General features: G+C 45.2%; 1 protein-coding gene across 1 annotated transcript; it reads left to right on the forward strand.

The window, feature by feature from the left end:
* Positions 1 to 1,286: 1,286 nt before the first annotated feature.
* Positions 1,287 to 112,788, forward strand: FAM161A (FAM161 centrosomal protein A). The gene is made up of 6 exons (XM_029593696.1): positions 1,287 to 1,554; positions 30,686 to 30,938; positions 58,891 to 60,072; positions 91,521 to 91,620; positions 107,305 to 107,456; positions 109,497 to 112,788. The coding sequence occupies exons 2-6, from the start codon at positions 30,805 to 30,807 to the stop codon at positions 109,615 to 109,617; spliced, it is 1,689 nt and encodes a 562-aa protein (XP_029449556.1). The 5' UTR covers positions 1,287 to 1,554; positions 30,686 to 30,804; the 3' UTR covers positions 109,618 to 112,788.
* Positions 112,789 to 127,923: the final 15,135 nt, after the last annotated feature.

A 127,923-nucleotide genomic window follows, 5' to 3' on the forward strand; every position in this document is an offset into this window, starting at 1 on the left:
AACAGAATGTCATGCCTCTGTATCACTCAATGCGTAGACTGTACCTTGAATACTGTGTGCAGTTCTGGTTGCTACATCTCATAAAAGATAGAGTTGCACTGGAGAAAATACAGAGAAAGGCAATCAAAATGATAAAGGGCATGGAATGGCTCCCTTATGAGGAAAAGCTAAAGAGGTTAGGGCTGTTCAGCGTGGAGAAGACATGACTGAGGTTATGACAGAGGTCTACAAAATCATGAAAGAACTTGAATGGGTAAACGTGAAACGGTTATTTACTCTTTCAGATAATACAAGGACTAGAGAGCACTCCATGAAGTTAGCAAGCAGCACATTTAAAACAAATCGGAGAAAATTATTTTTCACTGAGCACACACTTAAGCTCTCGAATTTGTTGCCAGAAGATGTGGTTAAGACAATTAGCTTAGCTGGGTTTAAAAAAAAGATTTGGACAAGTTCCTGGAGAAGTCCACAAATTGTTTGTCAAGTTGACTTAGGAAATAGCCACTGCTTATTACCAGCATTAGTAACATGGGATCTATTTAATATTTGGGTACTTGTATTCTGGATTGGCCACTGTTGGAAACAGGATGCTGGGCTTGATGGGTCCTCGGTCTGACCCAGTATGGCGACTTCTTACATTCTTAAAACCCCTAAAAGCGCATCTAGTTGGCACAGCAATACAAAGAGCATAGTACAATAAATACTTATCCAATAAGCTCAAGTCAGTTTTTAAAGTTTGATCACTGGAAAGAGCTGAGCTTTTTTTTTTGTTTTAATTTTTTAGAGGCCCAAGGCAATGACTGAATGGGGGGGGGGGGGGGTGAGGAATAAGGAAACCACAGTAATTGTTAGCACAGAGCAGCAAAAAAAGCTAGCAACGGCACTGCTCCCCCATTTGCCCACCAACTCGCCTTTGTTCATCTCCCTTCTTTTTGCACCCCACTCTCTTCTTTGCCCCTCATCCTCCACGCTTCCCCCTCACCTTTCTTTCCTTTCTGCCTCCACCATCCTTTGTTTATTCTACCTTTGACACTGCACCAATATTCCCACATTTAACCTTCTCTGTCTTTGCCCTCTTTTCATCGTGTTCAACATTCTCTCTTTTTCCCCCCAATCCCCTTTCTATCATCCACCTATCCTACAAAGCTACGGTTTATTTTCCCCTTCCCCGAGGAAGCTAAGCCTCGGGCACAAAAAAACAAAGGGCTTCTTCACTTAATCGCACTCCCTACACTGGGAACAGAATGACACAGGCCTTCCGCACGCGCCGCACAGCGGTGAGGGCGGGGTCCGGAGCCCTGCGCGCGCAGGCCAGGAACGGTTACCCTGGCTGCGGGTCTTCGCTGCCATCACCTGTCTTCGACACCCGGCCAACGTCCGCGGCGGTTGGTGCTGAAGCGCGTCGCTATGGAGGATTCGCATCGCTCCTCCATCCTCGCCACTTCTCTCTTGAAGGCTCCCGGCATTACCCAGACGAGAGCGTCGGTCGCATTGTACGAGAGGGAAGAGGAGGGTCGGCAAAAGGAGGCGCTTTGTGGCTTTCGCCATTTCAAGGTACCGCTGTGAAAGGCTTGCTGTGTGGTATAATCTAAATATAATATATTGGCCCTGCTGGCTGATTTGGCTGGGCCCGCATGTAACCTACAACCAGTATGATCTTTGGGCCTGGGTTTTTTTTTTGCACTTAGAGCATTCTGATCGTTTTAGCCATGAAAAGGTAACTATATTGTTTATATAGTATCATTAGTGTAGTGCTGCACAAGAGAATTCCATTGGTTATAAGTGGCTTTTGCAGGGAGGTTGTGGCTACTTTAAGGTCATCCAGTGGAAGCTGAAGCAGATCCCCAGGTTTTCAGCTCACTGCATGGATTTAAATCTTAGATCTGATTACTTTCCTTTCCAAGCCCCTGCTTGAGGTGAGTTATATTCACGTACAGTAGGTACTTCCCTGCTTCAGGAGGTTTACAATCTAAGGGGCCTGTTTACTAAATGTTTTCTCCCATTCTGTGGTTATAGAAAAAATGCTTTGTAAATAGGACCCTAACTTTATCTAAAACCCAGATTTTAAAAACCTGGTGCGCATGAAAACCGGGAAAGATGCACAGAACGGGTTTGACAAAAGGGGGTGGGATGGGGTTCTGGGCATGGGCATGGGTTCCATTTGGAACGCCATGCCTCCGGACCTCAGACTGGAGACCTGTCTAATAACTTTTAAAAAGAAACTAAAGACATGGCTGTTCAGCCAAGCCTTCCCCACTACAAACCCCATTGCCTGATCAAGAATTGTTCCATCACCCACTTATGTATACAAATTTTTCCATATTTTTCATGCATAGTATCTATTAAAGAGGTTGGCTCCTTGCCCCCCTCTTTTGTATATAGTATTTATTTATTTATCTCGTTCACCCCCTCTTTATTTCTTACTCCAAGTTAAGGCATCCTTGTTATAATGTAACTTTTATGCTCCTTTATCTCTTGTTGATTGGTTAATTATATTTTCTGCTTAGTTCAATGTAAACAGAGTTGATTTGATTTGTGTCAAGAAAGTCGGTATATAAAAGCCTTTAATAATAATAATAATAATAATAATAATGGGTGGGCAGGGATAGCCCATGCCAGCAGCTGACCCGCCTGCGCAATCCGTTACTGCTCTGGAGAGCTGGTAAGTTCTAAAACAAAAAAAAAATGTTAGGGTTTAAGGGGTCGGGTGGGATAGGGTAAAAGAGAGGCAGGTTACGTAAGGGTTTTAGGAAGTTCCTTCCCAGTCCGCTCTGTTATTGCATTGGAGTGGGAGGGAACTGGGAATAGAGCCTATCACATCACCGTGCGCATGTAGTAAAATCCCCCCCCCGTGTGCGCGTGAATCAGCATGCGTATGTGCACCACATGGGTATGGATTTTATAACATGCGCGCACATGGACGCCCGCATTCGGGTCTTAAAATTTACCGTTAAGGTAGTAGAAGGTGAAGTAGCTTATCTAAGGTCACAAGGAGTGTCACTGGGAGAAAAGCAGGATTTGAATACTGGCTTTCACAATGCTTAAAGAAGGGGTTTAGAAAGTCAGGCTGCAGTCTCAGGATGATATGAAATTGTGTTGGGAACACTTTATGATAATATCACAGAAAAAGAGGATCCTTAAAAATAATTTCTGCACAATTTCTGGAGTTATTTCTGTGTGCATTCAAAAGATCTATCATAACAACTATGCTACCTTTTAGCACAATTTCTAAAACTTAATTGCTGGCATTCTTACTTCATTTTCTTTAATTGTAAATTGATTTTAATTTTGATGTGATGAAAGAGTATAGCTCCTGAAAGTTAGTCAAGGAATGTAGTTAGTCCAATAAAAAAAAAAGTGGAATCTTGTGTATTTTTATGTTGACCTTTATTTCCATGCTTTTAACACTACAGTCACATTGCTTTTGGTTAATTTTGACAGCTTTTATATGCTGGGGTGAGGGTGTTTTGGCTGGCTGTGAATAGCAACTCAGTATTCAGGTGATTAATTTTTAATAGCCTGTAAAACATTCATCTTTTTTAATAACTATAAGTTAAACAACCTACCCAATAGAGCGTAGGTACTAAATATTTTTCCCATAGATGCAAAATAGGTAAACCTTTTAGTTCATCTGACTCAGGTTTGCTAAGATTGTCAGTTGGAAACTATTAGTTTCGGGGGGGTTGGACGCGCGTTTTCGACGTGCTATTACCCCTTACTGAATAAGGGGTAAAGCTAGTTGCAGAAATCCACTTCTTACCCTGGGATATGCAACATGGAATCTATCTACCCCATGGGATCCTGCCAAGTACTTGTTATTTGAATTGGAAACAGGATACCGGGCTTGATGGATCTTTAGTATGACCCAGTATGGCAAATCTGATATTCTTATATCTCCAATCACATCTCTACAAGCCCTCTTTGTGTTCACTATGTGGATTTGTTTATGACTTTAATTCTAATTCTGAGTGTAATTTTCCTTGACACTATTAGGCCGATACAACCAGCGGAGCGCACTATTTTCCCACGGTTGGACGCGTGTTTTCGACGCGCTAGCTTTACCCCTTATTAAAAAGCAGTGGCCCCAGAACAGATCCCTGGGGCATTCCAATAATCATCTTTCTTCACTGGGAAAATTTACCATTAAGTCCTATTCTCTGTGATCTATCTTTTAACCAGTTCACAATCCACAAAAAGACACTGCTCCCTATCCTATGACTTTTTAATTTTATTTCATTCATTTATTAAAACTTTATAAACTGATCGTAGAGCATGTTACCCAAGCGGTAGTACAAATGGTAAAACAGTCATAAACTTCAAACTACATAAAATAAAATCCAATGATACATAATCAGAAGTACTTCCCCCTCGCAACACACCTCCTAACTGGACCTCAACATGCACATATCCCTCAATCAACATAACACCTTGAACACTTAATATTGTCAAATTCTAACATAACTGCTCCCCTTAAATGTTAACTGTTATTTTACTTTTACTCTCCCTGAACTTTTACTCCCCCCGAATTTTAACTATTATCTGACTTTGATTATGATCTTTATACTACCTCTTTAACATGTCTTACACTGATTGAAACTTGTAAACCGTTGTGATAGCGAAACCGAATGACAGTATATAAAATTCGATAAATAAATAAATATTATGAGTTTTAGCTTCCACGGCAAGCCTCTTTCAAATTCTCTCTTTGAATTCCTGTTCAAAGCTTTGCATCTAACTTGCCAGTGCTTATTCTGTTTCTTGTTTTCTTCATTCAGATCCTTTTCCCATTTCTGGAGAGATGTATTTTTTAGTTTGTATAGCTTCTTTCACCTGGCATGGTTAAAAAGGTGTTTACCCTTCTTTCCACCTTTTCTAATGTGTGATCTAGGCTTTGAAGATGGTATTTTTAAACAATGTCCAAGCCTGATGTAAAATCTTAACCTTTACACTTGTTCCTTTCAGTTTCTTGTCGATAGCAGGGCTGAATTAGCCATGCTGTTTGGGAAGCGCCGCGATCCTGGGTAGGCGGAGTTTCTCTTAGCTGAACACAGAGTTTTGAACTCTGTGCATCTGCGCGGTTGTCTTCCCGCGCGGTTCCCTCACCTCTTCAGTTTCTTTTTTTCCGCGAGCCGCATGCGGGGTATTTTTCTCTTAGCGATTTTTCTCTGACTAGATTTTTCAAGTGAATATTTTTGGCGTTTTTCCTCAGAATTCTCATCCCAGATGGCTCCGAAGCCATCTGGTTTCAAGTATTGCCAATGTGGCAAAATTTATGTCCATCACGGATGGACATAATTATTGCTACATTTGCTTAGGCCCGGACCACGATCAAAAGTCGTGCCGGGACTGCAGCAGGATGTCACAGAGGGCCCAACGACACTGGGCCGCGAAGATGGAGGGGGCTCCGCTTGGGCACTTCAGCCCCACCATCCTCCGTCCATTCTTCGCCGGGACCGGTGAAGTCTGGTAAGGCCCATCTGAAGCGGGCATCCTCGCTGGGACCAGCGGGACTCGAGAGGCCTGAAAAACAATATAGGCCAGTGCTTCACACACCCTCAAGGCCTCGTTCAAAAGCCGGGGATCCGGCAGAGAATCGGCGCAAACCACCAGGGGATATTCCATCGGAGCTTGCGCCGTCTGTGTTATCAAAGACACACGACGCCTTAAAATGAACGAAGCACGACGCACCCTACGGCGCACCGCCGCGACAACGCACTCTCAACGCATCACACGACGCACAGAGCAACCAAGGAGCACGGAGCAGGCAGGGCGCATGGATCAACTGTGGAGCACGGAGCATCTACGGTGCACAGAGCACATACGCATGACGCACCCATGGAGCATAGGATAATCCAGGGAAGCCCCTATGGCGCATGGTGCTAAAACAATGCACCTCCAATCACCAGAAAGAAGTGCATTGGGCAAGCATAGCCATAAATTACATCATATTGCTTCCATAAAACAAATAATACGATCAAGAAGTTCTTCAAGAAAGTCCTTAACTTCAGATGTGGACATTCAACGCTTATCGACATCAGATTCCCTGTCATCGGGCCGTTCTCCTAGCGGTAGTTCTTTGGCCAGTCTCTCATCGCTTTCTAGACAGAAGAGACATTCTCCTTCTTTACAAATTCCATCAACAAAACGAATTCGCCCTTCGCCAGTTATACCTCCTCAAGGTCAACATAAGGGACAGGTACCGAAAGATATTTTGCTTGCGGCTATTCCAACAAGAACCCCAAAGCAAAACATTCACATTCCTCCACAAGGTACTTTGGCTGCATCAACTATGACGAAAATCTCAGATATTCTCTCCTCTTTTTTCAAAGAATTGGAAAAATCAAAGGAATTACCATCACAACGTTCTCCAGAAGATTCTCCTGAACTGCCTACAGGGATAGAACCTCTACAACCAGAAAAAGAAGATATTCCAACTTAACCCATCAGCCCTGGTTCTCCAGAATCAGTTTATTCTGTGACTTCCTCAACAGGTTTGCCCTCTGACCCTCAGGAAGGTTTACCTGAACCATATTCTCCTCCCGAGGACTTGCCCTATTCGAAATTTGTTGAGAAAGTAGGAAGTCGTCTTCAGGTGGAAACAGGAAGAATACCTGACCCCAGAGCTGAAATGCTCGGTATCTTAAAGATATTCGAATCTCCTCCCGAGCCTACTGCTCTCCCACCTCATTCGGTATTAGAAAATCTACTCTTTAAAATTTGGAAGACTCCTTTCTCATCACTGGCTACTTCTAGAAAAATTGACATCAAATATAAGATGCGTAATTCAACAATTTACGAATCAGCCCAACTACCACACCAATCAATAGTGGTAGAATCAGCCTTGTCCAAGGCAAAACGGAATAAGTTGCATTCAAATACTCCACCGGGCAGAGAAAATAAATGCCTAGATGATTTTGGGAAAAAGATTTATTATTCCTCTATGCTTACCAATAGGATACAACATCACCAGTTTTACACTACACAATACCTCTTTGAAACACTCCAAAAACTGCATCCACTGTGTATGTCCGAAAACACACCGCACCAGTCTTTCTTGGAGCTGGAAGAAGGACTTAGACATTTATTACGCTCTATTTATGAATCTTTCGAATCTTCAGCAAGAACATCTGCTTCAGCTATTGCGGCCCGGCGTATGGCTTGGCTTAGAGCCAGCGCAATTAGGACGGATGTCCATGAGAAGTTGGCTGACATTCCATGTATGGGCGACAATCTCTTTGGAGATAAATTTGGAGATATCGTATCACATTTGAAAGAACAAAGTGCAGCAGTACAATCTATCACCACTCCTGCAGATTCTCAGAAGTCGCAACATCGTTTCTATCCTTACCGTCGTCGGTATTACTCGAGACCATACAACAGGCCTTATACGAATTACAGGCCTCAACAGTATGTCCCTCCAAGAAATGCAGCTCAACAGGGCGCAAGGGGTCGTGCCAGGCAGCAAAGAACAACAAAACAAGTGCTAACCCCTCAGCAGAAGCCTGCTTCCTCTTTTTGAAATTGATGAAGCCACCACCACTACCTGCTTTCATAGGAGGACACCTTCAATTTTTTCTCCAAAATTGGGATTCTATCACTTCAGATCAGTGGGTACTAAACATTATCAGAAACTGTTATTCTCTAATTTTTCAATCCACCCCATCTCTTCCTCATATTCCTCCGAAGAGGATGATACCATACCACTCCACATCCCTCACAACGGAATTGAACAACCTGCAGATTCAACAATCTATCCAAATTATTCCCCTTCAGCAACACCAAGGATTTTATTCCCAATATTTCCGCATTCCGAAGAAAGCGGGTGGCCTACGACCCATTCTAGATCTCCGACTACTCAACAAACATATACAGAGAGAGAAATTCAAAATGACTTCTCTCAAAAATATCCTACCACTGATTCAACACAACGATTGGCTATGTTCCATTGATCTGAAGGATGCATATTCCCATATACCAATTCATCCTTCTTCTTGGCGTTACCTATGTTTCCAAGTTCGGAATACACATTACCAGTACAAAGTTCTCCCATTTGGCCTAACTTCAGCCCCAAGAGTATTCACCAAATGTCTAGCAGTGGTGGTGGCTCACCTAAGAAAACTTTCGATCAAAATATTCCCTTATCTGGACGACTGGTTAATAGTAGCATCGGACCAATCTACACTGAAAGAACACACGATACGCACGATCGAATGTCTTCAGACATTGGGATTTATAATCAATTTCGAGAAGTCTCACCTACAACCTACTCAAATACTTCAGTTCATAGGCGCTCTCATAAACACAGTCTAACAGAGAGCGTACCTTCCTCAAGACAGGATGCAAAACATACAATCACTGGCACACAGCCTACTTCACAGAAGCCGGGCATCAGCACGCCAGGTTCTTCAACTTCTGGGTCATATCGCAGCAGCAATCTATGTGGTTCCCCACACCAGACTACACATGCGCCTTTTACAATGGGGTTTAAAAACTCAGTGGTCTCAATACATACAACCACTCACCACCAAGATTCAAATTACAAATGCAATGAAAGAGGACATTCAATGGTTTCTCCTATCTAAGAACCTTTCCATTCCGTTTACCACCTCACCGAAAAACTCTGACCACAGATGCCTTCAACAAGGGTTGGGGAGCAAATCTGAACGACAAGAAAACTCAAGGTCTGTGGACCCCTCAGGAATCCACATATCAGATCAATCTCCTGGAGCTAAGAGCCATCTGGATGGCACTTCAAACGTTCTCGGATCAGATACAGGGATTAAGCCTCATGGTATATACAGACAAGCAGGTAGCCATGTTTTACATAAACAAAGAAGGAGGGTCCGGTTCTTGGACTCTCTTCCAGGAAGCAACATGAATTCTACATTGGGCAATCAAAGCCCAGGTATCAATTCAAGCAACGTATCTTCCAGGTCTGGACAATGTAACAGCAGACTGTCTCAGTCTGATTTTTCATCCACATGAATGGACCTTGAATCCAGAGGTGGCACAAACCATCTTCAAACAGTGGGGGTTTCCCACAATAGACCTCTTTGCCATGGAAGCAAACAGACAAGTCCAAACCTTTTGCTCAATTTACCCCAGCAATCAAAGGATGGCTCCAGATGCCTTTCTCATTCCATGGACACCAAGCTTGATGTATGCCTATCCACCCATTCCACTCATTTCTCGAACGATTCAGAAATGCATCCAGGACGTATCGGACATGATTTTAATAGCCCCGGCATGACCGAGACAGCCCTGGTACATCTCTTGAAACTCTCCATTCATCCACCGATACCGTTACAAAACCTTCCACATCTTCTCACACAGGAAGGGGGCTCACTACTTCACTCCATGAATCAATCACTTCATCTCACAGAGTGGAGGTTGAGAGGCAGATATTAACTCCCTTAGGCTTATCCTCTCAATTAGAGGATATTCTTATAGCGTCACGGAAACCTTCAACTAGACGTAACTACAAAGGGAAGTGGCAACATTACTTAGACTGGTGTGCCCAAAAAACATAAACCCTTTTTCATCCACAGCCACTCAATTATTGCAATATCTGCACACACTCTATGAAGCAGGATTAGCAACCACTTCGGTACAAGTTCACATCAGTGAACTTGTACCGAAGTGGTACAGTGGTACAAGTGGTACAGTATAGCAGCCTTTCATGAACCTTTTAATAACCTTCCAATGTCTAACCACCCATTGATATCTAGATTCATGAAGGGAATGATCCGACTTCGTCCACCGGTGACTAAGCCTCCAATTCCATGGGACTTAAATGGAAAACAGTCTTTCTCATTGCCATTACTTCTGCAAGGAGGGTCAGCGAACTGCAAGCCTTGTTCACTGCTCCCCTTATCTTGAATTCTACCATGACAAGGTGACCCTTCGTCCTCACCCTTCTTTTCTACCTAAGATGGTAACATTTTTTCATCTTAACCAAACCATAACTCTACCTATCTTTATGCCAAAACCACATAATAACGAACATGAAAAACTTTTACACACATTAGACTGTAAGAGAGCGCTGGCTTACTATAAAAACAGAACTCACTCAACTTCGAGACCTTCTCAACTGTTACTTTCCTTTAACCCAAATGATCCTGGTCAACCAGTCTCAAAAAGGACTATAGCCAGTTGGTTATCACAATGCATACTTTTTTGCTACAACAAACGCTCCATCAAATTACCCACTAAGCCTCAGGTGCACCAAATTCGCGCCACTGCAGCATCAGTTGCACACTTGAATAAGGTTCCATTAATTGAGATCTGCAAAGCGGCAACATGGTCGTCCATTCATACCTTCACATCGCATTATTGCCTCCAACAACAGACGACCTCTGATGCAGCACTAGGCACAGCAGTCTTATCATCACTAAAAAGAACATGAGACTGTCTACCACTTCAAAGGTTGATGTCCTATCCTAAGAACAATAATATACAAGGACACAACCAGGGAGCTTGGGACTCCCAAACAGCATAGCTAATTCAGCCCTGCTATTGACGGGAAAAAGCAAGTTTGCTTACCGTAAACGGTGTTTCCGTAGATAGCAGGATGAATTAGCCATGCTGACCTACCCACCTCCCTAGACAGTCCCAAAGAATCAAACATCCCTTCTGAGCTTACCTCTCGCTTGGCTACAAAGAAACTGAAGAGGTGAGGGAACCGCGCGGGAAGACAACCGCGCAGACGCACAGAGTTCAAAACTCTCTGTTCAGCTAAGAGAAACTCTGCCTACCCGGGATCGCTGCGCTTCCCAAACAGCATGGCTAGTTCATCCTGCTATCTACGGAAACACTATTTACGGTAAGCAAACTTGCTTTTATATTCTAACCCCGAGGCTTGGGTAAAAGTCAATGGGTCGTACTCCCTACCTTCCAGATCCAACGGGAGTCAAGACAGGGCTGCCCCATGTCGCCCTTGCTGTTTGCGCTGTTCTTGGAACCTCTGGCAACACATATCAGGCAAGTGGAGCAAATTTCAGGTGTACAGGTGGGTGATCGTGAGTTTAAGCTCTCGCTTTTTGCAGACGATATGTTATTTAACCTCACAGACCCCAGAAAATCTTTAGAGAAGGTAATTGTGGAGCTGGGTGCTTTTAGCAAGGTCTCAGGATTTAAATTCAATTTAGAAAATTCAGAAATCCTAAACATCTCTGTCCCCAAAGACCAGCTCCTTACACTGAAGCAAAGTTCTCCTTTAAATGGGCGTCTAATTCTATTAAATACTTGGGTATTCGAATAAGCAATTCATTAGAAGAGCTGTTTGATTTAAACTTTTCACCTCTTATAAAATCTCTCTCCCAGGACTTACACACTTGGTCAGGTTATACCCTTTCTTAGTTTGGCAGAATAGCCTCTGTTAAAATTAACTTAATCCCACGGTTTAACTACCTCTTTCAATCTCTTCCGACATTTTTTGGTGACTGAGAAAGTGGAACATGATCTATTATTGGGGAAAACTCAAGTTGAACACTGGTGTGATCAGGCAGACATGCTGAAAAAGACCCTCTCCCTGCTATACTGGTTTCTCAACTGGGATCTGATGGGGTAAACCTCATATGTAAAGGTGTGGGAAGATGACCTGGGGAAAGAGCTTCCAGAAGAGACATGGGATTTAATTTATTTAAATGTTAAAAGGTGTTCTATCTCAGCCCTCGCACAAGAAAATAGCTATAAGATCATGATGAGGTGGTATGCTACCCCAGAAAGGATTGCCAGGTTTGTTCCATCGTATCCAAACAGCTGTTGGAAAAGGTGTGGGAGTATTGGAATGAACTTTCACATGTGGTGGCAGTGCCCAAGGATTGGCGACCTGTGGAAAAATATATTTACGCTGGCTTCAGACTTGGGCCTGGATTTATCAAAATGCACTAAATATCACATGTGATAGGAAAAGGGGCGGGTTTTATGTTACTAGGCAGTTTATTGCAAAGTGCGCTATCTTAGCGCTTCACATAGGTATTAGTTCAAACTGCGATAACTTTTTCACACTTTGCGATAAGTGCCAGAATTATTGTATTTCCTACATACAACCACTGGGGGGACCATTTAAAGCTGCTGGAGATCCAGCCTAGCTATCCAGGGCCCTTCTACAACCACTTGGGGGGGGGGGGGAGCCTGAGCCTAGCCTAGCCATAATGCCCTCATACTAGGTAGGTATTTATACCTCTATATGAGGCCTACCTAGTCACTCGAGGTGAGGTTTAGGTATTAGTGTAGGGGTTAGGGGCCACTTTGACTTTCAAAGTGACATGTACAAACAGAACAATGCTCTCTTGTGAAGATTTGATGACCTTCGGAGTGAGGAAATTCACACAAAGATGAGATTTGTGCAATGTTCTCGCAACCTAGCCAGGTAGAGAGTCCATCAAGCTAGGTTGAGAGAACATTGCACAAATCTCATTGTTGTGTGAATTTCCTCACTCCGAAGGTCATCAAATCTTCACAAGAGAGCACTGTTCTGTTCGTACGTGTCACTTTGAATCTCAAAGTGGCCGTAACCCCTACACAAATACCTAAACCTCAACTCGAATGACTAGGGAGGCCTCATATAGAGGTATAAATACCTACCTAGTATGAGGGCATTATGGCTAGTCTCTCTCTCTTCCCCCTCCCCCCCCTCCCCAGTTGTAGAAGAGACCTGATAGCTAGGCTGGATCTCCAGGAGCTTAAAACTACTAAAATCGGCATTTGCGAAAACATCGCATAGTGCGATAAAGCCCTATTGCACGGCTTTACGCAAATGAAAAAGGTGTAGTTAAAATACACGTTAAAGCTGTGCGATATGGCTTCGCAAATTATGAAGCCAGCCCACTTGGTCACTAATCCCGCCCCAAACTCCTCCCCTTTTTCTAATTTGCATCACACTATGCGTTATGAAGTTTTCGCATGCGTTAAAGGCGTTATTTTCATGCGAAAATGCCTTACGCATGCGAAAACACCATATAGCAATTTGATAAATGACCCCCTTAGCAGGGTCAATGGTAGACCCCAACCCGGAACAAGCTTTACTAAATGTCTCACTTGATAGGTCGGATTTAGAGAATTCTCTATTCCAACAACTAATGCTGGCAACACGATGTGCACTGGCAGTCTCCAGTTTCAAAAGTTTTATATATATAATCAGTTGAACCAGTTCAAGGTTAATCAAGTATTAAGCAACATATTTTAACACTGGCTTTTCAAAGACAATACTGAAGAGCTAAGCACGCTGCATGGGTATATGTAGGCTGATGTCAACTTTGAAATCTGACTCCATCTCCCATCTGCTATGAGGAGAGCACAATACCCATTGGTCCTGAGTCCATCTGTCTACACTAAGGAAAACGAAATTATCAGGTAAGTAATTTCTCCTTTTTAGCCAAAAGATCTTCATTCAAAAATTGGAGGAAGGATCCATCAGAAGAAAATAGGATAAAGCATAAGCATTGGCAAGTTAAATGTAAGACATTGATAAGACAGGCTTAGAGAGAATTTGAAAAGAAGTTGGCCATAGAGACAGAAACTCACAATAAAAACTTTTAAAAATATTTTATTTATTATTTTATTTGACGGCTTTTATATACCGACGAACGTTGGGAACATCTCATCGGTTTACATAGAACAAAATTAGCAACAGGCTTTACAGGTAACGCATAACAAACAGCCCGATACTGTAAAACCGCGGGAGAGCAGACGAACGCCCGCTCTCCCGGCGCACGCACCGGCCCTTTGCCGGTGCGAGCTATCCAGTATGCTCCAGCATGCAAATTAGGCGCCGCGGTGCAAACGAGGGAAAGGAGGCGCTAGGGACACTAGCGCGTCCCTAGCGCCTCCTTTTGGCCTGGAGCAGCAGCTGTCAGCGGGTTTGACAGCCGACGCTCAATTTTGCCGGCGTCGGTTCTCGAGCCCGCTGACAGCCACGGGCTCGGAAACCGGACGCCGGCAAAATTGAGCGTCCGGTTTTCGGCCCGACAGCCGCGGGCCGAATTCAAATTTTATTTTATTTTATTTTTTTACTTTTTTTTACTTTTGGGGACCTCCGACTTAATATCGCTATGATATTAAGTCGGAGGGTGCACAGAAAAGCAGTTTTTACTGCTTTTCTGTGCACTTTCCTGGCACCGGAAGAAATTAGCGCCGACCTTTGGGTCGGCGCTAATTTCTTAGAGTAAAATGTGCGGCTTGGCTGCACATTTTACTTACTGGATCCCGCGCACATACCTAATAGGGCTATCAACATGCATTTGCATGTTGAGGGCACTATTAGGTGCTGCGGGTGGGCCGCGTGTTTTCCTCCCCTTACTGAATAAGGGGTAAGGGAAAACACGCGTCCAGAGCAGGCTGACAGTGCGCTCCGACGGAGCACACTTTACTGTATCGACCTGTAAGGAGGAACAGGCTTTAAAGGTAATACATAACTCAGGAGGAACAAAAATTATCAATAGGCTTTACAGGGAAAACTTAAATAAACTTAGGGGAGCAATAAATTCGTAAACGTTGCGAAACATATATTCACAGGATTGCATGTAGGATACAAAGATAATGCTATATATGTGATGTACAGGGATAAGCTCGCATGGAAGTTGAGAGACTGGGGTAGCCGTGGAGTGAGATATACTAAGGAGGTGCTAGAGTGTGCAGACGGTTAGGTGTAGGAGTGCTTGAAGAACCAAGTCTTGAGGTTTTGCCTGAATATTTTTGGGCAAGTTTCCTGGCGGAGAGAGGCTGGTAGTTTGTTCCAGAGGTAAGGCCCTGCTAGGGAGAGGGCCCTTTCATTTGTGATGCGAAGCTTAGTCAGCTTGGGTGAGGGGGTATGTAGTGTGGCCAGGTATTGTTTTCTAGTGGGTCTATTATTGTGAAAGGTGAAATGCTCTTTAAACCAGTGCATGTTTTGGTTGTGAAGGGATTTGTGAATTAGAGTGAGAGCTTTGAAGTTAATTCTAGATGCTACGGGTAACCAATGCAGATGTTTGAGTACAGGGGTTATGTGATCATTTTTGTGGGTGTTGGTGAGTATATGGGCAGCTGCATTTTGGAGGAGTTGCAGCAGTTGTATGGTGCTTTTAGGTAAGCCCAGCAGCATGGAGTTGCAGTAATCTATTTTCGATAGGACAAGGGCTTGTAATATGGTACGAAAATCATTGAGATGTAACAGAGGTTTGTGTTTTTTTTTAGAGTGTGCAGTTTAAAGAAGCAGTCTTTCAGAGTGGTATTGATACATTTTTTGCAGTTAAGGTGATTGTCAAGGGAGACGCCAAGGCTGCGTACGTGAGGAGGGAAGGTGGTATTAGCGGAGGGATCATTGAGCATTGGTAGAGAAGGAGAAATGTTGGGGGGTGAAATGAGGATGAGTTCTGTTTTAGCGGCGTTGAGGGCGAGAAAGTTGTTGGATAGCAAACTGCTGATAACAGAGAGGGCGGATTTCCAGGTTTCTATAGCTTTATGTATTGAGTCTGTAACCGGAATCAGTATCTGCACATCATCCGCATATATAAAGTGCGGAAGGCCTAGTTTGGTAAGGAGATGGCAGAGGGGGAGGAGATAGATATTGAAAAGTGTAGAGGATAGAGATGAACCTTGGGGTACTCCTTGATCTAGGGCATGAGGTTTGGAAGTGGAATTTCCAATTTGAACACTAAATTGTCTTTCAGTCAGGTAGGAATGGAACCATTGAAGGGCCGAGCCTGAGATACCAATGTCGCTGAGACGTTCTAATAGAATGTGATGGTTGATAGTATCAAATGCAGCGGATATGTCAAGAAGAATTAGGATGTGTGAGAGACCTTTATCAAGACCTTTTAGGATGTGGTCGGAGAGTGAAATGAGCAAGGTCTCAGTACTATGGTGCTTGCGAAAACCATATTGTGAAGGGGATAGGATGTTGTTTTCATCCATATAGTCTGATAGCTGTCTGTTAATAGCTTTTTCAAGGACTTTTGTGATCAGTGGCAGGTTGGAGATAGGTCGGAAGTTGGAAAGATCCGAGGGGTCCATGGAGGGCTTCTTTAAGATGGGTTTTACAATGGCATGTTTAAGGTTTTTGGGGATACTGCCAAGTACAATGGACTTGTTTATGATGTTCGAGATGGGTTTAGCAATAATCCCGGGGATGGAGAGGAGATTTTTTGTGGGGATGGTGTCTGATGGGTGTGTAGAGAGTCTGATTTCTTTTAGGATAGATTCGATTTCCAAAGATGAGGTGGTGTCAAAGGAAGAGAGTCTAGCAGTAGTTTGGCATTGTAGGGTTTCAGTGGATGTTTGTATGGAGGGGAAGCGTGACATGATGTTGCTTATTTTATTGTGGAAGAAGGAGGCTAGGTTTCACATTTAGTCTGGTTGTCTATGTCAGGTATGGAAGGAGTGCAGGATTTCGTTAGGTTGCTTACTAGTTCGAATAGGGCTCTTGGATTGAATTGCAAGTGGTGTATGCATTGTGAGTAGAAATCTCTTTTAGTTGTATTGATAGCTACTCTGTAAGAGTGAAGGTAGGATTTTAATTTATTTAATTGAGTGATGGTGGGGTCTTTGCGCCATAATCTTTCGGGCTTTCTAAGATTATATTTCATCTTCTTTAACTCTGGTGTATACCAGGGTTGTTTGTGTCTTTGAGATGTGTCGATTTCGCGCTCTTGTATGGGGCAGATCTTATTGGCAATCATGCTGGTGATATGGTTCCAGGAAGTGAGTGCCGTATCAACATCTGTTAGGTCGAGGGAGTTGATGTCCGTGGAAATGGCTGTAATTAATTCTTCTTGCTTGCAACTACGTCTAAAATGTATGACTTTTTTGCCTTGAGTGGGATTGGGGGTTTTAATCACAGAGCATGTTGCATCAATGCGATAGTGGTCGGACCAGGGGATAGGTGTGCATGAAGGGGGGTTAGTGCGGATTTGGGAATTGGTGAATAGGAGATCGAGTGTGTGGCCTGCTTTGTGAGTAGGTTGTGAGATAGTTTGTGTGAAGCCGAGTGCATCTAAGGCAGTTAGCAGTGAATCACAGGAGGACGAGGTGGGGATGGCATCAACATGGAGATTGAAATCCCCAAGGATGAATGCTGGAACATGTATGTTTACATTTTTGGATATGTATTCAATCAGGAGGGAGGGGTTAGCCTCAAGGAGTCCTGGTGGGGCATACACTAAGCAGATTTGAAGGTTGTGAGCATGAAATAGGCTGATTTCTAGCCTGGGTGGAGTGGGGATAAGTTTCCTTGTTAATTTAAAAATCTTTTTGGACGCTAGGAGGAGGCCACCTCCTCTTTTCTTAGGTCTGGGGATGGAAAAAATGTCATATCTTTCTAGTGGGAGTTGGTACAGTAGTATTGTGTCCGTATCCTTTAGCCATGTTTCTGTGATGGCTAGGATATCAGGGCTGTCATCCAGTAGGACGTCATTGATGAGGGCAGATTTTTTGATGATTGATTGAGCATTGAGTAAGAGTATGGTGAAGGTTGTGAGGCCGAGTATTTGGGTGAGTGGGGTGGCCATGATAGGGAGGAAGTTTCTGTATTGGTCTGAAATATATTCTGTATTGGTCTGAAATATATCTGAAATATATTCTGTATTGGTCTGAAATATATCTGAATCAAAAAGCCTGCAAGGGAGTCGGTTGGACCGTTGAATGATCAAGGGGTAAAGTGGCATTTAGAGAAGATAAGGCCATCGTGGAAAAATTAAATTATTTCTTTGCTTCGGTGCTTACTGAAGATGTTGGAGAGATACCCGTTCCGGAGAAGGTTTTCATGGGTGGTGATTCAGATCAACTGAACCTGGAAGATATGGTAGGACTGATTGACAAACTGAAGAGTAGTAAATCACCTGAACCGGATGGTATACACCCCAGGGTTCTGAAAGAACTAAAAAATGAAATTTCAGACCTATTTCAATTCATTTGTAACTTATCATTAAAATCATCCGCTGTTCCTGAAGATTGGAAGATGGCCAATGTAACCCCTATATTTAAAAAGGGATCCAGGGGTGATCCAGGAATCTATAGACTGGTGAGCCTGACTTCAGTGCTGGGAAAAATCATGGAAACTGTTATAAAGAATAAAATCACAAAATGTTTAGATAGACACAGTTTGATGGGACACAGTCAACATGGATTTACCCAAGGGAAGTTTTGCCTCACAAATCTACATTTTTTTGAAGGGGTGAATAAACGTGGACAAAGGTGATCCAGTAGATGTGGTGCATTTGGATTTTCAGAAGGCATTCAACAAAGTCCCGCATGAGAGGCTTCTAAGAAAACTAAAAAGTCATGGGAAAGGAGGCAATGTCCTTTTATGGATTACAGGATGGTTAAAAGACAGGAAACAGAGAGTAGGATTAAATGGTCAGTTTTCACAGTGGAAAAGTAAATAGTAGAGTGCCTCCAGAATCTGTACTTGGACCGGTGCTTTTTAATATAATTATAAATGATCTGGAAAGGGGAATGACGAGTGAGGTGATCAAATTTGCGGATGACACAAAATTATACAGAGTAGTAAAATCTCAAGTGGATTGTGATAAATTGCAGGAGGATCTTTCTAGACTGGAAGATTGGACTTCTAAATGGCAGATGAAATTTAACCTGGACAAGTGCAAAGTGATGCATATAGGGAAAAAGAAACCTTGCTGTAGTTACACAGTGTTAGGTTCTATCTTAGGAGTTATCACCAAGGAAAGAGATCTAGGCGTCATAGTGGATAGTACATTGAAATCGTCGGCCCAGTATGCTGTGGTAGTCAAAAAAGCAAACAGGAATTATTAAGAAGGGAATGGCAAATGAAACATAGGATGTCATAATGCCTCTGTATTGCTCAATGGTGAGACCGCACCTTGAATACACTGCACCTCAAAAAGGATATAGCTGCACTGGAGAAAGTGCAGAGAAGGGTGACCAGGGGCATGGAACAACTGCCCTATGAGGAAAGGCTAAAGAAGTTAGGGCTGTTCAGTTTGGAGAAGAGACTGAGGGGGGATATGATAGAAATTAAAAAATCATGAAAGGATTTGAAGAAATTAATGTAAATCGGTTATTTACTCTCTCAGATAATAAAGGACCAGGCGGCATTCCATGAAGTTAGCAAGTAGCTCATTTAAAACAAATCGAAGAAAATTCTTTTTCGCTCAGACATTGTTAAGCTCTGGAATTCATTGCCAAATGATGTGGCTATGGCAATTAGTGTAACTGGGTTTAAAAAAGGTTTGGATAAGTTCCTAGAGGAAAAATCCATAAACTGCTATTACAGTAATTAATAAGAAATAGTAGCTTGTGATTTATCTAATATTTGGGTAATTGCCAGGAACTTGTGACTTGGATTGGCCACTGTTGGAAACAGGATACTGGGCTTAATGGACCCTTAGTCTGACCCAGTATGGCATATCTTTTATGTTCTTATGTTATGTAGCTGTCCAGCAAAGTTGTCCTGATTCCAACCGACAACCAGGTGGCAATGTGTTATGTCAACAAGCAGGAAGATTTGGGGTCATACCTCTTAAGTCAAGAAGCGGTCCATATCTGGTCATGGGCCCTGTCCCATGGGATGGTGCTTAGGGCTATGTATCTGGCTGGAGCGGAGAACATGATAGCGGACAGACTAAGTCATACCTTCAGACCCTACAAGTGTTCTCTGGATAAATGGGTTGCGAATTGGATGTTTCACCTCTGAGGGAGCCTGGACATGGATCTCTTCACGACCCCTTGCATCAGGAAGGTGCCTTGTTTCTGCTTCCTGTACAGGACAGTTGGCAAACCATCCTCAAATACCTTTGCCCAACATTGGGGCGAGGGTCTTCTGTACAGATATCCTCAAATTCCCTTAGTAACGAAGACTCTTGAAGCTTCGCGAGGACAAGGGAACTATGATTTTCATAGCCTCTTATTGGCCGAGACAGGTCTAGTTTCCATTTCTGCGGGAGTTGGCCATTCGGAGGCTGATCAGTGTTTGGGTTTAAGGTGTTTGAGTGGATTCTTGGGTACTGCGGAGATGGCCACTCCCACGGGGAGGAGCCCCATGAGGAACCACAGTACTAGGCTAGACTCTATACCCGCAGACACGAGAAGTTGTATTTATTGTACAGCTCGATGGTACTGCCCGGGGAGCGGGCAGCAGTGAAGGTAACCCAGTGAAGTAGTCCAGGGGTCCTCAGCAGAGGAGACCAGTCTCACGCTCGAGTAGGTGATAGGCAGCGCGGCGTAGCAGGAACAGGTCCCAGATGTGGACACCGAGCACTGAAGCTGAAGATGAGACAGACTGAAGGGTTAGTACACACTGAAGTAGAGCTGTATTGTTGAAGGTCCTGGCAAGCAGTAGTAGTTTAGTGGCAGGCACCAGATAGGGAGAGCAGGCCCTCGAGGAACAGTTTATCCCAAGATAGGTACCTGAAATAGAGCAGATGGGCCCCTGAGAAGCAGGTACCCAGGTTAGTGGAGAAAATACCCCGAAGGGCAGAGAGAGCTTCCTGCGGCAGCAGGGAAGCGGCAGAGCAGCTTAGACCGGAGGCAATCCAATCCAATCCTTGCTAACTCAGTTTGTTAACAAACGAAGGGCAGGCTAAATACCAGGATGTGATGACGTCACTCAGAGGAGATGCCCCCGAGGTTCCTGCCATGAAGTGGATAAAGACGTGGATGGCTTGCGCGCACGCACCCTAGGAGGCCCTCCGGAAAATCATGGCGAACACCGTCGTTGTTGCCGATCCGGGGACACCGGAGAGAGCGGCATGAAGACGCGGCAGCAGCCATCGTCCCAAAGCTTGAGGAAAGAGAAGGAAGAAAGGTGAGGCACAGAGGTCGAAGCCGTCTGAGACAGACGGACACAACAGTACCCCCCTTCAAAGGGCCCCTTCCAGACCCCCTACCTGATCTTGGTTTTTGAGGATGTGCTCGATGAAATTGACGAAGCATCTCTTTGTCCATGATATTAGCCAAAGGTTCCCAAGAGTTTTCTTCTGGTCCGTATCCCTCCCATGACAGGAGGTATTTCCAAACTCTGCCTCTCTTTCTTACATCAAGGATGGCATCCACCTTATATTCAATGTCTTCTTCTGCATCAACAGGGTTAGGTTCAGGTGTCTTGGTGGAAAACTCGCTAAGAACAAGCGGTTTCAGCAGCGAAACATGGAATGCATTGTGAACCCTCATAGCTGGAGGAAGTTTCAGACTATAGGTGAATGAGTACAACTGTCGGAGAACAGGAAAGGGTCCGACAAAGCGTGGAGCAAATCGAGCAGATGGAAGCTTAAGTCTCAGATGTTTGATAGAAAGCCAAACTTTATCTCCAGGCTGGAATTCAGGAGCCTTGCTTCGGTGAGCGTCATAGCCTTTCTTTGCTCGTTGTCCTGCTTTTTGGAACATCTCTTTAGTCTTTCTCCAGAGCTGCTGTATATCTTTGGCAGTAGATTGAGCTGCTGGGGATGACACAGAAAGTGGAAGGTGGTAAAGGTGGTAAAGGTTGTCGTCCGTAGACCATTTCAAAAGGAGTAGATCCAGTAGATGACACTGGTTGCGAATTGATGGCAAATTCAGCCCAGGGCGACAGTTCAGACCAGTCATTCTGTCTTGAACTGACATAGGCGCGGAGGAACTGTTTGAGAGTTCTATTCATTCTCTGTTTGGCCATTTGACTGAAGATGATATGCAGAGGTGAAGTCAAGTGTGATGTCGAATTTCTTACCAAGGCTTTCCAGAAATTTGCTGTAAATTGAGCTCCTCTGTCAGAAACAATGTGTTTAGGCATGCCATGTAGGCGAAAGATGTGACTGATGAATAACTTAGCAAGTTTCATGGCTGATGACAAGCCAGGGTGAGCCATCTTCGAAAATTGATCCACTGTAACCCAAATGGTATTGTTACCTCCGGAAAGTGGCAGGTCCACCACAAAATCTGTTGTGATATGGGTCCAGGGCTCATCCGGTGCTGGCAAGGTTTGAAGCAGGCCCCAAGGACGTCCGGGCGGAGGTTTCTGTCTGGCACAATTGGAACAGGAGGCTACGTAAGCTAGAGTGTCTTCTTTCATGGTGGGCCACCAGTAATATTTTTGTAGCTTGGCTAGTGTTCGCCACTGACCAGGGTGTCTGGCCAGTTTCGAATCATAAACCCATCTTAGCAATTTCTTTCTTAGATTGCAGGGTACAATGGTCTTGCCTGGGGGTACCAGATGTGTAGCTGTGAGAATCACTCTCTTCGGGTCAATAATATGCTGGGGTTCATCAGGTACGTCCTCTGAGAGGAAAGAGCGAGATAATGCGTCTGCTCTGACATTCTTGTCACCAGGGCGATATTTCAGCAAAAAGTCAAATCTGTTGAAGAACAGGGACCACCTTGCCTGTTTATGGTTGAGGCGTTGAGCATTTCGGAGGTACTCCAGATTTTTGTGATCAGTGTAAACAGTAATCTGATGTTGTGCACCCTCAAGCCAGGGGCGCCATTCTTCAAATGCCATTTTTATTGTCAGCAGTTTTTTATCCCCAATGCCGTAGTTCTTCTCCGCTGGTGAGAAGCGTTGGGAAAAGAATGAACAGGGGTGCACGATTTTTGAATCACCGGTCTGGCTTAATGCGGCCCCTACACCTACATCAGAGACATCGACTTCCACAATGAAGGGTCGAGTAGGGTCCGGATGGGAGGGGACATGGTTTGCTTTGAAATGCGTCTTTTTAACTTCTGGAATGCAGTCACAGCTTCCATAGACCAAGTAGCAGTGTTGGCTCCCTTCTTAGTCATTGCTGTTAATGGAACAGTCAATGAAGAGTAATTTTTAATAAAGGTCCGGTAGTAATTGGTAAATCCCAAAAATCGTCTTAGAGCTTTTAGGCCCGTGGGTTGTGGCCATTTTCGAATACTCACAAGCTTCTGAGGGTCCATTTGGAAACCATTGTTTGAGACAATGTAACCTAAGAAGAGCACGGATTCTTTATGAAATTCACATTTAGACAATTTGGCGTACAAGCGGTTCTTGCGAAGCCTCTGCAGAACGCTTTTGACATCTTCCTGATGGGATTGCAGGTCCTGAGAAAATATCAAGATGTCGTAGACAGCGACATATTGGTAGAGTAAATCATGCAGAATATCGTTCATCATGTTTTGGAAGATAGCCGGGGCGTTGCACAAGCCGAAGGGCATCACCAGGTATTCAAAGTGTCCATCCCGGGTGTTAAAAGCCGTCTTCCATTCATCGCCAGAGCGGATGCGAACTAGATTATATGCTCCTTTGAGGTCAAGCTTGGAGAATATCTTGGCTCCCTGTAACCTATCAAATAGCTCTGAGATGAGTGGTAAGGGGTAGCAGTCCTTTATTGTGATCTCATTCAGACCTCTGTAGTCAATGCACAGGTTGGGGACCACTGAGATTAGAGCATTGATTAACCATTGTATCTATGCAGCATGGCACACTATTGCACTGGTTTGGAAGGAGGCACATAATGTATATCAATGGCAGGCAAAATTGACTGAAATTGCTGTGATAGAAAACATTACATAATCGAAACGAGGAAAATTGGATAAGTATAATAAAATTTGGAAAAAATAGTGGGAATATTTGAAACAATGAGAGTTAGGATCTAGGGGCAATGAAGGAATAAGGATAGAACAGTTAATGTGAAAAGGATGTTTTATAGTATGCTTGTCTTATATTGCTCATAATTTTCCTGGCAGATGAGTTATTGGCTGTTCAGTTTACATTATGTATACTGATTTCCATGATCACTGTTAAATAAAGAGTATTAAAAAAAGAAGATGTCTTGGTGTCCTAGTGGCTTCTAGAAAGCCTTCCACTAGAAAGTCTTATGGACTGAAGTGGAGGAGGTTTTATATGTGGTGTGATCTTTTCTCCTGCCCCACACAAAAACTAATTACTTTCTACACCTATCGGAAGCTGGCTTGAAGACCAACTCCGTTAGAGTTCATCTGTGTGCTGTTGGCACACACCATATAGAGTAGATGGGACACCCATTTCTGTATAGCCTATAGTCGTACGTTTCATGCGGGGCCTGCTACAGTTGAAACCTCCCCTATGGTCTCCCTCTGTGCCTTGGGACCACAACGTAGTATTGGCTCAGCTGATGAAAGCTCTTTTTAAGCCGCTGCGCTCCTGTATCCGGAAATATCGGACCTGGAAGGTCATATTTTTTGTGGCGGTCACCTTAGTGTGCAGGATCAGCGAACTCTAGGTCTTAGTGACTTAGCCACCTTACATTAAGTTCCTTCCTAAGGTGGTGATGGACTTCCATCTTAACCAGTCCATCGTCCTGCCAACATTCTTTCCTAGGCACCATTCGCACCAAGACAAACAAGCCCTGCACAATTTGGGTGCCAAGAGAGCCTTAACCTTTCATCTGGAGTGGACAGAAGCCCATAGACAGTCCACCTAACTTTTTGTTTCTTTTAATAGATATAGGTTAGGCATTGCCATTGCCAATCAGACACTGTCGAATTGGCTAACAGATTGCATCTGCATCTTGGGGACCATGTCAAGACTCATTTTGTTTGAACCATAGCAGCGTTAGTTGCCCACTTGCGAGCAGTTTCCCATGGAGGAGATCTGTAAGGCTCTGACATGGAATTCTCTTCACACATTCACATCTCTCTATTGTTTGGATAGGAATTGGTAACACGATAGTTTGGCAAGAAGCAGCGGCGTCCATGTCCCAGCTTGAATCAACAAAGACTCTGTGGCCCCTGAAGCAGGCAATTATTGCTGAAACACTGGCAGTGTCGGGCAGCTTCACAGGACCTAAGAGAAATTGGTTGCAATGCGGTTAAGGTATTCATTACCAATGCGGTGAAAAGCAGTTCAGCTCACGATTGTAGCTGCTCAAGTATGGGTGGCTTCATTTTTTTTTTTTTTGTGTAATAATTACCTTTCAAAGTTTCTCTTAAGGACTGTGGTTAATAAGGAGAGTTTGCAAATAAGATAAAATGTATTATCACAAAAAAATATAGAACACAGAATGCTGCACAAACATGAATACTAAAGCTCACTTAACAATTTAAAGCAAAAACGGTATTTTCTAACATTGAGGTACTCCCTTTTGGGAGATACTCTTAAAGATACCGGACATTAAAAGTCTACCCATAAGGATTTGCATTTTCCCTGTATTTTGTTTGTTTGTTCAAGAAGAGGGGAATTATATTTTTGAGGTGTGTATTTTTTTTTTGTTGACACGATAGTTTGGCCAATCTGTCCTTTGGAATATGTTTGAGGTGTAGATCCCAACTCTTTCCCACCTAGGGCCGTTGTTTGGGTTCAGGCTGTCTCCCCTTCTGTTACCAACAGCACCATTATTGTTGTGCCCATTGGTACCTGGTTTGGGTGTCTTTTGTCCCCTTTTTTCATTGGGAGCGCCTGTAGCTAGGGATTCACCCATGTGTGAGGGATACCATCCTTCTTGTCCTCAGAGAAAGCAGAGTTGCTTAACTGTAACAGGTGTTCTCCAAGGACAGCAGGATGTTAGTCCTCATGAAACACGCCCACCACCCGATGGAGTTGGGTTTCTTTATTTGATTTTATTCTTAATTCTTTGTTATGAAACTGGAGAGAGACTCTGCATGCATGTGTGGTATAGGGCATGCTGGGGATGCTCAGTGTGGCAAGTCAAAGTTCTAGAAACTTTGACATAAGTTTCCCGTGTCAGGGCTCCAACTGATGATGTCACCCTTGTGTTAGGACTAACATCCTGCTGTTCTCGGAGAACACTTGTAACTGGTAAGCAACTGTACTATATCCCTATATATATGTATATATAAATTATTAAAAACTTTTGCCTCCTCAAGATGTCTGGGGAAGAAGAAACTGCATTTGTGGGCATGAGTTGTGCTATCATTACCTGGGTCCTGACCATGACGAGGCAAACTGCTATGCTTGCAGATGGACGTTCCCCTGCTCTCAGCACTCCAGGACGTGTAAAGTCGAGGAGCCGTGTAAATCTCTTCAGAATAGTAGTCTGTCCTCTTCCTACAATGCAGCATCATCTGCTTCATTGGGAAAAGAGTTGAGAAGGAGTTTCTCAAACACTCCCCTGTTGATCCAGGCTGAAGCCTTGGGGTTCAGTATAGCTGACCACCCTGTGTCGAAGAAGAAACAGCATCACTCTGTGGGGTCATTGGAGCAACCAGCATCAAAAAAGCACAAGCGAGGTGCATAATCACTGTTGACAAGTTGCATCGATACCAGCAACACAGCATGTTGGTATATTCAACGCATGATACATTGAAGCTATCGATGCATGGCACATCAATGTTCTCAATGCATGACGCATCGGCGGCCAGGAAGCATGTGCCCTGGATCCCTTCGACATATGACTCACCGCATAGTGCAAGGACACATGGCATCGGTGCCACCTCAATGCAATTAGTACTGACGCAGTCAATGCACAAACCTTTGCAGTCCTGTGTTGCAATGACTTTGTCAACAATGCACTTGAAGCATTTGACACCATGGAAGCACAAGGCCTTTACAATGCCACAACTGGCACAGTAAGCCCCGGACACAGGGCATCATGCTGAACTTTCAGCTCAGTTTATATGCCAGCTAAGCTGCACAGGGAGATTAATTTACCCTGACTTCTCCAATCTCCAGAGCCCTCACTCCTTCATGGTTATTGGCAGAGGGCCTTAGGTTTGGATGTGCCAGACCCAGTATGCTCTCTAGTACCTCTTACCTCCAATAGGTCTCCTGTTCAATAGCAGGAATTCATTCTTAACACCAAAGAGGATGCTCCACCATCCACACCAGGTCAAAGGATTTGTTAGTTCTTTGACCACTTAGCAGATATGGTGATACATTTATTTATCTTTTTGACTAAGGAGGCAGAAGGAAATATCCATCCACTACTCTCCAGCATTATATCAGCAATCCACAGAGTGGAGTCCCTTTTTCACCCATGAGAGGTAAACTCATTATCAGAACCATTGCTGCCAGGTTCTTTTTCATCCCTCTCAATTGCTGCATAGTCCAGTTGATCAGAGGTGATTGACCAGGGCATTTCCCCTCTGAGACAATTGGGAGAACCCACCAGTTCATCGCCTTTATCATTAGGGTCCTAGATTAGTGTTCCTACACCAGAAGGCTCCGCAGAAGGTTCCACAATGTGTGGTTCCAGACCACACATTGTCTCCGGAAGATCTTAACTATTCCAAGTTTATGGGAAAAATGGGAATGACACATGATGTATATGTGTGCAAGTGTAAAGAACCCCAAACTGGAGTCTTTAGTCTCGTTCAGATGGAGAGTCCAGTATCTGAAGCAGCAGCTCTCCCAATCCACAACACATGAACTTGCTGCAGATAAGAATCTCTTGCATTCTACTGCTAGAAAATTAAATCTTAAGTATAGAGTTAAAAAATTACCTGGGTTTGGAGTCCAATTACCACACCAATCAGTTCTCATTGAATTTGCCTTGAAAAAGGCAAAAAAGACTAGTATTTATTCAAATTTGCCTCCAGGAAATTACCATAGTCTACTAGACAGTTTTGGAAAGAAAGTGTTTGGAGCTCGATACTAACCACTTGCATCCTGACTGACCAGTTTTACATGGTGCAATACTTACACAACTACATTCAAAAACTGCGCAAGGCGAAAGTTATTACTCCAAACTGCTACTGGATGCAGCGGAATACATACTACATCTCTGTTTGGTCTATGAATCATTTGATGCAGTATTATGTACCTCTTGTGCTTCAATTGGAGCATGGTAGATGGCGTGGCTTACAGCCAGCAACATTCAAGATGAATTCCATGAAAAATTGGTGGATGTCCCTTGTCTGGGAACAGACTTTTTGGTAAAAAAGTAAGAGAAGCCATCATTCAAATCCCTCTCAATGGTACTAGAACAGCCCTCCTCTTTGAGATGCTCCTTCTGTACCTACAAAAGGCTGCACTTTCAGAGACACCCATTCTGACTTTTTTAACGGTACTGATTCTCTCCTCTTCTGGCTAAACGATAGCAAGCACTTATGGCCAGGTTTCAACAGCGAGAGCGCCGTCAGCCTAAAATGATATAGCAGGCCCAGTCAAAGTTTTTGATCCTTCCAAACGATCAACAGTTCTCCCTTCCAATGGAGGGCAGGTCTTCCTGGAGACTTGACGCCAAATAAGCAAGGATCTCTGGGTCCTCAAAATCCGTTTGCATTTCTTCTGGCTACCTTCTTTTTCTCATTGCTTGACTCTCAATCCAGGTCTGTCTCACTTGACACAGCTCCATCTGGAAGTGCAGTCAATTCTTCAGCAGCAAGCTATAGAGCCAGTCCCTGCATCCTAGCATGGACAGGGGTTCTACTCCCAATATTTCCTTATTCTCAAGAAATCAGGAGGATTGAGGCCCATCCTGGATTTGAGAAAACTGAACAAACATCTGCTGTGGGAGAAATTCAAAATTAATTCCCTCAGAAAAATTCTTTCCTATATCCTGAAGGAGGAATGGATGTGCCTTCGCAATCTGAAGGATGCATATGCTCATATTCCCATCCACCCCTCCCAGTGGTGCTACTTTTGCTTCAAAGTAAATTCTTTCCATTATCATACAAAGTATTCTCTTTTGGTCTGCTAGCAGCTCCGAGAGTCTTTGCCAAGTGCCTTGCAATAATAGTAGCGCACCTGTGTTGCCAGGAAATTCACGACACAGCAAACTCCTGGGAATAGGTGGTGCTCTCCTTGCACAGAACAATTCACATTCTGCCACGGCAGCCACCCCAGCATTACATAAACTGACTTATTTGTGAATAGAATATTGTTTTAATAATTTCATTTTTTCCATCAATAAGCAGACTAAATTAGCCATGCTCAGTGGGTGACATCATCAGGTAGCATGAGGCAAAGCTATCTCTTCAAGCTAGTAGAGCTTTTAGAGCTACTGGGCATGCGTGGGAGTTCCCACATGATTGCATGTTCTAAAATCTCCTTAGTCTCATTTTGTCTGTGCTTCACACAGATGGCTGAAACCTGTCTCTCAAAGGATTCAATCTACTCTACAAATTGTTTTTGTATTAGCGAACCCACAATAGCACTTTTAAGTGCTACCATGTTCTCTCGGAACACCTCAGGATTTAAGTACTGCTCCTGCGGGCATATCATGTCCATCACGGATGAACATAATTATGGCTATCTGTGCCTGTGGCCTGACCATGAACAAGCCAACTGCTAGGACTGTGGTAGGATGTCACCCTGGGCCCAGCAACAGATGGAAGAAATATAGCACAACTCAGGAACAAGGGAGAGTGCTGTCAGTTGTGAAGGAGGGCTCTTCTTCAGCATCGGGCAGTTCCACCAGGAAGTCCCCAGATGGGGAGAAAAGAAGTCATTCCATTCCTCTATGAGAAAGACCAAATGCCCCCACAGCCAGCAGCACCAATTGTCTTCCACAGGTGCAGCAGATGCACTGGTACTTCGCATGTGCTCCTTGGGATGCGCTGTCAAAATAATTTTCAGCACACCCCAAGTGCACAATGCCGTAGCCTATAAGGGGATACTACATCTGTACTATTCTGTTTGATTCCCTGTAAAACTGTAAGTCAAGAAGCACATGATGTTGAACTTTCATTTATTTTCTGCATTAAAGAACATTTACTAGCAGCACAGCTGACTTTATTTATTTATTTATTTATTTAGACATTTTATATAAAGATCACAATGGTTTACAAAATTAGCATTCATATTATAAAGAAGTTTAGTCTTACCTTTTTAATTTTTTTTGCTTGAATCCTGCTAGAGCAATCCAGAACCTTCCAGGAAGTCAGCAGCTGCTGGGCTTCTCAAACAATGCTCACTCTCTCTCCCTAGGGAGAAAACCTGAGGATTCGCTATCTTCTATTGCTGTATACTGTTTGAGAGTTCTTCTAGTTTTGAAGTTTCTCCACTCCATTGCTTTGATATAGGGATACTGCCAGGTTCCTTTGCTGCACCACTCCTTGTAGCAGAGGTGATGTCACTGAAAAGATGTGGTTCTATGTGTTCATCTGCTGTCAAGGTGGCATAAACTCATGAAAGGAGAGAAAAATAAAAGAGCAATTCAGCCTTCCATTGTATTTTCTGTGGTAAAATTGGGGTATCAATGAACAGTGGCACGAATCTGATATCACTTGGAGGAGGATTCTTACTAGTTACCATTGGTATAATGATTACTAAAATAACAAAGTACATTTTCTCCATCTCCATCAATCACACAGACAAGACTTCAGTATGCTCCCAAATTCATCCTGCATCCTGACTTTTAATTTGCAATGGGTGAAAATAATTAAGCAGCTTGGAGAGCATGGGATATAATGCAGCTTGTATACTTCTTGTCACCTGGCTTTTAAATGATGTTTTGAAGGGAGCTGTGATGAGAGCTGGCTGGTTCCTTAACACCATTATAATATTGCAAAATGAATGTGGATACTTTCTGGAGGCATGTTGTGGTGATATCTGAATGGGGAAGATGCAGCAGGATGAATACTCACATCCAGAACAGATTAAGCTGTTTATGGTTACCTATATTTTATAGTATTTGATTTTAACTGTTCTACTATTTATTAATTATATCTTTGTATTGATTGTTACTTTGTTCCTATTAGTATGTTCATATTCCTTTATACTTAAACTGTTTGTTTATTCATGTAATATTGATTTTTATGTAGTTTTGTGAACACCACATTGCAGTTAATCAAGAAATAAAGTAAAGATGAGCTCTCACCTGCACGTCATAAAATAACTCTTTCTTGTTTACAGGATGATACTAACTCTGAATCAGATATTGCGAGTGAACACAGCTTCCATGAAAAAAATAATTGGTACTCTGAAGACTGCATAGACTTTTCCAAATATGCTACTCAAACAGGGAGTATTACATGCGTCTGGAGAAACTGAAGAGTGCTCACATAAAGGCTATGGCACAACTGGAAAAAATGTACCAAAATAAACTGCACCTCAAGGGAGTGCTTCCCCTAGGAAATAAAGAAAATATTGCTAGAGGGGACTGCAGGTAAGTCCGTATGTACTCCTACGTTCACCATTATCTAGAAAAGAGTATTGTGGCACTTGGCTGGGCTATGGAATTGATTTGCAGCAAAGTAAAAACGTTTAGGATTACCCTTCCTCCTAAGCAAAGATGGCACTGATTTTCAGATTTTTCACAACAGTTTGTAACTAGTCTTATTTCTTACAAAGATCTTAGCGTGGCAGCTGTTTCAATGCATGGAGGAGCTATATTAGATTTAGATTTATTAAAATGTATAAAACTAGGTAATGTGTATGTTAAACTAGACTTAAAATAGATAAGGCGATGGGGCCGGATGGGATACATCCGAGGGTACTAAGGGAACTTAGAGATGTACTGGCAGCTCTGTTGGCTGACATTTTCAATGCTTCTTTAGATTCTGGAGTAGTCCTAGAGGACTATAAAGGGAAAAAATAGTTACTATTCATAAAAGTAGAAGTAAGGAGGAGGCTGGGAACTACAGATCACTCTGTGGTGAGCAAACTAATGGAATTCCTGCTAAAACAGAGGGTAGTGCAATTTTTTTTTTTTGTAATTAAACATTTTATTTGGACAACAGTAAATATACAAGCCAACAATGTGACATACAGCTTCAGCCCACAAAGGACTATCTTGTCACCCAAACATTTTCATGTACCAACCCCTCCCCATCCCATCCCTCCCCTCCCCCCCCCCCCAGCCCATATCCTGCATTGAACAATATCCCCAACAATAATAAACCACAACGGTAAACCACAATAATAATCAGACAGGCTATTAGGAGAGATTTCAAAGATCCCAGGGGCTGACACAGTACAATACAATAATTGGGAGATTGAACCCATAGGATAAAATCAGCAATGATATGTAAGATAATTATTTTGGGAGGTTCGCCCCGTTAGTAACTAAACCCCGATGAGGAGTCCCCTCCCTCGGCTCATATTTCAAAAGCCATTTATCAAATGGGTCCCAAATCTGTGCATATTTGACCACCCGATCCCTCCGATAGGCAGTTATTCTTTCCATCGTTTTAATTCCTTTGAGTCTGGTGATAACCAGCTGCAAAGGCGGTGATTCCTGCTTTTTCCACCATTGGGCTATCACCGACCGGGAAGCTATAGCCAAATAGCACAATAGTCTAGTATTGCGCATGTCCTGCTCCTCTTGCCAGAGTCCCAGGAGCCATAACTCCGGGCATAATCATGGTTCCCTACCCACCATCTCTTTAGCTAGTCCCTGTATCTTTGTCCAAAAGGTACATATGACAGGGCAAAACCACCACATATGAGCAAAAGTCTCTTCCGCTTGTTCACATCGCCAACACCTGTCAGAGAATGTCGGATACCACTTTGCTAGAGTCCCGGGACAGAGGTGCCACCGGTACAGCATTTTATATTCGTTTTCAATCATATTTGTGGACATAGCATATCTCCCCAGACTCATAAAACAGGTGTTCCAACGTTCCTTGTCCCAGTTTCCCCCTACGTCACGCGTCCAGGCCTGAAGATGTGAGGCTTGGTAAACCTCAGTATCTTCCAATAGTTTGTATATTTTGGACATCAATTTAGGCGGTCTTTGCAATGCTACACAGAAGTTTTCCATCAATGAAACTCCCTTCTAGGGTAGTGCAATTTTTATAATCCAATGGCTTGCAAGATCCAATGGTTTTACCAGAGGTAAATCTTGTCAGATGAATCTGATAAGAACATAATGTAATAAGTTGCCATACTGGGTCTGACATAGGGTCCATCACGCCCAGCATCCTCTTTCCAACCGAGGTCAATCCAGAATACAAGTACTTGGCAATTACCCAAACATTAAAAGGATCCCATGCTACAAATCCCAGTAATAACCAGTAGCTATTCCCTTAATCAGCCTGACTAATAGCAGTTTATGGACTTCTCCTCTAGGAACGTATCCAAACCTTTTTTAAACCCATAAGAACATAAGAGATTGCCATGCTGGGTCAGACCAAGGGTCCATCAAGCCCAGCATCCTGCTTCCAACAGAGGCCAAACCAGGCCACAACAACCTGGCAATTACCCAAACATCAAGAAGATCCCATGCTACTGGTGCAATTAATAGCAGTGGCTATTCCCTAAGTAAACTTGATTAATAGAGGTTAATGGACTTCTCCAAGAACTTATCCAAACCTATTTTGAACCCAGCTACACTAACTGCACTAACCACATCCTCTGACAACAAATTCCAGAGCTTAATTGTGCGTTGAGTGAAACATAATTTTCTCCAATTAGTCTTAAATGTGCTACTTGCTAACTTCATGGAATACCCCCTAGTCCTTCTATTATCCGAAAGTGTAAATAACCGATTCACATTTATTCGTTCAAGACCTCTCATGATCTTAAAGACCTCTTTCATATCCCCCCTCAGCCGTCTCTTCTCCAAGCTGAACAGCCCCAACTTCTTCAGCCTTTCCTCATAGGGGAGCCGTTCCATCCCCTTTATCATTTTGGTTGCCCTTCTCTGTACCTTCTCTATTGCAACTATATCTTTTTTGAGATGCGGCGACCTGAACTGTACACAGTATTCAAGGTGCGGTCTCACCATGGAGTGATACAGAGGCATTATGACATTCTCCGTTTTATTCACCATTCCCTTCCTAATAATTGCTAACATTCTGTTCCCTGTACGTACCAGGATCAGTCCAGACGATGGGTTATGTCCCCCGTCCAGCAGATGGAGTCAGAACAGACTTCGAGGCGCGTGACCATATAGGCTAGTACACCCTCTGCAGGAGCTCAGTATCTTCTGACTCCAGCAGATGAGAGTAGGGGAACCGGGTGCTTCCCCAGAATTGCAGGGAATTAGTTTCTTTCTGCCTCTTTTTCTTCTATTTCTCTATACTTAGTTGGATCAAGTTTGTTAAAAAAAAAAAAAAAAAGATTTTAGTCAATTTTCTCTCATTATCTCTCCTCCTCCTGGCCGGGGGTAAGTTGCAGTGTGTTTCCTTTATTTTTCTTGTTTCAGCTCCGTTTAGCGTATCAACGCTGGTGCCTCGTGGACGCCGGTGGTGCCGGTCTCTCCACGCCTTTATCCCCCGCGGCACCCGCGACGAGGTGCCGCAGCTGTAGGGAGGGGATATCGGGTAGCGCAGGTCTCTTTGGCCCCCCTGCGGCACCTCTTCGATCGCCGGAAGAGCGAGTAGCGCAGGCCGGTCGGGCCCCCCCCCCCCCGCGGCACCTCTTCGATCGCCGGGAGAGCGGGTAGTGCAGGCCGGTCGGGCCCCCCCGCGACGGCTCTACTTTATCTTGGCCCGCCCCCGAGGCTTCCTCATCCTCCCCCGGCGGTCCCGATGCCGCGGCCTCGCATTGCTCGGCCCGCGGCGAGCCAGGGTTGAGGACCTATTCTGAGGGAATCAGCGCCCGATGCCTTCCCGGGAGGGGAAGGCACCTCGCAGTCCCTCAGCATTTTATTTTCTTCAGCTCTGCACTGCCCGGGCGGCGCGGCTGGCCACTTCGCCGCCTTTGGCAGGAACGGCGGCCATCTTGAATTTTTCGGCACGCTGAAACTTTTCCCTCAGCGCAGGAACAATGGGGTATTCGGGAGGATTTACCACCGAATTGGAGTCCAGAGGAGACCTTGCCAAGCCCGGGGCCCTCGGATGGCTCCTCGGGGCCCCCTCCCCGAGTAGGCCCATTTTCTCCCCTGAATTCATCTTTTCGTTACACAATGCTTCCCCACAGGAATTGGAGGTTCCCGGTGCGCTGCCCACGGGTTCTCTTCCCACCAAAACTCCTCGTCTGCCAGATGTTCCACAGGCTCCACCGGGCCTGGGGGGAACCGGCCCCGGGAGCCCCCCGAGACCCCACCCGAGTTCGGATTGCTCCTGGTGGAGCGGGGGGCGACTTCATGCATAGGAAGGGATTCCCCGGGGCCCCCGGACACGCCGCTGCCGGATGCCCCGCCGGAAGGAGGCGATCCGCAAGCGCTTCGCATTTTTCTGTGGGAGGAACTGGATGACCACCCAGTCTTAGCCGCTCTTCGGCCAAGGTTTCGCGCTTTTCCCACCCACGAGTCGTTTCTGCAGCCCCTGACCAGGGAGTAGGGCACCCCTGAAGTATGCCATGGAGAAGTTGTATCATCTTTAGGACTTCCTGGAGCTCATCAAGGCCCCCGAAGTGGACTCTGCGGTACCAGCGGTTATCAAGCGGACAGCGATTCCGGTGACGGGTGGAGCGGCATTGTGCGACACTGGGGCCCGCAAGTTGTAAATTTTCCTTAAAAGAGTTTCTGCCCTCGGGACGCGAGCGGTGATGTGCAGCTCACTCGCTCAAGGGGCCAGTCTTCGCCGGGTGTAACAACTTCTCACTTCTCAGGATTTGCCGCCCGAGGAAGCTGTCCAGGCGGAGCGCCTGGAGCCCGCCATTACGTACGGGGCAGATGCCTTATACGATCTGTTTCGCGTCCTGGCGAGATCAAGGGTTCTCGGTGGTGGCGGCGCGGCGCCTCTTGTGGCTCCGTAACTGGGCGGCGGACGCCTCTCCCAAGTCAAGCCTGGGCTCTCTTCCCTTCAGGGGCAACTTCCTCGTCGAAGTAGATCTGGATCAGATTATTAAGTCCCTGGGGGAGAATGCAGTCCATCGGCTACCTGAGAATAGACTTCGTCCTTCACGGGTCTTTTGCCTCTTCACGAACCTGAGCCAGAGCGCGAAGGTTCTACAGGACTTACAGGCAGACAGCGACTCGTGCACCTGCCTCCAGATCACAGACCTGGTCGCGGTCCTTTGGTGGGCGCAGGCCCTCGCGCTACGGAGCGGGACCGGGTCCTCCCAGCCCAAATCCACCCGATGATGTCAGGCTCGCCCACTCCTCTACCCCCAGGATTAGGGGTCGTCTCGCGGAGTTCCACGGGGAGTGGGTGTGTAGCACCTCGATCCAGTGGGTCCTGGACCCTATAAAGCACGGCTACGTTTTGGACTTTGTCCGCCCTCTGGGAGACAGATTCATCTTCTTCCACGGTGACTCGGACCTCAGAAGATCCGCGGTGCAGCAACCTCTGGACAGACCACGGGAGATAGGAGCCATCTCTTCCGTCCTCTTCGGCGAGGTGGGCTTGGGTCATTATTCCATCTGTTTCATCGTGCCCAAAGAGGACGGATCCTTCCGGCCCATCCTGGACCTCAGGGAGGTCATCAGGTCATTGCGGGTCACCAGGTTCCGCATGGAGACATTACGCTCACTGATCGCAGCTGTACATCAGGGGGAGTTTTCTTGCTTCCCTGGATCTCACGGAGGCTTACCTACATATCACAACCCTCCTAGCGCACCGGCGGTTCCTCCGTTTCAGGATTCTGGGCCAACACTTTCAGTTCACGGCGCTCCCCTTCGGGTTGGCGACCGCTCCTCGCACTGTCCCCAAGTTCATGGGAGTAGTGGCGGCGACCTTGATTAAGGAGGGCGTTCTGGTTCTCCCCTAGCTGGACGATTGGCTGATACGTTCGAAGTCCTTCGCCCTCGGACAGCCTCGGTAGCCAGAGTCGCCCTGGTACTTCACTCCCTGGGTTGGGTAGTGATCTTCGCCAAGAACTCCCTCGTACCTTTGCATCACTTGCACTTCTTGGGAGCGAGCTTCGACGCTCTTCAGGGCAAGGTTTTTCTTACGCCCGGACACGGCACCATCCTTGCGGAAGCACATACGACAGTCGTTTCTGCATTGGCAGAACCCACTTCCTGGATCTATCTTCAGTTATTGGGCGTGATGGCTTCCACCATTGATCTCGGGCCCTGGGCGTTCGCTCACCTTCGCCCCCTACAGTCGGCCCTGTTTTCCTGTTGGAAACCAATCTCTCAGGATTATCAGATGATTCTCCCTCTTCCGCAGGCGGCCAAGGACAGTCTGCGTTGGTGGCTGGTTCCGTCGCACTTGGCTCTAGGCGTCTCCCTCGAGGTTCCCAATTGGGTGGTGGTGGCCACCGATGCCAGTCTCGTCGGATGGGGGAGCCTGTTGCGATGGGGATCCGTCTGCGACCGAAGTGCCACAAAAGGGACGTGGTCCGACGTAGAAGCGACATGACCAATTAACCGGTTGAAAACAGAGCGGTTCGCCTGGCACTCCAACATCTTCTCCCGTGGCTGCGGTACCGGGAGGTCAGGATTCTCTCGGACAACGCCACCACAGTGGCCTACATCAATCGGCAGGGGGTAACGAGGAGCCGGCACGTCGCGATCGAATCAACGCTCCTGATGCAGTGGGCAGAACGGCACCTGGCCCGTCTAGCGGCCTCCCACGTCGCCGGAGTGGATAACGTTCAAGCGTCGCCGGAGTAGACAACGTTCAGGCGGACTACTTGAGTTGCCGACAGTTGGATCCCGGGGAGTGGTCCCTCTCTGAAGCGGCGATACAACTGCTCGGGAGACGCTGGGGTGCTCCGCACTTGGACCTGATGGCGCCTGCCCTACACGCCAAGGCCTCACGCTTCTTCAGTCGCAGAAGAGAGCGCGGCGCGGAAGGGGTGGATGCCCTGGCCCTCCCGTGGCCTCCACGTCTTCTACTCTACGTCTTCCCACCCTGGCCCCTAATGGGCAGGGTCCTCCGCAGAATCAACACCCATCGGGGAGCCGTGATCTTCGTTGCTCCGGAGTGGCCCCGCCAACCGTGGTCTGCGGAACTACGGCAGCGGGCAATCGACGGACCGATACGGCTAGGACATCTTCCGCGTCTTCTGCACCAGGGACCTGTATTTTCTTCGGGCAGGCAGAATTCCTCTGTCTTGTGGCATGGTTTTGGAGTGGAGTCGGCTCAGGCGCAGAGGTTGCCCGGAGGCGGTAGTTTCGACTCTACTACGGGCACGTCAGACGTCTACTTCGATAGCCTACGTTCGAGTCTGGAAGATCTTCGAAATATGGTGTCCCAGCCGGGGCACCAGACCCACGAGGGCGTCGGTCCGCCTTCAGATCCTACAATTCCTCCAGGATGGATTGGACATGTGACTCGCCTACAATTCACTTCGGGTTCCGGTGTCTGCCCTGGGCTCGTTAGTGCAGTATGACGGTTCTCTCCTTCTTCATCTGGACATTGTACGCTTCCTCAAGGGTGTCATGCATTTACGACCCCCGGTACGGGTTCCTAGTGCTTCGAGCCTTGTCCGGACCACCCTTTGAGCCACTACATAAACCGATGATTATGGATATTACTCTCAAGACTGTCTTTCTTGTGGCCATCTGCTATGCTAGGCACATCTAGGACTTTCAGGTTTTGTCATGTAGAGGCCCTTATCTTCGGTTCACGGACTCGGGGGGTCTCCCCCCGCACGGTTCCCTCCTTTCTACCTAAGGTGGTTCCATCCTTCCACTTGAATCAAACGGTAGAGCTCCTTTCCTTGCACCTTCCGAATCGAAGTCCCTTCGTCTCCTGGATGTTAAGCGCACGTTGCTTTACTAGCTAGAGGCTACCAATGATTCCAGAGTTTCCGACCATCTGTTCGTACTTTGGTCCGGCCCAAAGTAGGGCTCCCACGCCTGCCCGTGGGTTAAAGGACTGTATTGTCGCATCTCTCGTTGGTGCGGGACGGATTCCTCCTCACAGCATCATAGCACATTCTACGTGCTCCCAGCCAACTTCCTGGGCAGAGAGCCGCTCTGTCTCTTCCCAGGAGATTTGTCGCGCAGCAACATGTTAATCGCTATACACGTTCTCGAGGCACTATCGGCTGCATCTCGCCTATTCTGAGTCGGGACACTGTGGCGAGCAGGTTCCACACGCAGGTCTCGCAGGACCCCACCCGTTTTAGGGAAGCTTGGGTACATCCCACCGTCTGGACTGATCCTGGTACGTACAGGGAAAAGAAAATTATTCCTTACCTGCTAATTTTCGTTCCTGTAGTACCATGGATCAGTCCAGATGCCCACCACTTTTCGTCCTGCTCTGCTCTGTGCTGTTGTTGTTGTACTGCTCAGCTTGTTTCTTAGCTGCTTACTGTGTTCTTCAGTTTTCTTGCTCATAGTTTCCTACAAGTTGGCGGTTCTTTGCCGCAGGTTATCTGTTTACGTTAAATTTATGGTTGAATTCATAATTAAGCAAACTTGATCCAGTCTGTTCTTGTTCTAATCGGACTTTGATATACTTGATACTGAGCTCCTGCAGAGGGTGTACTAGCCTATATGGTCACGCCCCTCGAAGTCTGTTCTGACTCCATCTGCTGGACGGGGGACATAACCCACCGTCTGGACTGATCCATGGTACTACAGGAACGAAAATTAGCAGGTAAGGAATAATTTTCTTTTTGTTTTTTTGACTGCCACAGTACACTGAGCCGATTTCAAAATATTATCCACTATGATGCCTAGATCTCTTTCCTGGGCGGTAGCTCCTAATATGGAAACTAATATCATGTAACTACAGCATGGATTACTTTTCCCTATATGTATCACCTTGCACTTATCCACATTATGTTTCATCTGCTATTTGGATGCCCAATTTTCCAGTCTCACAAGGTCCTCCTGCAATTTATCACAATCTGCTTGTAATTTAACTACTCTGAATAATTTTGTATCATCCCCTTTCAGTTCCTTACAAAGGAGGACATGCGTCACAAGATGCTGGAAGTGCTGCAGTTCATCGACGCTCCTAAGGAAATCGTGGCGGTTCCGTCCAAGATATTTTCAAGGAACTCATCCTTCGCATGTGGGAACACCCTATCTCAGTCTCCCCAGTTAACAGGAATGCCAGTGCCACCTACTTGATGCAACAGGCCCTGGGTTGTGAGAGAACACAGCTCCCCCACCAATTGTTGGTCATGGAGTCTGCCTTAAAGAAGACCTGGCGTTCCCTTACCCATGCCTCCGCCCCTCCGGGACGCGAGCATAGGGAATTAGACACCATAGGAAGAAACATTTTCCAGGGTGCCAGGTTGGTTGCCTGCATTGTGGCGTACCAACTCTATATGACTCAGTACAACCGAAATCTCTGGAAGTGAGTCCAGGATTTTGCAGAGGGCCTTCCCCAACACCAGCAGGAAGCCCATGCTGCCATTGCCTCGATGAGTCTGGAGGCAGGAAAACACAAGGTGTGCTCCACCTACGATGTTTTTGAAACTGCGGCCCACCTAGCCACCGTGGATATTGGCGCCAGAAGGATGGCTTGGCTCCGGGCCTTGGACCTCCGGCCGGAGATCCAGGATAGGCTCACCGACCTCCCCTGTTCAGGCGAGAATCTGTTCGGGGATAAGTTTCGGGATGCGATGGCGCAGCTGAAGGACCATCATGATACCCTCCAGCAGCTGTCCGCTAGTGCCTCAGAAGGGCTGTCCTCAGCCAGGAAATCCGCCCGGCAAGGTAAACCTTTCTATCGGCACAGGAAGTACTAATAGCTGGCCGCTTGGACTCACCCACCTCAAACCAGTTCCATGGATCGCCCCCACCAGCAACGGGCCCCCAGACCCCAACCGCCCCCCCCCCCCCAGCAAGCCCCAGCCATGGGCTTTTGACTGGCGGTGAAGAAGTGGAAGTCAGCTAGCAATTCCCCTGGCGGCCGATCCCCCAGTTGATGGCAGACTCTTCAGCTTCGCCGGTCGCTGGGAAGAGATAACATCGGACCAATGGGTCCTCTCCATTGTCCATTAGGGGTACTGCCTGCATTTCAGCCGGCTCCCAGAGACCTCTGCCCTCATGTCCATTGGGTTTCATCCGCCCATTTGGCCATTCTTCAAATGGAACTCTCCGTCCTCCTCACAGCAGACGCGGGGTCAAGGGTTCTACTTTAGATATTTCCTCATTACGAAAAGGAATGGCGGCTTGCGCCCCATTCTCGACCTCAGGGCGTTGAACAGGTTTCTCAAAGAGAAAAATTCAAAATGGTCTCTGGGCACGCTGATCCCACTCCTCAGAAGAGGAGATTGGCTTTGCTCCCTCGACCTGAAGGAGGCTTTCGCATATATTGCGATTGTCCCTTACCACAGGAAGCACCTCCGCTTCGTGGTGGGGAATGCACATTTCCAGTACAAAATGCTTCCCTTTGGGCTGGCATCAGCATCCCGCGTCTTTACCAAATGCTTGGTGGTGGTGGCTGCCTACCTCAGGCATCACTTGGTCCATGTGTTCCCATACCTGGACGACTGGCTGGTCAGGAGTGACTCCCGCTTCAGAGTCTTGCAAGCTCTGGCCTTGACTGTTCAGACCCTGCAGACTGTGGGATTCATTATCAATTTCTCCAAGTCGCACTTCTGTCCGTCCCTTCAGCTGGACTTCATAGGCGCCAGGTTGGACACGGCATAGGCGAAAGCTTTCCTGCCCAGGGACCGGGCTATTGCCCTCGCTTTGCTGGCCACCCTTGTCCGCAACAGCAGGAGGGTGCCAGCCTGTCACCTGCTCCGCCTGCTGGGCCACATGGTGGCCCTTGTCTGTGACTCCCTTAGCCCACCTCCGCATGCAGAGCCCTCAGTGGACCTTGAGTTCCCACTGGCAGCCGGCATCCCAGGATCTAGAGGCTCCGATCACGGTCATGGACCCTCTCAGGGTATCTTTAGCCTGGTGGGAATCCCTCCCCAATCTGAAACGCGGACTTCATTCCAGCCCACGCCGCCCCAGGCAACCCTCACCACTAATGCTTCACCTCAGGGGTGGGGAGCCCACACTCAAGGCCTTTGGACCGCCACCGAAGCATGTTGCCAGATAAACTTTCTGGAGCTTCGGGTGATATGGTACACCTTATGGGCATTCCAGGATCAGTTGTCATCCAAAGAAGTTTTGATCAGGATGGTCAACCAGGTCGCAATGTGGTACATCAACAAGCAGGGTGGCACAGGCTCATTCTTCCTCTGCCAAGAGGCAGTACAAGTCTGGAACTGGGCCCTCTCCCAAGGGATATATCTGCGGGTGACCTACCTGCCTCAGTCGGTCCTATCAGCCACACCAGTGGTCCCTCAACCCTGTGATGGCGGCCTACCTATTCCGCAGCTGGAGTATGCCGGATGTGGATCTGTTCGCTTCCCCTCACAACCACATAGTAAACAGGTTCTGTTCCTTGGTGGCGGGGAATGGCCATCTGGCCTGCGATGCCTTCTCCCTTCATTGGGAACAGGGCCTCCTGTATGCGTACCCACCTCTCCCGCTTCTCTCGAAGACTCTGTCGAAGCTCCAGGAGGATGGGGGGCCCATGATTCTCATGGCACAGGTTTGGTTCCCACTTCTCCAGGACCTGTCAGTGTGTGTACCCATTCCGGTAGGGATGGCACCAGACCTCATATCACAGAACCAGGGCACTCTGCGCCACCCAAACCTCCAGACATTGGCCCTCACGGCTTGGATGTTGAGCGCATAATCCTCCAGCCATTATAGCTCTCAGACTGTGTTTCCCAAATTCTGATCGAATCCCAGAAACCTTCAACCAGGAAGTCCTACAGCTCAAAATGGAAACTCTTTTCCATCTGGTGCGGAGGGCATGGGTTGGACCTGTTCTCATGCCCTCTCCCCCGACTGCTGGACTAACTGTGGCACTTGTCCGAGTCTGCGCTCCAGACCAGTTCCATCAGGGTACATGTCGGTGCATACCACCGGGGTGTCGCTGGTATGCCTGTTTTGGTCCAGCCCCTCGTTGGCCATTTCATGCGGGGTCTCCTCCAACTGAATTCCCCTCTTCAGCCACTGACAGCATCCTGGGACCTCAACGTTGTCCTGGCAAGACTGATGCAGCCTCCCTTTGATCCTCTGTAGTCTTGTGATCTGAAGTTCCTCACCTGGAAAGTCATGTTCCTGGTAGCGATGACTTCCGCTCGCAGGGTCAGCGAGCTTCAGGCCTTGGTTACGTATGCATCATACACATAAGTTCTTCCACGACCGTGTGGTCCTGCATTCGTATCCTAAATTCCTGCCCAAGTTGGTGACTGATTTCCACATCAATCAGTCAATTGTTGTACCCACCTTCTTTCCAAGGCCACATTCCCACCCTGGTGAACATGCTTTCCACACCCTGGAATGTAAATGGGTGCTAGCCTTTTACCTAGATCGCGAGCCACAGACAGTCCACCTAGCTCTTCGGGTCATTTGTCCCCAACCGACTGGGTGCAGCAGTGGGTAAGCAAACCCTATCGAACTGGCTGGAGGATTGCATTGCCTTCTGCTACGCACAGACAGGCCTTCAGCTAGCCGGCAGAGTGAAGGCTCACTCTGTGCAGGCCATGGGAGCATCGGTGGTCCATTTGCGGGCAGTCCCTGTCACAGAAATCTGCCGGGCTGCAACCTGGAGCTCTCTCCACATGTTTGCAGCTCACTATTGCCTTGACAGTGATATCCATCAGGACAGTGCCTTTGGTCAGGCTGTCCTGCGCAACCTGTACCAGACCTGAACCCAACTCTCTCTGCTCGTGCTCCTTATAGGATCAGACCGCCCCCTGTTTACCCCACAGCGCTGCAGTTGTGTTGTGCCCTTTGGCACCTTGTTCGGTCTCTTTCTGGTTGAATGGGGACCAACAAGAGACCTTGTTGGTCTCTTTCTGGTTGAATGGGGAAGACTGGTGCTCTGTACTCACCCACATGTGAGGACTACCATCCTGCTTGTCATAAGAGAAAGCGCAGTTGCTTACCTGTAACAGGTGTTCTCTTAGGACAGCAGGATGTTAGCCCTCAGGAATCCTGCCCGCCTCCCCATGATGTTGGATTCACCTTTGGTTTGTTGTTTTTCGTTCTTATTTTTGCTATGTTACAAGACTGAAGGTTCTCCTGATGGTAAATTTTTTTTTTTTAATTCCTGCATGCATCCCCACCCCCATCCCTTCTGATGGCCAAATTAAATACAAATCTTGCTACAGGCCCAGCTACCTTGCTTCCCCCCTCCCCATGGCCAAATTAAAAAAAAAGCCTGTCTGAAGCCCTCATCCCCCTTCAAGCTCTTTCATGATGATCAAATTAAAAAACAAATCTTCCTTTCAAACCCTTTCCTCCGTGAGGTAAAATAAAAATCCCACAAACAGCCACTTGCTCCTTCTCTCCCTCCTATCTACCCAAAAACATTTCCCTCTGATTGGTATAGTGTCCCTTCCTCCCTTCAGCTGTCAGAGAATTTAAAAAGGCAATCTGATGCCCCAGGATCCCCTACATTTTTCTTGTCCATAAAAGGAAAGAGGGCTGGCCAGGGGATTCCTCTGGTCAGCCCCCTTTCCTTTTAATACACAAGTCTTGAAAATAAAAAGATAGAGGGCTGGCTCCATATTCTCAGAATCATCATCTTCTAGCAGGGCTTTACTCATTTTTTGCATCACAGGTGTTGCATTCTCATATTCACAACTTCCAGACGCCACAACTCAGACAACAACTTCCAGACGCCACAACTTCCAGACGCCACAACTCAGACAACAACTTCCAGACGCCACAACTCAGACAACAACTCAGACAACAACTTCCAGACGCCACAACTCAGACAACCCAACGTCTACTTACAAACACCACCAACACTTCGAATAATGCAAACAATCTGCCACGGTCTCCCAATACCGATTCTCCATCATCGAACGCTACTCACAGATAAATCATCAACAATACTCTACAATCAACGCTCCTACAAATCCCTTATACCTATCATGATTACCCCAATCACCCAACTTCTAGGATGTGCTCTTTTCTCACTGATGCTATTTAATGCACAATCACTTTCCAAGAAATCACTGATCTTAAATGACCTTCTCCTAGATTCAAATCCAGACCTCTGTGCTATAACAGAAACATGGCTTAAATCTACAGATATAGCTTTGATTAACCAGCTACTAACTGAAACATACGACTTTTTCTCCATTCCCCAACAGAAGAAAAGGGGTGGGGGCATTCTCCTAGCAGCTAAAAAAGATTTTAGACTCACACACCACCCAATTAAATCGGACTCAAAACTAGAAACAGGCCTGTTCACATCAGACACTCTCCAAATCCTTCTAGTATACGCCCCTCCAGGCCTCCTAGAAGCAGACGCTTCGCCTATCCTAGAAATTATAGCATCTTATCTCAAACCAGACTCCCCAACGATAATCCTAGGAGACTTTAACTTACACGTAGACAACCCCACACTCTCAACCAGCTGCGAAACTTTCCTTACCGCTATGTCCGCAATGGGATTCAGACAAATAATCAATGAACCTACACACAAGGCAGGTCACACACTGGACCTTATCTTTCTGAACTCAGGTATAACAAATTCAGCACACCACACATGTAAACCAGTTCCCTGGTCGGACCATTCACTAATCTCCACAACCTTGTCGATGACCCAAACGAGCAACAAACAACCACCTCAACACTCATTTATCTACAGAAAAGTATGCTCATCTGACGAACTCAGCAATCATCTAATCACAGATCTCTTACGCATAGACTATACGACACCTAATTCAGCGATAAATTCCTGGTCAACCATAACGGAAACAGTGGCAAACAAACTATGTCCACTGATAACAAAAAAAGTCAAACAAGGTGCGACAAAAAGACAGCCTTGGTTTACAAACGAACTAAAAACCCTTAAACTTAATTTACGTCAGAAAGAAAGTAAATGGCGTAAAGCCCCTTCCGCTGCTACACTCTCTATCTACAAACTCGCCCTCCACTCATACAAGAGTTCCACCTTAAAAACAAAAAGAGACTATTACGCACACAAGATTCATGACATCATCTACGACCCCAAAGCGCTTTTCACTCTCGTCTCCAATTTAACTCAGGCAAATACACCGGACATACCATCTAACCTAGCTCAATCAAGAGCGGATGAGCTAGCACTCTTTTTTAGTAATAAAATCACGAACCTTCTAACACAACTTAAGCCCAGTACAAGCACAACAGCCAGCACATACGTACTCCACAACAAGGAAATAACCCTCCAATCTTTTGAACTCACCACATCCGCAGAGATCCAAACACTTCTGAAGAAAATGAAACCCTCTTCCCATCCCTTCGACCAAATCCCATCTAAACTACTACTTCTAATCCCGGACACCATAAACAAAACTCTTACAGACATCATAAATTGCTCATTCTCCCAGGGTCACTACCCCGATGACCTTAAACTAGCTTCAATCAAACCGCTTCTCAAGAAACCAAACTTGGACCCCAAAGATCCTAATAGTTACCGTCCAATTTCCAATCTTCCTTTCATTGCCAAGGTGATGGAGAAACTAGCAAATACGCAACTATCGGATTATATAGAAGAACACAAAATTCTATTCCCTACTCAATTCGGTTTCAGAAAAGCCTCAAATACCGAATCACTACTCATATCACTGACGGACTACCTGACTTTGGGCCTTGACAAAGGACAGGCCTTCCTTTGATTTTATTAGATCTATCTGCAGCTTTTGACACTGTAAACCACGCCATATTACTAAACCAACTGGCTAACATCGGTATTGCAGGATCAGCGCTGACTTGGTTTAAGACTTTTCTAGAAAACAGAGGTTTCAAAGTCAAAATCCTGAACAAAGAATCCCATAGATACCCATCATCACAAGGAGTTCCTCAGGGCTCCTCTCTCTCACCTACACTCTTCAATCTATACCTTCTCCCACTTTGCCAACTTCTAAACAAATTGAATCTAAAACACTTTATTTATGCCGACGACGTCCAGATTGTGATCCCCCTCCAAGAATCCATTAATAAAACTCTAAAACTGTGGGAAAACTGTTTCAAAGAAATTAATGACCTCCTATCCAGCTTAAACCTAATTCTAAACCAATCAAAAAGTGAATTCCTGCTAATCTCACCGGATAACTGCAAAATCACTACGAACCCGCCAGCCAACTTACAAATATCAAAAGTAAGAGATCTAGGAGTATCCATAGACAACAGACTAAACCTAAAAGCATTTATTAAGCAAATAACTAAAGACTGCTTCCACAAACTACACACATTAAAAAGAATAAAACCCCTATTTCATTTCCATGATTATAGAACAGTGCTCCAAGCAATAATCTTTGCGAAAATAGATTATTGCAACGCTATACTACTAGGCCTCCCATCATCCCATACCAAACCTCTCCAAATGATTCAAAACACGGCAGCAAGAATCCTAACTAACAAGAAAAGAAGAGATCACATCACGCCGGTCCTTAAAGACCTTCACTGGCTGCCAATCCACTTCAGGATAATCCATAAATCCCTAACCACAATCTTCAAAAATATCCATGGACTAGCTCCACTCCATCTACAAATAGCACTTAAAAAACACTCCTCCAACAGACCCACTAGAGAAGTGTACAGAGAACTTCTACAGGTACCACACGCCAATACCACCCAACACATAACCCTGAGAGACAGGGCCTTCTCTACAGCAGGCCCCCCACTATGGAACTCAATCCCCTTAGAATTACGACAGGAACCATGACTTCCAACCTTCAGAAAGAGACTTAAGACATGGCTGTTCAAGAAAGCCTTTCCGGACTCTGACTGATGATCTCACCAAATACAGAAAGACGGTCTATCTCCCACTAAACTGATACGGACATACCAAACACTACACGTTCTTATTCTTGTTAAATTTCTATCGTCTTATTCTTCTTCTTTTCCCAGTTAGAACCATCCTTGTTTTATTGTAACTGATTTTTTCTGCGCACTGTTATAACTTTTTATAATTTGTAAATATATAAAATGTATACTCATGTTATATTTATACACGTTTATAATGTATTGATCACCCCTGTTTTATGTAAACCGACATGATACGAATCTCCGTGAATGCCGGTATAGAAAAACTCAAATAAATAAAAATAAATAAAATTCGCTTGTCTCAGGTAATCCTCTTAATCGCAGGTTGTTGCACCTGGACCTGCTTTCCAGGTCCTTGATTTTATCAAGGATTTTGGCCGGTGACCTTTCCAAACCAGAGGTCATAGCTTTCACCTCTTTCAGCCACCCCTCATGGTTTTTTATCAGCTGTGCTATTTCATCAAGGAGACCATCTGTCTCAATGATCTTGCCCTTCAAATCTGCAGTCATTTCCAATATTTCACCCTTCACAGTCATTAGGTCTCTCTTAGGTGCTCTGAACCAAGTTTTTCTTATGTTCTTATGTTAAGTTCTGCCTTGGTGGGTTCTTTATTATTTGTGCCACTCTTATCTTTCTCAGCACTATTCACCTCAGATTCAGAAGAGGCTCACTCCCAATTAACCTGCGACCTGCTTGTGTATTTTAGGCCCATACTTCTGGTGTTTAAGAAAGTCTTTGAATCACCCATCTTTCTTCAGGCTCCCATACTGGCAGCCTTTTTGATATCAATGTTTATTCTCTATTGGTTTGAGTCTATTTAAATTAGCAATTTTTATCTGTCTGGCTGTAGCTCTGGAGTCACGCAACCATCCCCAGTAGTGATGACATGCCCTTCATAGAAGAGTTTACAGTTGGGGGGGGGGGGGGGTGCACTGACGTTACCAGTGGGAATGGCTGCCTGAAGCAAGAGCTCCCCACGGCATCGCTTATATTTAGCTCGAATCCTACTTTCACAGCTCGCAGAATCGCTGCAAAAAGCAGGCAATTTACTTACTAAAGCACCGCGATGGCCTCCAAAAGGAAAAATACGGATTTAGCACAGTTCTCTTATACTAAACTCCACGAGAGCCCCGAGGCACCGACGACGGAGCAGGCCGTGATTGAGGCCCCAGACCCGGATTATGATCACGCGGCACTCGCATCACTCTCCGACCTGACTACCCGCGCGGAACTACGGGAATGATTCATTGATTTAAGAAAGGACCTCAAACAGCATAAACAGGAGCTCCTGCAATCCATCACAGAGGTACGAGAGGAGTTAGCTGCGGTGGGTCATCGCGTGGATGATTTAGATATCAGAGTTGAACACCATGACGTTGTGCTTAACAAAATGGCTGACGACACGACACAAAATCAGGCAGACATGAAATCATTATTTGAAAAAGTGGAGGATCTTGAAAATAGATCCCGGCGTAATAACATCCGCATAAGGGGGATCCCAGAAATACCGGCGTATGAAGACTGCACGGCAGTGGTCACCAAAATATTCAATTTTCTACTGGCGGATCCCGAGAGGGTGGACACAGATACCGGATCAAGCCCAGCAGCATTCCACGTTGAAAGAGCGCACAGGGTGCAGGGGCCGCGCACATCGGAGAGGCCTCGAGACATCCTGACATGTCTACAAACCTTTCAAGAAAAATCTCTTATCTATAATGCATCCAGGAAAAAGAGAGAGTGGTTATGGGACGACAATAAGATCTTTATTTACAACGATCTTGCAGCAATCACGCTGCGAAAGCGTTATGAGTTGCGGCCTGCAACGACAGTATTAATTGAAAATAACATACGATACAGGTGGAACTTTCCATTCAGCATGACGTTCACGGCTAATGGAATCACACATCGTGTTAAAGATATGGCGGATGCCAGAGATGCTTTCTGCAAAGCAAACTTGCCACTACCAGAAACCACCACAAGCCCACATCCAGTCTGCCTTGCTGGGCAGACTGGATGGGCCGTTTGGTCTTCTTCTGCCGTCATTTCTATGTTTCTATGTTTCTGATGAAAACAAGCAGGGCTCTGGATACACCACGTTGGCAGCGAGCTGGTAATAATCATCGTCTGGAACGCCAGAAGGGAACATCCTGAGCTACTCAACTTCCACCTGATTGCTGAAGATGGGACATTCAGCAGTTCTAGTACTGATTATCATTAATTTGCGCTGCTAGCTGCAAAACCGGTGATGCCAACTTTATGGGACTCAGCTTTTGGATTCAGGACTGAGAACTTTTCATGGTATGCATATTGAAATGCCGTGGGTAGAGTAGCTCTCCCGTTGGAGACTAAGACCCCTAAGATGGGAGGTATCCGTGAGGGGGATACACTTGAGATGGGGGGAGGGGGGTAGTACTGTCCATGAGCACATTACCAGGGCTCAGACGAGACCTGTGAGTTTTCACTGTGGGATCTGTTGTTTCTCCGGGAATAGGGAGAGGAATTTACATTGGACTTATTGGGAAGAGATATGGCTTTAAAAATTTGGTCCCTTAATGTGAAGGGTCTTAACTCTCATGCAAAAAGGCAGTCACTCAACAGACTTAATGAGTCAACACGTAGATATTGCACTCATACAAGAAACTCCTGTGCGTAAACGCCACGAGCATCTTTTACAGTTCAGAAGTTTCCCAACCGCATTCTTGGCGGCCAGCACAAAACATTCTAATTATGCTGGGGTTGGTATTTTCATGGCACAACGGGTGACATTTGCACTCAAATCTCATTTTGCAGCCCAGACCGGCGTCGCTACCAGTTCATAAAAATTCAAATTGACAAAAAAACTGTTACCATAGTAAATCTATACACCCCAAACTCGGGTCAGAACCTTTTTCTACAATCAGTAAATGAAAAATTAACTAATTTTGCAGAAGGGGATATTATATGGGGACGGGATCATAATATCATGAGGAACCCCAGGCTGGACACCTCCAACTATCGCAAAGCAGGGGGATGGAAAGCTACTTCCAAGTTATCTTATCTCATGAACAGGTGGAGTGTGGTGGATATCTGGAGGCCGCGTCATCCCACTGATAGGACATACACTTTTTACTCTAATCCCCATGACACCTACTCGAGGATTGATTTTCTTCTCCTCGATAAAAGTTTACAAAATTTAGTTCAAGACGTTGGTATCGGTACTATTACATGGTCTGACCACGTGCTGGTCTGGGCTACGATAAATATCTCTGACCAGGATTCAGGTACCCACTATTGGCGCCTTAGGGAAGATCTCCTAAAAAATATAGATAACCTTCGCCTTGTCCAAGTCGCGCTTTACAAGAATACTTTACACTGAATACCGGGTCCATATCAGCAGCCAGTTCAATATGGGAGTGTTCTAAGTTGGTGATACGGGGCCGTCCATTGCACTCTCAGCGGCACTGTGAAAGCAAAGGGACAAAAGGCGCAATGAATTGCTCCAAATCATTAACTCTCTAACGCATCAACATTCTAGGTCTATGCTGGGCTCTACATTACAAGCATTGGCATCCCGATCAGAACTAAATGTATTAGATGCGAAGCAAATTGCATATGCCTTAGATAGAACTAAACAATACTTTGAGGGTAATAATAAAGCGGGCCGGACCTTAGCCAGAAAATTGAAGCAACGAATGATGATGAACAATATTGCTAAAATTAAGGATAAGCAGGGAACAATACAAATTTCTAATCAGGATATTAGGCATTGTTTCACACAATTTTACTCCACGCTTTATAGTAAGGATACAACGATTACTCAGGAGGCTATAGAGCGTTATCTTATGCCAATATCATTGCCCGCTTTAACTAGCCTCCAACAACAATTCTTAGACGCACCAATATCTGCGGTAGAAGTCCAGACCGCAATAAAAGACCTAAAAGCGGGTAAATCCCCTAGGCTTGACGGGTTTATGGGGGGGGGGGGGGGTATTATAAACAATGACAAGCACAGCTGGTAGAGCCACTGGTGGAGTTTTTTAATAGCTTAAAGGAGGACGCTCATTTACCTATTCACTCTAATGTTGTGGGAATAACTGTTCTGGCGAAACCAGGCAGGGATCCAACGCAGTGTGGATCATACCATCCTATTTCGCTATTAAACATTGATCTCAAGCTTTTTGCTAAAGTTTTAGCAAATAGATTAAATACCATCCTCCTGCAATTGGTCCATAAAGATCAGGTTGGCTTCATTCCGCAGCGAATGGCAGCAGACAATGTGAGAAAAGTAACTGACATTCTTTTGTGGGCTAAAAGTGAGGAAGTTCCCTTGGTTCTGCTAGCTGTGGACGCCGAAAAGGCCTTTTACCTTGTTCATTGGGATTTTTTATTCGCCACTCTAGCAAAGATGCAATTTGGGTCTAGATTTATGGGTTGGATAAGGTGTCTCTACCATAATCCGGTAGCCAGAATTAAAGTTAATGGAGGTTATGGGGACTCTTTCCTGGTGCAAAGAGGGATGGGACAGGGATGTCCTTTATCCCCCCTCCTATTTGCTCTTTTTCTCGAACCTTTTACTGCTAGAATTCGTACATCAGATCAAATAGAGGGTATCAACATTGGCTCTTCAAACCTTAAACTGTCCTTATTTGCAGACGATATTCTACTGACCCTCACAAACCCCCTTCGTTCTCTACAAGGGGTCACGGAAGAAATTAGAGCTTTTAGTAGCGTCTCAGGTTTTAAAATTAACCTTGATAAAACTGAGTTGTTGAACGTATCCGCAGATCCGTCAATAATTCAGGCTGTTCAACGGCACTATCCATTTAAAATAGCACGCAAATCCCTCAAATACCTTGGTGTACATATCAGACCAGATGTTCGGCAGTTATTCCACCTTAATTATACTCCTCTTGTAGCAGCGGTGAAACGCGACCTGCAAAAATGGGGTCGGGAGAACTTCTCCTGGCTTGGCCGAGTAGCTATAGTGAAAATGAATGTTTTACCCCATTTTTTATATTTATTTAATACATTGCCCATATATATTAGCAATGCCATATTGCGGTCCTGGCAAAAAATACTCTTTGACTTTATCTGGCGGAGATGGCCACCTCGGGTCGCCAGAAGGGTCCTTTATCAGCCTAAGAATAGGGGAGGATTGGGGGTGCCTAATTTGGAGCGTTACTATGCAGCTGCTCAATTAACTGCTGTTACCGATATCCACCGGACTCTGTATGTAAAGCAATGGGTGCAATTTGAGGAATATCTATTGGGAGGGGTTCCTCTGACAGTGATCTTATGGCAACCGCGGGATACCTGGCCTTCATTGGGGAAACAGACACTGGCCTTAGAAACCACTTAAAAAATTTGGGCCAAATGGAAAGTACAGCTAGTGGGCGCTAGAACTTATTATCATTCCACAGCCCTGTATCATAATACTCATTTTCCAGCGGGTCAGAGTAATAGATCTTTCCGCAATTGGCATCAGAAAGGTATCTGCCGGGTGGAACACTTACTTAAAGGAGGCTCTCTTATGTCCTGGCCGGATCTACAGCTTTTGTATCAGTTACCCCATCAGGACTTTTTAGCCGGTTATTTATTTATTTATTTAAAACCTTTTTTTTATACCGGTGTTAGTGTGAACATCACATCAGTTTACAATTACACATCGTTAGTGTGAACATCACATCGGTTTACAAAATTGTAAATAAGCAGCTTTCAGACTACCTGGAGGACCATAATATCCTACACCCATCACAACACTGAAACCCTCCTCATCTCACTCCTTGATCAAATCTACATTGGTTTCGACAAAGGTCAATCATTCCTTCTAGCCCTTCTTGACATCTCCACAGCTTTCGATACTGTAAATCACAATACTCTATTAAACCGGCTATCAGATATAGGGATTGCAGGATCAGCTCTCAAATGGTTCGACTCCTTCCTTAGCAACAGAGGGTATAAGGTTAAAATTAATAACAAGGAATCCTCTCAGACTAAAGCCCCATTCGGAGTTCCTCAGGGCTCCTCCTTATCACCCACCCTATTTAACATCTATTTACTCCCGCTCTGCCATATCCTCTCAAATTTAAATCTTAAGTTCTATATATATGCAGACGATGTACAAATTTTAATCCCCATTTCCAGATCACTGGACTTTACACTCAAATTATGGAACTCTCATCTACAAACGATCAACCTCCATCTTTCAAGCATCAACCTGGTACTCAACACTTCCAAGACTGAACTACTGCTAATCACCCCTGAAGGCAGTCCCTTTCATAACCAACTGCATTCTAACATACAAATATCCCATGCCCGAGATCTTGGAGTTATAATAGACAGTCACTTGAACCTAAAGCAGTTTATAAGACATACAACAAGGGAGTGCTTCTACAAGCTACAAGTACTCAAAAAACTCAAACCGCTTCTATTCCATTACGATTTCAGATCGGTCCTTCAAGCCATTCTTTTCTCCAAAATAGACTACTGCAACTCCATCTTGCAAGGTCTACCGACTTCTACTATAAAATCTCTCCAGTTGCTCCAAAATGCAGCAGCGAGAATTCTAACAAATACTAATCGCCGAGCGCATATCTCCCCCATCCTAAAAGATCTTCACTGGCTCCCAGTAAACTTCAGGATCCTTCATAAATCACTGACAATTATACATAAAAATATTCACCATCAAACTCCATTAGATCTTTCACACCCTCTCAAATTGCATTCGACGACCAGACCCTTAAGAGATGCCTACAAGGGATCCTTACATGTTCCCCCAATAAAAACAGTTCACCACTCAAACATCCGAGACAGGACATTCTCTATCTCAGGACCTTCCATCTGGAATGCCATGCCTCCGGACCTCAGGCAGGAAACCTGTCTACTAACTTTCAAAAAAAAACTAAAGACATGGCTATTCTGCCGAGCCTTCCCAGATACCAGCTCTAAAGTCTGATTCAGAATCCTCATATCACTTATGTAAATAATCAAATGCTATTCTTGCTCACATCTTATCATGAGGTTTGGCCTCTGCCTCCATCCCATACTCCATTGTATATAGTAATTTATTGTATTTAATAATTTATCTTTCGTTCTCCCCCTCTTTTTTTTCCTTCTCCCAGTTAAGGCAACCTTGTTATAATGTAACTTTTATGCTCCTTCTAAATGTCTCCTGTTGAATTGTTGGTTATAGTTCTGCTTAGTTCGATGTAAACCGAGTTGGTTTGATCTGTATCAAGAAAGTCGGTATATAAAAGCCTTAAATAATAATAATAATAAATAATATAACAAAATGAATAGAAAATACAATTAACAAGGGAATAAAACAGGTGGGCGAAGAGAAACGCGGGAAAGCAGCATAGAAAGATAGTACAACTGGTGTAGAGTTCTTAACATAGGTACCTATTGGAACATATCATGTTGGATAATATCATGAATGCTAATTATTATATACATTAATAGAACATAAAGATCACAGTGTACGATGGTAGAAGAAGATGATTGATGGTTATAGCAGGGAGGTTTGCTAGTCAGGAAATGCCTGTTTAAATAACCATGTTTTTAGTTTCTTCCTAAATTTGAGAGAACATGATTCGAGACGGAGTGCTCAGGGCAGGGTATTCCAACATGAGGGGCCTGCGATAGTGAGGGCACGTTCCCTTATAATGGAAAGGTGAGCTGTTTTTAGAGAGGGCACGTGAAGGGTTCCTTTGTTGTTTGTTCTAGTGGGACGATTAAGGTGTGCAGAGGTGAAAGAAAGGTCAAGCCAGTTGGAGTGGTGGGAGTAAATGGCTTTGTGGATGATAGTGAGTGTTTTGTAAAGAATGCGAGAGGGGATGGGTAGCCAGTGGAGGTCTTTGAGAATGGGGGTTATATGGTCTGTTTTACGGGCATTTGATATGACTCTTGCCATAGCGTTTTGGAGCATTTGGAGAGGTCTTATTGTGGAGTACGGGAGACCCAAGAGTAGAGAGTTGCAATAATCCAGTTTAGATGTTAGTGTGATTTGGATTACTGTCCGGAAGTCATGGGAGTGTAGTAAGGGCTTGAGTTTTTTTAGTACATTAAGTTTAAAGAATCCTTCTTTGAGAATAGAGCTGACGTATCTCTTGAGATTTAGTTGTTGGTCCAGGAGTACTCCAAGGTCTCTTACAACTGGTTGCGAGGAGATGAGCTTGAAGGCTGGGTCTAGAGCAAGGGGTGGTGTGGTGGGAAATCCACTTTTTGAGGACTCCCTCCATCTCTGCTTCCCTAGCGTTGGGTAAAACACTTACAGAACATCTCTGTGAGGATGCTGATAGAAAGAAAGGGATAATTTCTAAACTGTATGACTTGTTACTAGGCAGTGAAAATCAACCCTTTAATCATGTATTGGAATGGGAACGAGATTTGGGCATGGTTATCAGTCCCGATGATTGGACACTAATTTATACTGCTGCCCATAGCTGTTCTGTGTCGGCTACCCTGCAGGAGAACTGTTACAAGCTTATAACCAGGTGGTATCTCACACCACACACGCTACATCTCAGATACGCTCATGTGAGTGTTACCTGCTGGAGAGCATGCGGACAATCAGGAACATTTCTACATACGTGGTGGCTTTGTGCTAAAATTCAACCGCTTTGGAAGCAGGTGGCGCAGTGGACAGAACAAACCTTAGGATTACGCAGCTTGATGGACCCGGGCTTTATGCTGCTTCACCACCCCCACATTCCTCTGGAGAAACCACACAAAGCTTTTTGTCAACAAGTCTTTATTGCTACAAGGATTGTTATTGCCAGCTTTTGGAAGCAAGTTACCACACCTTCTTTAGCGATGGTACAACAGAAGGTACATTATCTCTGTAAAATGGCTGCCATAACTGCGGAAGTACGTGACTCTCCCTCAAAGTTTCGAGAGACATGGACACCATACTTGCAATGGGAAGCAGGCCAATCTGGAATGCAGCCTCTTTCCACAACAAAGTAAAACTTTTGCAACCATTGGATTGGTTCCTCTCCAACAACTTATTAGATGCTATTGACATTCAACAGGTCCTCTTATAGTGGATGTGCATTTTACCGCAACTCTGTCAGTATATTTTGATTTTGCTCAGATTCTGGATAATCTCATGGACAGTATTGGGGGAGAAGGGAAGGAAATAGAGGAGAAACAAGTTATTTTCTTTCTCTTTGATTCACATTGCTCTCATGGTAGCTATTTTATGCTGTAGAGTCTGTATAGACTTACTGTTCATGTTTATGTATTACTACTGTTACTGTTTATGTTTTACAGCTGATATCTCCTCTTTTGTAAACCCAATAAAATATAAATTGGAAAAAAAGAAGAGTTTACAGTTTTAAATGGATAAGGTTCTCCACATGCTGTTAATACAATACCCTGGATCTGCTCACCTGTGAATCCAAAGATTACTGAACTATTTGTTCACTCTTTCTGCCTCAGGCCTCAGCACCTCATCAATGAGAGTACATTTCAGTGCCATAGCGGCTTACCATGCTGAAAATGAGGGTAAGCCTATCTCAGCTTATCCATTAACATCCAAATTCATGAAAGGCTTATGGTATGCTAAATCTCCAGTTGTAAAACCACATATTCTTTGGGATCTAAATGTGATTCTGGCACAACTGATGAAGCTGCCATATGAACCGTTAGAGTTGGCATCTCTCAAGGTCACATGGAAAGTAATAAACCTGGTAGCAGTAACATCAGCCAGAAGACTCAGCAAGTTTCAGGCTTTAGTTCATTATCCGCCTTATATGCAATTCTTCCACAACAGAGTTTTGCCCCGCATTTACCCAAAGATTCTACCAAAGATAGTATCAGCTTTTCATAATAAGCCATCGTGTTATGTTCTTCCCGAGGCTACATGTACATGAAGGTGGGAAAGCTCTTCATACCTTAGAATGTAAAAGGGCCTTGGCTTACTACAAGAGAAGAACTTGGCCACATCATTGAGCTTCTCAACTAGTCGCCTCTTATGATCCCAACAGACTGGTCATAATAGAAGCCAAACATACATTGTCCAACTGGCTAGCAGACTGCATTTTATACTGCTATAGACTGTCAAGCCTATAAATTGCAGATGTTACCAAAGCTCATCATGTTAGAGCCATGGCAGCATCAGTGGCTTATCTATGAGCCACACCACTTGAAGACATCTGCAAAGCTGCAGCATGGTTGTCAGTATGTACCTTTGCATCCCATTACAGTCTGGACAATCGTGTGTGCACTTGCGCGCGTGTGTTTTAAAATGTATCAACCTCACGCAAGTATGCTCCTAATTTTAAGAGTTTACTCAAGCACAGCTAGCACACACGTGTCTTCCATAGGACCTTGTCTGCTTTTATGCGCATATGTCAGCTAATTTTAAAACATGCTTGTGCGAGGCACATTTCCAGTTTTCCAAATAGTTCACAAGTTTGTCCATTTAATAGTTAGGTGCTTCAGACCCCTCTGATTCTTCATCCTTCATGCTGCCTAGTTGACCTGGACCCCTCACCTCTAAGCCGCACAACTTGAATTCCTCAGACTTGCTCCTCATCAGGAGCAACAGTAAAGTTACGCAGATATCTTGTGTATGCACGCTGCGTTTTTTGGTATTAAAATTCGGAGTTACACGCGTAAATGTTGGCCCCACCCCACTGTAGACCGCCGATGCCCTGCCCTTTTCCGCCCCCTTATCCTTGCGTGCACAGGGGTATACACACACGTACTTCGTGGCTTTTTAAAATCCGCATTGCTTGCACACGTTTGGGCATTTTTGCACAAGTAACACTTTTAAATCGACCTCTATGTGCTTTGCAGCATCCCTCACTTTGGGACTCCTCATATGCAATGGCTAATTCAACCCATTTTATTGACAGAAAAAACAAGTTTTCTTATTGTAAATGGTATTTTCCATGTATAGCAGGTTGAATTAGCCATACTAAATACCTACCTGTCTCCCTGGAGAGTTGACTACCTAGCTAGAATTAGCTCTAAAATTGACTGAGGGTGGCTGCCGAGGCAATGCCCAAGCAAGAATTCCCACACATGCTCAATAGAGCAAATGCTCTACTAGCTAAGAAAGGTAGGTCCATTCGGTGCTGCCGGGTGACATCACCTACCTATAATGGCTAATTTGTTCTGGAAAACACTTATTTACAGTAAGCATACTTGCTATATTAATCATTACTTATACACTGGGAGGGGAATTTTCAAAGACATTTCTGTGAGTAAAACGGTATTTTACAAAGTTGCCAGCCCAGTATGCAGGTAAACTTACTTGTATACATCTGCTCGCACATAAATTTACCTGAACTGAGCAGAAATGTTCCCATGGTGGAGTTTGGACATACATACTTTTTGATTTTTCAAAATTATGTGTATAAATTTTCCCTGAAAATGTTCCCCACAGGTATAATTTTATGCAGGTAAATATGGTGGAATAATTTTCAAAGTTCATTTTTAAAATCAGTATAATTTACATGTTTATTTGCTGCATAATTTAGGAGGGTATTTATAAAAGTGCCTCCATGTTGTCTGTGTTTGAAATATGAATAGTAACAAATGTGATCTTTTGTTTAGATCAACTTGTGAAAAGAGCTCATTGGAACAAACTGTTTTACGTAAATCCTCCTCAGAGTCAGATGTTAACAGCTGTGCCTCCTCAAGCATATCAGATGGCCATAGTGAAGAATCAGCAGATGAAGAAAATGGTAGTGATAATCAAGTTTTAACATCAGCACAACTGCAGATTCTAAAAATGTGGAATGGATTCTCTGTTGAGGATTATGCCCAGAAGAGATGGCATGACTTTCCAAGTTCATCTAAATGTAAGAATAAAAAGAAAGCAAAGAATTGGTCGGCAAAGATCACTATTCCTGCACCTTTCCAAATGACCATTAGAGAAGCTAAGAAAAAGCAACAAAAAGTCAAATCCAAATTAGAAATAGAAATGGAAAATAGCTTACGAAGGAAACAATTGGAAGAAGAAGCAGAGTGTCAGAAAAAATTCAGAGCAAATCCTGTTCCTGCATCCATCTTCCTCCCACTCTATCATGAAATAATGGAAAGAAATGAAGAGCGCAGAAAGTTTGTGAAAGAGAGAAGCAAAGAGATTTTGTTGGCTTCACAGAAACCATTTCAGTTTATTGAGAGAGAAGAGCAGAAAAAAGAAATGAAGAAACTGCAGTTAGAAGACCTACTGGCCCCTAAAATAAAACCCAACATATTTAAAGCAAAGCCTATTCCTAAATCTGTTTACAGCCCAGCTGTCAGTGACAGATTAAAAGAAGAAGATCTCTACAGGGCAATCCGGATTCAAATGAGAGCTCAAGAGCTCTTGCAAAGTTCAGTTCCCCCCAGCATGCTTGCTTCCCGTTCTCACTCAGGAAAAAGGAAATCAAAATGCTTTGAGCCAAAGGACGAGCTTAACCAAAAACCACAGATCAACTTGCGAGTTCCAGATTTTGAAGTCTTGCACAGAAAATTCCAGAAACAGCTCTTTAAAAGGAAAGATGCAAAACAGAACACAGTGTGTGAGCCCTTCTCTCTCTGTACATTAAATATCCCATCAAACAAAGAGAAGATTCTTAAGGACATCCAAGCAGATGAAGATGAGCTAAAGGAAACACGTTGGCCATACAAGACACCAAGACGCAAGCCACAAATAAGGTGCTCAAGTATTAGTCCATCTCTCTGGGGCATTCTGGAATCTGAACCACCAAGAGCTACGGAATCTACAACGAGAAGGCAGCAATCTGTCAGGTACATGTTTTGTAATATTAGATACTTAAGTTATTTCTTTTTTAGAAATCATTTCCAGCATTCAGAATGAATATTCATTTTCAAAAGTAATACAAACTAGAGGTGCCAACTTCAAATCCATGACTTTCTACATTTTAATTCTCAAAATACTGTACAGACAGAAGGAAAATCTTGTAATAACTGACAAATGGAGATTTGGAGAATAGGACTGACTTAGTGTCACTCATGATGGAGTTATTTTGCAGTTCTGTTAAAAGTTTTGCCAAGCCCACCAAAATTCTTTATATTTGTCATGGGCCCTAAGCTAAAGTAGCAGATGGATATCTGACAGGGAGATAACTGCCATAAAATAATACCTGGGGAGATATTCATCAGAAGTAAGCACTAGAATCAGGTCTTGAGGTTTTTTCCTATATATAGTATGCATATATGAGCCTCTTGCTGAATTATTGTAAAAAAAAGAAAAAAATAGGCTCACAGGACTGATTGCTATACCAGTTATAAACAGTAAATTCATCTTTGGTCTCTTAACACTAGTTTAAAACACAACTTTTAATATTTGCTTTAATGAGGTTTTGGCTGGGGAAAGGGCCATCTGTGAAAACAAAATTGTTTACAGTAAATATAAGAATTTGTATAATATGTAGTTTGGCAATGAAAAACGTATTCCTCCTCCTATTGTTTTATATTTCCCTTTTGTGCAGCTGTATTTGTTTTCCATCATTGCCACCCTGTGCTTAGCTTATTTATCGAATTGAAAAGAAAACAATCCCTGGTTGTTTTGTCCACCTTGGTTCTCCCATACCTTCTTCTTCAGAGCTATCCTTGACAGATTCCTCAGTGGATTAAAATGGATTCAGCCTTAGTTTATATTCCCACTCAGGAAATCACTTGAGGCAAAACAGAAACTGGAAGAGGACCATAAAATATGGACAGCAAAGCAGAAACTGAGAGAAAAAAAGATGAAGAAACTTGTAACAACTCGGGCTAAAGCCAATGACCCACACCAGAGTGTAGCCCACTTGGTCAGTTCTAAATTAGAACAGTTCAGGTATTGCATTATGTAGAAAAATAGTAAACTTGTAAATGAGAATAGTAGTAGCAAAAATTCACAGATTTAATGCATCCTTATTAATTTATGGTTGGACAATTAGAACATTGCTTAAATGTGTTACTAATTTAGCATCTTCAAATACAATACTCCTAAAAGATGGAGGGGCAGTGATAAGAATTATTAGTTATGACTCCCACCTTCTCAATGACTGTATCAGGTTCTCTAGCCATCTTGGCACTCACAGGTCAGAGTTGGGTGGTCACAGGGAGAAGAGGAGTGCCAGTGCTGGAGCTGTAATTGCGGCTGGAACTTGAGTTGAATGTGAAGCTGGGACTGGAACTGAGGCTGGAACCAGAATAATATCTTCTGACTTTATTTATTATTTGATTTATATTCTATTTTTCTGGTATTTCAAAATGGATTACATTCAGTTACTGTGGGTTTTCATAAAATAGAGATGAAGTACAACAATTGTTAGCTATAACCACTTCATATCAAGTAATAACTAAAATTCAACATTGATATTACGTGTAAACCATTTTAAACTATGTAAAATATGGTAGTAAAAATAGTTACATCAATAAAGCTGATCTGCATATCTTACAAAATATCAAACAAACATTTTTATTATAAAAATTAAAATAAAAAAATCAGGATAGCAGATTCTAAGGCAGAGGAATTTCCAGCTTGGGACTCCATTATTAAGAGGATCTACAAGTCTACCAAAGCTTTCTCTCTGTATTCGGAAGTGGAGGAAATGATATTGGCAGAATGAGAGGCTCGAGTGGCTGGTCTTAAAAGTGTAAAGAATCTTCTTAAATTGTATCCCCTTCCTCCTGAGGCTCTCCAGTGTTTCATCCACTTCAGGTAGATGCTCTGGTTAAGGCAGTCACCAGGCATGCTATTTTCCCTGTAGAAGGTAGTACTTCTGTCAAGGATTCCCAGGACAGCAGGATAGAGGTTCCTTTGAAGCAGATATCTATTTGTGGTAGTTTTGTAGCGCTGTAGCGCTGGATACAGCAGCTACAGGAAGCAGCAAAGATGGAGTTCCCTGCTCCCTTTTTGGCGGATGCTCTTTATGATGATCTCCATGCTTCCTCCAGAACAGTGGTTTCGTTCGTTGTGGCCTGGAAACTTCTTTGGCTTAATAACTGGGCTGCAGATTCTTGGTCAAAGTCTTGATTAGGAAAGCTTCCTTTCAAGGGGAGGCTAATTGCCAGGTTCTTGTGGCCTGGTTTGGCCTCTGTTGGAAACAGGATGCTGGGCTTGATAGACCCTTGGTCTGACCCAGCATGGCAATTTCTTATGTTCTTAGGCTGCAGTTTGGGTAAGATATGGAGCAACTGGTTAAGGATTTGGGTGATCTGACGATGTGGAGCAGGGGTAGGCAATCTTTGTGAAGTAGTGTGCCAAGGTTTAAATCGGGAATATGTAATGCTGATCCTTGAGTGCCACAAGCTGGTCGGCATTTATTTCATTTAATTTATGAAAATGTATTTATCGCCTAACACTGATGGCCTAAGTAATATACAAAATAAAACATTCACAAAAGTAATATAGAAATAAAGCAAAACATATTAAAACATATTTAATACATAAATAAAATCATAATACCCAGAGTAGACGCATTTCACGGGAGGACCAATATCAATGTTCTTATCTGCCAGATTCCTTTCACACAACTATTGAATATTTTAATTGACATTAATTTTCAGTTAAAATGTTCATTATGTAAAAACAAAATTATAAAAAGGAGAGAAGAAAAATATTTTACTCCCTTCTCCTTAATACACCCCCTATTAAGAAAACAGGCCAGGCTGCTATAGATCCCTACACAAAAACTATATGCTTGGTAGCAGAATACCTCACCTCAGACACAAATGCAGAACCTCACCAAATACAGAATAAAGTGACCATAAAAGAGTATATATAGAAATACAGACAAAAATAGACTGGAAACTTCAACAGGCCAAATTATGTATGTAATGCAACAATGGAAGATTGTTGTGAGTCATAAAACATCAAACAACAAAATTAAGATTATATAAAACGTCAATCATAATAGTAAAACCATATCAGTAAAAAGAATAAATATTTCAAAAAAGCAGACACATCAAATAACATTCAGTAATAATTAAAACTTAAAAGAATTTAGAAAGCTACTTTCCATACCTAGGCACTTTTGATTTGCAGTCACGCTGAGATTGTCATAAATTAGTTGGGTTGGGGGAGGGTACACACAATTTTTCTCCCCTTTCTTTCACATACAATCACACATACACTCATCTCTCTCCCACATGCAATCACACACACCCAAACTTTCTCACACACATGCATGCATTCACATGCTGTCCCATAAGTACACACAAGCTCTCATGTGCTCTTTCACATACACACAAGCTCTTACTCTCTCATGCTCTGCCATACATAGAAACACACACGCTCTCGCATGCTGTTCCATAAACACACACAAAGCTCTCACATGCTTTCCCCACGCACACATACACACAAGCTGTCACTCATACTCTGCCACAAACACACAGAAGATCTCACTCACTTGCTCTCCCACACATACACATGCTCTCATATACTGTTCCACAGACACACAAGCTCTCACTCACATGTTCTCCACTCACACACGCTCTCACATTCTCTTTGCCCACACAGACAAGCTGTCATTCACATGTTTTGCCACACACGCACATAAAGCTCACACAAGCTTCATTCTCACTCAGTGCTCTGACAGACACAAACTCTCACTCACATGCTGTGCCACACATAAGTTTTCACTCGCATGCTCTTGACACACACAAGCTCTCACATGCTCTCCCACACACACAAGCTCTTACTAACATGCTCTCCTATACACACACACTAGCTCTCATTCACATGCTCTCCCACACCCACATACACAAGCTCTCACATATGCTGTCCCATAACATACCACACACACACTGATATGCTCTCTCACACACACCCACACTCATACGCTCTCACACACACACACACACTCTCATACTCTTCCACACACTATCACATACTCTCCTACACACACACATACAAACTCACATGCTGTCTTACACACACCTCGTGGCCTCTCCAGATCTTTGATTCTCTTCACTTCAGCTGCTGGTGGGTTGGGCTCCACTGGGGCGGCCCCACAGTCTCTTTCCAACTTCAGCTGCCGCAGGTTGAGCTCCACCAAATGGCCCCATGACCTTCCACTGCCAGATCTTCCACAATGGAGGAGCAGGAGCAAGGCAACCAGCACCATATTGTCTGGTGCTGCAGGAGATTGCCTGGTTGGCCTGCCCCTAATCTAGACCTGGTGAGTGGCTTAGTGGACACTCTGGCCAACGCCGCCATTCTGATGCACAGGAAGCCACGAGCTCATGACACTCTCTCTTTCCCTCATACCAGCAGCAGGAGTTGCCAGCACAAGGGAATCAGGGAGAGTATCGCCAGCTTGAAGCTTCTTGCTTGCATTGGAGAAGGAGCAATGGCGATGGCTGGAGTGTCCGCTAAAGCAGTGCTGCCGTGCCATTGATGACACTTATGTCATAGATTCCCAAACCCTGCTGTAGAGGTTTCCTGAGAACAAGCCTTGCTCTTTTTACGGTCTGGCAATTTTAAGATTCTAGATGGTATAGGCTGGGATAACAGTCTGTTTATTCCTTTAGAGGCTCCCATAGCTAGAGAGGCAGGGATCAGGCCTTTCAGAGTTTCTAGAAGCCACGGCTTGACTCTGCTTCCTCTGTGGGAACCAGTCATACTTCTGAATAAGATTCAGATCCACTCTCTGGTTCTTCCTGTAGCTGGTCGCTTACAGCAGTTTGACCAGGAGTGGACCAGAATAACATCAGATCAGTGGGTGTTAGAAGTAGTCTGCCTCAGATTATGCCTTGGAACTTCTCACACATATCCCTAATGCCTTTCTGGTCTTTCCATGTACTTCAGCCCCCAAGTGTTATGTTTTTTGGGGTTTGGGTGGACCTTTGGACATTGTGGCAGCTGACCACGCCCATGGGGGAAATCCCGTGAGGGGCCACAGATCAGGCTCAGCTCCGGACACACAAACACAGATTATGTCTTTTTTTAGACAGTTTATGAAGCCATCAGAGGTGGCGGTAGTGAATAGAAGATGGAGCCCGGCTGGGCTAGTATTCCTCAGGGCGCTGGAACAGAGGCTTCTCCGGTAGAAGTGCTGTAGGAAGCAGAACTGAGAAAATGAGTACACTGAGATATTCACAGAGTCCCCAGTATGGAGAAGCCCCGAGATAGGGAGAGCTGGCCCTCGAGGAGCGAGTACCAGATCCCTGGGCACAGAGACTCATTGGCAAGTACTCACGTAGCAGTTCTCTGTGGAAGATGGCACTGGTGCTGGAACAGAGGCAGGCCCTCAAGGAGCGAGTACCTGGTTCCAGGGAAACAGCTCTGAGGAGTAGATGGTAGTGGTGCTCACAGATGGTGTCTGCAGCGAATTCTTCCAAATAGAAGAGAAAATGGACACAGGCAGCGAGTCAGAGAACATGGGCCCTCGAGGAGCGAGTACCGGTTCCTGATAGTGACTTGAAAGAAGCAGAGAGGCCCCCGAGGAGCGGGTACCTCGTTAACAGCAAAGAGTCCAAATAGAAGTTGGAGGCAGAGTAGCTGGGTACAGAGAGCGAATCCCATCTGTAGGAAATCTCTTGCTAACTCAAAGGCTAGCAATAAACAATAGGCTTAAATATCCGGGCAGCGTGACATCATCACAGGGGGACGCCCCTGAGGTTCACGCCACAGAGGAAATAAGAATGAGGGCCGCGCGGCACGTGTGCCCTAAGGTACCTGAGGAGCATGGCGGGAGGCAGCGCCCAAGCCGGTCCGGGGTTGCCGGAGAGGATGGCGGGCAGACGCCATGGCAGCGAGACGTCCACAGGGAGCAGGAGGAGTCGCAGAAAAAGAAAGGTAGGTGGAGTGAAGCCGTCGGGCCGCGTCGGTTGCAACACCAAGTGAAAGGAAGTCCTATATGTTCTGACAAGGCTTACTTGCTTCAGGCTGTGGTTCCATTTCATCTCTTAGAGAGAGTTCTTGGTCATTGCTCCTTATACTTTGTAGTTCCCAAAAGAATTTTTAATGCGATAATGGTTCATCCTTACCTGGACGATTCCGGGCCAAATCTTATAAAGAGAGGATTCAGACATACATCAGAGTGGTCCAAGTTTTAGAAAGCTTGGCTGGGTAGTCAGTTTTGCAAAGAGCAAGCTTTTTCCTTCTCAATCCTTTGGAATACCTGGGAGCTCGCTTTGACACAAAGATGGGCCTGGTCTTTCTGACAATGGAAAGGGTAGACAAGATGATTCTTCAGATGCGCAGGATTCTCATCCTTCTGGTGCAAGAGTTTGGGATTATCTTTAGCTCCTGGACTCCATGGTATCCACTCTGGGCTTGCTTTTTTGGGCTACTGCTCATTTGCGGCCTCTTCAGTTGTCTTTTCCTATCTTGATGGTCTTCCCAGTCTCAGGATTATGAGGTACATCTTTCTTTGCCTGCCTCAATAAAGGGGCATCTCCATTAGTGGACAGTTTCTGAGAACCTTCTGCAGAGTGTCAGCCTGGTGATTCCATCCTGGGTGCGGGCTACAACAGATGTTAGTCTGTCCAGTTTTAGGGGGGGGGGGGCATTGTCTGAATCAGGTAGTCCAGGGATTCTGGTCTGGGTGATATGGTTGGCTTTAGTTCATTTTCGTCCCTTAATTCAAAGGAAGGCAGTCCGAGTGCTCTCCTTCAATGCTATAGCGGTGGTATTTGTAAACAGGACGGCATCAGGAACCTAGGGGTTTTGGAGGAGACAAATCTTCTTTTTCTCTGGTCAGAAGTGAAGCTGCATGACTCATTTAGTGGAGCAGGAAAATGTACAAGCAGATTATCTCAGCATTAATCTTCTAGTTCCTGGCGAATGGGAGCTCAGCCAGTAATTTTTCGCTCATGTTGTTTAGAAAATGGGCTTACCTGTAGTAAATCTGATGATGATTTGCAAAAATGGCAAAAGTCCTGGAGTTTTTCAGCCACTTCATAGAGTTCAGCACCCTTGGCATAGACGCTGTGGTTCTGCCTTAGCCTGAAGTGGAGCTTCTCTATGTCTTTCCTCCTTGGCCTCTGGTTGGCAGGATTCTGCACCAGATAGACATGGAGAGCAATCACATGATACTGATGACTCCAGATTGGCCTTGGATGCCCTGATATGCAGACCTAATGAGGCTTCAGGTCAACCTTCCTCAATGTCTTCCAGATGGCATGGGTCTGTTACATTAAGGCCTATTTATTACGGATAACCCTTCTCAAGTTTGTCTTATGACCAGGCTCTTGAAAGGGTGTGTTTGAAGAAGAGAGACTACTCTGCATCACTTGTTTCCACGCTACTTGAAGGCTTGTAAGACTTCAACTGTGCTGGATTACATTCAGGTTTGGTGCATCTTTGAGGCATTCTGCAAAGAGCGGTCATTGTCTTCTTGGCACTCTGATGCTCCTTGCATTTTGGCCTATCTCCAGAAAGGCTTAGAAAAAGGTCTGGCCTTGAATTCTCTGAAGGTTCAAGTTGTAGCCGTTTCCTGTTACAGGGGCAAGATTCATGGAGTGTCTGTGGCAGCTCATCCAGTCATGTCCTAGTTTCTACAGGAAGTGAAGAGATTGCGGCCTCCTTTTCGACCTTTGGTGCCTGAGTTAGGACCTCTTTCTGGTTCTTAAAGCGTGCTTGGTTGTGCCTCTCTTTGAGCCTCTGAAGAATATTACCTTGAAGATGGGGGTTTTTTGTAGCAATTAGTTCAGCTCGCTGTATTTCAGAAATTCAGGCACTCTCTTGCAGTGACTTTTTTCTGGTTTTGATTCTGAATCCTTTTGTCCTGTGCCTTCCTTTTTACCTAAGGTCATGTCTGTATTCCATTTAAATCAGTGAGTTAACTCTCTGCATTTTCTAAGGCTGAGTGTCAGAGTATAATAGTAGGTCCTTACGGTTTCTAGATGTTCATCGGGTACTCATCAGGTATCTGGAAGTGTATAATTTTTTTTCATAAAACGGACAGGCTTTTTACGTTGTTTGACAGGCCATGTAAGAGGGAAGCTGGCTCTAAGGTTTCTTCTATAGCTAGATGAATTAGGGACACAATTGCTTTAGCTTATTTGCTCAGGGGCTGCATGTTCCCTGAGATTCTTCAAGCTCATCCTGCGAGAGCACAATCTTCCTGCTGGGTGGAGGCATCTGCTGTAACTGTGTAGGATATCTGTAAGGCAGTTGTCCTTGCATTCTTTTGTTAACATTACAGACTGGATGTTTTTATTAGAGAGGATGCAGCTTATGGTGCTGGAGTTCTTAAAGCGGCCTTCCCTCTCTGAGAAGAATGTTTTGGGTACTTCCCACTTGTTCAGACTAGACTGATGTAGCAGTATGAAATGGAAGGAGACTTTTTTACCTATAAATTTTCTTTCCATTAGTCCTGCTATACCAGTCCAGGACCCTCCCAGGATGTAGATCTTTTCTTTGGAGTTATAGTAGATAGGCAAATGTGCAAGTTAGATTTCTGTTTTGTATTTAATTCAGGGATGCGAGTCTCACGCTTGTTGGTGTTTTTCCATCCTGTCCTTCCATTTGTGTTTCTCCTTGTTATCTTTGGGCAGAAGGGTGGACATACGAGGATTTCCCTTATGTTTTTAATGTTTATATTCTCACTCTAAGGGGCGGATTTTCAGAGCCCTGCTCGCCTAAATCCGCCCAAATCCGGGCGGATTTAGGCGAGCAGGGCCCTGCGCGCCGGTGAGCCTATTTTACATAGGCCTACCGGCGCGCGCAGAGCCCCGGGACTCGCGTAAGTCCCGGGGTTCTCCGAGGGGGGCGTGTCGGGGGCGGGCCCGGTCGTCGCGGCGTTTAGGGGGCGTGTCGGCAGCATTTTGGGGGCGAGTACGGGGGCGTGGCTACGGCCCGGGGCGGCCCGGGGGCGTGGCCGCGCCCTCCGTACCCGCCCCCAGGTCGCATCCCGGCGCGTAAGAGGCCCGCTGGCGCGCGGGGATTTACGCCTCCCTCTGGGAGGCGTAAATCCCCCGACAAAGGTAAGGGGGGGGGCTTAGACAGGGCCGGGTGGGTGGGTTAGGTAGGGGAAGGTGAGGGGAGGGCAAAAGGAAGTTCCCTCCGAGGCCGCTCCGATTTCGGAGCGGCCTCGGAGGGAACGGGGGTAGGCTGCGCGGCTCGGCGCGCGCCGGCTATACAAAATCAATAGCCTTGCGCGTGCCGATCCAGGTTTTTAGCAGATACGCGCGGCTCCGCGCGTATCTACTAAAATCCAGCTTACTTTTGCTTGCGCCTGATGCGCCAGCAAAAGTAGGCCAATTCGCGCTATTTGAAAATCTACCCCTAAGTTTTTTGCTATAGTTGTTTTTCAGGTCTTTGTCATAGGTATACTGGATTCTCTCTATGCTGAACCACCTATATATAGTGACAATGATTTCACAGGAGAAATCTGCCTCCATCTGCTGGTTGGGAGACAAAACCCTCCTGTTCAGACTGGAATGGTGTAGCAAAGAAAATTAACAAGAAAAACATTTCCCCTTATCAAGGGAAAAAAACTGAAAATTTGAGAGAAGGTTAAAAAAAAAAAAAGGGGGGAATTGTGAAGATGACCATGAACATCTCTGAGGTTGTCACTAATAATTTGTGTATGTTTTCATTTTGAAACCAGAACTGTGATATGTGAGTAAACCTTACTCTTTCACACTATTTCCCTAAGCTCACTTTTTTGTCATTTGTATCACAAAAGGACCATAAATTAATAAGGTATGTGTACTCATTTACAAGTATATAATATAGAACATACTATAGTGCATAGTATTCAAATTTCCTAATTGACTGACAGCGAGTACAGATACTGTTCCTGCAAGATTAAAATAGTGTTGAAAGCAATGTTAGGGAGGTAGCATGGTCAAGTGCTTCAAGCAGTGCACTATGAGTCAGAAGAGTTATCCTACTTGTATAAACTTGATAAGACCCTTTATCCCAGGAAAAGCAGGATGCTAGTCCTCACATGTGGGTGACGTCACCGGAGCCCTAGCGCGGGAAATCTTTCTGTCAAAGTTTCTAGAAACTTTTGACTGGCCCTGTGAGGCCACTGAGCATGCCCAGCATGCCATGATATTCTCTGCCACAGGTGTCTCTCTTCAGTCTTCGCTTTTCCGCGCTGCTACAGGCTTCGCGGGACAGGAGCCGTTGCGAGTTATTCACAACCTTTCTCTGACTAAAAAGTCATATTTTTTCGATATTCTCTCTCATAAGCGGTTTCTCGGGGTTCCCTTTCACCGGCTGTTGATACCTCGGTCTCTATTTCCCATCGTTAAACATTTTTCTCACGAATTCCCATTCTCTCTCGACGGCTGTCGATACCAAAATGGCTACGGGCTTCAAAAATGCCCTATATGTAACAGAACCATGTCGATCACCGACCCACATCTCAAATGTGTTCTCTGTCTCGGTAAAAAGCACGACGTGAATACGTGTCCTAAATGCGCTGAAATGACGGCGAAAGGGCGAAAGGCTAGGCAGGAAAAAATGGAACAATGGAGAAGACTTCGATGATTTTGAAGTCATCTCCAGCCGGAGATGACTTCAAAATCATCAAAGTCATCTCCGGCTGGAGTGACTAAACGAGCCTTATTTAAAAAACCTCGGAGATCACGTGATGCACTGAGGGTGGAGGATGTGATTCCCCTGCTCTCGGCGTCCTGCCTCTGGAATCCACCCCCATCTGCACCCTAAATACGGTGTTTGGGCTCCGGAATCAGCGTGCCACATCCCCTTAAGGTACGGGCACAGAGCTGGGCATGCCGACTCGTTCGGTCAAGTCTACTAGAGAGAAGGGAAAAGATTTGCCGGTACCCTCAGGGCCCCCCAATATGGCCGCCATGGAACACCCAGCCGAACAGCCTGCAGCGCCAGCGTTATCCGAAATGAAGACGGCCGTGCTCGAGGCGTTGGGGCCCGAGCTGAAATCAATTTCGACGGCAGAAATTTCGACGGCAGAAATTTCGGCTAATTTAAACAAATTCGAATCTCGTTGTGCTGAACTGGAGAATCGGGTCTCCCAAAATCAAGATGGCCTCCACAGCATGCAAACCGAGCTCGCGGCGCTGCGGGCCGAAGTGGTAAAAAACAGTGCCAAAGTGGATGACCTAGAGAATCGGGCCCGGCGCTCAAACCTGCGCTTTGTAGGCTTGCCCGAACCATCGACGACCGTGCCCTTGCGCCCTTGTTGGAAACGTGGCTCACCCGAGAACTCTCGCTCACCACAGCACATGGGGCCTTGCGCGTAGAGCGGGCGCACCGGCTTGGGGCGAAACGGCCGGAAGCTGGCAGACCCCAGGTGGTTGTGGCTAAACTCCTAAACTTCGCCCACAAGCAGGAGATTCTGGCTGCCATGCGGAAGGGCCGTACCCTCCACTATGAGAATCAGAGGGTCCTGATTTTTCAGGACTTCTCTTCGGCGGTCTCTGCCCAGCGGCGCGCCATGGCTCCTATATGTACACAGCTGCTGGCACGAGGAGTGCGTGCTTCTCTCTTATTCCCGGCCCGATTGCGAGTCACCACTGAGGCTGGAGTACGGTGGTACACTTCCCCTCAAGAGGCCCGTGCATTATTAATGGAGCCCTGTGCGCAGACGGAGGGGTCCTCTGGTGTTTCGATGCCGCCATGAGCTGGAGCCTCAGCATGGTCGGCCACGGCCGGGCTTTATTGTTCCTGATAAGTATGCTGTTTTATATAATCCCCGACTTTGCGAGTCAGCAGTGGGGCTCCTTTTCGACATAACTGTCATGCTGGTTGCATGCATAAATGACTCCTGCTACCGCGAGGATTTCGTTTTTTCTTATTTTTCGTCTCCTTATTGTTATTGCCCGCTTCTTTGAATGACGCTGACCTCCTCTTCATATTTTGACATTCAGTCGTTCTGGGAGACATTCAGTCGTTCTAGGAGACCCAGGACGGGTCTTTTTATTCCTTTGTTTTTTTTTTTTTTGTTTGTTATGTGGTTTGTTTGTTTTTCTCCTCTCTTTATTTTTTCCCAGTTCTTCTTAGTTTTGGCAGTTTGGGCTCCCTATTTTTGGGCTCAAGGACCTAACTCTGTGGCGCGCTTTGGCACAGCGGTGGATCTGGACTTAGCCTCAAGCATACTATGTGCCATAAATTTTTTCTGAGTCCTGGACTTACCCATGTGCTGGGTTTATGTGCTGCCGTGGATCGGGACTGAGTTTTTTTTTGGCGTGCTTAATTCGTCTCGTGCAGTTTTCCCGCAGGAGCCCGTTCATGGCGCGATATGGTTGTGGTTCTTTTTCCGATCACCTGTACCTGCCATTGATTAATCGCAATTATTCCTGCTTTGGAATTTACGTTATTTTTTGTGAGACTGAATGCCATGCCATTATATTGTACCGGGGGTCTATGATTGTTCATAACCTTTCTAATGTCCTGTAAAATATTTGTTCTTATGGCTTAGTGATGGTACTGACCTTTTTTCATCCCTGGTTGGATTCCTGCGCAGTTTGTTTTTTGTTGCAGCAGGGCCCAAGCACTTTTCTAAGTTGTTTGCCTGTTCTTGTTATTGCTATGTGATGCAGATGGGGGAGGGGGGAAGGCCAGTATGGCAGTGATCTTGTTGCCTAAGGGGAAAGAAGTCCTTACTGGGGATTTGGTAAGGCGGATAGGGGGGGGGGGGGAGGGGTAGGGTATTTGGGTTGGTGGGGAGGGGGGGGATTTGGGCTCTAGTCTCCTGGGGTATATTCTGTCCTTGGTGGTCGACCAGTCATGGTGGGTTAGACAGTCCTGGTGGTTTTCTGGGGGAGAGGCCTCGGCTGGGAGGGCCTCTGCCTCGTACAACTTCGATTTGGATTTCACTGAATAATCTACTTTTCAGGCTACGCCTCTAATTCTGCCCTTAATTTAATTACTTGGAACGTTTGTGGGATAAACTCTCCCATTAAGCGCTCTAAAATTCATACTCTCCTTAAGCGTAAAGGCGCTAACATTGCATTTTTGCAGGAGACCCACCTCACAGATGGGGAACATGACAAGTTAAGTAAACTCTGGGGGGGGCCAGGTGTACTATGCCTCAGGGACGACTAAATCTGCGGGAGTGGTTATTTGGATTAAGTCCCAGATGCCCATACAGGTTCACTCCACAATTTGGGACCCATTGGGGCGATATCTCCTGTTGGAAGCGGAATTCAGTCAGACTAAGGTGATTTTGTGTAATCTCTATGCTCCAAATACTTATAGTTCTGGGTTTTATCAGGAAATATATCGCCATCTTCTCCCATATGCAGCGGAGTCCTTACTGATAGGGGGGGACTTTAACACGATCCGCGATGCTCAGTTGGATAGGTCCTCTCCCAGCGAGTTCGCAGGGGGGGACACGGACCGGGGACCCTCCTTTTTGGAGCAATCATTTCATTTGATTGATGTCTGGCGTGTTTTGCACCCAGGAGAGAAGGACTTTACACATATCTCCCGGGCACATGGGACCCTCTTGAGGATTGATTATTTTTTAGTCAGTGCGCGTCTTTTAGCACAAGTGGGGGAAGTGGTCATTGGCGATATTGTTGTCTCAGACCATGCCCCGGTGTCACTGGGCGGTACAATTGGGTCGTGCTTCGAGTACTACCCTTCAGTGGCGATTCCCATTTTATCTCGTGCAGGATGTTAAGTTCCAAGAATTTTTGCGAGCTCGCTGGACGGACTATGCGACCCTCAATGCTCAGCACGCTGCGGATCCAATACTGTTTTGGTACACGGCTAAGGCTGTATTGAGGGGCGAAATTATTTCTTATGTGACGCACCAGAAAAAAGCTATGAACCACAGGATTTTGATGTTAACGCATAAGTTACAGAGAGCCCGGGCGGCGTTAAATGCTAGGAACTCACATAGTTTGCGGGTGGCCTACTTCTCGATTCAGGGCGAATTAAATACTCTCCTTCATCAGCGGGCCCGGAAGAGTTACCTTTATTACCAGTATAAGCTTCACCAGCACAGTAACAAAGCAGGGAAAATGCTTGCTAATCTAGTACGCTCGGTTAAGGGGTCTCGTTACATTGCGGCGATCCGCTCTCATACGGGGGGGGTCTTGACAGCCACTAAGGACATTCTGGGCAGATTCAGGGATTATTATAGGGAGCTCTACACGTCTGGTCATTGGGACCCGGAGGCCTGTGCTCGATTCTGTGAGCAGTTGCAAATTCCCCGCCTGACTAGTGAGCAGAGGGATCGCTTGAATGGCCCGGTGACCTTAGCGGAAATTCAGTCAGTCTTATTCGTGGAGCGAGGCTCTTAAGTCGCCGGGCCCTGATGGATATGGGGCTGAATTTTATAAATGTTTGATTGACTTGGTGGGGGGCTCCTTGGTGCAGGTGGTTGGAGGCCCTGGTTGATAGGGTTCCTTCCCTGCTCATGTTAATATGGCTAATATTGTTCTGATAACCCAAGCCAGGGAAGGACGCTCTGGCCCCTGACTCTTATCGCCCTATCTCTCTTTTGAATTTTGATCACAAAATTTGATCGCTAAGGTGTTGGCGGATCGCCTCTCGGTTATCCTTCCCACATTAGTGGTACGGATAATGTGGGTTATCCTTCCCACATTAGTGGGTACGGATCAGGTGGGTTTTGTCCGTAAGCGTTATGCTCTGAATAACATCCTAAAGTCCCTAGCAGCCATGATCATGTGTACAGCGGATGGGGGCCCCTTTCCTAGCGGTCAGTTTTGATGCTGAAAAAGCGTTCGGACCGGGTGGAGTGGCACTACCTCTTTTGGGTGCTAACACAGATGGGGTTTAACTGGGTTTTAACCTTGATGCAGTGAGGAGTGCTATATCAGGCTCCGGAGGCCCAGTGATAGCCAATGGTTCTTCTTCGGAGACCTTTTTGATTTCCCGAGTAACCAGACAGGGGTGTCCGTTGTCCCCTCTTTTATTTGTTCTTCAATTGGAACCTCTGCTACAACATATCCAACTGAGTAAAACTGTTAAGGGGTTTCGTTTCCAGTCTACTACCTTTAATATGCAGCGTTTGCTTATGACATTCTGGTTTTTCTTACTAATCCTCGGGCCTCCCTCTCACTCCTTACTTCGGATTTTCTGGGAGTATGGCGTCTTTACAGGCTTTCGCTTTAAATCTTGTTAAGTCGGCGGCCTTGCCGTTTCCTGAGTCCCTGAGACGGAGTGGGGGGGATGATTTCCCTTTACCGTGGGCTGGCGCCTCGTTTAAGTATCTTTGTATAGTTCTACCCCGGGACCTCTCTCATATATATCGCTTAAATGTTCTCCCTTTACTCAAATTTTACACAGGAAAAGCTGGCGGCCTGGGCGGGCTTAACCCTCTCCTTAGGCAGTAGAGTACACCTATTTAAAAATGAGTATTTTGCCAACATGGCTCTACTTAGTCCAAAACTTGCCTTTGCAGTTACGCGCTGCGGAACTTCGGCAGTTAGATACGGCCCAACGGCGTTTTTACTGGAAGGGGTGGGAAATCTCGTGTCCCTCTAGGGTGGATGCGGGGGCGCTGGGGAGAGGGGGATTGGGGGGTCCCTGATTTGGCACTGTACAATTTAGCTAGCCATATGCGACTGATTAGAGATTGGTTGCGAACCTCTTCTGAGGTCATTCATCTGGCGGCGGATGCGGAGCTGGTGGCCCCCTTCTCACTTCATTTTGTGTTACAGGGCTCCGACTAGCCGAGTCCCTAGCCACACTCGGGAGGAACATCTTGGTAGTCCGGTTACGGGCGGCATGGCTTCGGCTTACAATGCATACTGCGCATCCCACGTATTATTAACCTGGTTTTTACCGCTCAGGGGGAAACCTCGACTTCACCCCGGGTACACAAACGGGGGGCTTTTCAACGCTGGCCGTATGAAGGGGATCTCACTATGGGTCATGTTTTATCCCCTGAAGGGACCTTACTTTCCTTTACTGAATTGGGGGACTCCTATGGTATCCCTAAAGCTGATGTTTTTCCCTATCTACAGTTGAAGCATTTATGTTTCTTCGCTCCCCCCCGGAGCCAGACAACCCTCGCACTTCACGCATTGGACTCAATTGTTTTCTCTCACCGAGAAAACATTACCCTCCTTTGTCCCGCTATTACACAAAGTTACAGCAGTTAACAGAGGTGGGACTCGTGTTCTATCTTAGTTCAGAGGTGGAATGTGATGGGGTTTGTTTGTCATTAATAGAAGAATTATTGTTGCTGGATTCCGGCGCATTTCCACACTCTCAGTCGACACTCATACTATAGAGAGATGCAATATAAATTTTTTAGGAGAAGCTATTATCAGCGCAGGGGGCATTTTATTCTAGAATTTCTGCCTCCCCTGCATGTGTCCGTTGTGGCAACCTGCGGGGCACGCTGTCTCATGCTTTTTGGGAGTGTCCCACAGTTCATTCATTGTGGGTCCGTCTGGTCCATTACTTGGAAGATCTGTTGGGAGTGAGCATTCCAATATCCCCCCTGTGGCTCCTCTTTGGCTGCATCTCTCCTTTGCGTGTGCGAGGTTGGGGAATCCGTTTACTTATTCATAAGGCATGCTTAGTGGGGAAAAAAGTGATTTTGATGCAGTGGCGTGAGGTCTTGCCTCCTTCTTACTGGACTTGGCGTAACTGTTTCCGCCGACTGATGATTCTAGAAGCTGCCTCTATGCGTCTTTCTCCACGCCATCGGAAGAGATTCATGGCCGTCTGGGATGTCTATCTGCAATCCTTACCACAGCGGGTCCGTAGTTCGATCTACAATGAGGGCATGTAATACTTACATCGGGGACTGACAGCGACTTCTTGTTTGGACTTATTCTTTACACTGAGGACTGGTTTCGACCTTGGACTTCTACTCCTGCGTTGTCTCTTATGGGAGACTAGGGAGGGGGGGGGGGGGTTGTGGGTGGATATTCTGGGACCTTTCTCTGTGGTTATAAAGAGTTTGTAATATTTAGGGATGGTGGTGAAGTGTACACCCACCTTCCGTGTTGTATTTTCTTCACAAAACAATAAAAATCGTATTACAAAAAAAAAAAAAAAAAAAAACCTCACCCGGACGGATCCGGTGATCGTCTGTCCTCGCCATCATCCACAGCATCGACGAAGTCGACCGACCAACTTAAGTCAAAGCATCGTCATCGTCGACTGTCGTCATCTGCATCGACGTCCCAGGAGGAATCGACGGCAAAGCGGCCACGGACCCAGGAAATACCGGTCCCCTCATCGCCTGGGCCTTTGCCTCCATCGATGCCAGATCCTCCGCAGACCTCTGCACAGGATCCATCATCGCAGCCTCCGCCACCGCTTACAACTGCTCTGGTTCCATCAGTTGTACAGCCGGAATTGTCTGATCTCATCAGGCAAGCGGTCATTCAGGCTTTAAAAGATCAAGCACCTCCGGCGATTCCGCTGATGCCACCAGCATCGATGCCGGTTGTATTACCGATGCCGGTGCCCTTTTTGGCACCGAGGACAACGATGGACTCAATCACTACGACACCAAGACTCATCACGTCATCGACGTCCATCTTCGCCCAGATACCATCGGGTTCTTTGATGCCGGTCTCGATTCAAACGACGTCGAAGTCTTCCAGAACATTTCCACCACGACTACATCGATGACAACCACTGAATCATCGAGGCAACCATCATCTGAGCCTCCTGAAGTACAGGATCTCGCATTCTATCGACGTCTTTTACAAAGATATCAAAATGTCATCGATAACCTGCCAACAACAAAGCCTCAGGAGTCTTCAACTTTGTTTTCCACCGATGATCCACAGCCAGGCCCTTCAGGCCTTCACTACCTCTCAGATCTCCTCCAAGGTCTCCTTATAGGGATGACCCAGACGATTCGTGGCATGACCAGCAGTCTGTAACATCTTCTGAGGGATTCATGTCTGAACCTTCACCTCCAGACCAGAGAAAAAAATCACCCCAGAAGATTTATCTTTCTCCACATTCATACAAGATATGGCTGACTCCATTCCCTTCAAACTAACAGCAGAAGAAGATACCAGACAGCAAACTCTGGAAGTTCTTCAGTTTGTAGACCCACCTAAACAAGTGTTGGCTATTCCAATCCATAAGGTCCTCTTGGATCTTCAATGTTGCATCTGGGAGCATCCATCTTCTGTCCCAGCAATAAATAAGCATGTGGACACGACCTATTTAGTGCAGACAGCTCCAGGTTATCAGAAGCAACAGTTACCACACCAGTCTGTGGTAGTAGAGTCTGCACAGAAAAAGTCAAAACGTGTGCACCCACACTCATCAACTCCACCTGGTAAGGACCATAGGTTTCTCGATTCATTAGGCAGAAAAGTGTATCAAAGTGCCATCTTGAACACAAAGATCTCTGCTTACCAATTGTATATCACATAATATCAGAGGAACCTATGGAAGCAAATGGAGGAATTTATTATTCTTTGCCTTCACAATTCCAGGAACTAGTACAGGCCATAGTCAACAAAAGCCTAGAAGCCGGAAAGCATGAGGTGAGGGCGGTCTATGACAACTTTGAGACGGCTTCCAGAGCAGCAGCAGCTGAAATCACCACCCGTAGATGGGCATGGCTGAAGGCCTCTGACCTCAGGCCTGAGGTCCAAGAAAAACCTGTGGACCTACCATGTGTCGGCGACAATTTGTTTGGGGAAAAGGTCCAAGAAGCAGTACAACAGCTTAAAGACCACAGAGACTTTACGTCAACTGTCTCAAATACCACAAGATCCCTCTACACAATCTTCTCGCCACCTACCTCTTAGAGAAACAAGACATCCTTACTATAGGCCAAGAAGATACTACCAGCAAACTTCTAGGGGTAGGTCAACTAGACCACAACAATGGTCCCAGGCCAGACAGCCTAGGCCTACTCGCCCACAACCTCCTGCACAGACAGGCCCAGCAGCGGGCTTTTGAAATACAGACCAGAGAGCAAGTCCATCCCCTAAATCCTCGACCAGACCTGCCAGTGGGAGGAAGAGTATTCTACTTTTATACACATTGGCTAAACATAACATCAGACCAATGGGTACGCTCCATAGTCTCTCGAGGTTACAAACTAAATTTCCTCTCAATTCCTCCAGAATCTCCACCAAGTTTCTTCCCACAACAAAATTCTCAACTAATTCAACTACAAGTAGAATTATCCATCCTTCTGAGAGCCAGGGCTGTACAGCCAGTGCCCCGGACTCAGCAGGGCAGAGGATTCTACTCTCGGTATTTCCTCATTCCAAAGAAAACCGGAGGCCTACGTCCCATCCTAGACCTCAGAAATCTCAACAAATTTCTGAAAAAAGAAAAATTCAGGATGGTTTCTCTAGGCACCATGCTTCACTACTTCAAACAGGAGATTGGCTTTCTTCTCTGGACTTCAAGATGCTTACGCTCACATTCCCATATTCCCTCCTCATCGGAAATATCTGCGCTTCATGGTGGGCCATCAACATTTCCAATACAGAGTTCTGCCATTCGGACTGGCATCTGCTCCCAGAGTCTTCACCAAATGTCTGGCAGCAATAGCAGGACACTTGCACAAGGAAAATGTCCATGTTTTCCCATATCTGGACGACTGGCTCATCAGGAGTCAATCTCAGCAAGGAGCTCTCACTTCTCTGACTCGAACAATTGCCCTACTTCACTCCATGGGATTTCTCATCAATTATCAAAAATCCCATCTCACGCCAACTCACCTGCTTCAATTCATAGGAGCAGAATTGAACACCAATCTAGCAAAGGCCATTCTACCTGTAGATCGAGCAAAGACACTTACTCTACTAGCAAGATCCATTTACTTACAGAAACAAACGACAGCTCATCAGTTTCTAACTTTACTAGGCCATATGGCCTCCACAGTTCATGTCACTCCTGTGGCACGGCTCGCCATGAGAGTTACCGAATGGATTTTAAGCTCACAATGGATCCAAGCCATTCAACCACTACATTATCCAATTCATGTGACCCACCAACTGAGATCATCTCTACTTTGGTGGACAAACATGGACAACTTGCGCAAAGGCCTACCTTTTCAGCAACCAGTCCACAGATGACTTTAACTACAGATGCATCCACCTTGGGTTGGGGAGCTCACATAGACAATTCCAAACACAAGGGACTTGACAAACCTCGAAGCAACATTTCAAAAAATTTCCTAGAGCTTCGAGCTATACGTTATGCGCTACATGCGTTCAAGGACTGCCTTTCACACAAGACTGTTCTAATCCAAATGGACAACACAGTAGCCATGTGGTACATCAACAAACAGGGAGGTACGGGCTCGTATCTCCTTTGTCAAGAAGCTGCACAGATTTGGGCATGGGCCCTAACACACTCAATGTTTTCGGGCCACTTATCTGGCAGGCATTCAAAATGTACTAGCGGATCGCCTCAGTCATCAATTCCAACCACAAATGGTCCCTGGATCCCTCAGTAGCCCAGGATCTTTCAAGTTGGGGTCAACCGACAATAGACCTCTTTGCGTCACATTGAATCACAAAGTGGACATATTCTGTTCTCTACACAAACAGAAGAACCAGCCAGCCAAGGATGCCTTTGCTCGTCCTTGGAACTCAGGCCTTCTATACGCGTATCCTCCAATACCGCTCATAACCAAAACTCTAGTGAAGCTATAATAGGACAAGGGGTCCATGATACTCATTGCTCCATATTGGCCTCGACAAGTATGGTTTCCCGCACTTCTAGACCTCTCAGTCAGGGATCCAATTCGTCTGGGAGTAGCTCCCACTCTCTAACTCAGGGTCGGTTGCGCCATCCCAACCTTCAATCCCTATCCCTGACAGCATGGATGTTGAAAGCTTGATCTTTCAGCCAATCAATCTTTCCACCAACCTATCTCAAGTGCTTCTAGCTTCACGTAAACCTTCCACAAGTAAGAACTATTCTTTGAAATGGAAACGGTTTACTTTGTGGTGTAGGCAGAAAAAAATTGACCCTTTTGCTTGCCCCACTACTTCTCTACTAGAGTACTTATACCACCTTTCAGACTCTGGTCTCCAGACTTCATCTGTAAGAGTACATTTAAGTGCAATCTCAGCCTACCATAACAAGGTAGGAGATGCACCTATTTCACACACACCCTTGTCAGTAGGTTTATGAGAGTTTAATGCATCTAAAACCACCAATTCGGCCACCAGTCATAGAATGGGACCTGAATCTGGTCTTAACAAGACTCATGCATTCCCCTTTTGAACCCATAGATTCATGTGATTTTAAATTTCTCACATGGAAGACTCTTCCTCATAGCCATTACATCAGCTAGAAGGGTTAGTGAGTTACAAGCACTTGTCACGTACTCACCCTATACAAAGTTCCTACATGACAGAGTGGTTCTCCGTACTCATCCAGAATTCCTTCCCAAAATAGTTATGGAATTCCACTTGAACCAATCCATAGTTTTACCCACATTCTTTCCAAAGCCCCATTCCCATCCAAGAGAGACATCCTTACATACCTTGGACTGTAAGCGAGCACTAGCATTTTATATAAACCGCACTGCAGTCCACAGAAAATCCATTCAACTTTTTGTATCTTATGATCCAAACAAACCAGGAAAGGCAGTGGGAAACATACTATATCCAATTGGCTAACAGATTGCATACAGTTTGCTATGAAAAAGCAGGCCTTCTTCTCCAAGGGCGAGTAAAGGCACATTCGGTGAAGGCAATGTCAATCTCAGTAGCACATTATCGTTCAGTGCCAATCCTTGTCATATGTAAAGCAGCAACATGGAGTTCTCGTCACACTTTTGCAGCTCATTACTGTTTGGACAAGCAAGGACAACAAGATTCAGCCTATGGACAATCTGTCTTAAAGAACTTGTTTCCAGTTTAATCCCAACTCCTTCTACATCCAATCTGCTGTGATCTTCAGCTGACTCATTTTCAACAACAATACTTCAGTGCTACTTCACTACAAAATGACTCAGCCTCTAGCTTGCTAATCACCCATATGTGAGGACTAGCATCCTGCTTGTCCTGGGATAAAGCAAAATTGCTTACCTTGTAATAGGTGTTATCCCAGGACAGCAGGATGTAGTCCTCACAGAACCCACCTGCCACCCCGTGGAGTTGGGCCTCATACCTTTTATTATTTTATTTTTTGCTAAAGCTTATTGCTACATACGAGACTGAAGAGAGACACCTGTGGCAGAGAATATCATGGCATGCTGGGCATGCTCAGTGGCCTCACAGGGCCAGTCAAAAGTTTCTAGAAACTTTGACAGAGAGATTTCCCGCGCTAGGGCTCCGTCGGTGACGTCACCCATATGTGAGGACTACATCCTGCTGTCCTGGGATAACACCTATTACAAGGTAAGCAATTTTGCTTTCTCTCCTGGAGCTGTTGTGATAAAATCAGTTAGCAAGGGTAGCAATCAGATAGCATGGGTTTTATTTAATGCCAGCATTAAAGAAACACGGTCCCCATGGGATTCAGAAAACTATTGACCTGCAAACAGACCAGGAGTAAAAAAAAAGCATGCTTTTTTTGACTCATGGTCTCTTTGCTATCCTGCACTAAAAAGACAAAAAAACAAACCCAAGTTCCCTGACCTCTTCAGCATGTAGAACTACCTCTCATAAAAGTGAAGCCAGGCAGTCTGGGTCTGGGGATCCTCCCAGCCCTTCCTTCCATCTTTTTTCTCTGCTTCACCTTAAATGAAGTTGGCGGCAGATCCAAAAGGAAGTCGGACTGCAACTCCAGGATCAGTGGTCTTCCCAGGCCCCTCTCACTCTCCTCAGATCCATGCCAACTCCCCAGCCTCCTAAATTCTCCCTCTCTACCCAGGAACCCCTGCCAAAGAAAAACTTACCTTCTCTAGCAGGGCTGTTCCCTCACTGACAGCCAGTTGGTGATATTAAGTGTCAGCCACTTAATCTTAATTTATTCACGCCTTTTCCCATTGTTAGCAGGGCTGAATTAGCCGTGCTGTCATGGGAACTGTCCTTCAGGGCCCAGGAGACGGAGCTTCAGAAGTAGAATACAGAGCTTTGCTCTGTTCGGCTGCGCCTGCTTTCCCGCGCAGCAGAAGAGATTCTCCTCAGTCTCTTCTTTCCGCATGCGGGATCGCACGCGGGGCTTTGTGGTTCTTCTCAGCCAGAAAAAGAATGACTCCCCCCAGGCCCTCCAGGTTCAAAAAATGTACCTGTGTAAAGATCATATCAATCACCGATGGACATGATCTCTGCTACCGGTGCCTGGGGCCTACCCATATGCAGGCCTCATGTCCACAGTGCGGCCGGATGTCGCCACAAGCTCAGTGGCAGCGAGCTCAGAAAATTCAGCAGCTTCAAACAGTGCCAGCTGAATCCCATGGCCCACCTTCAGAGGCCCATTCCTTTCCGGGGGCAGTGAAGGAATCTGGCCCGAAGGTAAGACTGTCAGCATCCGTCGATCCCCGCACCCCCAGGACTGGGGGTTCAGAAGGCTGCAAGTCGGACGACAAACGGCGCAACAAAGCCTTAAAAAAAGTGCAGAGGCCTGTCCCTGTCTCGATCGCCAGAGTCAGAGGGGGCTCCTCATGACTGAGAAGCGGTCAAAGACGGGGGACGCTGAATCACACGCCCGACGCGACGCTACTCAAATGCGCCGAAGCTTAGAACTGTCGACGCCAGCGTAGAGGCCGACGTCAGCAGCGTCAAAGAAGATTCCCTCGCCGCCACAATCAATGCAAATTGCGCCAGAATTGACTTCGCTAGCGTCGACATCGATGCATGCATCGGGAGCGACGGGGCCGAAGCACTCCCAAAGAGAAGCATCGAGATCGGCGCATAAAGTGCCAGGAACGACACACATCGTGTCGGTAGCGACGCAATCGGCGCCGGCAACGACTCATAAGGTGTCGAGAGAAGCGCATGGAGCGCCAGCCAGGACATCTGGACTGCTCACGATGCAACCGGGGTCTAGATCGCTGCACCATGTGTCGGGATGGACGCAGCCTATGATAGACCCTCGACTCATCCACGTCCCGAGCAGGGAAAGGCTCTTCCAGAAGTAGTCATTCTTCAGGGAAGGCCTACCATCAGGGAGGAACGAGGGCGGACCACATCCCATTCCTCTTAACGGTCATTCTGCTCATCGGTCAGATCTGCTCTGATACAATCGTCCAAGCATGGCCTGACTGACGAATGTCCCACAGGGACCGTACCGGAAAAAGAGAAGAGTTGAGTCTCCTCATGGGTTACACCCTGCCACCGTCGCAACCAGCCCCGACCCGACTCCAAGCCAAAAATGCCGACTCAGACAAAAGAGAAAATTTATGTAGCTTTCGCTGCCCTCTCTGACTTTTTCGGAGTCATGCAAGTGTCGTTTGACATGCCGACTTCATCAGCGGGCAGTGAAGCACCACATTCGTCCCCATTGTCCTCACTGGAGGAGACAACACCACCACTGACAAAGGAGCGAACACCTCCTCCAGCGGTGCCTGTACACGTTGACCAGGAACCTGGGTATGCAACGGACCCGAATTCCCCTCAAACATCACCGTCCTCATCCATGGGGGATCATCTGATCCCCCAGATGATCCCCCAGAACCATACTCTCCTCCGGAGGATCTATCCTATCCAAAGTTCCTGGAAAAGGTTGGATCGCTGTTGAATCTGGAAATACTGAAGCTGCAAGATCCTCGGAGCGGATACCTTAGATTTACTCAAGATCTTTGATGTACCACCGGCTGAACCGACATTCTTGCCGTCGCATAAGAATTAAATTCAGTCCTTGACAAATCGTGGGAAACACATTTTCCATTCTGGCCGTACCAGGAAACAGATTTAAAGTTTAGAATGAAGAATTATCCCTGCTATTCGGTTCCACGCAACTTCTTCACACTCCTCACTGGTGGTGGAATCGGCGATGCAGAGGGCCAAAAGATCCAAGCTGCATGCCTAGGTCCCACCGGGTAAGGATCAAAAGCTCCTTGACAAGTTTGCCCGCAAGTGTACCACTAAATTATGCTCAACAGCCTATTGTCCCCTACTTTCTCCCAAGGTAAGAAACCTTGGGGTAATCATAGACAGCCAATGACCTTCTCTCTGGCTCATCAATAACACAGTAAAGGAGTGTTATTTCAAACTCCAAGTTCTAAAACGGCCTACCGGACCCCTTCTCCATTTCCACGATTTTTAGGTCAGTTTTGCAAGCCATTATATTTTCAAAATAGACTATTGTAATTCACTCCTTCACAGGACGCCTGATATCGCACTCAAAACCTCTCCAGCTATTACAGAACGCCACGGCAGGGTCCTCACAAAATCCAACACAAGGGACCATATAACTCCAATCTTAAAGAATCTACATTGGCTACCAATAAGTTAGAATCCTTCAATAAACTATGAACAGTCACTCACACAAGCCATACACAACATTACTCCTTTGGATCTTACAATTCCTTGCAACTCCACACCTCGGTCCGCCCAATTAGACTTGCCCAGAGAGGAACTCTTCAAACAACCACCATCAAGACCTCCTTCAGTAAGAGAGCTATATCTGCCTCGGGCCCCAAGCAATGGAACCTGCTCCCTCCCTGAACTGAGGCTGGAACAATGTCCAATCACCTTTAAGAAGAGACTTACGACTTTGCTGTTCGAACAAGCCTTTCCATAACTACTCACCTCAGCCCTGGTTCTTATCCGCATCATGGTACACTGTCCAACTTTAGGCCTTCAAAGTCCCCCCTACTCAATTTTCCCTGTTTTTCGCCCAAGTTATACAGACCCAATTCCTCTATACTTGCTTCACCCACTCTGTTTATCCAGAATATGTTGTTCCAAATTATTTCTACCCTGTTCATTGTTTATTCCAGGTTATTTCTACCCTGTTCTTTGTAAAACAAGACTTTGTCTCTGTTAACTTTGCTGGTTGGTAATGTAAACCAAAGTGATAATTAATCTTGTTAATTGAACCTTGGTAATATAAAAGTTATAAATAAATAATAAGTCTTTCCAGGGAGCAATGTTGTCTGCACGCATTCAACAACATCAGTTTTACATTGTCCAACAAATGAAGACCAATGTTCCGGGATCGGAAGCATCTGTACAAACCGAGTTCTAGTCATCAACTGAATGACATGGAAGAAGGTATCCGACACCTATTAAGGACAATTTGTGAATCTTTTGAAACTTCCTCTCGCATATCCGCCTCAGCGAGAAGGCTTGCATGGCTTCGCTCTAGCGCCATCCGTGAAGACCTACATTCAAAACTTGCCAATCTACCTTGCAAAGGAGATAATCTCTTTGGGGATAATTCCAAGAGACAGTAGCAAACTTAAAGGAACAGGCCAGTAGCGGTCTGACCCAGCCATCCAGATTCTCATCACAAAGAAAATACTACCACTCCAGGATGCAGACAGGCCTATCCGGCTAGGCCGATGTGACAGTACCTTTCATATCGACTTCAACCGCAGCGTGCTCAACAACAACCACAAAATCAAGCACAGCAGCGTAGGGGCCGCCACGAGGGCAATGCCCTAGAACTCAACAGGCTACGTCTTCCGCCAAAAACCACGTCCTCTTTTTAGAGATACTGCCATCACTACCCCGTCTATATCCGCCGGGCAGAATCATGACTCGATTAGTCGAATGGAAGAATATAACATCAGACCAGTGGGTTCTGGAAGTAGTGGAAAGGGGATACCAGCTACAGTTTGTGACAAAACCTCAACTCACGCATCCTGTCTGCAAAATACAACATCCACATCAATCACTACTACGGGAAGAAATACTATCCCTTCAGAAACAACGAGCAATCCACTTGATTCCACCGTATGCTTGACACAAAGGTTTTTATTCACCATACTTCCTCATTCCAAAAAAGACAGGAGGTCACCGACCAATTTTAGATCTCCGGGAGCTCAACAAACACTATCCAAGAAGGAAATTCAAGATGGTATCCTTAAAGAATATTCTACCACTCTACAAACCCAAAGACTGGATGTGTTCCATTGATCTGAAGGATGCGTACCTGCACATATCAATCACCCCTCTTTGTGGCGATACCTCTCCTTCCAATTTCAGAACCAACATTTATCAATACAAGGTCGTCCCATTTGGTCTCTCAGCGGCCCCCAGAGTTTCCACAAATGCATGGCAGTAGTGGTGGCGCACCTACGGAAACTATGAGCATCCTTCATTTTTCCGTGCCTGGACGATTGACTGTTAGTGGCGTCGTATCCCGAATGCTCCGCCACCATCTACACCAGCGCTCCAGTGCTTGGAACGTCTGGGGATACTAGTCAATTTCCAGAAATACCATTCTTGAGCCAACGCAGATTCTCAATTCATTGGCGCAACGCTTGGATACCATCAGGACACGAACATTTCTACCTCAAGACAGGAGAAGTAGAGATGGGTCGTCTATTAACGATCTCTCCACCTAACACCATGTCCGACGGCACGCCAAGTTCTCACAGTCCTGGGACAACATGGCAGCAGCCATCTATACAGTTCCCAACACAAGATTACACATGAGCCGCTTGCAAAGGGGACTGAAGAGGCAGTGGAGGCAACATTCACAACCTCCTCGCAACGCAAATATCCCTCACTGCAGAAATGATAAAAGATTTGGACTGGAGTTGAAAACCAGAACACTAACGAAAGGAGCATTGTCTACCCCACCTCCACACACATGCAGTGTTGACCACAGATGCCTCCCACAGAGGATGGGGAGCGCATTTGGACATTGCAGACTCAAGGGTTATGGTCCCCACAGGAACAGCTCCTACAGATCATACTTGCTGGAACTCCCGAGGGATCAAGAATGCAATTGGCACGTTCCTTCCCCCATCTTCCAGGGACGACGATCATGGTCTATAGCCGACAATCAAGTGGCCACATGTTTATATAAACAAACAGGTGGGTCCGGTTCCTGGATGCTGTCAAGGAAGACGATTCAGATTCTGGACCATGCACATCGGCACTGTATACAGGACAGGCCACATATCTACCAGGTGTGGTGAACACCGAGCGGACAGGCTCAGTCGGATTTTCTACCCTCACTAATGGGAAGTGAATCACCAGGTGGCATTAACCATCTTCTGGAAATGGGGAACACCCTCAATAGATCTGTTCGCTACAGAACACAACGCAAAAGTCCTTGCTTCTGCTCTGTCTGGAACAGCAATCACAGAGTAGCGCAAGACACGTTCCTGATTCCATGGACGGAATTCTCTCGTGTATGCCTTTCCCCCCAATTCCACTCATCACGAAAACTATACAAAGTGCATACGAGAAGCGGCACAGATGATTTTTAGTAGCACCAGCTTGGCCCAGACAACCGTGTACATTTACCTCTCGATCTGTCCATAGACGAACCATTCACACTACCACCTCAAGTAGAAAGAAGAGGGATGCTCTTGCATCTGAATGCAAGCATCCCTCCACTTGACGGCGTGGCGGTTGAACAGCTCCTTTTGACTGAGCGGGTATATCCATGGCGGCTCAGGACATACTTTTACACTCTAGAAAACCATCCACAACCCGTAACTACATTTCAGTGAAACGGTAGGCAACTGGTGTCTCACTCATGGGTTCCAAACCCAAAGACTGTTCGCCGGAGACACTATTGGACTATCTCCACACCCTATACACAGCTGGTCTGCCCACCTATTGAATTCGAGTACATCTCAGTGCTATAGCAGCCTACCATAGACCGCACGGAGGTCAACCCATTTCGGTGGCATCCAATGGTGTCAAATTTTTCAGAGGTCTCATACGATTGCGACCTCCAGTCAACAAACCACCGGTATCCTGGGATCTCAATATTGTCCTGGAACAACTTATGCTACCGCCATTCGAAGCCAATTGAATCAACAGCGCACAAATATCTCACATGGAAGTGGTTTTCCTGGGTGCGGTAACGTCAGCGCGAAGAGTCAGTGAATTTCAAGCACTGGTGCAATGCAGCCCCTACTTGCAATTTCACCATAACAAAGTGATCCTGCAAACTCATCCCTCCTTTTTGCTAAAGGTGGTTTCGTAATTCCATTTAAATCAAGCCATAGAGTTACCTATCTTTTTTCCTAAACCGCATTGTAATGATAGAGCGAAACTTCTGCATACCTTGGACTGTAAAAGAGCACTGGCTTATTACAAATCTGGAATACACTCGACTTCCAGAGCATCACAATTGTTCGTCTTATTTAATCCAAATGCTCCAGCGCTTCCTGTAGCAAAACAAACTATTTCCAGTTGGATTGCTCAATGTATCCAGTTCTATTACCACAAGCGGAAGGTAGTCCTAACCTCTACCCCGAACGCACATCAAGTACGAGCGATGGTGGCCTTGGTGGCGCACCAATGTGGAATCCAGCCTGTTGACATTTGTAAAGCGGCAACATGGTCATCTTTACACACTTTCACCTCTCACTATTGTATAGATCAACAGACGGCAACGGATGCGGCTGTGGGCAAAGTCGTACTACACTCTGTCATTCATTAATCCTAGTCTGCACTATCCACCACCAAGATCATGCTTAAAAAAAAAAAAATGAAAAGAAAGAGATTTACCTGGTGTACTAGGACTCAGGAAATATCCTTTGAACTGGTGAAGAACGTGGTGTGTGATGTGCTACTTAGCATGATAGGGAGCTTGGGACTCCCATGACAGCATGGCTAATTCAGCCCTGCTATCAACGGGAAAAAATCAAGTTTGCTTACCATATAACGTGTTTTCCATAGATGCAGGATGAATTAGCCATGCTAACCCACCCACCTCCCTGGATAGGCAGGCAGGAATCCTACTTAATCACAGACTGAGGAGAATCTCTTCTGCTGCGCAGGAAAGCAGGGTGCAGCCGCACAGAGCAAAGCTCTGTATTCTACTTCTGAAGCTCCGCCTCCTGGGCCCTGAAGGACAGTTTCCATGACAGCATGGCTAATTCATCCTGCTATCTACGGAAACACCGTTTACGGTAAGCAAACTTGCTTTTATTGTCTGCTGGCCTGAGGGAAGTTTAACACCTGCCTCTGAGCAAGCATTAAATTTCCTCCTGGAGTATGAGATATGCTAGGCAGCCTTCCCACTAGGGTGCCCCCTTGCATCACAGGGTAATATCGTTCAATTTGTATCAGATGCGCTAAGCCTACTGCGGGTTTTTTAGCACAGGTTTTTTTTCTATGCTAAAGCCCTTTTTACATACCTGGGCAACGTTAACACTGAAAAAACCCATGGTAGGCTCAGCATGGCTTATTACATCGGCGCGCCCACCATATGCCTTTGTTAACTCAGTTGTAATTGAATAATAGTAATCCTCCCTCCCCTTTTCAAGTTTATATACATGTCAAACACACTGTTTAGTAACAAGACTGCCCACTCTAGTAGTGATTGAAATATGATTATTATAAAATGTGTTGAGGTTCTGTTTACATAAAATGTATTATATAAATGCTAATTATTCAAGGTGCTTGCATGCTATGAACCTATTTTTTGAACTACTGGTTATTGAGCAATTGATGTACAGCTCAAGACAGCATAAAAAATATACAAACTTAGAAAGTGAAAAATGTTTTTAGCTTTCCTAAACTTGCATAACTAAATCCCAGTCTCACCACTCACCTTGGATTTAGTACTGAGAAACTTGAAAGGTCAATTTTAAAAGCCTGACCTGCACCGAAATTAGGGGATACGTGAATATGTTGGGCTGGCATACTCTGAGCAGATTTTAAAAGCCGCCTGGATACTCGCATGCTTGCTGCTGGGCACATCAACGAAAAGTTCCCAAAAAGGAGCGGGGCATGGGGCATTTCTGGATTGTAACTTGTAATTATTGCGTAAATTTGCGCGCACTGTGTGTGCTTGCGGGTTCCCTGCTGCGTAACTTTACTTCTGCTATGAATGACTATAGTAATAAAACAAAAAATCTAAACAGATCAGGAGGGTTTTAAGAGTCGGGGGCTAAAAAGGGGGGTGGAGGAGGCTTTTAACCTAGAGGGGTTAAAAGTCCTATCCCTTAACTGTAAGATCTAGGAGTGAACTGGGAAAACTGGCAATAGTGTTGGCACATGTGTCTTTTAAACCCCCCCCCCACACACACACACTTATGCGTAGAAGCGGCATTTGCGTGCACAGGCGCATGCCTACTTGAAATTGGACGCACATGTGCACACAGGTTATTTTATAACATACGCGCATATACACACATACGTTATAAAATGGCTGCATCCCTGAGCATGGGCCAACAAACAAGCACATATGTGCGCCTGTGCACCGCTGTGAGTTACCATCTCTTTGTTGTGAATTGAGAGAGTTTGAAATTTTGCTTTTCTTTAATATGCCCTATAAACTAAAAAGTATAGGAAATGTATGTGTGATTATATGCATATTCCCATTTTGTGCAACTTTTTAAAAACAGAAAACTTGAAAAGCAGAGAAAGAAAGAGTACTTACAGGAGCTAGAAGAAATGGAAGAGAGAGTGATCAAGAGGCCATTACTACTTGAAAGAGTCACTCAGGTTTGTCTAAATATATTTTATTCTAATTTCCTCCATCGTTTCCTTGGTCATTTTTAATTGCTTATGTATGCCTTCTCTTGACTTCCAGGATCCAATTCAAATTCATTTTTCATGCCACTATATAAACATGGTTGAGATTCATATTGGTTTGATTTGCCAAAAGAAAAATAAGAATAGAATCAAAGGGGCCAGCATGAAGGCATAGTGGAAGACCTAGATTTGATTTCTTGAACCCAGCTTCAGAACCTAGAGTCAGTTAAGGATACTATAGAGGGAGTGTTCACAGCTATAAGAATGACTGGCTAAAAGCAAACCTGTGCTGGTTATTGATGAAACTCTTGTCCCTATCTCTCAGCCTGTGGTCTATAACTACAATAGCTGTACTGTATTTAGAAATGTGGAGGGGAACCCACTGGTAGCTGCACCTGAAGGCTGCTATTGCCATAGACCAGTAGGGGTCATCTAATTAAGCTAGAACCTAATTGACTAATAAACAACTAGATGCTTAAAATATGAAGAGCTAAGTACAAGTCTATGGTAGATAAGGATCTCCTGTGAGGAAATGCTCCCTTAGTTCAGCAGTTGATTCCTTGGTCTGAAGGCTTCAAGTTCATATCCTAATTGGAAAAAATGAAACTGTAGTACTGTAGAACAGTGTTTCCCAATCACCATGGCACACTGGTGTGTTTTAGAGCTGATTAGGTGTGCCATATAAGTCGCCACTGCCTGAAGCTCAGAACCAGACCAGCATATTGGCTCTGCTCTTAGTACCTTGCAGCAGCAAGACACCAGTGATAGCTGTTAAACCTGAGGATCTCCTTTTTGAGAACATGTGTACATGTTTAATCATGTATGCCTCCTCTTCCTTGTTACAGCATGTGCCCCAGCATGTGATAATTAATGGGCAGTATGTAGGGCATGGATAGCTGGGCCACACTTTGTGCTGCACACAGCACCTTATCTTAACTACCTCCTTTGAGTCTTCCAGTCTCTGTCCTATCTTCAGGTTGAATGAGATGGGGAAAGTGTGCACTGAGCACTGGATGTGACAGAGTATTGGGAATAGCAGCAGTGAAGAAGCTCTAGCAGCCACATGTGACAGCCAAGGTAACTACCCAAGCTGTCTTATCCTACCCTTTTCTGAAGAGGGTAGGTCCATCATGATGGATTCATATGTGTATCTGCTCCCTCTCTCTCTTTGTTTTAAAATTTGGAAGAGAGATTGATGAGGCTTTTAGTACTCCTTTAGCTTTTCTTTTGCCCATATGAGTCCTCTCCATGTCAGCACTGCCTGTTCCGTGGAGTCTGGTGTGCCACACAACATTTTTGTTAATGTAGGTGTGCCTTGGACTTGAAAAGATTAGGAATACTGCTGTAGGATATTAAAGGTGGTTGGTGATGGCTGTCTGTCCTTATAAGACCACAAGGGGCTCACTAAGTCATAATTTGCTTGCTTTCCTTATTAACAGGTGCCTGAGAGTATCATATCTGTTTCCCGTCAATAGCAGGGCTGAATTAGTCATGCTGTCATGGGATCTGTCAATCAGGTCCGGGAGGCAGAGCTTGTCAAAGCAGAGATCAGAGCTTTGCTCTCTGCGGCTGCGCGTGTATTCCCGCGCAGGAAAGTAACGGAATCTCCTTAGTCTGTTCTTTCCGCGCACGGGCTCGCATGCAGAGCTGTTCTTCTCCTCAGCGTTATTAAATAAAAATGTCAAAATCGGGTTTTAAACCCTGTAATTGTGACAAGGTAATGTCGGTCACGGATGGACATGACCGATGTTACCGATGCCTAGGGCCAGATCACAATCGTAAAGATTGTGAATTTTGTTCGAGGATGTCTCCGAGAGCCCTGAAACAACGGGCTTACAGGCTTCAGGAATTTTTTGCCTCACCAGAGCCATCGGAGGCTCATTCGCCGCCTGGCCCTGCAGTTTTACCGGCTCTCTCAAAAAAGAGGGCATCTTCGTGGGATCCTCAATCCTCCAATCTTGGAGGTTAGGACGTGGCAATCCGACAAAGGCCATCGGATTTCAAACAATCCATAGAGCCAGAAGCGCCGGCGCAAAAGACACTGGCGCCAAAAATCGCGGCACCTAAGACTTCTGCGCCTAAGATGCCTTATGCGCATAAAACTATGACGGCGCATAACACTTCTGCGCCTGAAGAACTATCAGCGCACAACACTTCTGCGCGCATGACGCCGAAGTCACTTGTGCGCATGGCGCCGAAGGACCCTGCGCGCACGGCACAGACGATTTCTGCATGCAGAGCGCCGAAGACACCTGTGCATGAGATGAAGGAAAAATCTGCCCGTACGGCACCGAAGTCACTTGCGCGCACGGCGCCGACAACACTTGCGTGCCCAGCACCAGACATGGCTGTGCGCATGGCGCCGGAGACATCGACGTCGATAACTTTGGCGCGCACAGACATAGAAAGATCTATGCACAAGTCTAGATCCGCGCACAAATCCAAATCTGCGTACAAGACATAGGAACACACTTCTCATGTACTACACCATGAGTTAAAGAGACGACGTGGACCCTCACAAATGTCTCATTCCACCTCTCCATCAATAACCCACCTCGTTCGAGTACTTCCCTCTCTTCGAGAGCTACTTCGACAGAGTTTACAATAAAACGCAGAAAGCGATCACAGTCTTCACGTAGAAGTCATACAGACTCATCCTCACACTATTATCATAAGCACTCACATCACTACCACCACAAAAGGTCGGCAAAGAGGAGTGCAACATGGGAAGTAAGCCCTTCGACTTCTAAATCATCTCACATACCAGCTTCAAATACTTTCTCCCATACAGAGGTAATATAAGTTGCTTCCTCTAACGCTTCTACAGCTTCAGAGGATTCGATGGACATGATATGCGACAAAAAACAGAAAGACCATAAAGTATCCAATCCTTTACCTCACAACACTCCAATGCAACCTAAAGCATGTGAGTCACAAGAACCAGATGGTCGTACAATAATGCCCCCTCATACAAAAGAGGCATTTTTTCAATTGTCCCAATCCTTAGCAGGATTTTATGAATCTCTGCAGTCATTATTCAAAATGACTAATCTTGCTTCTGGCAGTTCTCCGGAACATAAGACACAGACTAATAGAGAGCAGTCAGTGGCGCCTCCAACATCTCCCATAGCAAACCGACCAGCCTCACCAAATTATAACCAGGATATATCTTTTGATTCTCCTTCACCGCAAACATCCCCATCATCATCTACGGGATTCCCATCAGATCTGCCGGAACAACCTCAGGAGCCATATTCCCCTCCGGAAGACCTTACATACCCTAAATTTCTGGAAAAATTAGGTTCAATACTGCATCTAGAGGTTCAAAAAGAAACTCTTGGCCTCCTAAAGATTTTCGATACTCCAGGAGAACCAACATCTCTTCCACCACAAGAACTCCTGCATTCAGTCTTACAGAAATCCTGGGAAACACCTTACGCAATCTCAGCTGTTTCCAGGAAGACGGACATAAAATTTCGTATGAGGAAAACATCATCGTACTCTATACCACAATTACCTCACACTTCAATTGTAGTAGAGTCGGCGATGCAAAGATTTAAGAAAACAAAGTCGCATTCCTCATACCCACCAGGGAAAGACAACAAATATTTAGATGAGTGTGGCACGAAAATATACCATAAATCAATGTTGAATGCCCGAATTATGCACCATCAGTTCTACATGGTACAATACCTATATGAGTGCATACAGGCTATAAAAGGTATGCTTTCCTCGACTGCGGATCACATACCTCCGCCTCTTCATGATATGGAAGAGTGTTCCCGACACCTTTTGAGGTCAATCTATGAAGCATGTGAAACAACGTCTAGGGCATCGGCAACAGCCATTGCAGCCCGCAGACTAGCATGGTTACGCTCAAGTTTGATACGTGAAGATTTGCACAAAAAACTAACAAACCTCTCATGTACAGGAGATAACCTGTTCGGAGAACGATTTCAGGACACAGAAGGAAGAAGCTCTAGCAGTACAATCATTAACATCACATCCTAACTATTCGACCACACGTCGTTATATTGGATCTACTCGTAGGTAATCGTTTACCAGGAGACCCTATAGATCTTACCAGTCCTTTCGTGCACAGGCTTACCCTGCGTACCAGCGTCCTGCTCCACAACAGAATACCTCAAACCAACGTAGAGGTAAACCACGTACCAGAGACAGCAGGTACAACAGCTGGCTACTGCAGTGAAAGCGACTTCATCTTTTTAATTACCCAGCCACCACCACAACATCAAGCACCACCTGGCAGGATTCATTCCTGCCTGGCAGAGAATAACATCCGATCAATGGGTTTTGGAGATAATACGTCACTGCTACCAACTCCAATTTGTCACAAAACCCATATTACCTCATCTTTCCACTTTCAAGGTTCACAACTTCCAACCACAACTGGGGGAGGAAATTGCTTTGCTACGCAAACAACAAGCAATTCAACAAATTTACCCAGAAACCCAGTCAGTAGGGTTTTATTCCCCATACTTCCTCATACCCAAGAAGTCAGGTAGCCTTCGCCCTATCCTAGACCTAAGGGAATTGAACAACTTTCTCACCAAAGAGAAATTCAAAATGGTATCGTTGAAATCAATCCTTCCTCTGATTCAAACCAACGATTGGATGTGCTCCACATTCTTACACACACATTCCAATCCATCCATCCTCGTGGCGTTAACCTATGCTTTCGCTACAGGCATCAACACTACCAGTACAAAGTTCTCCGGCTACATCCAGGGTGTTCACCAAATGCATGGTAGTGGTGGTGGCATATCTCAGACAACAAGGTATAACCATCTTTCCATATCTGGACGATTGGCTCATAATCGCCCCAACTCCAAACATTTTACTCAAGCACCTCCATCGAATGATACAATGCTTGCAAGAATTAGGATTGGTGATCAATTTTCAGAAATCACACCTGCAACCAACACAACAGTTACAGTTCATAGGAGCATGCCTGGACACTACGTGCAACAGGGCATACCTACCAAGTGACAGAATATCACAATTCTGTCTTCTGTTACATACCTTGAACCGTACTCAAAGACCTTCAGCGAGACAGGTTTTAGTAGTCCTCGGCCACATAGCAGCGGCGAATTTCATGGTTCCCAACACCAGGCTACACATGAGACGCCTGCAATGGGGCTTGAAACGTCAATGGAAACAACACTCGCAACCATTGACACAGAAGGTATCGTTGACCTCCGAGATGAGAAAAGACATAACATGGTGGCTCCTGGACTCCACCCTGTCCAAGGGAGCATTGTTCAGTTCCCCTCCTCACAACGCAGTATTAACCACAGATGTGTCTCGCAAGGGCTGGGGTGCACACCTCGAGATTTACGAAACACAAGGGTTATGGACAATCTCGGAACAAAACTTGCAAATAAATTTATTTATTGGAACTCAGAGCGATTCGGAATGCATTACAAGTATTCCAAGACCACCTGAAAGGACGCAAGGTCATGATCTACATGGACAACCAAGTTGCAGTGTTTTACATCAACAAACAAGGAGGGTCCGGTTCATGGTCCCTTTGCAAGGAGACCCTGACAATCTTTGAACATGCTCATCGAAATTGCATACATCTCCAGGCAACTTATCTACCAGGAGTTGCAAACACAAGAGCGGACAAGCTAAGCCGCATCTTTCATCCTTACGAGTGGGCACTCAATACAGAAATAGCCCAAGACATTTTCATGCAGTGGGGGACGCCTTCGATAGATCTCTTTGCAATGGAGAACAATGCTCAAGTTCCCAAATTCTGCTCGATAAGACCAAGCCAATTCAGGATCGCCCAAGATGCCTTCCTTATCCCGTGGACGACAGGCCTCCTATACGCCTTTCCTCCCATACCACTCATAACAAGAACAATTCAAAAGTGCATAGCAGACAAAGCTCAACTGATACTCATAGCCCCGGCTTGGCCAAGGCAACCGTGGTACAGTTTCCTTCTCAGACTATCCATCACGGATCCAATTTGATTACCGAATCGCCAGGATCTTCTCTGCCAAGATCAAGGGACGCTTCTACACCCGCTACACTCATCTCTCCACTTGACGGCGTGGAGATTGAGAGGCTCCTTCTAACAGAACAGGGAGTTTCCACCTCGGCACAATTCATCTTGTTAGAATCCAGGAAACTCTCAACGAGGAAAAATTATAGCTATAAATGGAAACGTTACTCTACATGGTGCACTTCCAAAGGTATACCAGCATTAGACTGCTCACCTGAGTTGCTCATTGATTATCTTCATACATTATATACAGCGGGTCTAGCAACATCGTCCATCAGAGTTCATCTCAGTGCCATAGGAGTATATCATAGACCAGTTAACAATATTCCTATATCCAATCACCCCTTACTATCTCGTTTCATTAAGGGGCTAACTCACATTCATCCTCCGATCTAAGCCACCAGTTCCATGGAACCTCAACATAGTTCTGGAATAGCTCATGCTTTCCCCATTTGAACCCATGGACTCAGCACATATTAAATACCTCACATGGAAAGTGGTATTCTTGGTTGCAATAACATCAGCATGGAGAGTTAGTGAATTGCAGGCCTTGGTCCATTATTCTCCATATTTGCAATTTCATCACCAAAAGGTAGTTCTCCGAACTCACCCTTCCTTCCTACCAAAAGTGGTTTCCCAATTCCATCTCAATCAGACCATGGAATTACCCACCTTTTTCCCTAAACCTCATGCAAATGATAGGGAAAAACTACTGCACACACTAGATTGTAAAAGAGCTTTAGCATACTACAAAGAAAGGACAAACTCTGACTCCTGTGTTTCTCAACTCTCTGTCTCCTATGACCCAAAGGCACCTGGATTACCAGTGACTAAATGCACCATCTCCAGCTGGATAGCGCAGTGCATCAAATTCTGTTACGACAAACAGAAACTACAGGAGCCTAAAGCTCACCAACTCAGAGCAGTAGCAGCCTCATTGGCACACCTAAACAATGTGCAACCCATAGACATTTGCAAGGCAGCTACATGGTCATCGCTCCATACCTTCACATCTCACTACTGCCTTGATCAACAAGCAGCCACGGATGCGAAGATAGGGCAAGCAATCCTGCAGTCTTTATCCTCCTGTCCACGGTGACAGCCACACTGTCAAAGATCACGTACAAACATATGTATCAAAAACAACGTGATTGGGAGCTTGGGACTCCCATGACAGCATGGCTAATTCAGCCCTGCTATCGACGGGAAAAAGCATGTTTGCTTACCGTAAAGTGTTTCCGGTAAGCAGGTTGACATAAAACCAAAGGTATAATAAGTCTGACCACCTTCTGTTTAGCTAACAGTTAACTCTGTGTCATAATTCGGGGTAAGGTAAGAAGAATGCAGTGCATCTGTATACGTTCTGTATCATTTTACCTCCGATATGACTGAGTTTAAGTACTTGAATCAGAAGTTTTCACAAGTATAACTTCCTCTGCACTCTGGTAGGCAGATCTCCACAAGTGGGTTATGCACATCTACCAGCAGATGGAGACAGAGTAAAAGCTGAAGTCACAGACATATAGCCCTGCGCCATCAGCCCACCAGTATTCTCCATCTCCAGCAGATGGTAGGCATGCATTTCCCTACTGGGGATTGCTTATAGTGAAAAATTAAAAAATTAAAGGAAAGAAGAGAAGATTTTGAGGAGAAAACGAGATGGTGGATAGCACTGCTTGCCTCCGGAGGTGATACCAGTGGGCCCCTCCCTCAATTGAGGGCTTTGAGTCCGGTAGCCTTTTCAGGCAAGGACTTAAAAAAAAACCAGGTGGTTGAAAGCTGAGAGCGGCTTGTGGTTGAAGGCTGAGAGCTCGTTGTTGAAGGCTTTTGCCCTCTCTCCCCATAGCCAGAGACCCGTTAATTGCCTGTAGCCAGGGAGGGCTGAGCTCAGGTTAAAAAAAAAAAAAATGTTGCAGGAAGAGTAGGGATGCTCTCTTTTCCCTATATTCTCCTTACCGGTTCTTCCTACCTTAGCGTTGGTGATCAGTACTTTCCCACTCATATCTTTGGGGAGTTTAGTGAGATGAGGCAGTGCAGGCTCAGCGGATTAAGAACATAAGAACATGCCATACTGGGTCAGACCAAGGGTCCATCAAGCTCAGCATCATGTTTCCAACAGTGGCCAATCCAGGCCATAAGAACCTGGCAAGTACCCAAAAACTAAGTATATTCCATGTTACCGTTGCTAGTAATAGCAGTGGCTATTTTCTAAGTCAACTTAATTAATAGCCTTTGACTAGGCCCCACTCACAAGCTTGGATCTTCTGGCCTGAATGGAATTTTTCCAGGGACTATAGATTTTTCTGCAATAGGGCCCTTCAGAGCCAGCAATGCCTCCTAATCAAGGTTGCATACTTGGGGTCCCCACTTGTCTGCGGTTCCTATTGATGTTCGGGAGGATGTGGATCAAGATAACACTGACAATGATTTGGATTTCTCCCCACCCCCCCTTGAGGAAGGGGAAATTCTCCTGGATTTAGAGAATCATAGAACTCTGCTCCGTTTCTTTCATAGAGATGAGTTGTTGGGTCTGTTATCTTGGACTCCAAAGATGCTTGGGGTGGCAAAACATCATATTTCTTTCCCCGCCTGGATGCAATTCAAGAGTTGATTGACCTTGATTGGAGTGCGCCAGAGGCAAGCTTTAAAAGGAGGGGGAAGGGGACACCTTGGCAGGTTTATATCCCTTGGATCCAAAGGCAAGAGAGAAGTTTTTGCCATGGCATCTGGGTTCCATCGGTGCCGGGACTGTAATCGCACCATGTCTATCACAGACCCCCATAAAGTCTGTGTAATGTGTCTTGGACGAGAGCACGATGTCCTAACCTGCACCAAATGTGCCTTAATGACACCAAAAGGTCGCAAGGCCAGAATGGAAAAGATGGAACTTCTCTTCCGTGCTCAAACCCTGACTCCGTCCACTGCATCGACGTCGTCCGAACCAGCACTGTCAACTTTGCGCCAGTATCGACGATCGGCCGGTGACCGTCCAGCATTGATGACATCTTGGCCTTCAACTCCCTTTACTCCCCCTCAGGACCGAGGGGATCGCAGAGAGAAACATTGACATCGAAAGTCTCAGACCATCGAGGGAGCGAAGTCATCGACCTCGCCATCGTCCGAGCCACCGTTGAAAAAACCCCGTCCAGAAAAGGCACCGACCTTTTCGGCGACCAGGTCACCGAGGCAACCCTCACCGGACAGGGGATCAGGAGCCGCGACTGCGCTTTTAACGGTGGTCCATCCGGCTATGCCTCTGCCTCCTTCTTCTGTTCCGGAGCCGGGGCTGCTTGCTCCAGGTCACCGAGAAGAACTGGACCAGATGTTTCAGGAGGCCATCGACAAGGCGATGCAACGACTCCAGGTTCCTCCGTCACTGACACCGGTACCGCTTGTGAAACCGAGCACGACCCGATTCCGGCAGCGTTGGCACCGCTGCTATCCAGGATGGAAGCGCTCATTGCCGCTTTTCCACCGATGGACCCCGGGTCACCGATGGCTTTTGTACCCTCTCCACTTACTCTGTCATCGGGAGGAGAAACACTATTCCGCATCCCTCCATCCGGAGTCCTGCCCCAGTCATCGATGCCAATACGTCCCTCGCCACCAATCCAACCATCGGTGCCGATACGCCCGTCGGCGCCACCAAGCCATCCATCGATGCCCTTGATGCCTGCGCCAGTGCCTTCGATGCCTTCATCGGTGCCTCCAATAATTCCTACGATTCCTTCGGAGCCTAGACCAGGACCTTCAGGTATCCCACCACCCTGTCCCCCTCTAGTTCTTAGAGGGACAGGTGCTGATCCCTAAAATACACGGCTTCCTATACGACCCAAAAACTCTGTTCTCATATGTTGCAGCCCTTACCACCCCTATTCCCCCTACCTTCCCAGAAGAAGAAGCCCAAAACAAATCTACAGAGTTGGCAATCTTCTTTGACAACAAAATCAAAAATCTACTTGCCCCTCTGGCAACTTCCAACACTTCATCAAATCCCTCACAACCAACAAGCCAAAATTCCTCACCAACCATCCACAAACAGATGCTAGAATCTCTTGAACCTACATCATCTCTGGAAATAGAATCGATAATCAAGAAAATGAAACCACCTTCACACCCATTGGACCAAATACCGAGCAAACTCCTTCTCACCATTCCTAACACCATTGCTAAACCTCTGGCTGACATCATAAATTGCTCCCTCAATCAAGGATCTGTCCCTGACTCTTTAAAAATTGCTTCGCTGAAACCCTTACTAAAAAAACCCAACTTGGACCCAGCCAACCCTGTAAATTTCCGCCCCATTGCAAACTTACCTTTTATAGCCAAGCTAATGGAAAAGCTTGTCAACATCCGACTCACAGACTACCTTGACTCTCACAATATTCTCTACCTTTCTCAATTCGGATTCAGGAAACGCCTAAACACTGAATCCCTCCTTCTTTCTTTAACGGACAACATCCTGATGGGCCTTGACAAGGGACAATCCTACCTTCTAGCCCTACTCGATATTTCCGCGGTGTTCGACCCGGTAAACCATTCTATTCTCATCAACCGTTTAATGGAAATAGGCATCTCCGGCTCTGCACTGCTCTGGTTCAAATCCTTTCTGAACAACAGGCACTATAAAGTTAAAATAAATGACAAAGAATCCCACCCCATACCTTCAAAACAAGGAGTACCACAGGGTTCTTCACTTTCCCCTACCCTGTTCAATATATATCTACTCCCTTTATGCCAGCTACTCAATAGCCTCAACCTCACACATTTTATATACACGGACGATGTGCAAATCATAATCCCCATCTCGGACCCCATCTCCTCTACTCTAAATTTTTGGAACAACTGCTTACACGCCATCAACCTCCTTCTCTCGAGTCTCAACCTGGTCCTTAATATGTCCAAAACAGAACTCCTGGTTATCTCCCCTAGCGATAACAACCCCTACGCCAACAATGCAACTATTCCACTAGCAAGCCAGGTTAGAGACCTTGGGGCCACCCTTGACTCTAGAATGAATTTCAAAAAGTTCATTAACACTACAACCAAAGAATGCTTCTTTAAGCTACAGGTCCTGAAGCAGCTAAGACCGCTCTTACACTTCCAGGATTTCCGTTCAGTGCTTCAAGCCATACTGTTTTCAAAGATCGACTATTGTAACGCTCTACTACTCAGTCTCCCTGCCTCTTCTACTAAACCTCTACAGATCCTGCAAACTCAGCGGCCAGGATCCTCACAAACACACGTTGTAAGGACCACATCACACCAATCCTAAAAATCCTACACTGGCTACCCATCCAATATAGAATACTCTTCAAGGCTCTCACCATCATCCACAAATCCGTCTACCAGCAATCCACACTCCAACTCGCCATCCCTCTCGAACTACATACTTCCGCCAGGCCGATCAGAACTGCCTACAAAGGTTCGCTCAAGGCCCCCCCCCCCCCCCAACAAATCCTCGGTCCACAACTCTATTCACAAGCGAGCACTTTCGACAGTGGGTCTGCTCCATTGGAATTCGCTTCCCCCAGATATACGCCAGGAACAATGCCATCTCTCCCTCAGAAAGAAACTGAAAACCTGGCTGTTCACACAAGCTTACCGTTGAAGGAACCTCTATCAACCAACATTGACTCTCACCCTCCGACCTCTTCCCAATTCCTCCCCCCCCCCCCCCCGTTCCAGTCCCTGCCCTGACACCACCCCCCCTCCCCCCCCTGCTCACCTCCCCATTCTCCTCCTTCCACAGGACATATTATGTTAATAATCGCCTAGGATAAATCTCTGTTTGTCTCGCTACTCTATTGTTTTTCGTTGATTATTTTTAGCACTCTCCAGTTGTTATCTTTTAAAATCTTTCCTGTCTTCCATCTTCCATAAGAACATAAGAAAATGCCATACGGGGTCAGAACAAGGGTCCATCAAGCCCAGCATCCTGTTTCCAACAGTGGCCAATCCAGGCCATAAGAACCTGGCAAGTACCCAAAAACTAAGTCTATTCCATGTAACCATTGCTAATGGCAGTGGCTATTCTCTAAGTGAACTTAATAGCAGGTAATGGACTTCTCCTCCAAGAACTTATCCAATCCTTTTTTAAACACAGCTATACTAACTGCACTAACCACATTCTCTGGCAACAAATTCCACAGTTTAATTGTGCGTTGAGTAAAAAAGAACTTTCTCCGATTAGTTTTAAATGTGCCCCAATCTAACTTCATGGAGTGCCCCCTAGTCTTTCTACTATCCGAAAGAGTAAATAACCGATTCACATCTACCCGTTCTAGACCTCTCATGATTTTAAACACCTCTATCATATCCCCCCTCAGTCGTCTCTTCTCCAAGCTGAAAAGTCCTAACCTCTTTAGTCTTTCCTCATAGGGGAGTTGTTCCATTCCCCTTATCATTTTGGTAGCCATTCTCTGTACCTTCTCCATCGCAATTATATCTTTTTTGAGATGCGGCGACCAGAATTGTACACAGTATTCAAGGTGCGGTCTCAACATGGAGCGATACAGAGGCATTATGACATTTTCCGTTTTATTCACCATTCCTTTTCTAATAATTCCCAACATTCAGTTTGCTTTTTTGACTGCCGCAGCACACTGTACCGACGATTTCAATGTGTTATCCACTATGACACCTAGATCTCTTTCTTGGGTTGTAGCACCTAATATGGAACCCATTGTGTAATTTTATCCGATTCTCTTTGTCGTCACTGCTACACAGCTCGCTGGATCGGCTTCCGATTTGTTTTTTGGGTCTTTACCGATCTATGCCAAACTTCACAAGCAAATTAGTTATATCTTAGTTTATCTTTCAATTATTTATTGTTTGAAGCCTGCATATATTTTATTTCCTTTTAAAGATATCTGTTTATTATTTTAACTATGTTATTTAAATGACTTATGTATGTTAAATTGTAACCCACCCTGAACTTGGGAGGGGCGGGATATAAATACTTTTAAATAAATAAATAAATATGCAGCCTCTTCAGTGCACATTGCTTTCCCAATGGGTCTGCAGTCGTAGGACTAATCAGTGAGACTTCACTTACCATTGGAGGTGAGCGTCCAATTGCAATGAGGGTTACAGGCAGATAATCTCAGGAAGGGAGTTTCCTTGAAGACACCAGATTGGTTAGTGCTCATGATAGATGTGAGCCTTCTGGATTGGATGGCTCACTGTCAGGAGTTACTGGTGCAAAGTCGCTGGAATGCCAAGGAGCGGCTTTGGAGCACCAATTGCTTGAAAGCACGGCAGTACGGACGACATGCTTGCAATTCGACAAGCGTCTAGAGTATCGGGCGGACAGGATAATGTCAGATAATGCGACTACAGTAGCCTACATCAATCATCAAGGCGGAATCAGAAGCTAGCAGGTGTCAGAGGAGATAGGTGTGCTCATGGTATGGACAGAGTAACATTGACATTTCCACCTCCCACATTGCTGGAAAGGACAATGTAAGTGCCAACTTTCTCAGCAGGATGAGCTTGGACCCAGGAGAATGGGAGTTAGCAGATAAAGCCTTTCAGCTCATAGTGGAGCATTGGGATCGCCCGTGTCTAGATTTGCTGGTGACTTCCAGCATTGAGAAGGTTCCACAGATCTTCAGTCGTAGAAGAGATCTGAAAGCGCTGGATATCGATGCGGTTGTCCAGCTGTGGCCATGGGCAGGGTGTGGTATACCTTCCTGCCCTGGCCACTGATAGGCAGGATTGCTTGGAAAATTGCAAATCATGTTGAGACCATACTTTTGTGGCTCCGGATTGGCTATAGTATTCTGATCTGCAGAGACTGCTGGTGGGCAGTCCCCTCAGACTGCCGCTCTGGAAGGATCTGTTGCAGCAGGGACCCATTCTCACGAATAATCTGGGTCAGTTTTGTCTTACGGTTTGGCTCTTGAGAGGGCTCGGTTGTTGAAGCGTGGCTATTCTGTTGCAGTGATTTACACTTTGCTTTGGGCCAGAAAATGTTCTACTTCTCTGGCTTACGTTAGAGTTTGAAAAGTTTTCGAGGCCTGGTATGAGGAGTGAGGTTCTCAGTCTCTCAAGGTGGAAATTCCATAAATTTTTTAATATTTGCAGGAAGGATTGCATAAAGGCTTGGCCCTTAACACCTTGAAGATTCAAGTGACAGCTCTCACTTGTTATAGGGGGCAAGTCAATGCTGGGCCTTTGTCTTCCCATCCAGATGTGTCCCAGTTCTTGAAAGGAGTTAAGCATCTTCGTCTTTCCTTGTGGTTGCTGGTGTCTCTGGGACCTTAATCTGGTCCTGAATTTCTTGGCGGGTCCTACTTTTTGGCCGTTACATGGCCTCTCCTTGTGGCTGCTTACCTTGAAGACAATTTTTCTAGTGGCATTCTGTTCCACACTTCGGGTTTCTAAACTGCAGGCCTTTTCTTGCTGTGAGTTTTTTCTGCATGTCACTCCGGGAGCGATACAGCTTCGGACTGTGCCTTCCTTTTTGCCGAAAGTAATTTTGGAGTTTCGTTTAAATCACTCTTATTTCCCTGCCCATGTTGGGCATGGACAGAGATGAGAGTGAGTATTGTCTTTTGTGTACCTTGGATGTCAAGTGGATGTCATCTGGAGGTTACTAAGTCTGTTCAGAAGTCTGATCTACTGTTTATGATCCATGGTGGAGTTAAACAGGGAGAACCGGTGACATGAGCAACTATAGCCCATTGCGTTATGGAAGTCATCCCAGCCGCTTATGTGGATGCAGAGATTCCTTTGCTGAAACAGATTAGATGTTTAGAAGGCTCAGATGGTATCGCAGGCAGAGATTAGTTTATTGTGTCCTGTCTAGATTTGCCAAGCAGCGATATGGTCATCTTTATACTCCTTTACCAAGCATTACCGCTTATATGTTTGGGCTCAGGAAGATGCTGCCTTTGTGCAGGGGGTATTGACTGAACAGCGGACATCCTTCTGCCCTGTTCAGAATTAGTTTTGGTTCATTCCACTTGTGGGAATTGGCCTGCCTCAGTGCAGAGGAAGGATAATTTACTACTTACCTGATAATTTCCTTTCCTCTAATGAAGGCAGGCCAATCTCCGACCCGCTGTTGGCTGCAGATGTTTTGCCTTTGGTTCGCCCTTTAGGTGCGGACATTGCAAAGTGTGGTTTCTGCTATTCTTTGGAAGACTGGTAAGTGTCTTAACCAGCCCTATAGTTTAGTGAATGTTCATTATTTTGTCTGAGCTCAGTGTTCCCTATTGGTTGAAGCATGCGTGTTTGTTTGTTAATAATCATGTTCAAGTATTTTCAGTTTGTCCACAGTTTGGCTTTTCCAGAGAATACTAGTGGGCTGATGTTGGGGCAGGGCTATATGTCTGTGACATCAGCTTTTACTCAGTCTCCATCTACTAGTAGGAAATTATCAGGTAAGTAGTAATTTCTCCTTTTGACACAGTTGATATAAAATGAAACTTATTTTGACTGATGTTGCTGTTCATCAGTGCTGCTGTAAAAAATCAGTTTTCCGTATTGATAGTTTCTTTCTTAGTAGAGCTACAAAAGAAATATGGACGTTCCTGTATTCTGTAGCACAGGAGTGAGCAGATAATAATATTGATAGTCATTATCTTACAAAGCTTTTAATTTTTTTGTCTGTACAGCAAAATGCCAGGATATCTGCAGAGAAGCATTATGTTGATGTATTGAAAGAAGAAGGGCTGTCCAATGAATTTGTTTCAAAGAAAGGCCAAACTCCAAAGCGGTTAAAGCATTTCAGTGATGAGTCAGAAAACAACACTGATGATACAGACAGGTAATACTGAATGTTAGGGGTTTTTTTTTATATAGATACAGATTGCACATTAAAAATAATGCCTAACCCAACACTGTCCAAATGTGGAATACACCGTAAAACTCCAAAACACTCTTAATCCTACCCTTCACACTATGAAAATATTTCTCATTCTCTGTGCACTCAAAATAAGACTAATGATCATTAAAGGACATTCATTTATATCCAGGGCAGATACATTGCATAGCTTATTGAGCAATTGTAGTATTACCATGCCCACAAATCATATAATCGTTGGTCCTGCATGTGCAAGCTGACTCATGAGCCCCTCATCTTTCTTCGTCCAAGCTACCGCATAGACATATCCCAGTCTCTTTCAACATTTTTTGATTCTTGATCTCATTGCTTCTAATTTTCACCGCTGCCTTAGCAGCCCTTTAAACAGAACCATTCTGTTTAAAGGGCTGTGAGGACTACATCCTGCTGTCCTGGGATAACACCTATTACAAGGTAAGCAATTTTGCTTTTCCTGGCGACTGTGGATATGCTGTCTTTGATGTAGTAGTCATGGTATCGCATAATTATGTCCCAAGGGCAATTATCTTGGCGAGCTCCCAAGGCTCCGTGAGCTCTATCTATTTTGATTGCCCTATGGATCTCAGGTGCTGGTGGTTGCTTCCAGCAGCGTGATACTGATTTTCTCTATTATAGCCTTGCAGTCCTGATGTTTTGGCGTTTCGGGTATGCCGCGAAACCGAAGATTCTGCCGGCGTGACCAGTTTTCAAGATCCTCTACCTTTTCAGATAGAGAATCTACTTCTTTTTGTAGATTTTGGCATTCTTCCTGGGCTGTTTTTATATCTTCAGTTAGGGCTTCCATTTTTGTCTGCACCTCAAAAATGCGGTGGCCATTTTCGACCATCTCGTCCTTTATCTCATCTATGGATGCCATAATATCTCTTTTATTTTCCTGTAAATCTTGCCGGAGTTCAGCGAACCAGCTTTTCATTTCCAATCTAGTCGGCAAGTCTTTATCAAACAGGGGTTGTTCTTCAGGTTGCATTATCGGAGGCATACCCTCCTCTAGTGCTGCCATTTTAGGTGGGCCCGTTGATTCCAGCAAATCCTGTTTCTTATAAGAGAATTTACGTAGATCAGTTGATTTTCTTCGATTTGACATTGGGGGCTGCTGATCCCGTTGTGGGTGTTATGTTTGTTTGCTTTGAGGAGCAGATGCAGGAGATTTACGTAGATTGTATGATGTCTGGAGCAGGAGCCCCAAATCAGTCAGCCATCCGCTCCGATGACGTCACTCCTCTTGGGGCTAGATAACTTTTGACCTGCTCTTAGGCACGTCTAGAGATAGCCAAATAACTTATTTGCCACTACTACTACTTAATATTTCTATAGCGCTGCACAACATATGTACTGCTGTACAAACATACAAAAAGTCAATCCCTGCTCAATAGAACTTAACAATCTAATAACTCAAACATACAGGACAAGAGACTTGGGGTATTTCATAAACCAAGATAATGGTTAAAAAGAAAAGAAATACCCCTTATTTGGCTAAATCAGTGTTTCCCAACCCTCTCCTGGAGGCATATCTAACCAGTTGGGTTTTCAGGATATCTGTAATGAATATGAATAAGAGAGATTTGCATACATTGGTCTCCAGTATATTCCAAATTTATCCCTTGCAATGATAATGACTTATCCAGCTAACTTTTAGCTAGATAAGAGGGATATTCAAAACTCACCATTTAGCTGGATAATTTGAGTTAAATGGCTAAAGGACTTTATTGAATATGGACCTCTATTTAAAAATGGGTGGTTTTTGAATTGGTTTGGTAATACTAGTGCTACACATGAAGCTTGGCAGCATCTTAACCTCACAGATTTTAACTAAGACTGCTTACTAATTTCTAATGAAATTCACAACCATGATCAAGTTTTCAAATGCTACACAACAGTTTTTCTTCTACCAAGTACCCTTTAAACTTAGTGCTATTTCATGATGTGAACAAATTAATAAAATATGTTTGTTTCTTTGCCTTACAGTCTTCAAGATGGTAGAGCTCAGGTAGAGGAATCTGATGAAGATGAGAACTATCCAAAGGATTATGAAAATGATGAGGATATCAACTCCAAAACTAGATTTAGTGATGATGAAGCTAGTTGACATAGATTTCTCTGTGTAATCATGTTTTCATGTGAATTCGTTTTTGTGCAGGAGAATCCAATGATCTTCAGTTTCTAATGAAGTGACTTAGAAATGATAACACAGATAGCTGGTCTAAGCTCTGTTTTACCTTCACCTAGTGAAAAATGAAGTCACTAACCTCTTTCTAATTAAAAAAATGATCATTCTAACCTTTCTGTTAGAAATAACTTGTGAAGCAAACATTGTTTCTCTATTTCTTGGTTCATTTATTTCCCTACATAGCTAATGTGCCCTTCCCTTATGGCAGTTAACTGACCTGATATTCTTAACATATCATTTGTAAGCATAGGTCGCAGAGATCTTTTAATAGGTAAAGCATGCAAATTCTTACTTTGCTAAGCCCTAATTTTAAAGTCCTTCCTTAGTTCTCAAATAGTAGTTGAGCCTCCATAGTATGAATACTTTCCCTAAATTGTGCTAGTAAATTTAAGTTCCAACTTTTTATTGAGAAGTGAAAAACCAACATCACCTTCATAAATACTTGTTCCTTGAGCACATGAGGTAATAAAGAAACATTGCACAATTTTCAGTATTTTCTCATGAAACAACAAATAACACCATAGTAATGATATATTATTTTCAATTAACATTGAACAGTGTTACCCTCACCCCTTTATAAAATACAATCTAACAAAATAAAGCAATTCACTCAACCGATATTATCTAGAAGAGATATTAAAGTAACAGTTAAAAATCAAACTGTGGGCACATAAGGAAAGACTTTACAGGTATTCTTCCCAAATAATCTTTGTAGGAAATTAAGTATGGTGTCCAAATCCTCCATTTGCCTCTTTATGCAGCAAATTATGCCAGTGCCGAAAGGATGGTGGATTTTCTTCCCTCCAAACTGAGAGTGTTGATTTTTTTTGCCCAAAAGGAAGACCTTTCTAGCAAAAAGCTTGCCAAATTTATTTTAAAAAACTAAAGAAGATACATTATTGAAAAGCATTATCTTTGCTGAATAGGGAATACATTAACTTAGAATGCCATCCACATAACCATTTACTTTCCACCAAAAGATATGGAACTTGAGGCAAGACCAAAAAGCATGTATTAAAGAGCCAGAAGCTTGCTTCACATTTCATGCATGTATCTGATTGTGACTTAGCACAATATGCCTGTATTTGCGAGATATAGACTCTACGAAGAAAGACTTTATTTCCTGTTAACTCTTAATTTCTTAAAGCACCCTGACAAATTAAATATTAATGGGAGATGTACTTCTCTAAGGTACCTAGCTAACAGCTTATCACATGAACCCTCTGTGATTGATTTTTGTAAAACCTTATGAAGTCTAGAGAGTGAGATGTGTTCAATCTTTTCGGTTTGGAAGAATTTATCCAATTCACCTAGCAGATTAGATGAAATTTCTCCCCTGCTTAGAGGTTATATGTAGTGCTTTAATTGTAGGTACAGGTAAAAATTATTTCCCCCTAGTCTAAATGTTCTTTCACTTGTGGAAAGAATAGCATTTCACCCCCTCCTCTCCCCACCACACATTGGCGCTGGGGGATGCTCTTCCTAGCCCATTACCAGGCAGGAAATCAGAATTGCCTTGAATAGGCAACAGTGAGGAAACTTTACAATGACAATTATATGATTTTACCAATTAAAGCAGATCCATTTAAGTAGGGTGATTAGGATATTTTTCTGAACTTCAAGAGGCAATTTTAGACTCCTGGCATGCAGGATTAATTTCAACTGTAATGGAGCTTCTAGAACCGTATGTATATTGAAGTTGGTATAAAAGGACTTGCCATATATCCACTCTTGAAGAATCTACAATAAAGTAGCTTTATTATACAATTCTAATTCTGGGACACACATCCAGTCCCTCTTTAGCCATCTCTGAGGAATCCTGGATTTATGGCCTTTCCACAAGAAATGCAATAATAATTTATTCAGTTCTCATATCTTTCTTTAGAATCTAGAATCTAGATAGGTAAATTTTGGATAACATAAAGCCATTTGCGGAGCCCCACCATTTTATGCAAATTAAGTTGGCTAGGCACCGAACTTAAGCCTTTTATCTTGCACTCTGCGTGGTAGCCCATGGTGGCTATTTTTACGTGCTCTTGTGTGTATTCTGCTGCCCTAAGGGCCGTCTATGTGCACAGTGTGTCAGCTGTGCACATGCATTGTGCACTTGGTTTTTGGGTATGCTTTTTACATGTACAAACTTTTTTACCCGCTTAACTTAGCGTACAAGTTGTGCGTGCAACTTGCCGCACTTTCTTCTGTGAGCTTATGTTTTGGGCGCATTTCATTTTTGAGCGTGAGCCATTCCGATGCACGTTTACCGCAGTGATGGCACCGGTAGGCAAGAAGCCTAAGTGTCTTCCTATTTATATGAGGGATTCTCAGTCTGACCTGGCTTCTAACCTGTGTCAGTACTGCTCTGTCGCTCAGGAAGAGTTGTCCTCGGATTTTGCAAAGTCTTGCTCTTCCCATTCTGATAATGGGTTGGTCATGGCCTTGACTGGAGGAACACCAGATCTTGGTTCTTCCTTAACTGGCTCCTCTGCTGGTGAGGGAAGTTCTGTGAGACCAGCTCCAGTTCCTTCTGGGCTTGGTCGGGACCAGACTGCTTTTTCTTGGGTGGAATTTTTTTCAAGGCTTACAAGCCTTTCTTCAGGCGCAGTCCTCCGCTTCCCTCATTTCTGTCCGGTCGAACCCTCAGCCGGTGGCTCCTCCCTCTGCTTAAGCACAGGGACTCTCCTCTGCTCCCTGCAGGTGTTCCCAACAGGAATCCGGATGGCATTGAAGATGAGGTTGATCCTGACTCCCTGGAAGATGGGGAAATTGCTCCAGGGCTGGACCATATCAAACCATGTTGCGGATCTTTCATAGAGTTGAACTGCCGACCCTGATTTCCTAGACCTCGAAACAGCTGGGTGTTCCTGGTTTGGATAGTATTTCAGAGCTGAGGAAGAATCCCATTTTGGTTTCCTTATGTAAAGCCTTTTGCTTTTTTCATGGTGATGGATGCTATCCAGGAATTGAATGATCTGGAATAGGATGCCCCAGAGGCAAATTTTAAAGGGGGTCGGACATTGGAAGGCCTGTAAACCCTGGATCTGGCTGTGAGAGAGCATTTGTGTTTTCCCAAAGTGGATGCTCTGCTATGTGCCATGTCTAAGCGGACAACTATCCCCATAGAGGGAGGAGCGGCCTTGAAGGATGTACATGATAGAAGTATTAAGGCTTTTCTTAAGTAAGCCTTTGAGGCAGTGGCAATGACTTTACAGATTGCCTCCGTGGCGAGATCTTGTCTGCTTCTCTCTGAGTCTGGAGGTAATTCCAGAGTGGTTATGGAGCCTGCTGCCACCTTTTTAGGAGACACAGGCTGTGTTTTGGTTCGGACTTCGGCCAGAGGAGTGGCTTCAGTGATAGCGGCCAGACATCAACTCTGGTTGCAGAATTGGTCAGCTGACACAGCATCCAAAGCCAGTCTTACCGAGATGCCCTTTAAAGGTTCACTCTTGTTTGGGAGTGAGTTGGAGAAACAGGCCAGTAAGTGGGGTGAGTCTCCGGTGCCTTGGTTGCCGGAGGATAAGAAACAGTTACAGAGCTCTTTGGTATGAGGGGTTGTTTCCATACGTTTTCATCCCTTCAGAGGGACAACCTTTCAGCGGACTCAGCCTTTTGTCCCTGGCAGCCCAAGAGAGGAGTGAGCTCCGGTGATGAAGCTTCCCAATGAAAGTTTGCCGATCCACCTTCTGGAACAGGAAATAGGGAGACGTCTCTCTCTCTTTTATTGGAGGTCGATTGAGATCACGTCGGACCAGTAGGTCCTGGGGATGATACGCAAAGGTTATGCACTGGCATTTCACAGTATTCCTCGGGATGTGCTCACGGTGTCCCCTTGCTACTCTCTGCAGAAGAAGCAGGCAGTGGAGTTCACACTTCAAAGGCTCCTCAGACTGAAGGCTGAGGTTCCGATGCCCACGTCTTAAAGTATGGGGCGATTTTCCATTTATTTTGTTGTGCCCAAGAAGGAGGGCACATTTTGTCCCATTTTTTATCTCAAGAGGGTCAACTGTCACTTGTAGGAGGCTCATTTTTGAACGGAATCCTTGCTCTGTAATAATGACGGTGCAGTCGGGGGAATTTCTGACCTCCTTGGATCTGTCAGAGGCTTACCTTCATATTCCCATCTGATTGGAACACCAATGCTTTCTCGCTTTGCAGTGTTGGGGCACCAGTAACAGTTTCGGATGCTGCTTTTTGGTCTAGCCACTGCTCCCAGAATGGTTTCCAAGATTATGGTGGTGGTAGCAGCGGCTTTGCGAAAAGAAGGAATTCTGGTGCACCCATATTTGGATGACTGGCTGATTCGAGCCATGTCTCAGGAAGAGAGCCACCTGGTGACACACAAAGTGATCTCCTTATTGAAGGAGCTCAGTTATGTGGTGAACCTGACCAAGATCAGTCTTCAATCATCCCAATTATAGGGATATCTGGAGGTCCGGTTCGACACAGGACAAGACAGTTTTCTTACTGGAAGTTTGGATCTAGAGATTGATGTCTCAAGTGTGTCAGTTGATGAACACCATACTCCCAACAGTGTGTCCTACCAACAGGTACTCGGCAGCTACCCTGGAAGTGGTGCCAAGGGCAAATGCACATATGCGTCGTCTTCAGTGATCTCTGCTATCTCGTTGGAACCCACAGTCTTGGGATTATGCAGTTTGGCTCCACTTGCCGATGGAAATCTGCTCCCACCTCCAGTGGTGGTTGCAGCATGGTAATTTCTTATGTTCTTATGGCTCATCCTAATGTGGCCTGTTTTTTGAAGGGAGTGAAACACCTTAGGCCTCCCTTGAGGTTACCGGTTCCATTGTGGAATCTTAATTTGGTGCTGGACATTTTTATGGTCCCTACGTTCTGACCACTGCATAGCTTTCCTTATGGTTGTTGACTTTGAAGACTGTGTTCCTGATGGATATATGTTCTGCGAATCAGAATTCTGAGCTGGAAGCCTTGTCTTGCTGGGAACCGTTCCTTTGGGTAACTCCGGGGCGTTATAGCTGCATACTGTTTCATCCTTCTTGCCCAATGTAGTCTCGTACTTTCTTTTGAATCAGTCCCATCTCCTTGCTGTCCCTGGATAAGGTCAGGGATGTGGAGGAGTTTTGCCTTTTGCGATCCTTGGATGTTAAACATCTTGTCGGGTGGTTTCTGTAGGTCTCTTGAGTCTCCGAAAGACGGATCACCTGTTTGTTCTCTATTGCAGGAGTAAGCAGGGTGCTCCTGCTTCACGAGATACTATAGTTCGTTGGATTAAGAGGTCGTCACGGCCACATATGTGGATCCGGAAAGCCATTACCTACTCAGGTTAGGGTTCATTCCACCAGGGCTCAGGCAGTGTCATGGGCAGACGTTTGTCTGTTGTCCCCGTTGGTATCTGTCGAGCTGCAACGTGGTCCTCCTTACATACTTTTTTCAGGTTTTATCGTCTGGATGTGCAGACTCGGGAGGATGCAATCTGTGCACGTGCGCTGTTGACTGAACCGTGGGCAGCCTCCCACCCTGTTGAGGAGTAGCTTTGGTACATCCCACTGGTCCTGACTCCATCTGTCTTCATGCTAGGAAAAGGAGAAATTACTTACCTGATAATTTTTTCCCTTAGTGTAGACAGATGGACTTAGCTTCCTGCCCTCGGCTGCTGCATGAGTATGTCAGTAGTCGTCCTGTGGGGCTCTGGGTCCCAAGGGATTACTGGTGAGTGTTCATCCAGTCTCTAGCTTGGGGTACCTAGAATCTTATCTGAGTTCAGTGTTTATGGTTGATTGAGTACAGTTCTGTTTTTAATCATGTTTTTAATCTAATTTTTTGCTAGTCTGTTCACAGTTGCTTTTGAAGAGAATACTGGCAGGCTGGGGTCACTGCAGGGTTATATATATACTATGACGTCAGCTTGCTGCATCTCCATCTGCTGGCAGGGGAGCATAAATGCACTGGTCCTGAGTCCATCTGTCTACACAAAGAAAAACGAAATTATCAGGTAAGTAATTTCTCCATTAGCCCATTTTAAAGGAAATTGCCCTCTTCATCCAGTGTGCAAAGATACAGGAAAGATTAACACCTCCAATTTATCCTTGTTCATTTTAAATCCCTAAAAGTCCTCAAATTTATCATCAGTATTTTGATTGAGATGTGTGTTTGTTAAAAATGCCAATAGATCATCTGAGAAAGTGATTTTAAAAGATTGAGGGCCTCCTGCACTCCCTCTTATCTCTGCTTCCAGTTGTATGGATCTTAATAATGGTTCCAATGTTAACAATAACAATGAAGACAAAGGGCAGCCCTGCTGAGTAATTCAAGTGATTTTAAATAATTGAGCCCTTACCCATTTACGGAGACCATAACATAAGGATCAGTATATAATAATATAATTACCATGAGAAAATTCCCCTCTAAACCAAAATGCTCAAAAAGATAAAACATACTGCCACTCTACCCACTCAAATGCTTTCTCAGTATAAAAAATGATCATTATTATCGGGATAGTCTGTCTTTTGCAAATTTCTATAGCTGCCAATACTGACCTAACATTAAAGCATGTTGGCAATAATAAAGCCTACTTGGCTATCTGTGGTAATGGAAGAGAGCATTAATACCAGCCTGTTTGCTATTATTTTTGCTAACAGTTTTAAGGTCAGAATTAAACAAGGAGATGGGCCAATATGATTCAGGAAGGGATAATTATAATTAATGCTGTATTAGCTGCATATTGGAATATCCCTTGCTCAAGTAAAAGGAAATATGCATTGTGTAAAGGATCCACCATCTTTTCAATCACAATCTTATAAAACTCTGCACTAAATCCACCAGGCCCTGGTACTTTAACTGGCTTCAGCTTCTATATACCCAGTAAAATTTCCTTCCTTCTTAGGGGCATATTCAACTTATCCAACTGATCGTACGTGAATGTAGAAAGGACCAACACATTCCCAAATTCACTCCCTGCAAAGAATATAGATCATATAGAAGCCTTCCAAGATTGTGGCTATCCTTTGGTTAGATTTACCTAATTCACTTGCATTATTCCTTAAGGCTGCAATGAATTTAGCTCCCAAATAATTTTAAATTAAATTAGGCATTAACTTCCCTCCTTGCCTCTCTGTTGGTGACGTTTAAGTTTATAATAAAAGACACTTTTTTTTTTTTACAGTAGTGTAAAAGAGAATTAATTGCTACTTGTATGGCTAAAAAAGCTTCTCTGTGTTCTCTAGTATTCCGTTGGGCTAGATTCTGTTTGTCCTTTTCTAATTATTCTAACTAATAGCCTTAATCCATGTCATGTTTCCTTTATGACAAACACTATTATGTCTCCTCTTAGGACTACTTTCGAGATCTCCTAAGATAGGGCTAAATTATGAAGGTGATCTCTTTTCACAAAATCAGATCATTTTTGTTTTATATACTTTTGGAATTCCTTCTCAGAAGTCTGATAAACTAGGAATCTCCATCCTTGTTGCCCTCCTCTTTCCTCGCCCAATGTTATCTGGACCCAAACCAGTTCATCATTCCTATTCCTGAATCAATAACATTAGTAAAACTGCTCCTAGAGATTAGTATATAATTAATTCTAGAGAAAGCAGAATGAGCCCTAGGTAGATGTGTAAAATCTTTTTCAAAAGGATGTAAAATTCTCCAAGCATTTACTAGATGCAAATTGTCGTTCAGAAAAGGAATACCTTTCTTGGCATTCAAGCGTTCTGAAGGTAGACTACTAGATTTATCCAAAAAAGAATCACAAATGCAGTTGATGTTGCCCCCCACTAACACGTAGTCATTCATATGATTAATCAGAAGCTTCATGATTTTGACAAAAAAACAAATGTTCCTAAGTATTAGGGCCATATAAATTGCATAAAATTACTGATTGGTGGAACAATTCAGCTATCAAGATCAGACATTGCTCTCCCAGAATCCTTAATTTCCTGCCTGATTACCGGAGGTAAATTAAGAATTAAAATGGCAACTCTAGCTGATCTGGCAAATGCCAAAGTAAAATGCACGTCTTCCATACACCAGTTCACTCAATTAATTGTCTCCTGCAAAAAAACAATGTCTGAAGGAGATCAGTTTTATTCCCTTGATATTTATTCTAAGAAATGAAAACAGATCTGTTAAGATTCCCATATTCAGGGCAAGAATCTCCCAGCCCAGATTCGCACTTATTTAACTTTCTCACAGCACTGAATCATCTTTGGACTCTGGGGGTCAGTTTATGGTATAATTTAATTCAAATACACACAAACCCATCCCTCTGTCCTCTCCCTTCTCAACCCCCTACTACTGACATGTCCCTTGAATAGGGGTGGACCACATTCAAATGCTTTGGGAGTTATTCCCCACCCAACCCACCGACCCTATTAACTCCAACATTCTCAAGTTAAAGCAAGTAGAACAATCATAACTCTGGAACAATTCCTATCACCATGATTTTAAGTTTAAATCAAGTTGTGGTTTTAACAGAGCATTCATATCAATGGCCTATTATTATGAAATAGCCTCCCAGGGACAATTAGGAATGAGGATAATTACCTGAAATTCAGAAAGTTGGTTGAAGGTTCATTTATTTCCATAAATAGGAGATGGAGCATTATGTGGGGAGCAATTGTAACCTGTTGTTAGATTTTATTATTTTTATTGATATATTTTGTTATAGTAATTTAATAGTTTGTATTATTTTGGGGGTTCTCTGGAAATTATGAATGTGAAATAATTTGAATCACTTTGGTTGTCTTTGGACAAATTATGCAGAATATAAGTGTTGTAAAATAAATAAAAGCAAAATTTAAAAAGCTCAGTGTTGTGGGCAATTTTATTTATATAAAGTAGATTAGGAACCTCAAGAGGATCTAAAAGATGAAGGTTCCATTGTTCCATATCTTTATGCTTAGTGACAGTGTGGAAATAAAGATAATTGCAGCACTATGAAATTGCACTGATCAGACTTGTAAAAACTATTTCAGGGAGGAAGTGACATCACAGACCAGGATGGCCACTTGAGAGTTGTGTGACCCAGACTATTTAGTATTTGTGCTTGAACACAGGCAGGTGAATAGTCCTCCCATATCGTATAAAGCCATTGAGTCTAAATAGCATATCAACATGGTGAAAAATGGCCGAGGCTTCTTCACTGAAGAAGCCCTTCTTTGAAGGGCTTCTTCAGTGAAGCAGAGATGGTAGTGAAGCACAGGGTGAAGGGCCTAGTGATACAGGAGCAAACTCTGACTCAGATGGCAGAAGCGACCGAGCTGAAAGGCAGGATGTACGCTGCAAGAAATCACTTAGGCAGAACTAAGAAAGTGGTTTTGGCAGCTGAAGAAGAATATGGTAGGAAACATATTAAATACTATAGCAGAGTTAAAGACTGAACTGACAGCGATGGGCATCCATATAGATGAGTCAGAACAATGGATTGAGAATCCTGCAGAGTAAGTAGCTGACATGCTGATGCTGGATAAACTTGAGAACCTTGAAAATAGACGTTATGAATACAGTGATTGCCAGAAACCAGTGAATATAAGAACAATTTGGAGGTGGTTCATAAGATATTGAAGTCTATTTTGGCAGAGAGGAAGTGCCAATGATTTGCCACAAATCAACATAGAGAAGGCACACGGCTTTGGGCACTCAATGGAACAACTAGCCCAGAGACATTGCATGTTTCAAAGATTTACTCATTAAAGACAAGACTATGACGCAAGCCAGATCCTTGGGGAGTATTGCGGTGGGAAAATCACAAGGTGGAGCTTTTCAATTACTTAGTCACAGTGACTTTGCAGAGACGCAAAAATATGAAGGAAATAGCAGCTCTTAAGGCTGGGAATGGGTAGTTAGTGATGCATTGTATAGAGCCAGATCACTGGAAGCAGGGGAAGCGGCTTTGTTAAAAGCAGGGTTGCATACTGAGGATCCAGTTTGAGAAAGGTCAGAAGAGAAGTCTGCAGCAGCTTTTTCACTCCGCAAGAACTTTCTCAAATGGCAGAGAGTGCCTCTGGTGAATAAGCAGGGGGACAAGCATTGAATGGCTATAGTCAGAATGGAATGCTATTTCTGAATGACCCAGTCGCTGCTGGAAGATTTGAGGGATTGTCTCTTCATGGGAAGTGCTCTTTGGCTTCAAAATTAGGCCACATTTGGTAGTGGTGTTGGAAACCTTTTCAGAGAATTTCACACGTGGGCCAATAACAAAGGGTCCTAACATGGACTGATTTTGCTCTGGTTCAATTCACTGGCCAGTTATATTCTTATTATACATGTTCGTTTTGGTTTTTTTTTAGTTGCACCCTACATCTGATGGATGGATTCAGATGGAAACTTTTTTTTTTTTTTTTTTTGCAGGGGTCCTTTGCCTACAGTGCCTGCTTTTCTACTGAAATGGAATTGGAAGCTGCAGCAGGCACATAATTGGCGTTTCCTTGGGGAATTCAGACTTTCACATTATAAAATAAGATCTTAATTGATAGCGTGACTGTATTTACCAACCTCTCCCCATTGCTCAGTTCTCTGCCAGTTATATCTTGCCCCCAACCCTCCATTCTTCCTACACCCCATATTGTCAAATTCTCTATCCGTTCCTATCATCCCTTTCCATCCCACCCTCACTCTTTCTACCTCCCATTTCCTCCTCATTCACCTGGATACCTCTATCTCCTCCCATCTCTCCTCTAGATGAACCCTCAGAAAATTAACAACCCAGACAACCCCTGAACCAAGACCATCCAGACAAGAACTATGTGGCATACTATTCAAACTGCTGACAGTTACTCCATAGTTTTATCAAATATCTCCAAGCAGCAGAGAGAACCCTTACACCATGTCTCAGAGTTGGAAATTTTATGTTATTGAGGGATTGAAAATGGATAAGGCATCAGAGTTAGATAGATTTAGTGCCCATATTTATAGGAAATTTAGTTCACTGGTTGCCACCAAGCTGAAAAATGCATTTAATTCACTATTAGAGGCTGGTGAGATGTCGCCCTCAATGGAATAGTAGATATAACAGCATTATTAAATGAAGGCAGAGACAAAATCTATGTGGATCATATTATCCTGTATCACTATTGGATATTGATATAAAAATTGTGACCAAGGTTTTAGCACTTTGGCTAGCAGGTATATCTCCATGCCTGGTTAAGAAAGACCGGGTAGGATAAATTAAAAAATGACAGGTCTCTGAGCACAGAGAGATAAGATACCAGCTATATTGCTGTCTATTAAGAACATAAGAAATTGCCATGCTGGGTCAGACCAAGGGTCCATCAAGCCCAGCATCCTGTTTCCAACAGAGGCCAAACCAGGCCACAAGAACCTGGCAAGTACCCAAACACCAAGAAGATCCCATGCTACTGATGCAATTAATAGCAGTGGCTATTCCCTAAGTAAACTTGATTAATAGCAGTTAATGAACTTCTCCACGAAGAAGACCTGACGGAGCTCTGGCAGGCAGAAGCCTCCAGAGTGAAGTAACTCCGATGCAAGGCCAAGATGTAGTGTGAAGACAGCCCTTTTATAGGGCTAGCATAGGAAATAGTCCATAAATGGGGCCAGCAACACTTCCTGTGTCTGGCCCTTTAAATTCTGTAGAGAGGCACGGCCGCACGCCTAGCGGAAGGAAGCAGGGCTGTGCAGGACCATGGACAGCGGTCCTGCACCGATATCTGTAGCATCAGATACGCCTAGCGTAGCAGCAGGGCTGGGCCTGAACGCAGGCCCCGATGCCCCGGGGGCAGCTCAAGCCGCTAATCCAGGCCGGGGCTTGTGGCCTCTGGCCGCGAAGAGGTCGTGAACGTCGGGGGCGGCTCCGGCCGCAAAGAGGGATATGAAGCACGGCTTCCGGGCCGCGAAAGGAAATAGAGTCCATGGCTCCGGCTCCAGTGAAGAGCAGACACAAGGGGCAGCCTCCGGGCCACAGAAACAGGAAAATCCGCGGATCCGGCCGCACCGGAAGGCCCGATAGCAGCGTCCAGCCATATCGGGAAGCGGGAGCAGCAGAGAGGTGATGCTGGGAGATGATGCTTGTAGACAAGAGACATGAAGTTTTCAGCTGCATAGTGTTATCATCCTGGGTGCAGGCGCCTCCTGCAGTTCGTTGGAAAAAGACCTCAGGGGAAAAAATGCAGATATCTTGGTGAGCGGGAAAAAAACTAAGACAAAGGAACCAGAAGCTTAAGCAGCTATGAAACCAATTGAACCTGTGTGCAGGCGCCTACTGCAGGTCGTTGAAAAAATATACCCAGACAATATGGATGTTTCCCGGAAAAAAGTTGTTGGCAGTCAAGCAGATACAGTCGCCTACTGCGGGTCGTAGGAAAAAACAAATGTTATGAACTGTGCTGCCCGCGGGTTCCCCCGTGAGCAGACTCACTTACCACGCTGCCTTCTTCACCCAATGCGGCAGGACGCCGCCGTCAGGCCTCCAAAGCGGCTGGAGCCGCGGTCTCGCCTGCCCCTCACGGCCCGGAGGCCGCCCCGGATTGTCATCTTCACCGCGGCCAGTGCCGCGGACTTTCTGCCTCTCTCCGTGGGGCTGGGACCGCCCCCGACACCATTACCATCTTTGCGGCGCTAGGCCGCAAGCCCCAGTTCCATCCGGTGGCTGGAGCCGCCCCTGGGGCTTCCTGCAGTGGCTGGAGCCGCTGCCGACATCAGGGCCTGCATTCAGGCCAGCCCTGCCTACCCTGCATCTCTACATCGGTACAGGCCGCTGTCCGCGGTCCTGCACAGCTTCCTGCTGCTCCTTAGGCGCCGGCGCATGCCTCTCTTCATGATTTAAAGGGCCAGGCACAGGAAGTGTGCTGGCCCCACCTAGGGAGTGGACTTCCTGCTTGAGCCCTATAAAAGGGCTGTCTTCTCAGTCTGTCGTTGCCTTGCATTGGAGTGTCATCCCCTCTGGAGGCTCCTGCCTGCCAGAGTCTTGTAAGATCTTCTGTTCTTCGTGGAGCTCCTCGTCTCGTCTGCCTTCTACCACGTCTTTGTGTCTTGATGTTTTGCCTGAGGTCCCGGTCCATGTCCAGATATTTCGTTATGATCTCCCACCTACTGATGTGCCTGCCTTCCAGGATGTTCTTCCCTGCGTCTTCGTCTGGTGTTCCTGAGCCTTCTGTTCCTGTAGAGCTGTGGTTCTCGGATGGTGTATGCCCGAGAAGGGAGCAGTTTGCAGGTGGGATTGGTCCCTGTGCTCCGGAGCCTCTGTTCCCGCCAGCCATAGAGGGAGCTTCGGGTGACATCGATTCCGTCATTGGAGTTCCTCTTTGCCTGGATCTTCTCCGCGCTTGTCCCGCTCTCCTCGTGGTCCATGACCAAACTCCAAGGGCTGTGTAGGGCGCGCAGTGGGACAGGGTGGTTCGCGACTCAGTCCCACGGGTGGCCTGAGTAGGGCGCCCTGAGAGACAGTGCAAATGTCCTTCCTCCCAGCTGTTGTCAAGTACCAAGTGTCTTTGTCCATGATGCCGTCGCATCAACCAAGTGTCTTCGTCTGTGATGCCGTCGCATCAACCCAGTCTTGTCTGCGATGCCGTTGCATCGACCATAGTCCTGTCTACGTGTCAAGGCCCGTCTGCCTTCAACCTCAGGCCAGGCCTGCTGCTCCATGCTGTTCCTCGCAGCAGGTCCTAAAGGGCTCGGAATGGTCGGAGGACCATTCAACTTCCAACATCCTTGGGTGTTGGCCTTGGGAGCTTGCAGGCCTGGCAGAGGGTCAGACAGTCAGCCACACTGGGACACGCCGTCAACCCTCGGCCCGGCCCTAAAGGTCTGGGCTCAGTCCGAGGCCCAAGGCCACACAAAAACACCTGAGTGCAACAGAATGCAAGGCCTTAGAGGCCCCCATTCTCAACAACAAAATCCCAAACAATGACTGGCACCTCCAGCAGGTTGAGGGATTCATGAGAAAAACTTGAACAAAAATCTTGAGTCAAAAAATTCTGTAAATCCAAAACATGGGCCCAACACAGGAACACGCTCACCGGACACATGGCCTTCGCAATCTGTTGCGAGTGCGGGTCCTTGGGCCAAGGCACGACCCCAGAGGACAACTCCAGAGAAGCGCGAGGCAGGCAAGATGTATCCAAGCACAAGCAGACAGACTGAAGACTCGGAGTGTTCGGACCTCTGCTGAACCTGAATGCACCAGAAGAGACCCAGCAACGCCATTTCTCGATAGCCCTTTCAGACCTGCCGCCTGGGAACAGCAGGTGCAACAGGACAGACAGAGGTCGAGGACAGGCGAATACTCTGGAACAAGAGCGAGACATAGGCACATGGAGACTTGGGCAGGCATTGCTCCTCAGCATGCCCTACATAGCCCCCCCCCCCCCCCGTGGGCCGGTCGCTGACCACACTGTCCCACTGCGTGCCCTACCCAACCTGAAGAGGCTGGTCACGACTACGTGAAGAGCGGGACAAGCACAGGACAAGAGAGGAATCCGGGCAGCATATGAAGAAGGATCCAACCGGAATAGAGCTCCAATGACTGGGAACAGGACACCAGATCGGATACGGATTTACTCACAGGATGGTCATCTGGAAGTGGAATCCGGCAGGCAAGACAAGACTGGGATTCCCGGAACCAGGAACTAGAGAATCAAGGACAACTGGAGACAGGAACCGAAGAACTGGAACATCCGAAGACAGGAACCGAAGACAACTGGAACATCTGAAGACAGTAACATCCGAAGACAGGAATATCCGGACATGGGACAGACAAGGATGCAGAATCTGACAAGAAACCAGGAACAATGGACGAAGACAAGGGAGCTCCCACGAAGAACAGGGGACCATGAAGGAGAGAAGATGGACCTCGAGGCTCCTGGATGGAAGAACAGGAACGGAGCATCCAGGAGTAGACAGGTTCCTTGCGAAGGCAACGAGGATCTGCTGAAGAGCCTTTTATAAGGCTGAGGAGGAGACGCCAGGTGACATCATCAAACAGGGCCATGGGGCTTTTTCCATCGCGGGCCCTTTAAATACTGTGAAGAGGCGCTGCTGCTGCCTATGGAGAGCCGGGGCCAGGAAGCAGCAGCGGAGGCGTCCTTGCCGCAAAGAAAGGCTGAAGTTGGCACTCCTGCTGCAGGACAAGGCAGGGACGACAGCGACTCCCGGGTTGCAAGGAGAGGCAGCAAGATGGAAGCCCCCAGGCCGCAAAGAAGAGAGTGGGAGCGGTGCTACTGCCGCTTGAAGAATTGCGATGTCTGCAGCTTCCGAGCCGCAAGAGATGAATGGCAGCTCACGACTGGAGCCCGCAAGCTGCCTCTCACCTTTTGCAGAGAATACTGGTGGGCTAATGCTGGTGCAAGGGTGTATATACCATAACGTCAGCTTTGCACCTCTACCATCTGCTGGTAGAGGTGCAAATCCCACTGGTGTGGATTAACCTGTCCTCTGGTAAGTTGCCTGCTTGGAACAAATCTAGCAGACTCAACATCACCTAGATAGGATTTTAGACAGTGGTGGGGAGAAGCCAGCTGTTAACATAAGAATATAAAACTTGTCCTACTGGGCAAGAGCAAAGGTCCATAAGCCCAGGATCCTGTTTCCAACAATGGTCAAGTCAGGTCACTAGTTCCTGGCAGGATCCAAAGGGGTAGGTAGATTCCAAGCTGCTTATCCCAAGAATAAGGGATGGTCCAAGAAAACAAACCGGCAACCGATCCAAGATGGTTGATGACAACAAACACAAGGAGTTGAATCGGTATAAAAATGGACTTTATTGAATCTTGCCCAACTCTGGCCGAGTTTCGCTTATTCGAGCTGCCTCAGGGGCTGTTGCAAACAAATAAAATAAAAGACACACATACATATATATTTGAAACAACAAATAAAATGAAATATTTGGTATTATATAAATATTAAATCATATTAAATAATAAGAAAATAAATATAAACAGACATACTTATATATAAAAACATAAATGGAATTGATTTCAAACATGTATGCATAAATATATGTGTGTACAAATCTAAATAAAATCATGTCAATAAAACAATGTATATGTGTATGTACAAATATCAAATGGCATACAATAAATAGATAAATTGCAAAGGGGAAACGTGTGTACATGCAGACAACTTGATGATATCTTAAATAAGAAAATTGATTAATTACTAAATCACCATTAAATGTTACAACAACAGCATTAAATAAATGTGTACTGAAGTTACAGAAGAATGTGTGTATAGTATTAAAAGAGAAGAAACCAAAAAAAGGAAACTATAAATATAAAAATAAACTAAGACAAAAGGGGAAGAAGAATTAAAGAACAATGTGAGAAAAAGGGAAAAAAGGGAAGAAGAAAGAGAAAAAAAGAAAGAAAGAAAAAGAATAGTGCATGTGGATGGTTTTCAGGGTGCTCCTATAATATTAATACTACCACCTTGTGGATAAATGAATAAAATACAAAATAAATAAATACCTTGAGAGCCACTTGAATTGGCTCAGATTAGCATGGATCTCTCATATCATACTTTAGAGAAACATCAGCAAAAACTAACTTAAAATGAAAGGAAAAAATAAATGACACCAATTGGCACAAACATATGGATTTTTGAAAAAACGCCATAAATATATTGAAATATTAAAGGTTTTTACCTATACAAACTGTTGAATCTCTTTTTTAAACCAGCCACTTTTAACAACACCGCTGAAAAATGTTTAAGGCCCTGTTTTCCTGTGGCAACTCAAAGGGGTGCTTTCTGTGGCAAGGGCTAAAAAATCGTATGATATCATTTTCAAGATGCTGTGGCACATTATCATAAATTTGCACACATCTGTCTGTCATTAAAAAGTTGAGTTTTCCCAATCCTTGTTGCATGCATCTGAATTTATTTTTTTTCATTTTTCTCCTTTTTAATTTTCACTTAACTTTTCATTCCTTATTATTTCTCCCGATTTCTTTCGTCTCCCCACTCTCTTACCTCACCTTCTCATGACAGCCCCTTTCTCTCCTTCTCTGAGGAGTCTCTTTTCCTTTCATCTGATGTTATCCTCCCATTTATCTCTTCCTTTTCCAGACTTTCTATCTCTCTTACCTTTCCAATCTCAGCCCCTTTCTCCCTACTTTTGCTTTTCCTTAGAGTGGAACCACCTATTTCCAATATCTTATTCTCTTTCCATTCTTCCAACTTTCTTATCCTCTTCTTCTCAGTTTGCCCTCTTACAGCAATTTTGCCCCATCTCCTTCCTCCAGGTGCCATGTAGGGGAGAGAGGCTGACATGGTGACTTGGGAACGTCAGAAAGTAGACCAGTGGTGGACTTTATATTGGGAAACGTAGAAGCAAGAGCTCAGAACAGCAAGAAGGGGGGGGGGGGAGAGATTTCCTACAATTTAGCAGAAAGGGGAAAATTCTGCAGCAACGGCTGCAATCATGGAATCACAGCAAATTAGAAATCTTAAGTATTTTAATTAATAGCTCAAGCCTAAAATGTTTTTTGGTTTTTTTGGTTTTTTTACATAGATATGGCAATTTTCAAACAGCCTACATAAGAAACTAATCAAAAACATGCAGAAGTCACACTAATTTTCAAATCAGATTTACATGCATAAATCTGCTTTGAAAATGATTTCACTAACAAGTACATTTTCAAAGAGCTACGTGCATAAATTTCGGGGATTATACGTTTGGCCAGGCCTTGCATGTGCCACGCGCATTTTACAACGGGCCCGGCCACACGCGTAAACTCCAGTACGCACAGAAGTGCCGGCCGAGGGAAAAGATGCGGATCAGGGGGCATAGTCTGGGCAGGGTGGAGGGCAGGCCATAACAGCACCATTAGCTGCTGTCCCGGGGAAGTGTGTGCCAGCAGCTGGCCAGCACGCACAGATTACTTCTGCTCCGGAGAAGCAGTAAGTATTAAAATAAAAAAATTAGGGATAGTTAGGGTAGTTTTAGGAGCGGGGAGGAGAGGGGAAGAGGGAGGAAGGATAGAGCAGCACGCATGTTATAAAATCGGGCGTAGATTTTAAGATCTGGCCCTAAGGGAACTTTTTTTGCGATCCCCCTACCTTCCCCTATCTAGCCCACCCCCCAACCCTAACTAAATCCTCCCCTACCTTTTGTTTCCAAAGTTACGCCTGCCCAAGGCAAGCATAACTTGCGCACGCCGGCTCGCCATCCCCCGGCACAGGCCGCTGTGCCGGAGGATTCGGGACCGCTCCTGGACCGTCCCCGAACTGCCGCCACGCCCTGGCCCGCCGCCACGCCCCCGGATGCCCATTTTTGAAAGCCCCAGGACATATGCGTGT

This window comes from Rhinatrema bivittatum, chromosome 3, assembly GCF_901001135.1.
Source record: "Rhinatrema bivittatum chromosome 3, aRhiBiv1.1, whole genome shotgun sequence".
In the NCBI taxonomy this organism is placed as follows: domain Eukaryota; kingdom Metazoa; phylum Chordata; class Amphibia; order Gymnophiona; family Rhinatrematidae; genus Rhinatrema; species Rhinatrema bivittatum.

Bases quoted from the DNA above. Each gene is read 5' to 3' on its own strand.
- FAM161A (XM_029593696.1), top strand. From the start codon at position 30,805: ATGCGTCTGGAGAAACTGAAGAGTGCTCACATAAAGGCTATGGCACAA. The intron at 60,073-91,520 runs GTACATGTTTTG...TTTTAAAAACAG, and splicing joins AGAAGGCAGCAATCTGTCAG to AAAACTTGAAAAGCAGAGAA. The intron at 107,457-109,496 runs GTAATACTGAAT...TTTGCCTTACAG, and splicing joins AACACTGATGATACAGACAG to TCTTCAAGATGGTAGAGCTC.